A 144179-nucleotide genomic window follows, 5' to 3' on the forward strand; every position below is an offset into this window, starting at 1 on the left:
TTCCTACATTTATCTACTAAGGCCTAATATATACAAAATTCAAAATGTATTGTTACCCTCAGCCAAATTAGGACAGGGAGTGGTAATCTTTGTATTTTGTTTCTTTGGATACCTACAGCTATAAGCCCTGTGAAAATGTGGGCAGAACTCAATTATTGTCATGTGATACACAATGAGATAAAATAAGCCACAGATTTGCTCCTAACCCTTGCATTCTAAAATCAAAATATTTCCTAGGATTTGGAGGTAGTCTTTAGAAGTTTGTGAAAATCTAAATATTAGAGTAAATATGCCTCAGATTCTGAGTGGAAATAGGACAAATGATGTAGATAGATGGATGAAAGGGAGGAAGACAGGATTGAAAGAAGAGGAATGTGGATGAGTAGATGGCTAGATAGCAAATACCAGGAATTTATATTAAACAGTTAACGATTTCTTAGGAAGTAGCAAGGATTCAAGAAGTGTAAAGAAATCGGGTAAAGTGTTCTACAGTCTCAATCTATAACAGGAACTTTCCTTCCCCTACTGTAAAGTGAGAGTCTTGGTACCTATTTCCTCCTAAATAGCAACTTATTTCATTCCATTCTATATGGCTTTAAAACAGGACCCCTATATTGTGAGCCCTTAGCTTTGATCCCCAGTATTGATTAGTTTACTCAAATTTTAGTGTTCTAAATTTCCAAGAGATTGAATTGCTCCAGCTTACATTTTTTTTAACTAGTGAAAGAAGTAAACTCAGGAATTGACATCTGATGAATCAAATTCATAGGCTGCAAGTGCACCCAAGGAATAGGGTGGGAAATGGTCACATTATAAAAGACAGAACCCAGTTACCTCATTAATGTTTTGACATTTGTATTTCATTGGCCCCTTTGAAAGCAAGTTCCTTTAGCTTCATGCTGCTGCTTGAGCTTGTAAGGGCCCACAATATTGCTTTATTCCCAGAGAAGAACTAGGCATTGCTGTATAAGATAGCCTTATCTAACTGAAAGTAGATTCAAAGCCAGTATAAATTTATAAGCAGTAGTTGAGAGCTATTCCCATGCCTAAACAATTTTTTTTTTTTTTGGATCTCGCTCTGTAGACCAGGCTGGCCTCGAATTCACAGAGACCTGCCTGGCTCTGCCTCCTAAGTGCTGGGATTAAAGGCATGCACCACCGCCACCTGGCAACAATTCTTAAGTATGTCTGAAGAATAAAAGAAAATTTGAAATATTATCTGACTTAATCACAGTGTGTTTCAGAGAAATCTTATGAACAAGGACCTATCATCATTAATCAGTTATAGGCACATAAGTAGTTCTGGTCCAAGCTCCCAGAACTTAGGTTTTTGCATGATCTTATTCAAGAGGCTGAGAAGAGATAAATTTAGATTTTAACAGTGTTTCTGACAGGATGTGGTGGAGCCCACCTGTAATGTCAGCACTCAAGAACCAGAAGCAGGTAGATTTCAGTTTGAGGCTAGCCTGATCTCCAGTTCAGACCAGCCAGTGCTACACAATGTACAGGGTATAGTTAAAATGGTAGTTCCCTTCACCCCCTCATCATAGTGAATTTATTCACTTACATTAGAATTAATCATTTAAAGCAGAGATCCCTTTTTAGGCTTCCACTCTACTTGATAGCTTCCCTTTTACCTCTCATATACTTGTGCCAAAGGCCTCCATGCAGCCATGTATCCCAGAGCTCTTGGACATAGTGTTAATGCTATTACTAAATTTGAAAACACAATAGTTTTTCTATCTGGAAATAAGCATAAGTGTGTGTGGGGGGTGTAGTTTCTTCTTCCTGCATTTTGATACCAAACTTGTGGTCACCATTGCCTGTATTTCAGACTCACAGAGATCCACCTGGCTCTGGCTCCCGAGTGCTGGGATTAAAGGTGTGCACCACCACTGCCCAGCTTTGCCTGTATTTCAAAAGGGGTTGATTGTATGCATACAAGCAGTGAAAACTGTTTACTTCACTTTAGAAACTAGAACAGACAGATTCTGAAATACATGAAATGTGTTCAAAGGATTTTACAGATGTATTTTAAACACCTACATTTTTTTTTTCTTTTTTTTTTTTTGGTTTTTCGAGACAGGGTTTCTCTGTGTAGTTTTGCACCTTTCCTGGAACTGGCTTTGTAGATCAGGCTGTCCTCGAACTCACAGAGATCCGCCTGCCTCTGCCTCCGGAGTGCTGGGAATAAAGGCTTGTTTGTTTTGTTTGGTTTTTTTAAGGCTTTTTTTTTTTTTTAAAGATTTTATTTATTATGTATACAATGTTCTGCCTGCATGCCAGAAGAGGGCACCAGATCTCAATACAGATGGTTGGGAGCCACCATGTGGTTGCTGGGAATTGAACTCAGGACCTCTGGAAGAACAGCCAGTGCTCCAGCCCCGCGAGGGCCTTCTTGCTGTATCTTACTCTTCAACGCCACTTGTTCTGATGCCATTAATCCATTCAAGAGGGCAGGGCCATCCTGACCTAAATACTTCTCAAAAGACCTTCCCCACCCATTTCTCTATAATTTTTAAATTGGGGATTAAGTTACAAAGTATGAATTGAGGGAATATATTCAGACTATAGCAATGGCCAAAATAAATAAATGAAAATTAACAGTTTTGAGGGAACAGACTATGTAGGGAGAGTATAACTTAGAGAAAAGAAGTCAACTATAGTTATTTTACTGAGCAGAAACTATACTACATCCCTAAGAACAAAACAAGGCATATTTTTTTCTGAAGAACTTTAAAAACAAGAATTACAGTAATTTTAGTTGTATCATTAGAAACAAAAAGTTAATAGAATTAGAATATTTATTTGGAAGAAACCTTCCAAAAGGAAAATTAAAAATTAAAAAAAAATCAGGAAAGCAAAATATCCATGTTAGACAAAGAAAGTTACTATGTCCTCCACAGACTCATACACTAAAACTCTAACCCCAATATCTCAGATTATGACTATATTTGGAGACAAGTATTTTAAAGAAGTGACTAAATTAAAGTGAGCCATTAGTGTGGGACCTGCCTGTGCAATCCAACTGGTTTGAAAAGACACCAGGGATGGAAGAACACAGAGGAAAGACCCTAAGAGGATACAGTAAACAGCCATCTGCAGACAGAAGCCTCGGGAGAAACTAAAATAACCATCACCTTGATCTTGAACTTCTTAGCCTCTAGAACTTTGTTTTGTTTTGTTTTTTGGAGACAAGGTTTCTTTGTGTAGCTTTGCGCCTTTCCTGGAACTCACTTTGGAGACCAGGCTGGCCTCGAACTCACAGAGATCTGCCTGCCTGTGCCTCCCAAGTGCTGGGATTAAAGGCGTGCGCCACCACCGCCCGGCTGAGAAATACATTCTTGTTGGTTAAGCCACCCAATGAAAACTGATGTAGCCAGGCGTTGTTTAGTGGCATGTACTCTGAAGACTGCATCATTAGGTAATCCCATCATTGTACAGACATGGTAGAGTATACTTACACAAACTGAGATGGCAATTTGATTATTATTGAGGCTTCTAGGTGTTAAAAGAATCTCATGAAATGTTGTAAACATGAATGTATTTAGCAGCTTCCAGCAAAGCATGGCATACTGTTTTACAATGAAATGTTTTTAGTAGAGGAATGCACTATAAAAGCACAATTAGGGCTGGAGAGATGGCTTAGTGGCTAAGAGCACTGCCTGCTCTTCAGGAGGTCCTGAGTTCAACTCCCAGCAACCACATGGTGGCTCACAACCATCTCTAGTGGGATCTGATGCCCTCTTCTGGTATAAAGTTGTACATGCAGATAAAGCACTCATATACATAAATAAATAATAAAACTTTAAAAAAAGAAAAAAGAACAATAAAAGCACAATTAAAATTATGTGTATGCACATCAGCTAGAAACAGTCACTCATCATTGTGCAGTACTATACACATATACTATCTCCTATCTACATATGCTGTGCTCTCATAGATCTGGCAATTCAGTAAGTTTGTTCACACCAGTGTCACCAAAACCATGCCCGTAGTGCAATGTACTATAGTGTTTTTATAGCTTCATCACTAGGCAACAGGACTTTTCAACTTCATTAAAATTTTATAGAGCCATCATAATACATGTGATCTGATCTGTCAATATGCAATAACCATATATCCAGGAGTCTCAGTATCCAAGTAATGGGCATTATTAGCATAGTAGAAGAGAAAAAAATAGATCAACATAATAAAAGAAATAATACAAGAAAATTTTTATAGATCAGAACATGTATTCCAAATGGAATAGCCCACTGTGTGAGTAGAATAGTGAACTGCAATGGGTACTCACTAAGGCACATTAACAACAAAACAGTTACAACATAAAAAGATTTTCAATAAAGGAGCAAGAATCAAGACAGGAACATTTCCCCCTGGCATGGTGATGCACAGCTGCAGTTCCAGCTACTTGAGAGGCTAAAGCAAGAGAATCACATGTCTAGGCAACAAAGTGAGATCTCAGTTCAAACAATGGCTTTCAGCTTCTTAATGGCTATAGTGTAAGCAAGAAGACAAGAAATTAATGATCTGAAAACTCTAAGGAAGACTTCTAACGTAGAATTCTTTGATTCAAGTACTCAAAAAAGTGTCTACGGGACCCTTGCTAAAGAAGCTGTTGTAAAATGGATTATAGAAAAATAACATCAAAGAAAATCGTGAGAATTATTTTCTGGAATGATATTTAGATGATAATTTATTATCCAACTAATCTAAAAAAAAAAGAAATAGTAAAAAGATAGTTTAAGACAGAATAGAAGCAAAAGGAATCCTAAGTTGCTAAAGGTGGTCACAGCCCAACAGCACCTCTACCAGACTAGAGGGCAGCCAGGACAGGATGTTCAGAAATAGAGTTCTTCAGGAAGACAAAAATGGACAGAATAGCAAATATGTTGAACATCACTGAAGAAAACTCACATCTACTGGATAGGATTTAGGTATTGTCATTTAAATTAATGATATGCACAGATAAACAAATATTCACACAAAATGTAGAAGGCCAAACCATATTGCAGTACGTAATTCCACTTACCTCGTCAAAGTACTGTAAATACAATATAACCATTTAAAAAATATAATCTTGTTAAGAAGGTGGGGGTTAACATTAAAGGGGTGTGTGTGTATGTGTGTGTGTGTGTGTGTGTTTGTGTAGGTTGTGCTGGTTAATTTTTTTTCAACTTGACACAACCTAGAGTCATTTAAGAAAAGGGAAAATTGAGAAAATCCATCCATCAGATAGGCCTGTAGGCAGGACTCAGGGACATTTCTTGGTTGATGATTGATGTGGAAGGTCCCAGCCCACTGTGGGCAGTGCCACCCTGGGGCAGGTTGTCATTGGTTGTATAAGAAAGCCAGCTGATCAGCTCATGGAGAGCAAGCCAGTAAACAGCATTATTACTCCATGGGCTCTGTTTCTGTTCCAGCCTCCAGCTTCTTGGCCTACTTGAGTTCCTATCTTTGCTTCCCTCAGTGACTCAGGTTATGTAATCAATATAAATCCTATCCTTCCCACGCTGTGTTCAGTCATGGTGTTTTCTCACAGTAATAGAATGCAGACTAAGATAGATGCATATGTGGGTGTGTACACATGTATATGAATGTAAAAGGTGGATGTTAGGTATATTTTTCATTCTTCACTTTACTTTTGGAGAAAGGTTCTTTCACTGAACCTGGAGCTGATGAATTTGACAGTACTAACTGGAGGGCTAGCTCCAGGGATCCTCCTGTCCTCACTTCCCTAGTGTTAGGAGTAGATATGCTCCCACGCCAGGATTTTTACATGAGTGCTGGGAATCCAAATTCAGACCCTCCTGTGAGGCACTTTACTTTACCTAAGTCATTTCTGCAGCTCCAGTCTCCTTATTAGTCTTTCGGCTCCCTTTACTTAATTGTATTACCCATCCTTTCTTTACTTGCTTTCATAGAGCAAAGTATAAGCTTTTGTGGATCTTTTGGCTTCATTGCTGAGCACAATTCCTATTACAGAGCCAGAGTTCCATGAATATCTGTAAAATGAACAGGAATGCCCATTAAACCATAATTCAAAAGTATTTTGCTGTACTTAATCCTAGCTCCGCAGTAATACTGCAAGCATATATATTAGTCACTTTGCAGCTTTGTGAGTATATTACTGCCACTTATTCAGGGAGACTCTGTAAAATATTAACTTGAATGTAGTATAGATAATGCTACTTACATCTCTCTTGACATTTTACTACTAATATGTGGTTAAAATAAAGTTGAGTCTTATCCAGTCTAAAGTGTTATAACCTCAGGACTGGATTACGAAAGACTTCAGAAGGGTCATTGGATCCCCAAAATGTAATGAAAAATTGTATGACATCCACTTTTCTGGAAAGAGCTCATAATTATTTTGAGACAGAGTCCCATGTTGCCCTTCTGGCTTCAGACTCACTGTGTGCCCCAGAGGATGACCTTGAAGTCCTGGCTTCACCTCCTAAGTGCTGGAAGTGCAGACGCATGCCACTGTGCTCAGTAAGAACTCATAACTTCGATTAGGTTAGAAAAGAGATAATGAACCCCCCCAATTTAACCACTGCTGCTCGAGACAGTAATATTTTATTATTTTATCTTGTACTGTTCCTTAGAGAAACATACATTGTTGTTGGGGTTTTTTACTTTTTGGGGGGCCCGCCACCCAGCTCCCAAATAAATCACACATAGAGGCTTATTCTTAATTATAAGTGCCTGGCCTTAGCTTGGCTTGGTTCTTGCCAGCTTTCCTTAACTTTAATTATCCCATCTACCTTTTGCCTCTGGGATTTTCCTGTTCTCTTACTTCTTTAAATCTTACTCTTATTCCATGGCTTGCTGTGTAGCTGGGTGCCTGGCTCCTGGAGTCCTTCTCCTTCTCTGGCTACTTCTTTTCTCCCATATTTCTCCTTCTGTTTATCCTCTCTGCCTGCCAGCTCTGCCTATCCTTTCTCCTGCCTTGCTATTGGCCAGTTCAGTTTTTTATTAGACCATCAGGTGTTTTAGACAGGCACAGTAACACAGCTTTACAGAGTTAAACAAATGCAACATAAAAGTAACACATCTTAAATAATATTCTACAACAATACAGCTCTAAAGCCCTGGAATGGAGAAATGAAAAAGTTGTTTATTCTAGATGTGAATACACAAAAGCCAGTTCAGCTAGGTGTTTTAATTAGTGAGGGGTAGATCTATGGCAAAAAGAACAACTGGCCCATAACCAAAGCAGGCTGATAAATTCTTTAAAAACTTTATGAATCACACACTAAATCATGATTGTCTGGGAAGTAAATTATAATGTTCAAGTTATATACTATCAGAAAACAAATGCACAAGTTAAATGTTTTTTGAAACACTGGAAAGCAATGTGTAAGTTTCATTGTTTTCTCAGCTACTAAAATATAATTCAAAATGAGACTCAATGAAGCAGGACTCAATTTTAGGGAGAACTAATCTTCAGTTTACTTAGTACATGGTCCAGACTTCCTATTATCAAAAGTAGGATGTGTTTAAATGTGTACAATGGGTTAGAATATCATAAATGTGAAATGAGGTCATTTTTTACTGAGTTTGCATTCTTGGTTAGTCCAGATGGAAATGAGTTCACCAAAGCTAGCATGTACCTGACCCACATATGAAAAATAAGTCAATCGACTCAGCAATGTGTGCTTTTAAAATACAAGTCATCTTTGAAGGAATACAGGATGACAAGCCAAACACTATTCTAGTTGTTCAAATCATCTCCATAAATTTATCCTGTGTCCCAGCCTGCCAGCAAACACAGAGACTTATATTACTTATAAACTGTATGGCTGTGGTATCTGTTCTTGCTATCTGTTCTTATATACCTTGCCACGTGGCTCGTTTACCAGTATCTTACATCATGCTTCTCCTCATGGCAGCTGGCAGCGTCTCCTGACTCAGCCGTCTTCTCCCCAGCATTCTCCTCTCTCCTTATCCTGACTACACTATCCTTCCTGCCTGGCTACTGGCCAATCAGCATTTTATTTATCAATCAATCATAGCAACATATATTTATAGCATACAGGACATCCCACAGCAAGGGAGGAGGGAAGGAGGGAGGAATGCTTTATTTTGGCTTATAGTTTTAAGGTAGAGTCCACCATGGTGTGAAGAGAATGGTGGCAGGGGATTGAGAGAGCTAGTCACATTGTGTCCACATTCCACAAGCAGAAAGATGCAGGCTGGTGCTCAGCTTACTTTCTCTTTTTCATTCAGCCCAGTATTCCAGGCCATAAAATGGTGCCTCCCAAAATTCACCTACTCTAGAAACTCCCACACATACCTAGACACCTATTTCCATGATGTCTCTAGATCACATCAAATTGACAAGATTTAATTTAGGAAATGACAAAACACAAAGGAAAACAAGGTTGAGCAATACAGAAGGGGCATAAATTCTTGGCTCAGAAGACTAAAGCATCTGACGTACCTTGGGAATATAATCTTGTTTCCTTTGTGAATATGCAGGTGCACGTTACTGGTTGTTTCTATAAAAATACATGTATAAAGAAGAGTGCTGCAAACAAAACTTTTAGGTACTGAGGATTGAAAGCAAAACCACTACATGCTTGGCAAGTGCACTGCTGAACTACTCTCTGATGCTCTCTGACGCCCTCCCCCACCCCGCCAAAAACTTTTAATGAGATAAGACACCAACAAAATTAGCCCAAGTCATACCCAGATAAACTGCTTATTCTCTAGCTAAGTGACAAGTAAAGAGACAAGACTATTCTGAATAAACATATGAGCTGTGGAGGCCATTCTCGTTCAAACAACCACAGCATAGGAGAAATAGACCCCCAAAGTCCTCCTTTTCCTCTTCCTTCTTTGCTAATCTGAGTAAGACTAAACTTTACAGGGAAACAGGGACAGAGAGTGTATGTAATGGTCTTATTCAAAATTCATGTCTCGGGGCTGGAGAGATGGCTCAGCAGTTGAGAGCACTGGCTGTTCTTCCAGAGGTCCTGAGTTCAATTCCCAGCAACCACATGGTGGCTCACAACCATCCATAATGAGATCTGGTACCCTCTTCTGGCCTGCAAGCATGCATGTATGCAGAATACTGTATACATAATAAATAAATAAATCTTTAAAAAAAAAAGTCATGTTTCTAGTCCTTTATGCAGACATAAGTTGTTCATCCATTTCTCTATCCTCACATATTGCTGATAACATTATTACTAAATCATGCTTTTTTTGTAATCCCCCCCCTTTTTTTTTTTACCAATTTCTGTGATTCAGAGTCCCTAAAAAGTGGAGGCCAGAACTTACTCATCTTTGGCACCTAGCAAGGCCTCAATTATTTATGGAAAATCACCATAAAACTATGCGCTGTTGTGGCCAGATTTGATTGATGGGTAGTCATTAAAGACAAATGCACAATGCATAGACCATTCAATTTAACTACTTAATTAGTATTAGTTGTAAAGCCTATCCATATATACATATAAACGTCAGCCTTGTCCAAAAACAGAAGAAATTCCATAGGAAATTAGGATCAAAAGAGGTGGAAACATTTTTTTAAATTTTACATTGGATGGGGTTGAGAGGTTTAATATGGTTAAAAATACGCGTGTACACTTTTCAACTTAAAATTTTCCACGCAGGAAAATCATAAAATATTTATTCCTGGACATAGGATGAATAAAAACAAGTAAATGAAACTCAAAAACTTTAAAATCCCAGAGATACTAGAAGTGATTCATTGGCTGTTCCCAAACGTTCCTTACATGTATGAAGTTTCAAAGTTAAGCCTTTGATAGTTTCTAAACACTTTCTCATAATTATCTTCACCTGAGTGATAGTCTCCTGCTTTGGAAGTTATTTAATGAAATTTAAATGTTACCTAAATTTACCTTGTATCTTCACAGATGCTCTATTTCTAATTGTTAGTAAATATTTCAGTTAGTCAGAATTTTCATTTATGGAAATGAAATTATGCTCTAAATATTTCATCATTGGACAAAACGCAAACTAAGTCTGATGTGAAACACATGAAATTTGCCATTTTATCTTACTGCCATGTATGTTTGCTGCCAGCTCCCTGGAAGTGGCGTGTGTGCCCCGTTTCTGATTGTTCTGGGCGAGGTATTCATGTGCCTAGAGTCTGCTGGGAAACTTTAACACGGCAGAGATTTTCTGAATGCAGCGTCATAGCATTATGATGCTAGGCTTTACTTACTTGTCTTCCTAAGTCTGTATCAACTCATTTTATAGAGCAATATAATTATCATTCTTCAGAGTGTGGTTGTTTCACAAAATGCAGCCTCAAATTCCACATAAACTGTAGCAATCTGTATTTCACTAGGACAGACATGAAACTAAAAAATTTGCAGCAGTTTTTCCAGAATCATGTCTCCATCGCTTAGATCCCCAGCATTTCAAATGTGGGTTTTTTTGTTTTGTTTTGTTTTCGAGACAGGGTTTCTCTGTGTAGCTTTGCGCCTTTCCTGGATCTCGCTCTGTAGACCAGGGTTTTAAGGTGAATATGCTGTGGGTTTGCCTAACACCCAGTTTTTACTCCTCATCTTTTTAAAAATCTCATTTTATAACTCTGTCCTACTTCAGGAGATTCTTGATACTGTAGAACTTGAATAATCTCACTTTTCTTAAATTCATGGTACATTTCACTCAAAAAATTACCTGGATCTGGTGTTTTCTTTGTGGCAAGGTTTGTAAAATCATATTGAGTTTTAAATAGAAACAAGACTGTACTGATTTGTTTTTCATCTTACATTAATCTTATTATTGTTTTGTTTGTGTGTGCGTGCATACGTGTGTGTGTGTGTGTGTGTGTGTGTGTGTGTGTAGTGCATATGTATACACGTGTGCGGGTGTATGCACTTATGCAGGTAAATGAAAAGAAGAATGTTGGATGTTCTGTTCTACTACTGTCACTTAAAAAAACAAACACAAAAACAAAACGTTTCACTATATAGCCTTGACTGGCCTGGAACCCTGTAGACTAGGCTGACCTTGAACTTACAGATACCTGGCTGTCTCTGCCTCCCAAGTGCTGGGGTTAAAGAAATACACCACTTCACTGGGCTTCACTTTCCACTTTATTCCCTTGAGACAGGCTCTCTTTGGTGGTTTGAGTAATAAATGGTTCCCATAGGCTTATGTATGTAAACACTTGGTTCCCAGTTCGTGAACTGTTTTAGAAGGTTATAGAACTTTTAGGATGGGAGCCTTGCCAGAGAAAATCACTGAAGATGGGCTTTTAGAGTTTATAGCCTTGTGTCATTTCCAGTGCACTCTCTGCTTCCTGTGTACAGTCAAGATGGGATCTCTCTTCTTCCTGCTCCTGCCTGTATGCCTTTCCCAGTGCTATGGACATCTAGCACTTTGGAAACACAAGCCAAAATAAACTATTGTTTGTTTGTTTGTTTGTTTGTGACAAGTTTTATCTATGTAGTCCTAGATGTCCTGGAGCTTGCTCTGTAGACAAGGCTGGTCTGGAACTCAGCAAAACACCTTCTTCTGCCTCCTGAGTGGTGAGATTACTGGTGTGCACCACCATGCCCAGCATTGAGTTCTTAAAGTAGCTAATATGGTCTCTACCTGAACCTGGAGCTAGATTAGCCTAGCGATCCTCTTGTTTCTATCCTGTACAGTGGTGGGGTTACAGGCAAATTCAGAGCATGTACTGCTTTTTATGTTGGTCCTCACGCTTGCATAGCAAGTGCTCTTTCCCACTAAGCTGTTTCTCAATCCTGAAAATTCTTAAAGAGATATTTATTTTATTTTTATTTATGTATATGTGTGCCTGTCTGTATGTGTATGTCACCTGTTAAGATCGGAAGAGGGAGGCTGGAGAGATGGCTCAGTGGTTAAGTGCACTAACTGCTCTTCCAGAGGACCTGGGTTCAATTCCCAGCACCCACATGGCAGCTAACAACTGTCTATAACTCCAGTATCTAACATCCTCACATAGACATACATACAGGCAAAACACCAATAAAATAAAAATAAAAATAATTTTAAAAAAAGATCAGAAGAGGGCCTCAGAATGCTTGGAGATGTAGTTAAAGGACATTGTGAGTTACCTGATGTGGATGCTTGGTCTTCTGGAAGAGCAGTAAGTGTTCTTAACCATTGAACTATCTCTTTAGCCTACTACTGTGTTTTTTAAAGGCAATAACTTCTCAAATTCAATAGCATAGTTGTTCATAATTATCCTTTGAATGTCTGTAGTCTGAAATAATGTTTATCCTCCTGCTTTATTCCTGTTACTGATACTTCTTGAGCTCGAAATGACGTATTTTAAGCTCCTTCACAAGTAGAAAATAATGCCCCAGGTGTGACATGTGTAACTCTCTCGCTTAAGGTGTTAAGGTTTGCTATGAATTTTGTTGTGCATTGCATTGCATTTCTTCCTGCATATCTTTATCTAAAATATCCTGCGGCATTTGCACCTTAGCTCATGAAGTTTGAGGTTATGGTCCTCAACTCTTGTCTCTAGTGCTTATCTTGGCCAGTCACACACAATCCAGCTGTGAGGTTTGAAGATACATGGCTGCCCACTCTACCCCTGGAAGCACTCCTACCACAGTGCACTCCAGCTTTTGCAGTTAGAATATACATGATGCTGCCTTCTTAGACATACACACTCCTAACACAGTTAGCATACCCCAGCTCCTAAGGTGAGAGGTTGTACAATCCTTTGCCCTTGGCCCAATCTCCCACCATACCCCACAGTCTGGTTCATGGTGTCAGAGGACACACAATCCCTGGTTCCACTCCTGATGCACATTCCTTTCCTGTTATGCCATACACAACCCAACACATGAGGTCAGAGGGTGAAAGCTATTCTCCCTACAATTGCATACCATACCATACCATACCATGTGCACCCAGGAATCTTAGGTCAGAAGATATGAGATCTCCAACCTTTCCAATGGTGCATTCACTGAACATGCTGCATGGACCTTGTCTTTTGAAACCAGTGGCTGTGCTACCCACTACAAAGTTGGGATCATCTGATCTACTTCACCTCTGAATCATCACCAAGTGTCTCCACAACTGAACTTAAAGCAGTACAGAGCCGAGTGTAATGGTTAATACTGATTGTCAATTTAACAGGATTTGTAATAACGTAAAAGACAAGCTTCTGGGCACATCTATGAGAGATTATTTAGGTTAGGTTAGTGTCTGGGCTTGTCTGTGGAAGATTATCTCGATTACTTGAGGTAACTAGAGGAGAACATCACTGTTTCCTGGCTTGAGTTCTCAACTGTGCCAAAAAGAGGAAGCTAGATGAGCATGATCACTCATTGTTCTCTGCTTCTTGACACTGGACTCAATATAACCAGCTGCCTTAAGATCCTGTCTCCTTGGCTGCCTTGCCAAGATGAACTATATGACTATACCTTGTCTTAGCTTTCCTTCTGTTGCTGTGATAAAATATTCTGACAAACACAACTGAATGGAGAAAAGGTTTGTTCTGGATCAGTGTTCGAGAGTATATCTATCACAGTAGACAAGTAAAGGTGGCAGACACTTCAAGCATATGGTTACATCGCATTCACAATCAGAAAGCAGTGAGCAATGAGTGTATGCTGTTGCTCAGCTCCCTTCTTCCACTCCCACAGATCCTATCAAGGAAAGGTGCCACCCACAGAGGTGGGTCTTTCCATCTCAGTAAATCAAGACTTTCTTCCACAGGGACACCCAAAAGCCCATGTCCCTAATTATTCCAGATTCTGTCAAGTTGACACTAAGCATTAACCTTAAGAACATCAAACTGTGAGGCCAAATAAACCCTTTCTCCCATAAGCTGCTTTTTATGAGAGTATTTTACACAGTGCCAAAAAATACTTAACTCAGAAAAATGGTACACAAGATGAGGGCATTGCTGTGACAACCTTACCGTGGTTCTTAGGCTGTTAGAACTGTTTTGTGGCTGGAATTTGGAAGAGTTGCTACTTTGACTAGAAAAGTCCTTGAATTTTGCAAACTGACCTAATGAGCCATTCTGGTGGGAGAGTGGAAGATAAGAATGCCAAGGACTATGGAGGCCCAACTCATGAGTGTGGTGATATTTTATCTGTGTCTCCCAATAAAGTTTATCTGAGGGTCAGAAGAAAAAGCCAGCCACTATATTAAACATGGACGTCAACACCCCTTTAATACTGTCATTCAGGAGGCAGAGATCCCTCTGGATCTCTGTGAGTTCAAGGCTGCACTGGGAACAGAGCCAGGCATGGTGGCACATGCCTTAAATTCCAACACTAGTTAACGATAAAGGTCTGGGGGTCTGTACAGACAGACAGAAAATGATGTAGCTGGGTGGAGAGAAAATGAGTTGGCATACTAGAAAGGCATATAGGCATGGGTATACAGGAAGTAGGTCTCTTTGGAAGTTGAGGAGTTGATGAGGTGAGACGTGGCTTTTCCTATTCATCTGATCTTTCAGGTTTTAACCCTAATATTTGGCTCTGGGTTTTTTATTTTATTTTTTATTTTTATTAATAAGACCGTTTAGCAATTCATCTACACATGAGACTTTAGAGAGGGCAGTGACTTTCAGGAACTGGGCCAAAAATCATTTATTGATATTCTGACAAAGAATTTGAGTAATGTTGAATTTGAATATAATGGACAAACTTGTTTGATAGAGGAAACTTCAAGACAGCACTCATCCTGGGGCATGACTACTGTTTTCTGCTCTTCCAGGTCGACACTGAAAGAGAACAAAAATTGAAGCAGAAATATAATAAAAATTCCTTTTTTTGTGAAGGATATGAACAAGTTTAAAATTATCAATGAGTTAGGTTTGAAAGTAACTATTACAAGGCTTAGCACCATTAAAAAGAAACCTAGCATCTTGTATGGGGACAAGAAAGGTGTCCAGAAAGGTCACAGCCATCAAAGTCTCCATTTCCTGAAATGAAAATTCATTTGAAAGGAGAGAACATAAACTGTTGAAGAGACTTCCACTGAAGGAATCCTCCTCAGAAGCATCTGTACAGAAAGATGTTTCAGCTTCGTGCTGACCCTTTAGATCTTGAGACTTCCGATAATTGTCATGGGGCCAGGCTCTATCCCTAGATGGCAGCATTGTTCACATGTTATTGATGTTGCGGTCATAAGAGAGTAAGATTGAAGGGATCAAGGAAGCTTGCTCCATAGTTCCAGAGAGCCACTGAGGCCAGGCAACGTTTGCCAGGGTCACAGTTCCTGCAAAGAGTTCCTAGGAGACCCTTGTTTAAAGCTGCAGAGGAAAACCTTCAATTTCAATGGAGACCTCAGGATTTTGGAGATTCCAAAGCCATAGGACTGCCAGCCATCAAGCAAAGCTGTGGGCATGAAATTGAGCTGGCCCAAGAGAGAAGCTGTGTGTATTTCACATGGCAGAGCTGCAACAGGGAAGGTAATTACTACACTGAGCCAAGAGCAGGCTCCTAAAGACCAAACGACACATGAAAGAAATCAAGAAGGAAATTAAACATTTCCTAAAATTGAAATTTTATCCCTCAAAACCTATGGGATACAACTAAGGCAGTCCTAAGAGGAAACTTACAGCTCAGAGTGCTCAGGTCAAACACTCACAAAGAACTCAAATAATGGTGTATCTTACTGCCTTGGAAAAAGACGAACAAACCAAAACCAAAACTAGTAGTTGTAAAGAAATAGTAAAGATCAGAGCAGAAACCAATAAAATAGAAACAAACAACAACAAAACTCCAAAGAAACAAGGAGTTGGTTCTGTAAAGAAGATTGACAAACCTTTAGACAAATTAACCAAAGAAAGAAGAGAATCCAGGTCCTCTGCAAGAGCAGCTAATGCTCTTAACCACTGAGCAATCTATCCAGCCCCCATGTGACTATTTCTTTATTGGGGGTTGGGTTAAGACAGGGTTTCTCTGAGTAGTTCTGGCTATCCTGGAACTCTAAGACCCAGCTGGCCTCTAACTGGGAAATTCACCAGTTTCTGCCTCCAGAATGCAGCGATTAAAGGTGTGTGCCACCATGCCTGGTTCCACATAACTATTTCTGATAGTCTAGAAGAATAATCTCAAAGGTATCATTCAAGAGCCATTTTATAAGGTTAATTATAATTCTGTTTTCTTCCAGTTCCTACATTCAAAGTTCTGATGGGGCTGGAACAGGTGGATAAGTACAGACATTCTTATGGTCCTCATGATTGTGAGTTTTATTTAATCTGATAATGTAATGTTTGATGAAGAGTGGGATTACTCAATGTTTCAAATAAATCCTACAAAATATTTCTTAATTACAAAGAGAAAAGGAAGCTCTTCAGAATGGAAAATAAATTGGCATATAACAATCATAACAACCAAAGTGACCAGAGAAAATATCATTCACCATGGGTCAAGTCAAAATCATGTATCATCAGATAGTAGTGAGCTATGAGAACATAGTGTCACTTCTGTGATGTTACCATTGTCGATACATAATCTTAATCTAATCATGAGGCAAGGGAATTTAAGGACAAACTACAAAATAACCAATTTGTGTCAAGTTTATCACAAAGACTAAAGAACTATTCCAAAAAGAGGGAAACTAAAGACCCATGACTATTGCAGGAGCTCTCAGGATTCAAGGATAGTCATGAAACATTGTTAATTACCAGAGTTTGATGGGTATGATTATGATGATTTGTAGGAAAACCGCACTAATACAGTAGAAGGTAAAAGGGTATCAGGTCAGCACTTACCCTAAAAGGGCCAGAAAAAAAATCTTATTTATAAATTCTATTTGCATTTTTTCTGTAAATGAGATTATTTTGAAATAAAATAGTGATTAAGTTTATCAAATAAATAATTACAATTCATCATCCTTATGAATACTTTTCTCATTACTTTTCTCTATCATTCTGGACAGAAAATAAACAGTTTTAGCTTGATTTCTTTCCCCTACTTGTTTTATGGGTTTTGTTTGGTAACAGTATATTTAAGTCATCAAAAATCATTTATCATAGGAAATGGCTCAAGAAATGTTTTGGTCATTATCCAAAGATCAGAATAAAATTATGAGAGTTAGCGAAAGGCAGAAGACCCAAGTAATGCAACTTACTCTGCTACACCAAGCCTTTTCAGGATTTCAAAGTTAATAAGATTTTATGAATTCATGGCTTACAAGAATTAGGATACAGTATTAATTAGCAAGCACTAAAACAAACTTAGTTACCTAAATCTTAGCTCTATGCAAAACAACACCAACAAACAACAAAAAAAACTCTGTACTCTAAAGGTTACTTTGCAAGCATCAACTTAACTCAGGTTTAGAAATTAGTTTCCAGAGGCTAAGATTACTATTCAGTATTATACCACATTCCTAGCATGCATGAAACTCTGTCATTTTCCCTAGCACCAACAGAAAAAAAATTCAGCAGCAAACCATTATTGAAATAAAGTTCTAAAATATCAAAATGAGGCGCTGGGGAAATGGGACAGCAGTTAGGAGCTCTTACTGGTCTTGTGGAGAACTTGGGTTTGGTTCCCAGAACCCACATCAGAGGACTCACAACTGCCTCTAAACTCAAGTTCCAGGGGTTCTGATACTGTCCTCTGCTCTCCACAAGTACCTGCCTGCATGCGGGGCACATAAACTCATACTGGTGCACAAGCATACACATAAATATTTTTAAATGTTTTAAAATAATCAAAGTGTGAGTTAAATAGCCAAAATATTTGCTTTCATGCTTCTATTTGTATTGCTAAGGAAATATATTTTAACAGGGCCTTAGTCACTTTCCAGAAGGAGAAACAGAGACACAATGGAATGATCCTTTTCATGAAGGTGGAGCAATGAACCCAGAGAATCTAATGCAGAACTCTGAAAGATTACTATTCCAACTTTCCAACTTCATTCTCTTTCTTCTCATTTTTTCTATTTTCTTTTACTTTTGATAAATTAAAAGTTTAAACTCAATAACTTGAAAGTACCCATACAACTTACGACTTTGATTTTCCATCTAGTGCTAAACAAGGTATTAGTTATTCTCCTCTTTTGCCTTAAATATTTAAAGAATATATTTTTAGAATGTGTGACTTTTCTATATCATCTGTATAGCACCATAAGCTACTACCTGGCCTTTTTAAACAGCTTTGTTAAATTTGTTTGTTTGTTTGTTTTTCTTTTTTTTTTTTTTCTTTTTTGAGACAACGTTTCTCTGTGTAGTTTTGGTGCCTATCCTGGATCTCTCTCTGTAGACCAAGCTGGCCTCAAATTCACAGAGATCCACCTGGCTCTGCCTCCCGAGTGTTGGGATTAAAGCCGTGCGCCACTACTGCCCGACATTTTTTTTTTTTTTTTTTGATGGCTCCATTCTTAATCTGGTGTAAGCATGTTATTATTTTTTTTTCTTTTATAACCTAATGTTGTTAGCAGTTCTGAATTTGGTTAAAAGGGGACCAGTGAGCTAGCTCAGCATGTAGGATTCCTTTTCAAGTACTACTATTTCTTGCCAGTATACTTAGTCAGTGCAGTTCCCAGAGAGAAATGTGGTGCTCATGACAACAGAGTATTCATCTCACTGCTCACAAATAAAAAAGAAATGCCAACTTCCAAGTCTTATTATATAAGAATTACACTTTGTAAAGTTGTAATTGCCATGGTGATTCATCCAGTGAATCTTGACAAAGTAAATTGAAAACCTTCTGGAAAGGATTTCCCATTCCAGATGCCTTTAGGAACATTTGTGACCCATGGGAGAAGGTCACAATATCAACATTAATAGGAATTTAGAAGTGGATTCTAATATTAATGGATGACTTGGGAAGTCTCAAGATTTCAGTGACAGAGTAACTTCAGCTCTGGTGGAAATGGTAAGAAAACTAAAATGAGATTATCTCATGATAAAGTCAACAGATGAGGGAGTGCTCTTATGGATGAGAAGGAAGGTGTTTGAAATGTTATCTGCTTTTGGTGAGGATGCTGTGACTGCTACAGAAATGAAAAGGAAAGATTTGTGAATATTATATAAACATAGTTGATCAAAGAGTAGCAGGATTTGAGAAGGTGAATTCTGATTAAGAAAGATGTTCTAACCAGGCATGGTGGCACATGCCCAGCACTCAGGAGACAGAGAAGTGAATCTCCATGAGTTTGAGGCCAGCCTGAATCTCCATGAGTTTGAGGCCAGCCTGATCTACAAAGTAAGTTCTAGGACAGCCGGGGCAGTTACAAAGAAACCCTGTCTAGAAAAGAACAAACAACAACAACAACCACAAAAAGAGGTTCTACTATAAATAGAATGCTACAAATGACATTGTATGACACCTAGAAATCTTCATGCAAAGAAGACTCAAGTGATGTGGCACTTTTCTCTGCTCTAAATTTAAGGAATTGCCACTAATATCCCAACCTCCAGCTACCATCACCTTGATCAATCAGCAGCCATCAGTACCAAGCAAGACCTTCCATCAGCGAAAAGGTTATAACTTGAAAGCTGCAATAATTGTTAGCACTTTTTAGTGAAATGACTTTTATTTATTTACTCTAGAGTCAGGCTATCACTATGTAACTCTACCTGGTCTGAAACTTGCATAGATCAGGATAGCCTCAAAATCACAGAAATCCTCCTGCCTCAGCCCTTCTCAGTTCTGGGATGAAAGGCATGTGCCACCTCACCTAACTTCGAAATTGTATTTTTAAAGTAAATTATGTACATCATTTTTATGTGTATATGATTAATAATTTAATAAATACTAGGCATTTTATATGTTTTATTGCTGTGGAATAATACTACTGTACACTGTGTAAACTACACTGTGAGTGGTTTAATAAAGAACCTGACTTGCCAATAGCAGACAGGGTAAGGTTAGGCAGGAAAATTAGACTAAGGACACTGGGAAGAAGAAAGGCAGATCAGAAGAATCACCAGTGAGACACGGAGAGGAAACAGGAGGTGCAAGATGAAAGAGAAGTAATGCCACGTGGCAGAATGTGGATTAATGTAAATGGATTAATTTAAGTTGTAAGAGCTAGTTAGTAGTAAGCCTCAGCTATCAGCTGAGTATTTATAATTGATATTGAGTTTCTGTGTCAGTTGTTTGGGAACTAGTGGGCAGGAAAGAAAAGTCTGCCTACATGTTATCTCATTTAAGCTTCCACAAAACCTTACAAGATGGGTATCATTGTGCCCTCTATGTTTAGCTAAGAAAGTAAGACTCAGTGGGGTTATAAGCCTTGTTCACTATCATTTAGGCAATGAAGAAAATCTAGTTGATGGGGCTCTGAAGATAATACCTTAATAATTTTTATAAAATATAAGCAAGTGTTTGCTGCCTTTTAAAAACAATCTATCCCAAACAGGACCCAAAAGTTCTTGAATACATTTTTTAGCTGTTGTAAATGAGACTTACAAGTTGGGTGAATTTCTCAAGTAAATGTCAAAGTTAGAATCCAGTCTTCAAAGCACATGCTCTCCACAGGCATCACACTTCCCAAAGGCTGCAACTCCATGGAGAATCTCTAAATTTTCAACACTCTCAAACACACTGAAGGAAAAAGGCTACTTGTTCCATTGTAGCATCACATCATTTCATTCATACTTCCAGCCAGAGTTAATCTGTTTGCTGTGTTGTCCACACTCTGTTTTACTGCCCTGTGTTTCTCTCCTTCTTCTGGTAAGAGCTTTTGTCTCAAGATGAATTCTGGGGTCTGTGTTAGCAGCTGGTTTCTTGGAAGACCCAACATGCTATAGCACTGCTGAAGGCTTTAGGGTAGGCAGCCTGATTACACTGTCCAATCAACAAACCTCATTCCTGTGCCACAGGTCATGAAGCCTTTGAGTGGTTAAACCGGGTTTCTGAGAACTGTCATTGTGAGAAAAAGGAAGTTTGCAGAGGCAATTCTATGTAAGTATTATAACCAGTAAGCAGGGATGGTAAGACTCCAACCTTTCTCTATCTGAAGTTAAGCAGTACCAATACTGATAGTTGTTTATAAAAAATTAAACATAAAATTGAGTATCAGGCACACTTTTAGATTATTTTTCTGAAATTTTAACTGGATGAAATATTCTATGAAAAAATAAGGCAATGAATATTAGGTAATAGATAAAATACACCTCAGATTCAGAAGCAAGTTAAAGATAACATGTAACATTAAGTTTCAATTTTGTGTTAACTTTTTTTTTTTTTTTTTTTTTTTTTTTGGTTTTTCGAGACAGAGTTTCTCTGTGTAGCTTTGCGCCTTTCCTGGAACTCACTTGGTAGCCCAGGCTGTCCCTTGCTCATAGAATTCCTCCTCTCTCTCATTGATTGGACTCCTAGAGCTCGGAAGATAAGCAAGGTAATTTATTTGGAGGTAACTTTGGGGGTGGTGAAGGAATGACTTTATTCAGAGTCCATAGAGGAACAGTGTAACAGTGCTCATCATCTCGGTCAAGCTTTGCCCTCTCTCACTACTAAAATCTACTAAAATAATCTACTTAAAAAGCTTACATTCTGCCAGGCAGTGGTGGCGCACGCCTTTAGTCCCAGCACTCAGGAGGCAGAGCCAGGTGGATCTCCATGAGTTCCAGGCCAGCCTGGGCTACCAAGTGAGTTCCAGGAAAGGCGCAAAGCTACACAGAGAAACCCTGTCTCGAAAAACAAAAAAACAAAACAAACAACAAAAAAAAGCTTACATTTTACTGTATTACTCTTTGCTTTAAAATCTGACAGGGACTCAAGCACCTAGAATAGCAAATTCGAGTTCAGCTTCAGTTTTCAGCCAACCCTTTTAATACCCTCCCATTACCAGAAAAAAAGGAACAAGCAGCCACTTTCAAACATACATCATAATGAGCACTCAGTGCCTAAGTTCTTCCCTCACTGTCTTCGATCACAAGGTCCCTTCTCCCTGGAAAGCTCTAGGCTTTCATTCTTTACCTTTACTCCATACAATGCCACCTGTCACCTGCCTTCCTTCTCACAATTCGATGTCTTTTTTTTTCTTTTTTTCAATTTTTCGAGACAGGGTTTCTCTGTGTAGCTTTGCACCTTTCCTAGAACTCACTTGGTAGTCCAGGCTGGCCTCAAACTCACAGAGATCCACCTGGCTCTGCCTCCTGAGTGCTGGGATTTAAGGTGTGCGCCACCACCGCCCGGCACAATTCAATGTCTTAAGACTTGGCTTAAGAGTTCTCCTACCCAACCCTCCAAGTAAAGTTAACTTTGAGTTCCACGAAAGTGCCATTCTTCACATCCAGTGAAATGCTGGTGCTAAGCATATAGAAGACACTCAGAAAAGTTTGACTCAATTTTAATTCATTTAATATGTACTCACCAACTATTTACTGAATGCCTACTAAATACAACACCCCAGGGCTACAGTAAAAATAGGTATTTTCCCTTTTATGTCTCCAGATTATATGCAGCTAATTAGATGAATTTTCTATTGCTACTGAAACAAAACACTATAGATTTAGTGGCTTAAAACAAGTGTATTATGTCACAGTTCTATGAATCAAAAGTCTGATGGAACTACTGGCTGGGTGTTCTGTCATAGGTCTCAGAAGGATGAAATCAAGGTATCAGTAGACCCAGGATTTTATATGAAGGTTTGAAGAAGGAATGTGTTTTCAAATTACTAGATCATAATTAAACCCATTATTTTGTACAATAAATATATATTAATAAAATAAAAAGTGTAAAATTTTAAGGATCTACTAGGTTGATGGAGAATTCAGTTCAGTTCCTGCTGCAACAGACTTAAGGCCTCCATTTCTCTGCAGACTCTCAGGCAAGAGCCTCTCTTGGTTCTTCAAAGTCACCTAAAGATGTGACCCGAAGTTCCCAGAAAACAGACAAACATGAAAACTGGCCATCTGTGTTAAAGCTTCTGCAAGGCTGACTAAGTAGAATCTCCTGATTGTAAAGAGCTGGAATGGTACAGATCTTAAACCAGATTATCTTGAGCTATCTCCAGAGGTTTTAACAGCCATTCATAGTGCACTTCTTTCTGTATTAGACTAAATATCTTTGACTATCAGGCAACACAGACCACTACTTTCTAGCAACTTAAATGTTGTTTTGTTTTGTTTTGTTTTTCGAGACAGGGTTTCTCTGTGTAGCTTTGCGCCTTTCCTGGAGCTCACTCTGTAGACCAGGCTGGGCTCGAACTCACAAAGATCCACCTGGCTCTGGCTCACCACCGCCCAGCTCCTACCAACCTAAATGTTAAGAATGGTGCCGCCTAACATTTGAAACCTATTACAGAGATTTCCCTGATTTGCTATAATCTGCCTGTCTGTTGTTCCCACCGATGCATTTTAAAAGTGCCTCAATTTGTCTTTCTTGTGTTCTGAAACTATAAAACCTTCATGATGCTGCCATTACTTTGAAACATGGTATTTGAGATAAATGAATTCATGTTCTGAGGCCCTGGTCACCTTTGTGTGGCTCCATAATAAACTATCTTTTATTTCTTTTGAGGTGAGAACTCTGTTTTTACATAAATACAATTCCTTACCAAATTTCTCAGTGTTTCCTCCCTACATCTTAAATCTGGCTTTTCTTCCGCCACATCTTTGCTACTGTTATAGGCTCTGTGATTAGACTGGGCTTGTAAGAATGTAATGTTGGAGTCTAGTGTTGTATGATATTTTGTTTGTGTTCTGACGAATAAAGCTTGCCTGGAGATCAGAGGGTGGAGCTAGGACTAGTTAACCATAGAGGCCAGGCATGATGGCACAGACCTTTAATCCCAGCACTGGAAGGAAGAAGCAGGAAGATCAGGAGTTCAAGGCCACCTTGGGCTACAAGAGATTGAACCAGTCTAAAAGAGAAACAGAGCCAGGTGGTGGTGGTGGTGGTGGTGGTGGTGGTGGTGGTGGTGGTGGTGGTGGTGGTGACACGCCTTTAATCTCAGCACTCGGGAAGTGGAGACAGGAATATAAGGTGAAGGGTCCCAAAACCGCTTGACCACACAGCTGCAATGACAGGCCTAGAGGCCCAGGCACAGTTCTGTGACAGGCTTACTGGCAGGCAACACCCAGACCCAGGAAAATAAAGTGACCCCACCCAGGGAGGGCCTACATCCAAGGGGAAGTACCTGACATCCCAAATATTCCAACCATTAGATAAGTTGGCCAGATGTCCCTGAGTCTAGCACACACCTATTTTTGTTTTGCAGATACCCCTAGACAAATGTCAGTCAATCAGGGTCCTGAATCCTGGAAATTCCCTCACCTCAACCACTGCTATGATTAAAAACTCTACCTTGCCTGGGCTCAGGGCCCTCTGCTCTCACTGCTGCATCAGACAGAGAGAACAAGCCCCAGAGCTTGAAGGTAATAAAGAACTTTTGCTTTTAAAGGCATGATTCGGTCTCTGTGGTGGTCTTTTGGGGGTCCCCATGATCTGGGCATAACAAGTGGAGACAGGATCTTGGGGGGCCCCCATTCAGCCTGAGGATTCGTAGAGGTAAGAAGTTTCTAGTGGCTGCTGCTCTGCTTCTCTGATCTTTCAGCTTTCACCCCGTATCTGACTGCAGGTTTCTATTATTAAGACTAATTAGGATCATGCTTCTGTCTAGTCATTGCCCAGGCCACAATACCTTGCAACAGCTCTTCCCCCTTCTCAGATAGCTACAAGAATCCTGCTGAGAGCAGTGCCTGTGAATCTCTAGTTAAGAAACTCACAGGTGCGCCGGGCGGTGGTGGTGCACGCCTTTAATCCCAGCACTCGGGAGGCAGAGCCAGGCGGATCTCTGTGAGTTCAAGGCCAGCCTGGTCTCCAAAGCGAGTTCCAGGAAAGGCGCAAAGCTACACAGAGAAACCCTGTCTCGAAAACCCCCCCCCCCAAAAAAATAAATAAATAAAGAAACTCACAGGTGCAAAATCTCTCAAAATTTCACTCTGGGGAATAAATTTACATCAAAGGGGGGAGGACGACAAATGGTCATACATCCTGCTCCCCATCCCTTTGACTGCTTCCTGCCTGGGAATCAGAAAGCTTGGCTACAGACTTGTCCTGTAAAACCACCCTCACCTCAGAAAAATATGAGACCCTAACTTCTGTCATATAGACCCTGACTTCTTCTTCATAGCCTCAATCAAACTGTTGTTTGTGCCTTTAATAACTGCTCTAATAAACTCTTTACCCCCAACAATCTGTCTCGGAGTTCCTCTTGAACTCACATCTGAGTTTTTTCAGGGCCTCCATGGAAAATTAAGGGTAACTCTCTTTCTTAAAATCTGACTTTAATCACACATTCAAGACTACCTTGCCATGTAGCATAATATATTCACAGGCTCCAAGGACTGCTTATAACAGGACCCCAGACCTTAGGATGCCCCCATGTTGTGGAATAATCTTTTTGTACGCTGTGAAGAAATGTCACTCTGATTGGTTTAATAAAAAGCTGAATGGTCAACAGTTAGGCACTATCTCTAGGCACAGAGGATGCTGGGAAAAAGAAGGGAGATACGCCAGGGTGCAGAACAAAGAGCATGGGCATTACAAAGTAAAGGTAACTGAGCCACATAAAAGAACATAGATTAAAAGAAATGGGTTAATTTAAGTCATAAGAACTAGTTAGAAACAAGCCTAAGCTATCGGTCAAACTTTCATAATTAATAATAAGTCTCCATGTCATGATTTGGGAGCTGGCTAGCAGGACAGAGAAAGACTTGTTATACTCCCAGGCTTAGAGTTTGGAAGTAAGTACAGGTGTTAAGAAGCCATATAAGTCAAAGCTTATCATGCCCTTGCCATTTATTGGGGATGCATTGCTCATCCAAGCTTTCTGCTCTGGAAAAACCCGATTGGATCTGCAGTTTTGAAAGACGACTACCTGCGCAAGAAACTGGGTTACAGGTTACTTACAAACTGTAGAACCAGTTTATGTGAGATTGACAAACAGCAAGCTCTAAACTAAAGCAAGGAAGATGAGAACACAGAGCTGAAGTTGAAAGAGATGGTGATGTAAGATCCATCAAGCTTCACTCATTAAGGGTATGGTTCCTGACAAAGAAGGAAAGGGAGATAAAGGAGGAATTGAGAGTTACATAGAAATTTCTGATACAGGAAGACAAATCTAACTTAAGGAATTAATGCAGACAAAAGGAGAGGGTATGTTGATCAACCTGACCAACAATTGGTTAGGTTTCTTTTAGGCCTTTTCACAGGTAGCTGTCATCCTTTGACCTCTACCTTAGGCCTATCTAGGCCCAGTGTTAGCAAGAATCATCTAAGTTGGTATAAAATGGGTCTCCACCCTTGGTAACTGGTCACTCTCACCTGCCCCCAGCGAGGATGTGTTACCTTTGATGTATGTCACCTCTTTACAATCTTCTAATCTCCCATCCAACGACCACCCCCTTTGCCTACTGGCTCTAAATTCCACTCTTTGTTCTGTCAGAACTTGGACCTGCTAGCTCAGAACTATGGTAAAAGTTCAGAATTATAGTAATAGTTCAGAACCCTGGTAATAGTTCCGAACAACCTTTTCACCATTTCAACAGCGTCAGGATATTTTAACAGTGAAAAAATCAAGAACTAAAGTTAATTCCTAGCCCTTCTAAGTTTTAATTTGTGGAGTACAGACAAAGAGAAGGTGTCACCACTGCAGATCACAGGGTTCAGCCAGGCTGCTCACACCCAGACTGCTGTGAAAAGCAGTTCCCAGGAACCGGGGCAACAGGGAGCACGCACTGAGCCTTCTGGCACGCTCAGCTGAAGACGGATGACGACCAGCAAGCAGGCCATCAGGGACTCAACTCTGAGATCCTGCACTGAGATTAAAAGCCATCGACCTCCCCACAACCGCGAGAGCGGACCATAGAAGCAGAGTCGGCCCTCCTCGCCGCCGAGCCCCTCCCAGCTAAACTGCACACGCGACTGCTGTCCCCTACCTCCGACAACTACGCCCTACTGCGCACGCCTAGGAGGCGGACAACCCGGCCCAGGGATTGCGTCATTTCCGCTGGGGGCGTGGCGAGGCGGAGGGCGGGGCGCGGGCGTGGGTGGTGCTCGCCGGGCGGCCGTCTGTTTGGGTTCCGGGCGCCGCAGCTGCGCGAAGGCTTGGCCAGCTGACGCGGACGTCAGCGTCGGCCGGAGACGAGTGGCGGCCGCGGCGCCCGTGACCGACTGTGTCCCGGTGAGTGGCCGAGGGCCGGCGGGGTGGCAGGTGGCTTCCGCGGCGCCGACGCTCCGCCGGGCTCTCCCGCGGGCGTTGCTGGCCGGGCGCGGGGGGCCCCCCGTCCCGGCCGGCGCTGGGCCCAGTCGCCCCAGTGCCGCGGGCGGGGCCGCCCGGGTCGCCGGGGTGTTTGGGTTGGGTACGTCCCGCCCCCGCCGGTGGTCCCGCCCGGCTACTCGGCCGGGGTTGCGTGCAGGGTCCTGGACAGGGTGTTCTCTGGCAGTTAGTTCACTGCAGACTTCTCGACGGTTTCTGTGTTCCAGATCTCGTCCTTGACCCGGCAGCGTGCACCTTGTGTTTTTGGGGAGCTGAATATTTTTCACTCCTCGGCGATTTATTTTTCCTCTTCGTTCGCTATGGTCGTATCCCAGACCGCTGTTGCTTAAGTAGAATCTGATGTGCGTGCCTTTTTAAAAGATGAGGAAACATGTCTGAGTCATCAGGTTGCAGTGCCTCCTGTCCTCTTGTCCCTGTCATTTCTGTCATGATGCTGGGGGGTGGACAGGACCTGTTTTCACGCCCAGTACAGTAATAATTTTAAAGAAAAGTGGTGACACTCCAAGGAATATCTCAGCGATAGATGTTGACATAAGTGACAATCATAGAATACGTTTAAAAATACCATTTTTATTTCCAAGAACAGTTGTATTCTGGTGCAGAATTCCTGAGTGTAAGAAATATATTTTAGGCAGTCAAGATGGTGCATTATCACAACGAAATATAAACAATGTTAAAATGTGAAGATTTTTATAAAAATACATTAGACTGAACTGAAACTTATGTTTTCGTGGTGCAGTTAATTGTATCCAATCCCATGTTGCTCTTTTGTGAAATTGGGTATGCATATTAGCTCTACCTTCAGTATAATGATATCGCTTCAAAGTTTTTGCTAATCCTTCTATTTTTTATTTTGTTTTTCTATTTCTACATCTCATTTTAAAATCTTGTTAGCAGTGGCCCTCTTCGTTAATGATGTTGGATTAAAGAAAGGGTCAGTTTCACTAATTTATATTAATAGGTATTCATATGCAAAATTGATACAAGAACAGCCTGTACTTGGAGTTGTTTTCCTCAGCCAGCAAAGACAGGATTTGTTGCTTCATTTGGGGAACATACCTTTGTGAAAAGGTCAGAGCTAGACTCTTGTTTCATCTCAGTTCCAACTCTTTACTCCACATTGCATGTATTGTATTCTGTTCAGTACCCATTGCTTTAAGAAGTTACTGCTGAATTTTATAGACATCTTTCCTTGGATACTTTCTGTTTGCTTGAGGGCATTTTCTTCCTGTTTCTAACTTTGGATGCCACTCAAAGCACTATCCACATTGTTCTCCCCAAACCAAGAGTTTAACTTTTGAAATCAAAGTTGTACTAATAGGCCCATGGATATCCTGAAATGTCAAAAATATAGGGTGTGTTTGTAGCTAAGCATTTTTCAAAAGTAAAGAACAGGACCTTTGGTGAGGTCCTGTTCATCCAAATACTGCAGACCATCCTTTGGTAAACCCTTGTGACCTTACGGTTCAGTTGTCACTGTGCTGATTATTTCCTACATAAATGCAGTCTCTGTGTATTTCTGTTTCAGTGCCCTATCATTACTTAGTTCTGAAATCCAAACGTGGCATTTTTTCCTCTGTGTCTGATTTGAAAATGTGGAGTCTCTTGACAGCTTCTCTTTATCCCACTGGTGCCTGTCACCAAGTCTTGTTTTTCTTTCTAAAAAATATTTATCTTTAATTATGTGTATATGTATGTGTCTGTTTGTTGCTAGTGCAAACTTGAGTTCAAGTGTCTTCAGATGCTAAAAGACAGTGTTGGATCTCTAGGGCCGTGCAGACAGTTGTGAGCTGGAAGCTACTGTAGCAGCCTGATGTAGGTTCTGAGAATGGAAATCCAGTCCTCTGGAAGAAGAGCACACACTCTTAACCACAGAGCCACCTTTCCAGCCCCAATCTTTACTTTATATATCTTTTTATTCTCCTCGCTTCAAAATGGCTCGCAGTGTCCCCCATTTCTGCATTCTTGCTGCGTTACTGTATTCAGACCCTTGTTGCCTTTTTGGCTGCATCATTGCAATTATCAGGTGACTATTATATATGTATATCTTTTGTGGGTGTTTTTTGGGGGGGGCGGGGGTTGAAACAGGATTTCTGTGTAACCACTCTGCCTGTCCTGGAACTCACTCTGTAGACTAGGCTGACCTAGAACTCAGAGAGATCTGTCTGCCTCCCAAGTGCTGGGATTAAAGGCGTGTGCCACCACCGCCCAGCTATATATGTATATTTATTCCATCCACAATTGGAAGCATTTCCTTAGTCCCTTACTGTCTTTAGTTAAAACCTCACTCCTTTCCCCAGATAGAACTGTCTCCCTTTCTGCTTACACCTTCACTGTGTTGATAACTAGCTCTGTTCTTTCTTGCTCTTGTCCCAGTTTATAGCACTCCTCACTTTTTCTTTCTTCTCTCTACTTTTGCTGTGTCTTGTTGTGCTTGAATTTCCTCTCGAAACATTTTCTAGTGCAGACATTTGTTCAGTAGCAGTGAAGCTTGTTGCACATTTCTGTGTTAAGTAATTATTGATTGATAGTTGTGGTTTCTGGTAGGTATAATTAGTGTCTCATTTTGTTCACAAAATCATCTTTCTGTAATACTTTCCATTTGGGGGGCTTTATATTCTATATATTGATACAAAATTGATAGGTATATGTATTCTTAGATAATTACATCTTCAAAACTTTTAAAGCACTTTATGGTGTGTGTGTGTGTGTGTGTGTGTGTGTGTGAATGTGGGTGTGCAGATGTCTCAGAAATTGGATCTTTCTACAATGAGTTGTAGATATTGAACCCAGATCTTCTAGTTTGCATGGCAAATACTTTTACCAACTGAGAGAGATCGCTGGCCCCAGATGACTGACTGACTTTTTGGAAAGAAGCAACGCAGACTGCATATATAATCATAGTCTAGATCTGCATTGGTCTCTCTTCTATCTCAGTCTTGGATTGATCATTGTGAATCTTAATATGCCTCCAACCACCTTCAATATAAAAAGCTCATTCTGTCACCAGAATGTTGCTTGCTTTTCTTCTGTCTAGAATTTTTTTTTTAATCAAGATTCTCACAAGAATTCATTTCCTCACTTCATTCAGAGAGCCACAAAAATGCCAAAGTATCAGTTCTTCTGGCTGTCCCATGTAATTAGTATTCTTTGTGCCCTTCCCTTTCTGCTTTAATTCATGACACTATTGTGAGCACAAACTAATTAATATGTATCTGTTTGTTAGTAGTTTGTGGTGATCTACAAAACTGTCTGAAGGTGAATAAATAGGTCATCTTCTTACTGTTATGTGCCCCCTTTTTATCTTACGCAAGGTGTTTCCCTTAAATTTTCTGTATCAGGCTTTTATTTGTACTTTTTTACTGTAAAGAATATCATCATTCCCAAACTTCTCCCAATCCTTATCAGTAGGTTATAGTTATATTTGAGAGCTAGTATGTAGCTAGGAGTATTCATTTACAGCATTTTAGTCTCCTTCTTTATTCTTTATTCCTGGTTGCTCTTTTTTTTTTCCTCTAGTAGTTTTATTCTTCCTGTTGTCTCTGGACATTTAGCCTTACTTAATTTCTAAATTAAGTCCTATTTCTAAAGCTTGCTTGCATATTTTCCTGCTGGCTGTGTGTGCAGATCCTCTCTCTAGGTGATAGTTCATTCCATGGCATGTTTTGTAATCTTTCTGAGTTAATGTTCATTGGTGGTTGCCCCTTGCCCAACATTTGGGAAGTGACTTTACGTTGGTGTTTTAGTTGTTTCTGCTGGAATTGCATGTAATTAACCAGCTCTGACCAGTTTTCATTTGTATAGCACCTCATCAGGTCTTGTAGGTTACCTTGTACTGGTTTTAAGCATGGCTTTTTTTCATGCTAGGTTCATGTAGCTGGAACCCAGGGCTTTCAGCATGCTAGGGAAGTTAAGTATTTTGCCAGCTGAACTATGTCCTCAGCCCCACAGCATGACTTCTTATCTACATGTACTTTATCAGGTATTTCTGTGTGGTGGAAGATGCCAACTGAACTTATCACATTCACTGCAAGTCCCCTGAACCTCAGAAGAGTGAGCCAGGAAGGCAGACAGGCTTGTGTCCTTTCTATTCTTCCTCAGCACAGTGAGTGTGTTACAATATGTAGACCTACAATGTAGAAAGGATTTAGTTCAGACTTTCGTCCCCTCTGCATAGCTTCAGTCAGTCCTTGTTTTGATTTTCTCAGTATAACTTTGTACTTCTTCCTTATAAGCTACATCCTGAATAAAACTGCATTGCTTGACTCTTGGAAGGTACTCTTTGTGCTTTATTGCATGTTTATTTATTTACTTATTTATTTATTTGTGTGTGAGTGCGTGCGTGCATGCGTGCGTGTGTGTTTTAACATTATCTAGAATTCTCTCCTCGTCTTTCCATGTGAGTTTCCTTTTATTTGCAATTTTAATCGTGTGTGTGTGTGTGTGTGTGTGTGTGTGTGTTCACATTATACAGCATCTTGCCCTATAACCCTGGCTGGTTTCAAACTTGTGGTTTTCCTGCCCCAGCTTCTTGAGTGTTGAGATTACAGGCATATGCCACTATGCTTAGCACTTTTATTGTTTTAACCAATCATTTCAGATGATTCCATTGTTTTCCTTTCCTAGCATGTTAGTCATAGCTTTAAAAGAGTATATTTGTTTAGTGTGTGTGTGTGTGTGTGTGTGTGTGTGTGTGTGTGTGTGCATGTAATGGCCCATGACGGTCAGAGGACAACTTTGGGAGTCAGTCAAACCCAGGCCATCAGGCTTTGGCAGCAAGTGCCTTTATCTACTTAGCTATCCCACTAACCCTCACCCATATCTTAAGAAAAAAAAAATTAGTGCTTGCTCTTAGAGTTTGTAATATAAGATGAAACTAATCTAAATGCAGTTTGAAATAACAGTGTGTACTTCATCGATAATATGAGTAACTTACAATAACATAGTAATCCTCCTGTCTTCCTCCTTTCCCTTGTACTATCATTTCACCAGTATATGAGCATTGAACCTCTACAATTAAAATCAAGCCTTTCTTTTTAGTTCATATTAATTGTGTAAAGTAATGATTTTTGTTGTGACATTCTCATGCGTGCGTATAACCTTTCATCACCCCACTCCATGGCTCTTGTCATATGATCTCCCCACCCTCTCTCCTCCCACCTTGTCCTGGTCCCCTTTCTTTTCCCTAATAGTTTACCTTTTACTTTTATGCCATGTCACTCTCACCCCTCAGATTCCACCATAAGAGAAAACTTGTGATACTTTTCTGACACTGGATTGTTTAATATGATATCACCAGTTCCATGTGTTTTCCATCAAGTGACATTGACTCTATTGTGTGTCTGTATACAACATTGTACTTGAGTTGATTTCTATAACTTGGCTGTTGTAAATTATAAGACAGGATAGAAGAGAAGGTTGATGCACATGTGCTATTCAATGGACAATTTGCTGGAGTTTGTTCTTCACATTCACTATGTGAGTCCAGGGGTCATCATGGTTGGTGGCAAGTGCCTTTACCCACTGAGCTATCTCATTGGCCCACATACCCAGTTTTCCAAGTACATTTGCTACCGAGGTTGTCTTTATTTTATTTTTTTACATTTTATAAAATCTTTATTGAAGGCTATAGAGATGGCTCAGAGGTTAAAAGCACTGCTTATTTTTCCAAAGGTTCTGAATTCATATGGTGGCTCACAACCATCTATAATGAGATCTTGTGCCTTCTTCTAAAAAATTAAAATTTTTCTAATTTATTTATTTATTTATTATGTATACAGTGTTCTATCTGCATGTATCCCTGCAGGCCAGAAGAGTGCACCAGATCTCATTACAGATGGTTGTAAGCCACCATATGCTTGCTGGGAATTGAACTCAGGACCTCTGGAAGAACAGCCAGTGCTCTTAACCTCTGAGCCATCTCTCCAGCCTCCCCCCCAAAATCTTTATTGACAAATAATTCACATAGTATACAATTTGCCTGTTCGTACAATTAGATAGACTTTAGTCCAGCATCCTCATAGGCCCATGACACCATCACCACTTTCTATTTTAGAATATCACTGTCTTCAATTTCATACACAATTTCATACCATATAATGTATGGTGATTACATTCCACCTTATATTTTTAAATGAACATAATATTTGCAGTTGTAACCATTTTTAAGTTCATAATTCAGTGGTATGAATTACATTCAAGATATTAATTACATTCATGATATTCATTAATTACACTCATGATATTAATTACATTTGTGGTATTCATTGATTACATTTGCAGTATTCATTCAATAACTGTATTTATGATACGATTTATTACATTCATGATACTATGTCCTGATACTACTATCCGTTTGTGGGGCTTTTTCATTACACAGAACAGATACTCTGTACTTAGGAAATCATTGCTCTATATTCCTTTCTTCTCCATCTTGAGATAATGTCTAATCTTTCTGTCTCTATGAATTTGTATATTCTATATGTTTCATGTAATACAATTCTATAATATTTGTCCTTTTTCTAATGTAAAAACATTTTATGTGCAACTGCAGGCGAAACAATACACAGTTTAAACATAAAAACAGGTTATAACGCCTTTAATCCCAGCACTCGGGAGGCAGAGGCAGGCGGATCTCTCTGAGTTCGAGGCTAGCCTGGTCTACAAAGTGAGTTCCAGGAAAGGTGCAAAGCTACACAGAGAAACCCTGTCTCGAAAAACCAAAAAACAAACAAACAAACAAACAAACAAAAACCCAAAAACAAACAAAGAACAGGTTATAATTCAGAAGTCCAGGGTTATTTGAAAATGGAAAATATTTTCTCTGTAGAAAATAGTAAAAATCATAACATTTCCCAGTAAGCCCTTTTAAGCCAAATAATAGCTGAATTATACATATATATTTGATTAGATTCTGGTACACAGAAGAAACCTAACTTCATCTGTTCAGAGAGCTGTGTTTTACCTAAGTTGTGTAAGTGAGATTCCTACTCATCTTTATCACTGTTTGATGTATGGCAGACATTTTTCTATAGTTTAATCCATAATCTAAAAAGATTTTAGCCTTCCCTCCTGAGAGTACAGTCAGCATTTCCTTTCATCAGCTTGATAAGGTACAAATTCTTATCCTAATAGTGAAATGTTTCACTAAAGCTTGTCCATTGATTGGGCAAAACCAAAACTTATTATAAGCCACAGTCATCCTAGGATCCTCCATGCTAGGTAGCTTCCCTGGATCTGTGGGTTGCAGTCTGATTGTCCTTTGCTTTATATCTAGTATCCATTTATGAGTGAGTACATACCATGTTTGTCCTTCTGAGTCTGGGTTACCTCACTCAGGATGATATTTTCTAGATCCATTTGCCTGCAAACCTCATGCTGTCATTGTTTTTCAGAGGTTGTCTTTAACATGTATTTTTGGTCTCTTTCTCGAATCAGTGCATGGGTTTATTTCTTGACTCTGTTCTGTTCCATTTATTGGCATGTCTGTTTTTATGTTAATACTTTGTTTTTGTTACAGCTCTAGAGTCCATCTGCTTTTGCTCAAGATTACTTTGACTATATTGAAGTTTAGGATTTTTTTTTCCTACTTCATAAAGAATATTATTGGTATTTTGGTGGGAATGCATTGAATCTGTATATGTCTTTTAGTAATAAAGACAATTTAATTATATTGATTGTGTTGCTTTATGACTGTGGGAGGTCCTTCTACCTTACAGTGTTTTAATTTCCTTTTTCTTCAATATTTTATATTTTTTGCTGTAGAGGTCTCTTATCTGCTTTGGTTTACTTATAGGTATTTTCTTTGGAGTTGGTGTCTATTGTGAACGGAATTAATTTCCTATTTTTTTTCTTAGCAAGTTCATTGTTGGTAAATAGAACAGCTGCTGATTGGGTAGGACTAGTGGTGCAGGTTTGAGCTGAGAGAGTAAGATTACAAGCACAAGCCTAGCATGGCTACAGAGTGAATTCAAGGTCACTCTGTTCAATTTATTGAGACACTATCAAAATGAATTAAAAAAGAGACTTGGGCGTATATCTCAGTGGTACAGAACTGGTACATACATATGGTAGCATACAAGAAACCCTAGGTACTAGGAGAAAGGTAGTAATTTTGAGTTTGACTTTTTGTTTTTCTAAGATCTTGAAGTTTATTAGCAAGTTATGTATTTGTTACTACTCTGATTTCTAAATGTGGATATTCATAGCTATGTGCTTCACTCTTTAAACTTATCTATGCTGTTTTCTACACGTTATGATAAGTTGAGTGCTGTGGGAAGTTCTGTATGGCAAATGTGTTGCTAATTAGTCAATAAATAAAACACTGATTGGCCATTGGCTAGGCAGGAAGTATAGGCGGGGCAAGGAGGAGAATAAAGCTGGGAAGTGGAAGGCTGAGTAAGAGAGACACTGCCAGCCGCCACCATGACAAGCTGCATGTGAAGATCCTGGTAAGCCACGAGCCATGTGGCAAGGGATAGGTTTATGGAAATGAATTAATTTAAGCTGTAAGCACAGTTAGCAAGAAGCCTGCCACGGCCATACAGTTTGTAACCAATATAAGTCTCTGTGTTTACTTGGTCGGGTTTGAGCGGCTGTGGGACTGGCAGGTGAGAGAGATTTGTCCTGACTGTGGGCCAGGCAGGAAAACTCTAGCTACAGTTGAGGTATCATTTTCATTTGATTCTATGAACTGACTATGAGGACCCATTAATAATTGAAAAGTGTATTTTCTAATACCCATTTTTTTTTTTTTTGGTTTTTCGAAACAGGGTTTCTCTGTGTAGTTTTGCGCCTTTCCTTGTAGCCCAGGCTGGCCTCGAACTCACAGAGGTCCTCCTGCCTCTGCCTCCTGAGTGCTGGGATTAAAGGCATGCGCCACCACCGCCCGGCTCTAATACCCATATTTTTTGTTACTCTTGCTGTTTATTTCTAGATTTCTTCCATTATGATCTGATAAGATACAAGAATTTTTAAAAATTGGTTAGGATTTGCTTTGTGGCCTAAAATAGGGCATATTTTAAAGGAAGTTTCTTGAGTTGCTGAGAAGAATGCATTTTCCAGAGCTGTGGGTGAGATACTCAGAGTATGTTAAGCCCTTTTGATCTTTGGTCAAGTTTTCATCTGAAGCTTCTCTGTAAATTTGAGGGTCAGTTCTGAAACATTCCGAGTAGGATATTGAAGTCATCTGCATTATTGTTCAGAACCTGTCTGCTTATGACCATTAGCGTCCGTCCATTTTTATGAAGTCTGGTGCACCAAGATTGATGTGTGTATATTACACTCATTGCATGCTATTAATGAATTACCCTTTTATAGAGTCCCTTCTTTGTATTTTCAGACTAACTTGACATCAAGCCTTCTTTGTCAGTTATGAACCAGCTTCCCCTGCTTGCTTTCAGATACCATTTGCTTGAATATCACTTTCCATCCATGTTTGCCCTTGACAATGAAGAAAGTTTATTGCAGAGAGAAAACAAATTTTTTTAAATTGGTGAATCTTGTTTTTCATTTTTACTTTGATTTAAAGCAGTGATTTGCAGCCCTCCTAATGCTGTGACCCTTTAATGCAGTTCCTCATGTTGTGGACCCTAGACCATAAAATTATTTTGTGGCTACTTCATAACTATAATTTGCAAATGTTATGAATTGTAATATACATATCTTATTCCCAATGGATTTGGGAATCATGACCCACAGGTTGAGAACAAATATTTTATTAACAACTGTGTCTCCTGTAGCCCTGGCTGTCCTGAACTCCTTGTGTAGCTAAGGATGACTTAAAACTTCTAGTCCTCATGCTTCTACCTCCTGAGGACTAGGGTAACAGGTATGCACTGTCATTCCCAGTGTTTGCAGTGCCAGGGATTGAACCCAGGACTTTATCCATGCTAGGCAAGCATTTGTCATGTGAACTTCAGTTCCGGCTTTTTTTTTAGTCGAAAGTTAAGACAGTTTACATTCAGGGTATTTTTTTTTCTTTGGTTTTTTTTTCGAGACAGGGTTTCTCTGTGTAGTTTTGGTGCCTGTCCTGAATCTCGCTCTGTAGACCAGGCTGGCCTTGAACTCACAGAGATCCGCCTGCCCCTTTGTCCCGAGTGCTGGGATTAAAGGTGTGCGCCACCACCGCCCCCCGGAGTATTTTTTAAATAACTTTTATTTTATTTTTGACAACTTCATTCGTGTATAAAGTATATTTTGGTTATTGTAACTACCCACTCTCTCTAAACTTCCTTCCCACTCTTATTATACCACCCATACACACAAATCCCTTTCTCACATTCCTGTCTTTGAAGCCCACTGAGTTCATAGATTTAGAACTATTCTTTGGAACCTGATGGGCTCCTCAGTGGGTACACAACCGAAGCTAAAGACTGCTCCCCTTCAGTCTGTCGGCAGCCAGTAGTTCATCAGGGATAGGTAGAGCCCCCAATATCTTTGATTGATTGTTGATAAATGCAGTCTTGTATAGTGTAGGCAGAGTTTCTCTGTTTCAGCAGCCACTCCCAAATAAACGACAGGGAGACTTCTTATTAATTATGAAAGTTCAGCCAATAGCTTATGCTTGTTACTAGCTAACTCTTACATTTTAAATTAACCCTTTTTTTTTTTTTTTTATTTACTCTCTGCCATGTGGCGGTACCTTCTTTCAACACAGCACATTCATCTTGCTTCTCTCCCAGGACTCCTTTTACTCTGCCCTGCTTTGTAGCTAGAGTTTTCCTGCCTGGCCCACGGTCAGGGCAAATCTCTGACACCCGCCAGTCCCACAGGCGCTCAGACCCAACCAAGTAAACACAGAGACTTATATTGGTTACAAACTGTATGGCCGTGGCAGGCTTCTTGCTAACTGTCCTTACAGCTTAAATTAATCCATTTCCATAAATCTATACCTTGCCACATGGCTCGTGGCTTATCAGCATCTTCACATGTGGCTTGTCATGGTGGCGGCTGGCAGTGTCTCCCTCACCCAGCTTCCTGTTCTCTCAATTCTCCTCTCTGTTAGTCCCGCCTATACTTCCTGCCTGGCCACTGGCCAATCAGTGATTTATTTATTGACCAATCAGCAACACATTTGACATACAGACCATCCCACAGCACTGCTTTTTCCCAGCATTCTCTCTGCCTCGAAAATCCTGCCTAGATATTGGCCAACCAGCATTTTATTAATAACGAGAGCAACAGATTTTCACAGTGTTCACAAGGATTATTCCACAGCTGTCTAGGCCCATTGCAGGCAGCCACAGCTGCTGTGAAGTCATGATTCTTGGCTGTACTCTGTCTGGAAGACAGCATTTCCCAGTCCTTCTGCCTGTCTTTTGGCTCTTACTCTTTCTGGCTCTCTTTCTGTGATGATCCCTGAGCCTAAGAGTAGGTAGTACAAATGTCCTGTTTAGGACTAAGCACTCAGCACCACTTATTCTCAGCACCTTTGTTCATCTGTTCTTGGGCACTGTTCTCTGCACCATTTTCTGGACTGTTGTTCATTGCAAAGAGAAACTTTTCTGATTAAGGCAGGAAGTCTGTGCATATGAAAATAAATGTTCTCAGGTTTTCTAATGAAGATACCAATGTTCTGGGTCCACCCTGCCATCACTGGTCACAGTAGCAAGTCTCCAGTCCAAGCTGCACCACTTTATTCATTCTGTCCCTCCCGGAAAGAGTAGCTACTTGCTAGGTCCCTCAGTTATTCAAAGGGTCAAATACATTTGCATGGAACTCTGCAGTTACACGATTAACATTGAAAATTTTTTGGCTCTTTCTGTGTTTGTCTCCCTTATGTGTCCTCCCACTGGAATGTAACATTCTGTAACTCAAACTGTTCTGAGAACAAGGAAAGAAAATTTGTAAAAGAACTTAAAAAAAAAAAAAATCCAAGTAACAGTGAAGTTTACCTGGGGCCTGCAACAGATAAGAATTTTTTTTTTTTTTTTTTTTTTTTTTTTTTTTTTTTTTTTGAGACAGGGTTTCTCTGTGTAGCTTTGCGCCTTTCCTGGAACTCACTTGGTAGCCCAGGCTGGCCTTGAACTCACAGAGATCCGCCTGGCTCTGCCTCCCGAGTGCTGGGATTAAAGGCGTGCGCCACCACCGCCCGGCAACAGATAAGAATTTTATAGCTTCACAGTGTGAACATGTGTCCTTAGGTTACATCATAAGTGTAATTTGGAATTAACTTTCCTTTAACAAATTCATAAATTAGTATATTGATTGCTTTGGCTCATAACATTAAGGAAAGATTTTTGTATTGTAAAGTAAGATTTTCATCCTAAAGTATTTCACTTTTACTTGTAATATTAAGGGAGGATTTTTATATTGTAAAATAAGATATTTAATCTAAATACAAACCTAAAAGACCAAAATATGTCACCAAAAAGTTTGTAAAAGCTAAACTGTAAATATATTTTATATTCATTATATTTATTTATATGTTATTTAAAGCTCTCTGGGTAAATATTAAATATACTAACGTAAAATCAAAATGTAACTTTTGTGCTAGCAAAATGTCTCAGTGGATAAAAGCATTTGCCCCCTATCTTGATAACCTGAGTTTGAGCTCTAGGAAATATATGATAGAAGGAGAGAATCAACTCCCACGAGTTGACCTCTGACATACACACATACTTACCCACTAAACTTAATAATAAAATTTAAAACTTTTAACTTTCTGATTTAAAAAATGGCATAGAAAAACAAGGATTTCATGTTTTTGTTTGTTTGTTTGTTTGTTTGTTTGTTTTGAGACAGAGTTTCTCTGTGTAGCTTTGCACCTTTCCTGGAACTCTCTTTGGAGACCAGGCTGGCCTCGAACTCACAGAGATCCGCCTGCCTCTGCTTCCCGAGTGCTGGGATTAAAGGCGTGCACCACCACCGCCCAGCAGATTTCATGTTTTATCCCTCTACCAAACGAGATATTTAAAATTGAACAATTGTATTTTATTCAAATGACTCTGACACAAGGATATAATGATGTGTTAGTGCTAGTCTGTCAGTCTGTTTGTTTTCCCAGTGGGTTAAAGCTTTCCCTTGCTGGAAAACCACATCCTTAGCAGTAGGAAAAATTCTATTAGAAAGAATTATTCCTAGTGGAGGTATTCCTGTTAAAGTACATAATGATGATTAAACTCACTTTAGTAAACAAATATTTAAATCTGTTTATAAAGTTTGGCCTATTATACAACATTTTATTGTGTTTATCATTCAGTCTTTTGGGTTAGTTCTACCAACAAATAGCTCTACAAAAATTTTGTCAGAATTGACAAAAGCCTTTTTTTTAAAAAAAAAGATTTATTTACTTATTATGTATACAGTGTTCTACCTGCATGTATGCAGGCCAGAAGAGTGCACCAGATCTCATCATAGATGGTTGTGAGCCACCATGTGGTTGCTGGGAATTGAACTCTACCTCTGGAAGAACAGCCAGTGCTCTTAACCTCTGAGCCACCTTTCCAGCCCAGACAAAAGCTTTCGACTTCCTTAGCTAAAGACATTATTTTCAGTCTAAGATCTACACCTTTTTTGAAAATATCAGTTTTCTTCTTATAAAATAATTAATGAAAATAAAGACTAGCTGGGTGATGGTGGTACACACTTTTAATCCCAGCACTCAGGAGGTAGAGACAGGAGGATTTCTGTGAGTTCAAGGCCAGCCTGGTCTACAGAGAAAGTTTCAGGACAGCCAAGGCTACAAAGAGAAACCCTGTGTCAAAAAAACCAAAAAAAAAGAAAGAAGAAAAGAATGACTAGAGCCATCTTTGCTAATGGAAGTATACTCTATTACAAGAGACTTTTAAATATAAACTTAAAAATTCAAAATTTGTCTTTCCACAGTGAGCTACCAAAATACAAAGAACTAAGTGAAAGTAGGCTAAAACTAGCAGATTTTGTCAATTAAAAAAGATGTAACACAAAAGATTCAAAAGATTCTCTTCAGTCTTGTTGTAGAATTGGGGTTGGAGAGATGGCTCAGCAGTTAAAAGCTCTTTGTATTTACTTACTGCTTTAAATAAGATTGTCTGAGATACTTCAGATTCTGTTGGTATACTTTTCTGAATGTAAAAACAGTGCTATTCTTGGCTCTAGCAAACTACAAATGAAGATCATGCTGTTACGTTCTCTTAGTGGTCATGGTTTTCTGATTACGGTTTGCTTGGTCACATTTTCTTCCTCCTTAAACCAAGCCTTCATGTTAAGTCACAGTCTTCGTTACTTTCATCAGAGTCCTCTCTTCTATCATGTTTTAGTATATTTTTAAATTGACAAAGTCTTATTTTAGATATCCCAAAAGAAACTCCAGAGCTGGAGATATAGCTCAGCAGTTAAGGGCACTTTTGTATTTGCAGAAGACCTGGGATCAGTTCCTAGCACTCACATGGTGGCTCATGATCATCAGTAACTCCATTTCCAGGGGATATGATGCCCTTTACTAAACTCCTCAAGCACCAGGCACTCAGGTGTTGCACATGCATACATGCAGGGAAAACACTCTTATACAGCAAATAAAATAAATACAAAAATAAAAATAAAAAAAGAAGCTCTGTTTAGGGACCACTCCTGTTTTAAATCCAAGCTTTCAAAGCCCTGAACAATGAAACTTCTTCCTGCTAAGAAGGAAAAAAAATATTAAGGCTAACCGATTGAAACTTGCTATTGATTTTAACATAATTGTTGTATTACAAATTAAAGGCTCAGGGAAGCCTTTAATAGTTAGGTATAGTTATAGATATAGACACAGTCAAGTGTCGGCCTACCCTACAGTAACTTTGACTATTGACTCCTATTTAAGGCTACCTAAAGATTTTGGGTTGGCTGTTTTTTTTGTTTGTTTGTTTTGTTTTGTTTTTTGTTTTCTTTTTTTCCAAACTGTAGAAGAAAATCAGATATAATGAAAATAGCATTTATAGTTCTTTATATCTTGAGAACCCATGGGTTTTTTTTGTTTGCTTTCTGTTTTGCTTTTGAGATAGAATTTCCTTTTGTAGCCCTGGCTAGAGACCTGGCTGCTCTTAAACTCACAGAGATCCTCCTGACTCTACCTTCCAAGTATTAGGATTAGAGACTTGGGTCACCTTACCCTACAAGTGAGTGTTTCTTGATTAAAAAGGTCTTTAAAGGTGTCCCAATAGAATACTTAGGATATACATATGCATGTATATATATCCAATATTCATATATTGCTAATGAGAAGTAAATAGACAGTATTGCAGAGTGAGTCTTTTTTCCATTTCTTGAACATAAAATTTAAAAATGAGATTTAGCTATGCTGACAAAATCTAGAAAAGTCTTGATTTCAAGTCAGACCTCATTTCTATCTCTTGTCACTAATAGTATTTTGTATCTGGGGAAAAAGACAATTTTGTTAAAAAGAAATGAAAAGAGACACTATACTGTTATCTGATTGTTTCTGTAATGTGACTATCCATTTACTTCCCCAAACTGAAATCGGATATACTATTAACATAGTAAGACAGATGAAATTAGTAATTACAAATAAAACTTAACAATAATTTAGATATTAAATACAAGTCTAAAATAAGAGCTAGGAATTTCACAGGAGATTATAGCTATGGAATCCATCTTCCCTGCCCCCCTTCAAATAAATGAAAATTGAAAACTAGTACCATGTCTCAGATACTCCAAACATCAAATGGAATATTTCATAGAGTACAAGTAACTGTAAACATAGTCAATCTAGTAGAGTATGATTTGGAAACAAGTTAAAAGCCTGCCTCTCTTATCTGCTACCTTTCTTTCTTTAGACCATATTGTGTCCTTGATTATTTTAACTGTATATATAATCCCATATTTATGTCTAGGGCTGGAGAGATGGCTCAGTGGTTAAGATCACTTGTTGCTCTTGTGGAGGACCTGGATTCAGTTCCCAGCATCCACATGGTGACTCACAACTGTTTGTAACTTTGACGTTATCTTCTGGCTTTCATGAGCACTGGATATGCACATGGTCCACAGACACATACATGGTAAACACCGATACACATAAAATAAAAACTATATAATATACACGTCATTTTATTTATTTCAGATACAGAAAATATAAGAAGAAAAAAAAATCAGACCCAGATCCTGGTGTCTGATAGATTTGACGGTAGATTATTCTTCAATGACTTTGCCAAAAATTTCATGAAGACTGCCCTTCTGTTTACTCAGCCTCACCTTTATCAGAGGATAGGAGAGAAATGAGCTTGCAAGGGTCACCCTGAAGTTCCCAGAAGGAAACAGCATCCTTTAAAGATGTACAAGGTTGAATGACCAATTACAACTTCAGGAAAGTAAACAGAATACACAGATCCAGGACTGTTGTAGTTAGAGTTTCTGTGGCTGGGCTCAAACACCATGACCAGAGCAACTTGGGGAGGAAAGGGTTTATTTATCTTACACTCCCATATCACTGTTCATCATAAAAGGAAGTCAGGACAGGATCTCAAGCGGGGCAGGAACCTGGAGGCAGGAGGGGTGCTGCTTACTAGTTTGCTTATCATGGCTGGCTTGCTGCAGGCCGCAGAAATATATCATAAGAACTTAGCTGGTTATGGCAAAGTCACTACCTGGAGGGATCAGGGAATTTCTCCAGAGGAAGCCAAATCCCAAGGAGTTTTTGGTGTTACTTGGCTTGTTATATATCAGCTGTATTCTATTATGAAAATCATGTGTGCCTTCATAGTTTTCCCAATTGACTTTTCTCTAAGAAGGGCTAACAGTGTGGACTGATCACTCTCTGGACATACACATTCCAGGCATTTGGAGAACAGCCTCAGGAAAGGCTTTCTCTGGAGTCAGATTATCTCCCTTAGCCACTTTCAAGGACTACAGGAAACACCACCCAGGTGGGCACCCAACTTCCAAGGATAACAATGATAACAGCCCATCTGCAAATCTCCTGACTTAAATTCCACAAGGAGACACCACCCATGGGGGCGCCCAACTTCTGAGGACTAACAATGATAGCATCCCATGGGCAAGTCTCCTGATTTAAGGTAAATTCCACAAGGAGACACCACCTAGGAGAGGTGGATGTTAAGTAATAGCTTTACACAATTTAGCTCGGACCCTCCCTTTATATACCGGGACTTCCAGGGCACAGGGCGGAGAAGAGAAAAGAGAATGGAAGAACTAGATGGGTAAGAACTTGAGAGAACAAACTGAGATGGGGAAGAACTAGATTGAAGGGCTAGAAGAGAGGACTAGAGGAACGAGATGGAAGATGAAGAAGAGCCAGATGGGGAAGAACAAGATGAGGAAGAGCCAGATAAGAGAGAAGGAGATGGGAGAGGAGCTGATAGGGGAAAGAACTAGATAGATGAGAACCTAAAAGGGACAGAACTAGATGAAGGAATTAAGATAGAACGTAGAGGGGACAGTAGATAAATATAGAGAAATCAGGCAAGAAAGGAGCTAGACATGAGAGCAGAATAGAAGCTGTGTAGAGAGAGAACTATCACAGAATAATAAAGTATATGAACTAAGGAGTCTCGTGTACATAGATTCATTTCTTTTCATCAAAGATTAATTATCAGCTGGTTGTAGATTCTTCCTGGACCCTGGGAGGGGACTATCGAGGGGCTGGACCCCCATAGTCCCCAATACTGGCTCAGCTTGCTTTCTTAATAGAACCCAGGACCACCAGCCCAGGGATAGCACTGCCCACCATGGGCTGGGACCTCCCTCATATTACTAATTAAGAAAATACCCTAGCTTGCCTACAACACAGTTTTATGGAGGCAGTTTCTTAATTGAGGTTCCCCCTCTCAAATAATTTAGCTTGTGTCAAGTTGATATAAAGCTATGTCACAAGCACCGAATTATCTTGAGCTGTTTTTAGTTTCTCTGAAAGCCATTCATTGCTCAACCCCATGTCTGACCTAGTATACTCTGTAACTGCCAAGGCATTTAAAATGGTTTTTTTAACAGATCACTAATGTGGTTATTTGACTGTCAGTGGTCCCCATTGAGTTATATGTTTGCATCCTTGGTTCCCAGTTGATGGAACTGTTTGAAAGGATTAGGAAGTGTGGCCTTGTTGAAGATAGTCCCCTGGGGGTTGGATTTGAGGTTTCTAAACCTATACCATACCTAGTTAGCTCTGTCTTGTGTTTGTGGATCAGACACAAATTCTTGTGTTTGTGGTTGTAAGCTCTCAGCTACTGATTTAGCACTATGCCTGTACACCTGTTAGCATGTTCTCCACCTTGATGGCCATGAATTCTAACCCTCTGAAACTATAAGCCCCAAGTAAACTTCTATAAGTTACCTTGGACATAGTGTTTTATCACAGCAATAGAACAGTAACTAAGACAGAAGTTGGTACCAGGGAGTGGGGTATTGTTGGTGGGCCTGTTGATACTGGTTTTTTAAGAGGAATGGGGAAGACTTTAGGAGTTTGGATTAGGAATACAATTAAACACTGTGAGCGGGGCTTAACAGACCATCCTGGTAGAACCTTGCAATACAGTAGTGCCAAAATCAAGTAGATTATGGTGGCTTAGCTCAAGAGGTTTCGGAGGAAAACAATTTTAGCAACTGGCCTAAAGAGCATTCTTGTGATGTTCTGGCAAAAAATGTGGTTGCATTCTGCCCTTGTCCTAAAAATTTTCCTGAAGCAAAATTGAAAAGCAGTGGATTAATTTCCTTGGTGAAGATATCAAGACTGCCTAAAACTGGCACTATCATAAGGTTACTTGTAATCACTCCTATGAGGGTCTATAATGAAAAAGAGCAAGCAGGACAAAAAGAAATAGAAAATGTGTATTTTTGAAGTAAAAATGAGCACCAGGAAATTTAACAATGGAGCCACGGCTTGTGCTGAAACAGATAAAAAGTTAAAAGCCTGTTCCAAAATGGAATAAAGAGAGGGATGCTCTCAGGGCAGGCACCCAGCTATACTTGCCACTTGTAGAAAGGAAATGCCTGAAGAATATTGTGCCTCTAAAAAGCAACTACAAAGGGAATCTTTAAGCAAATGTGATTCAATAGGAGCAGGCTTCCTCCCATATGGACAGTCAAACTTCATAGTGTCATCCAAGTAGTTCGGGCTTTAGAGTCATGAAGGACACATGAGTGTAACATGAATGGTCTAAATAAAAACCCGGTACCTGATATTGCGGTAAAGGCTGAAAGATCAGAGAAACAAAGGAACAAGCCACTGCCATGTCTCGCCTTGCCAGTTCCTCAGTTTGAAAAGGCTTCAGCCAATAGGCTTCTAGCCGAATGAGCTTCCTCATGCCTTACATACCTTTCTCTGCCCAGCTTTCAGTTCCTGGGATTAAAAGTGTGCCCAGATCGCAACCCCCAGAGAGACCACCAAAGATGAGCATGCCGGAATGCAAAAGCAAGGTTTAATTCTGGATATACAAGCCTAGGCAGGGACTTCATCCAATACATCCAACACAGTGGAGGCTGGGGGAAGTGCCCGCCTGTCTGCAAGCTCAGTTTTTAAAGGGAAAAATCACAAGGTTACATCATTTAGGGGTGCTAGTACAGGTACAATTCTGATTGGCTCGCTTCTAGGGGCTTTCTAGAAATCATGGCTTAATCTACTTCTAAAGGAGTGGTTACCCGCCACCATTTCTCATTGGCTGTCCTCAGGTGGGGACATTTCTTTGGTCAGTTACCCTTTAAACCAGGGAGAGGACATTCCATAGTGCGGCAGTCATTACCTCGTGACTACCTTGTGACTCTGTACTTTTACACTTCTTGGTTTCTGGAATCTGAACTGACTGGTTTCAGTAACTAATGGCCTATTCCTAAAAGGAGAAATCTTAGGCCTTAATTTTAGGGTGAAAGCATTTTGGTCTTATTTCTAAGATGGCTCATTTTGGTCTCACAAAAAGCATGTGTGCTTCCCAGTACTGGGATTAAAGGTGTGTGCCACCACTGCCTGGCCCTGTTTTCTCTCCTAGACTGAGTCAATCTCCTGTAGTCCAGGTGGCTTTGAACTCACAGAGATCATCTCTGTCTCCTGAGTTCTAGAATTAAAGGTGTGTGTCACCACTGCCCGACTTCTGTGTTTAATCTAGTAGCTTGTTTTGTTCTCTGATCTTCAGGCAAAATGTATTAGGGTACACAATATATCACTACACATGAGCAAAGGAGTTGTATAATCTTCCTCCATGGTTAAGGAGAGCTGTTGAGGCCAGGCAACATGTGACAGGGTAGGGGCTGAATGAAGGCCCCAAGAGGGCAAGAGTCTCTGAGGCCGTTGTGTGAAGCTATGAAAGTGAAAGCAAGATCCTCTTCAAGATGCTGGAGACACCAGAGTCATGAGACATATGCCAAGGAGATCTACAGACAGGGAGTAGGACCAGCCCAAGAAAGAGAAGTGTGTTGCAGTCAGCAAAGATGGAAGGGAAGAGCCTTCTAAGTCCTTTGACATCAGACATGGAGCTATAGGATTTGGAGTTTGCCCTGCTGGGTTTTGATCTTGATTTGATCCAGTATGTCCTCACTATTGGAATGGTAATGTATAGTCTGTGCTATTTTATGTTGGAAGTATATATCATTTGGTTTTTGCTTTTGCTTTTACGGGGCTTACAATTAAGAGGTTGCCTTGAGTTTCACAAGAGACTTTGGACTTTTAAACTGTGTTGAGACTGAAAGATTATGGGGACCTTTGAAGTTGGACTAAATGGGTTTCTCATTGTGGTATGGCCACAAGCCTTTGGTGGGGGGAATTGAATGTGGTGGTTTGATGAGAATGACTTTCTAGATTTTTGAATATTTGAATACTTGATCCCTAGTTTGTGAAACTGTTTGGGAATGATTAAGAGGTGTGGCCTTGTTGGAGGAAGTATGTTAGTGGGGACAGACTTTGAAGTTTCAAATGCCCTTCCTACTCCCAATTATTGCACTCTGCCGCCTACTTGTGATTCAAGATGTAAGCTTGTGCTTGTGATTTGAATGAAAATGGCCTCCATAGGCTTATATGTTTGAATGTTTGGTCCCCAGTTAGTGAATTGTTAGGAGGTATGATCTTGTTAAAGGAAGTATGTTACTGGGGATGGGCATGTTGCCTTTTCCTTGGTCATAGTGTTTAATCACATCAGTAGTAACCCTAACAAAGCTCTTAGCTATTACTACCACCATGCTTTTGCTTTGTCATGGACTACTAACTGTAATCTGAAACTGTAATCCCCAAATTAAGTGCTTTCTTTTATAAGTTGCTAAGTTGCTAAGGTCATAGTATCTTACCACAGCAATAGATGAGTTAAAAAACTAAGAATGTTCTCAGATAGGAACACTGAAACCTATATTATAGTTTTACCTGCTCTGCTGTATCCTATCTTCCTGTGGTTCTCCATAGGGATCCAGGTCTCAATACCATAATTTATGACTTTCTTTGTTCCATAACTACTGATATCTTATATAACTACATCTACAGTGATCAACCTGAATCTTACGTGCTCAGACCATACTCACTCATATTTGGCTCAAGGACATACTGTTTTATTCTCTTTAAGGTTAGAGCTGTGTTTCGTTTTGACCCACTTCTTCATTTCCCAAAATTACATCTTTTCACAGGAAATAGCATCTCCTTTGTTGGTCTGACTTTTCTCCATAATTAAAAAAATAAATAAGCCGGGCGGTGGTGGCGCACGCCTTTAATCCCAGCACTCGGGAGGCAGAGCCAGGCGGATCTCTGTGAGTTCAAGGCCAGCCTGGGCTACCAAGTGAGTCCCAGGAAAGGCGCAAAGCTACACAGAGAAACCCTGTCTCGGGAAAAAAAAAAAAATAAATAAATAAATAAATAAATAAAATTTAACAGTGATTTAAAATGTATTCAGATCTCGAGGTGGTTGTGGCATACCCTTGCCTATAATCCCTGCACTATGAGGAGGCAGAGGTCAGCAGGTCTCTGAGTTCAAGGACACTCTGGTCTACAGAGCCAGTTCCAGGACAGCCAGGGCTACACAGAGAAACTCTTGTCTTGAAAAAACAAAAATAAATAAATAAATAAATAAATAAAATAGATACAATTTTATCAGATTTTGTCAAGTCAGAGAAACTCTTATCTTGAAAAACCAAAACTAAATAAATAAATAAATAAAATTTTATCTATTTTTATTTATTTATTTATCAGATTTTGTCAAGTCAGAGAAACTCTTGTCTTAAAAAACCAAAACTAACTAACTAAATAAATAAATAAAAATAGATAAAATTTTATCAGATTTTGTCAAGTAGCTTCTGGATCCTATTTTCCTAACCCATTATCAACAATGGATAGCACTTCTATTTCTCTCAGTTGCTACCCGCCCACCCATGGCTACTACTAGAAATTGATTGTGTGACCTTTCATATACTAGGTGAGGTCTGTCTCAGGTATTTCTGAGGTATGTCTGCAGCCCTTACTAGTTAAAAGGATAGGACTTTTGGGTTTTTTGTTTGTTTGTTTGTTTGTTTGTTTTGTTCAGTATCTCACCCTGTAACCCAAGCCACTTATCACCATGAAGCTCATACTCGTTTTGAATTTATGATCTTCCTTGTAAGCCTTCTGAGTGTTGGGATTATAGGCATATACCACCAAACCTGGCCAAAATATGTTTTATTTGGTGCTTTTTTATTTTATAAATAGTTTTTGTAAAGATGTATTTATTTATTATGTATATAGTGTTCTGCTTGCATGTATGCTTGAAAGCCAGAAGAGGGCACCAGATCTCATTACAGATAGTTGTGAGCCACCATGTGGTTGCTGGGAATTGAACTCAGGAACTGTGGAAGAACAGCCAGTGCTCTTAACTACTGAGCCATCTCTCTAGCCCTTATTTTATAAATATTTTTATGATTTTACTGTTTTATTTTTCTGTGGATGGCCTGTTTATGTCTCTTGTCCATTTTAGGCTACTCCTTTTTATGTATATTTTTCTATATTGCAGTTACGACCACTTGCAAGCTGCTGAATATAATTTCTGATGTGTGTATGTGTGTCGTCTTTTGTCACTTTCCACCTTATTCTTTTGAACAGGATCTCTCACCTAAGGCTTACCACTGCCTAGACTGACTGGCCAGTGAGCACCTAGAGATATCCCCACCCCCACCCCCCACCCCCTGCGCCACTGCAAAAGGGGAGTTACAAGTATAACTTGGGTCTTTATGCTTGCACAGCAAACACCTTACCCATTGAGCCATCACCCATCTTCCTTAATTTAATGAGAAATTACTGGATAAGGGAAATTAGGGAGCCTCTTTAATGAGCAGTTATTACTAGATAAGGGAGATAGTCTTGATGTGGCCCTTTCTTTCTTTCTTTCTTTCTTTCTTTCTTTCTTTCTTTCTTTCTTTCTTTCTTTCTTTCTTTCTTTCTTTCTTGTTTTTTTGGGACAGGGTTTCTCTGTGTAGTTTTGCGCCTTTCGTGGAACTCGCTCTGTAGATCAGGCTGGCCTCGAACTCACAGAGATCCGTCTGCCTCTGCCCCCTGAGTGCTGGGATTAAAGGCGTGCGCCACCACCGCCTGGCTGACATGGCCATTTCTTGCTCTAAACTGGAAGTTCTTTAGTAACTTGTGTATGGCCTCAGCATTTAATACCATGTCCACTGTGGATTTGAGCATTCTATAAATGACTCACAACAGATGAGATAAAGGCCTGACTCTTGTGTTCAGAGTGCTTAAAGTCTAATGTCTCAAGCTAGTAAAGAATTTAATAATAATAAAAAAGAGAAAATAGTATAATTAGAAAAACTTAGTAGGAAATGTCTCTGATTTCTTCTTTTAAATGTACTACTCCCCAACTTCTCACTGATATCTACACCAAACCTTTAATTATTTTTTCTTATTTTTAAAATTAAATCTCACCAGCCATATTGGAAATATAGTGTTTCATCTTTTAAAACTTTTGTGTATTGTTATTTGTTATGTGTTTGGGTGTTTGGCCTTCATGTATATCTGTGTACCACATTTGTGCAGTGTCCTCAGAGTCCAGAAGTGTGGGTTTCTATCCTCTGAAACTGGGGATTGTAGACAGCTGGGCTGTGAACCTTGGAATTGAACCTTGGGTCTTCTGCAAGAACAGCAAGTGCGCGTGCGTTACTGCTGAGCCATCTCTCCAGCCTTATTTCATCTTGTTTTGAAATGGTTTGTTGCTCAACTTTTATTTTTAACTTGAATACTAATTAATCTTTTTTTTAACCATTTCAGGTAAGAACATGAATTATGGAATTTCTTAAGTGAAGCATTCAGGAGTGAAATGAGAGAATGTCACATAGAAAATAAGTGATTTTTAAGTTATGTCTATTAATTTGACTCTAGATATATATATTTACCTCCTTAGTAATTCAAGAAGTCTTTGTGGGATTCAGAGAAGCAAACAGCTGCATTTTGTATGTTCTAAACATGATTGGCGAATGACCCATATCAGTGTGCACAGAGATTTTCACACAAGTAGGAGAAGCTGTCAATGGAGCCGAGGCGAAGCCGGCTACAGTAAGTGTTGGCACTCTCCAGGCAGCCATGGCTTACATACCGGAACTTTGAAACTCTGCACCTCTGCTCCCAAGGGACTTACAAAAGTGAGCCTTCGTATGTCCCGTATTAAAAGCACTTGGAATTCTGTTTCAAAGGCTATTTTTGGCAGTCAAAATGAAATGTTTTCACGGTTAGCTCAATTTAAGCTAAATTCTCGAATATTAAGAAAAGTATCAGATAGGGGCTGGTTAAAACAAAAAAATGTTAAACAAGCCATTGAATCTCTGAAAAACTATAGTGATAAATCAGCAGAAAAGAATTCTTTTGCTGAACAGAAAAGTTACATTGCAGATAAAGAAGAAGACACAGATAAACGGAGCCTTTTCCACTACACATACGGTATAACCACCAGATTTGGAGAGTCATTCTACTTTTTAGCGAACCATATTAATTCATACTTCAATCGCAAGGAAAGTATGTCTGAAACAAAGGAAGATAAATGTCTTCAGGACAAGCCAGACCTTGAAGAAGAGAAATCCAGTTCTCCTGCCTCTGACATCCTGACAGATGGGCCAGACTCAGGATCTCAGGCTGGGGACAAACCTTCCAGCCCTAGCCGGATGCCTGAGGTTCTTCCAGTGTCTGCAAAGCAAAGTATTGCTAACTTCCTTTCTCGTCCCACCGAAGGTGTACAAGCCTTAGTCGGTGGTTACATTGGTGGACTTGTACCCAAATTAAAGTCTGACTCAAGGAGTCCGCCAGAAGGAGAGGAAGAGCCTGCGAAAACTGAGCAAGCTGTCAGCAAAGACAAGAAGGCAGAGGAGAAAAAGCGTGTGTCTCTTCAGCGAGAAAAGGCAAGTTGTTTCTCAGGGTGGGCCTAAGAAACGTTAAGCATTTATAGAGTAACTTTATCTCCTAATGACGTGTTTCCTGTGACCTTGTAGATTATTGCAAGAGTGAGTATTGATAACAGAACTCGAGCCTTAGTTCAGGCCTTAAGAAGAACAGCTGACCCAAAGCTCTGTATTACTAGGGTGGAAGAACTGACTTTTCATCTTCTAGAATTTCCTGAAGGAAAAGGAGTGGCTGTCAAGGTAATTTCTGTCTAAGTTATTTAATATTTGTCTTGAAATAAAAATTCTAATGAACCTTTTAAAGTGGGGAATTCAAAGCCTTTCTCATTTGAAAATTGTTGTTGTTTCAAATCACACAATATATTTGGTAATTGCCCCATTATTTTATGTACACATTAGGCTAATGAATTACTTTTGTTATTCATTATTATTATTATTCTGTGATATAAATTCTGCTATGATTATGAATATCTATACTTTGAGTTGAGCATATATAAAAATGGAGCATAAGTTTAAATAAGTTAGTTGCATTGCCTAATAATTGTCAAATTCTTAATTGCAATGCAGTACATTTTTACCATGTAATCATTTTTTCAAAATATGAAATAGCCAAGTATGTAATACACCTTCAATTCCAGTATTTGGGAGACTGAGGCAAGAGGATCATTAGTGTGAGACCAGCCTAGGCTTCTAAAAAGAAGACAGGAAACATAATATAGAAAGTCATTGCTGGTTTTTATTCACTGTCCCATGGTGCTTTTATATTTGAAGTCCAAACATTTTAATTAATAATTGAATTGGTAAGCAATTAGCTTTCCTCGCTTCAGTAGTCTACATATAGAGTAGTGAACAAAGTTTAGACTTCATTAAATAGACCATTTGAAGAGAAGCTAAGTGACCAAGGAAGGTGAGTCTCTGTGTCTGTACTAAGTTTACTTGTATGTTTAATAATTTGGAAATACCATAATGATATTGTTACAATTTCATTAAAAACCTGTTAGTGCTTTTTTTAAAAGTCTGCCATACAGACAGTTGTTAGTTCATACTTTTTCTACCTTCTGTCTTGCTGAAAAATATTTCTTTGAAATGTACCCTTCAATAGTTTTACATTGTCTGGCATATACATAACAGAGCTTCAATATTTCATATTTCTAAAATTTGAGATTTTTATTTCATATATAGATGTATCTTTTAGAGGTAAGATTTTGAAATATATGTGTTCTTTTAAAGATAGTGTTCATGTCAGGGATAGCCAGAAAGGAGAGATCTAAAATAGAATTACTGTTTTAGTTCACTGAGCTGTTGTAACAAGTACCTTACACTGGGTGGGTTACATCCAGTAGAAATCTGTTTCTCATAGTCTGCATACTGAGAAGCCCAGGGAAAATTGCTGGCAGATCTGGGGTTTGGTGAAGGTTTGTTGGCTATATGATGCAGCTTGTGACTAGTTCACAAGGCATCGTCTCCTTTCAGCCCCCTTCTCAAGGTCTCTAATCTCATACATGAGACAGAGGTCTCATGACCTAAGCACTTCCTGAAAGATACTACCTTGTAATATTAATGCACCAGGAACTAAGTTCTGATATGAATTTTACAAGAGACCTAACATTCAGATACAGCATATATTTTAAAGAATGACTTAATAGCTTATTCAAGATTAATGTAGATACGTTTGGGTCAAGTGAAGTTCACATGCTCAGCATAGAAGCAAACAGAACATTGCTTGTGCCCTAGAAGTCTTCTTCACCTCCTGTAGTCTGCAGAAAAGGTTAGTTTGGGCTCCATGTGTGTTTGCTTTCTTTCCCATGGCACATAGACAGGATTTATTCAAAGTGTGGTAGGTAGTTATAAATGGTCCATCCTTGTTGCTTGTATTTATTCTGGTAGGTCACAATTTATTCTTTGTACTCTTAATGGATTCTGGGTAATTTTCAGCTTTAGTCTGTCAGGAATTGTCTTAATAGTTGAACTGTTGAGGATTCTCTTATATTTGAGAACTGATCCCAGATGGAAGAAACTTTTAGTACTGAGAAGAAATGTGGTATAGAAATTCAATTCAAATCTCGCAGGAATGAAAATATAGGTAGTTGGAAGAAAGTTGTCACATTTCCCCTAAATACTAATCTAATAACAATGAACGGAAGAAATTGCATCACATGTTGCTTGGCTGTGTACTTTGCCAACTCAACTTGTTTTTGCCAATTTCACCCAATGTCTTAAGCAGCTTTTTTTTTTTTTTTTGATCTTCTTTGTATTCTTTAGATAGATTCATTATGAAGTTTAGCCAGATCTTAAACTTACTATGTAGCTCATGCTGGCCTGATCTTCTCCTGCCTTCTGCTTCTGCCTTTCAAGTGCTGGGTTTGTAGATCTGCACCACTATGTGGGAGTTAACCAGCTTTTTTTCTGGTTGATGAAGTTCTGTTGTATGTTAAGGTTACAAGTTCTCTAGGAGGACGTGTAAGTGTACAGTGTCTTACCACCTGTGCTTATCTTTCAGTCTTTTTAAAAAATGAACAGATACTAGTTTTAATTTAGCCCAGTTTATATGCATTTATATGTTGTATTTAATATTTGAATCTTCACATTTTTCCTGATAAGTGTAGCGCTCACCCACTCATCAGAGAAGTTTTTTTTTTTTTTTTTTTTTTTCAGGGAAAATTGTAGCAGTGGTAGTGGAAAGATTATGACACCCAGAGACTCAGGATAGTTGCTTCTAGATTGTGTCCCCTGGATAGGACAGGGACAGTGTACCCAGGAAATCACAGCTGCCTGAACAAGACAGGCATAAGATAATAGCAGTTGAAATGTTATGTGGGTGGGGGAAATTCCACAATGAAGAACTACAGGTAGTCAGTGGCTGCTGAGAGAGGGAGAACCCATTTCCTCCCATATGGGTTGTTCAAACGCAAGCAATCAGCCCTGGACACCTGTACATTCAGGCAAAGCTTAATGGACTCAGTAGGTTCTATTCTCTCTCTCTCTCTCTCTCTCTCTCTCTCTCTCTCTCTCTCTCTCTCTCTCACACACACACACACACACACACACACACACACACACACACACAGCCCTTGCCACTGCCGCCACCGCCACCACCGGCAAAGAAGAGGAGGTCATGAATTTGGGAGGGAGGGGAACATAAGAGGAGAGGAGGAAATGATGTAGGTGCAGAACTTATATATAAAGTTCTTTAAAAAATGAAATTAAATTTTAAAAAGAAAAAAAATGTTTTTCTACCTAAGTGTTTTTCTGGGTTTTCTTTAAAAATTTTGTTTTACCTTTCACACTTGTATGTATTGTTTATCTAGAGTACATTTGATTTTATAGTGTAAGGTAAAAGTTCTGATAGGTAATATACATGTCCAATTGAACAAACAACCATTTATTGAAAAAAAAACTTGTCATAAATGAGGCAATTATTTATGGGTCCATTTTTTTTTTTTTTGGTTTTTCGAGACAGGGTTTCTCTGTGTAGCTTTGCGCCTTTCCTGGATCTCGCTCTATAGACTAGGCTGTCCTTGAACTCACAAAGATCTGCCTGCCTCTGGGTCCATTTTTTATAATGGTCTATTTCTGGACACAATATTTCGTTCTGCTAGTATATTTATCTATTTTTGCTCCAACACTGTGTGGGAGCCCGTTCTCGGGTTCCTCGTGGCTTTACCCAGCAGGTCCTCATAGAGGATGATTAGACCACGGGCCTGAGTGCAGGTGTCTGAGATGGTCTGCACTTGGCTGTGCTGGGGGAGGAGGTCTTTTGCTCCACCCCTTGGCGTCTCTATAAAAACCCTGGGGCAGAGACAGTCGGGGCCCGTTGGAATAGGTTCCAGGCCCTCTCGAGGCTATCCTTTATTTTCTATCTGTTTATCTCCGCGATATTCTCCGCAATAAATCCTTCTATCTAATATTTCCTGCTGCTCGCACTCAAGAAAACTCTGGGGAACTGTGGGGGTGGTTGGGTAAACGCCCCACAGAATGGCGCCATGAACAGGGACTAAAGAAAAAAGAAAAAAGGGACTAAAGAAAAAAAGCGGGGACTAAAAAAAAGGGGGGACTAAAGACAAATGAACAGGGACTAAAGACAAAGTAATAGGGACTAAAGATAAAGGAAAATAATAGTTTTATTACAGAGTTTTTGGCGAAAGTGCTGAGTTCAGCCCTGCCAGTGGATGAGGCATGCCGGTGTTATGGAAAATATATATTTTTTATATATATTTTTGAGAGGCAGGGGTTTTATCCTCGAGAGAAAAAGAAAGCGGACTGGAAGGATGTCCGATGCTGCAGCGAAATTCTCTTCTGTCAAAATTTTCTATCTTCTATCCCTTTCTCAATTTCTATCTGAAAAATAAGTATAAGGTGTAGGGTAGCAAAATAGTGTAGGAAAAACTTAGAAGTGTAAGATTGTGTAGGAAAAAATAAGTAAAGCAACTAGACAGAAAAACTCTACAATTTTCTAACTTTGGGGGCTAAGAACGCAAACTGGGGGAAAAAATCTTTCTTTGGGCTTTATGGGTAGTAAAAAAGGTCTTCTTTGAGCTTATGGGGAAGAAAAAGTTTTCCTATGGAAGCTTTTGTCCTGGGGACAACTGAAATGCTAAGTCTGAGCGGCAGGAGAAAGTGATTTCTCCCTGAGGCAAAAAATGGGGATGTAAAAAGCCAAAAAGTTTAAAATTGGGAAGTTTTGGGAAAAGTTGCTCTTTCTCTTGGGGGGGAAAAACCTTTCTCTTAAAGCTTTTCTTGGAAAATTTGGGGGAAAAAAATCTAAAGCCTTCATCTTTCTCAAAAGCTCTCAAACTTAAAAACTAAAGCCTTTAACTTTCTCAAAAGGACAAAAATTAGAATCACCTGAAGATATTAATATGGGGACCACCTGTGATTAGCTCTAAGGGAAAACAACAAACCTCTTAAGACAGCAAAACCTAAGTTCTTTCAAGCTTTAAAAATCCTCCCTGCAATGCAGAAGGCAGGGACAAGTTTCTAAAAACCTCTTCTAAGCTTTGTCTCTTCAAGCCAGTAAAAGACAGTGGGTCAGAGTACCCTGAGGGAAACGCTTGGGAGAGTGTGGGTAAAGAGCTACAGAGAGCCCAAAAGGGCGGGAAACTTTACCTGAGAAAAGCAAAAAAGCCAAGCTTTTCAGTTACAACCGAGCTGAGGCATCAAGGGTTTTGTTTCTGAGTTGAGCATTTCAGAATGAAAAGGTGCTCCTAATGGTCCTAATGCAAAGATCCCCTGAAGCATGCAAACTGTTAGCATTGTATCCTTGCTTCTGAGCAAAAACCCAGAGGCGACTGGCCAGCGTCTCTGAGTTGGTGTGCATTTCGGGGATACTAGGGTTCCTGCAGTTGTAAACTTCCTGGAGCACAGAGCTGAGGCAGGAAGGTGCAGGACCCAGGGGAAGATTGCCAATGAACAAAGCTAAAGCCAGTGGGAATGGCACAGTTGTCCACTTTCCTACAAGTCCTGGGTTGATAGGTCCACAGCTGCAAAAAGAAATTTGAGAAAAAAGCTTTCCTATCAGAGTAAGGACCTTTCTGGGAAAACAGTAAAGCTGAACTGTGTCTGAAGCAGTTGTGCTGCTGAGTCAGAACGCTGTCTGGGGAGAGCCCAGCTAGGGCAGAACAGAACTATCCAGGAGTAAAGCTTTCTTTTCTGTCAGAGAAAGCACCTCTTAGAGAAAAGCTTTGTTTCAACTGACTCCCATGAGATGAGGGAGTGTAGCCCTGAGGGGTGATTGCCTCTGGCATAAGCTCTGTCCTTGAGCACCCAGACAAGCAAACGCAACCCACTGGGGGACTGGGTCAGGTGAAGGCCTGATGAAGTAAAACGCCTGTCCTAATGGGAGTTTAGAAATGGCAAAAACCTCCCTTGTTAGACTTTCAATCTGTACGCTAACCACACAGACCCTGAAAACAGACAAAAAACCCCTACCTTCAGTAGCAGGGAAAGCCACCACTGTAGTGTCGGAAACTGTTTCTGGGGTAGAGGGGATAAACTGAGACCAAACTGGGAACTGTCTGGGAAAAAGACTCCGAAGAAACAGAAGGGACATATTCCTCCCCAGAAAATACATGACCTGTGAAAAGCTGCTAGAATTTGAGGCAGATTCCGGGGGAGAAAAAAAAGCCCCTACTTCCAAGGGCAGCTAGCAGAGGTACAGAGCCGCAGATACTTGAAGCTCTGCATCTGGGGAAGGAAGGAACAAGCAAAATGAGATAAATCAGTGGGAGAAAATCTCTCCGAAAGAGCTATGGAAAAGCTGTAGTGCATGATCTTGTTTTTCACTGACTGGCTAAGACAAACACAAGCCCCGAGGAAAGTTGCTATCAGAAATTGCCCACCTCAATGCGCGCTAACGAGGCAGGTGCAGTTCTGATTTGGGGGCCAGTGTCAATTAAAGGAGAGACACCTGTTAAAGCCAGCTGAGGAGAGACCAGAAACCTCCCAATGTCCCATAATTGAAAATGTAAAATGCCTGTTCAAATCTCCCGTTGCAAAAGCAAAAAACTTTGTTCAAACCTCCCGGGCAAGAATTTGTAAGCAAGTCTGGTAAAAAAGAACTTAAAAGTTGACTCTCAGACCCAAAAAGAACTATGGGAAATGACTGATATAAGGGAAATGATATAAAGGACTGATTTAAGGGACTGATACTATTATGGACTGATATAAGGGAAATGCATTCTGTGAAAGGTAGTTTTTCTGCTAAAGATGGCGACATTGCCCTGAAACACTTTTGTCAGCTCGAAAATACGTTCATGGTAAACTTTAAAATACAGCTTTTAAAAGAATAAGGAGGAAAATCATCTAAGAGTTTTAAGTGTCAGTTCCAATGAAACATTGAAAGGATACAGAACTAGGCACTTCGCGGTTTGGGGGTTGGTAAAATGACTTATTTACCCTAATAGCTGTGCAAAGTTTTTACAGTAGTTGGATGACAAAAGCTACCTTTAAGAGCAAACAAGCCACTTTAAAATCCTTAAAGCAAGAGAGTGCAGTTTATACACTGAACGTTGTCTTAGATATGAAGAAACTTACGTGAAATTAAAAATTATTTACCTCTTGAACAAACAGCCGGAAATGAGTGATTCCTTTGCAAATCTAATTAAGGGGATAAGAAACAGGCATTCAAAAAGAAATGACTGCTTTATAGATGGGAAACAAACTTCAGAAAAATTTGTCTTAAAAAGCTTCACCTGAAAGTTCCTTATAAGAAATCAATGCTAAATATTACAGCCACTAATAACATCAGGAGTTAAAGCTAATGAAGGAAAATACTAAATACAGTTCGGAGCTGTGCCACTTGTGGCTTTACTCGCTCCTTTAGAGAAATACCTTATATCACCTAATAGCTGTGCGGTATTTGGCAAAGACCTTACAGCCGCTAAATATGGTAATTTCACCCTCAGTATGAAATGAAGTTTTTTCAGTAGAGCAAACCAAGAGTACTGCTGTAATAGAAACGTTTGTCTGAATTGAAGTACATAGGGGGAGCTGTTATGAATTTGGGTGAAGGGACAGCCTCTAGTTAAAAACCGTCTACCGCTGACAGTGCATCTCTGCCGGTTCCGGAACGGCTGAGAGAACTGGCAACTTTGGAGTGTGGCTTCGTCCAAAAAAGGTTACAGTCCCCTAGCAACAACTATCACAATTCTATAACAACACTCACTAAATCCCAGTGCTTTATAACAAAGCTGACTATAAACTCTAAACGTTAGCAATGATGTACGTACTTCCTGTCTAGTTAAGAATCTTTCTAATAGAGATAGTGATAATAATTAAGAGTAAGAAATAGAAAAAGATGAAAATAAGATATGTAAGTTTGTAAAAATTATCTTGTTAGATCTGTGTTAAGAAATCTTTAGGTGTTTGCTAAGTTAAATATATGCTAATGGTAGCCCTGTATAAGTTTGTAAAATAGATCTATAGAGTTCCTTTAAGAAAATAAGCTTGCAAGAAATATCTAAGGTAGTCTAAGACGTGTAGTAATAAGCTTGTAAGAAGTAAAGATACTAATTGTAAATGTAAGTTTAAATAAGAAATATGATAAGTATATAAGAAGAAATATATTTGCTAAAGTAGTTCTATAGTTTCCTTAAGGAGTATAAATAAGTAGATGTTAATGTGTTATATGTGAGTTTGTAAAAACACGTAAATGTTGAATGTGAATCTAAATGCAAAAAATGTTATATGTGAGTTTGTAAAGTGTAAATGTTAAGTGTGAGTCTATTTTTAATGTATATGGTGAAAGAACCTGAGACATACAGAAGTTAGTGTCCTAGCAGACTGCAAAACAGGCAGTCTGAGCGGTTTTCAAAAGCTCCAAAAGCCGCTAAGAATGGCGGACGCGAGAACCAGCACAACAAGGCATCCGCAGCTGAGATCTGTGGAAAATCTTCGCAACACAGAAAAACCTGAGCTAACATCAAAAACGGTGCGGTTTAAAATACTACTGTACCTAAAGAGTAAGTTCAGAGACGCTTGTTTGAACAAAAATTATTAACTGCAAAAAGTTTTGGTTGAAAAACGTCTCTTCATATTTTGAAGTGAAAGCCTAATACCAGAATTTATTTGTTTGAACTTTTTGAACTTAAAATGAGATAAAACTACAAAAAGATTTTGGTTATGGATTTCTTCATATTTGGAAGGCTAGTACCAGAATTTATCATTTGAATTTTGGGACTTAAGAAATGAAATGAACAACAGAGATTTCATGCAATGGACAACTTTGAGTTTATTCATAGTAATGACCTAGAACTGTTTGCTGGAATTGGGTTAAAAATGGAACTGTTTAAATGAAGAAATTTATTTCTACCTAGAATCAAGATGCAGTTTTGTGTATGCATATATGCTTTATTAACTGGTGATTCATGAATTGTTTTGTGGAACTGTTTATGTAAAATGGAATTACTTATGCAACTGGTTTGTGTTACAAATGGAACTGTTTAAACAGAAGTTTGGGTTTTCTAACTAGGCTTGAGATTTTGCTTAAGTTATAAAGAAAAGGGGGAGAGTTAATATTCCTTAGTCTAATTTCAAAAGTTGTTTGAGTGGATTAATGTCATGTTTTTGTTAGTAAGAAATGCAAATGGGGTATATTAAGAGACTACTTTTAAAGTGTAAAGAGTTTTATTAAGAAACTGCTTTTGGATGTTTTGCTAAGTTTTCAAAGTGTTAATGGTTAGATTGAGAAGATTGCTTTTCAATATGGGTTTGTAGGAATTGTATGAGTTTGGGTTCTTCTAACTAGGTTTTAGATTTTGTTTAAAAAATTATAAAGAAAAGGAGGAGTTAGGTTGAATTATGTTTGCAGAAATTATATTTACCCTATTGATATTAATGCACCTGGTTTTGTGGAGTTAAGGAAATATTTAAGTTTGATGTGAATACATCGAAGTTTTTCCTATGTTCTGTTAACAAGAAAATTCAAATGATTGAGTTAAAGTTGTAAGACGGAGAACATTGTTAACTATATATAGCACCATATATGCTAATTCAAATGGTTCTGTTAAGAGTTTGCTTTGAGTTGTAAGACTGAGAGAATTGTGGCTATGTATAGCAATGTTTATGTTAACCTGTTAATGGTAACGATGAAGCTAAGGGATTCTTTAAGTTTGTAGTCGCCTTAAGAGTTTTTGGCTTAGAAAGGGCTTGAGGCAGCTAAGACTGCTGTAGTCACCTTGGACCTAATTCAAAAGAGAAATGCCATCTATATCATCCTCTACTCCCATACTGGGAGGTGTAACAGCTATGGAGACTGCTGTAAGCCATTATTAGTTATTTTTTTATATATTAAGAAAGGGGGACCTGTGGGAGCCCGTTCTCGGGTTCCTCGTGGCTTTACCCAGCAGGTCCTCATAGAGGATGATTAGACCACGGGCCTGAGTGCAGGTGTCTGAGATGGTCTGCACTTGGCTGTGCTGGGGGAGGAGGTCTTTTGCTCCACCCCTTGGCGTCTCTATAAAAACCCTGGGGCAGAGACAGTCGGGGCCCGTTGGAATAGGTTCCAGGCCCTCTCGAGGCTATCCTTTATTTTCTATCTGTTTATCTCCGCGATATTCTCCGCAATAAATCCTTCTATCTAATATTTCCTGCTGCTCGCACTCAAGAAAACTCTGGGGAACTGTGGGGGTGGTTGGGTAAACGCCCCACAACACTGTACTTCGTAAATTACTTTAACTTTATGATAAACTTAATGTCCAGTTTTGTAAGGCTTTTACCTTTGTTCTTCCTCATAATTTTTAACTCAGCTTTTCTTTTTTAAAAAGATGATTTTAATTTTTTAAAGCTATGTATATGCATGTGTGTCTATGTAGGTATATGTGCATGCAAGTAAAGTTGCCTGTGGAGGCCAGAAGAGGGCATTGGACCACTAGGAGCTAGAGTTACAAGTAGTTGGGAACTACCAAATGTGGATGCTGGCAACCAAGCTCAGGATCTCAGCAAAAGCAGCACATGTTTCTAACCACTAAACCATCTCTCAAGCTTCCTAGCTTTGCTATTATTTTTCTTCCTTTTCTTTTTTATTTATTTTTATATGTCGGTCTGTGGTAACATGTGAATCTGGTGCCCTGTGGAGGCCAGAAGAGGGCCTCAGATCCCCGGCACTAGAGTTATAGTAGTGTACTTCCATGTGGGTGCTGGGAATTGAAACCCAGTGGGAAGTTCAACCAGTGCTCTTAGTTACTTACTAAGCTCTACAGCCCCTACTTTGACTATTCTTTTTTTTTTTTTTTTTTTTTTTTTCGAGACAGGGTTTCTCTGTGTAGCTTTGCGCCTTTCCTGGGACTCACTTGGTAGCCCAGGCTGGCCTTGAACTCACAGAGATCCGCCTGGCTCTGCCTCCCGAGTGCTGGGATTAAAGGCGTGCGCCACCACCGCCCGGCTTACTTTGACTATTCTTAATCTGCCATATTTCCATATAAATTTTAAAGTTAAACAAAAAGAAGAAAATTATGCTAAGATTACCTTGAGTCAGTAAAACATTTTATGGTAAATTATCAGTTTGATCTTTGTTTTCCATCAGTATTTAAAAATTCTAAAGTGTGAATGCCTTATACATTTTTCGTTAGGCTTATTTTGTTAATTTATAACTCTGGTGTTTTGAAGTATAATTTTATTAATGTTACTATGATTTAAGCATCTTTTATTGGTAATCTTAATAGGAGAATCACCCCTGGTCTTTGACATATTGATATTGATTTGACATACATCATGACTTCTGTATGCTGGGCATTGTGAGTTTCAAAAATTACTTAAGCTCTAGATTTCTTTTTCTAGAGAGTTACTTCGCTCCTCTGCTGACATACAAAATGGAACGCTATCACTAAGTTAGGACAGAGCTGAGTTAAAGATGATTAGAATTTGGGGAACACCCCTAATTTTCCCTGTTTTTAAGGTATATTCCTGGCCTACTACCATGCTTTAGCTCATACAAACTCAAGAATACAAAACATTACCTTGTGTTTCAGAAGGCTTAAGTTTAGCATTTCCCCCCTCCCGTGCATCTTACTGAATTAAGTTGAAATCAGCTGTGCATTGTAAGCTCTCCAGGCCTTCAGTTTTGTCACACCAACCTCATGAGAATACATGCTTAGCTGGGTTCTCTATTCCTTTGTGGCCCTCTCTAAACCAAGCCCAGCTTTTCTATCGTTTGTGTCTTCCCAGAACCAGCAAATGCCTGAAAGGAAGAGGGCAAGTTTCTCAGCTCCAGGCAGCAGCTACCCTCTCCAGATGGAAAGCTGCTCGCCATACTACATTATCAGCTCAGTAGTCCGTTTGAAAGGTGGTCTTCTTGAGGCTGCTCTTGGCATGGGCGTGGACCTTTAACAAATTGTTCCATCCTAACCAGAAATGGAAATTTGCCTGTGTAGCCTCCACCATGGTTCAGATTCCTATGGGGGTCCTTTGGAGCTCAGTACTAGCTAGGGCAAAAGCCAAACACCAAAACTAGTATTTCAGATTTGTTTGGTCAGAAAAAGAAGCAAGTGAGTAATGCACTGGGAAATTATTCAATACACAGCTCAGTTTTTGCCTTAAATTTATGTCAGCTTTTTGTCAAAATTACTAATTATATTAAGAGTTTATATTTTCTCTATTGAGTATTGAATGTTTTCTTTTTTTTAAAGGCAGTCTTGCTATATAATTCAGGCAGGCCTGAATTTATTCTGTAGCCCAGGCTGGCCTCAAACTCACAATCCTCCTGCCTTAGACTCCTGAGTGCTGGGATTTTAGGGGTGTATTATACCACTTGGCAAACATTGTACATTTCAAGAAAATATTCAAGCAGAGGCTGGGTTTTGTTTTGTTTTTTTTAACCTCAAATTAGGACAAATATATGCTAAATTGTTACTGATATTAGCATGGCATAATCATTTGTAACTACGGAGAAAGTAATAAATACAATTGATTTTATGACCTACTCATGTCAGCTAAAAATACTTGTTTTCTTTTTGTTACAGCGTGTCACTGTTTAGCACAGGCTGGTCTTGAACTCCAGATTCCCCTGCCTCTATCTCCCTAATGTTGGGATTCCACATTTGTGCTACCACACCAGCTACATTCTCCTTCTTGGTTTGACATAAGTAACAAAGTTTTTTTTTTCTTAATGTAGGAAAAAATTATTCCATATTTATTACGACTTAGACAAATTAAGGATGAAACTCTTCAGGCTGCAGTTAGAGAGATGTTGGCCTTAATTGGTTATGTGGATCCAGTGAAAGGCAGAGGAATCCGCATCCTCACCATCGACGGTGGAGGAACAAGGTAAGGCTAGAGAAGTGTTGTTTTCAACTACAGCTTGTTGCTCGAATCCTAAATGGTCTTATAATAAAAAACCCGGAGCCAGATACTGGTGTAAATGCTGAAAGATCAGAAAGACAAAGGACCAAGCCACTGCCATGTCTCACCTTACCAACTCCACAAATCATCTGTTTGAAAGCCTTTGAGTCCCCAGCCGAAAAAGCTCTCTAGCCAAAGGGTTTCAGTTCCTGTCTCCTCACGCCTTATATACCTTTCTCTGCCCAGCCATATTACTTTCTTCCTAGTGCTGGGATTAAAGACACGTGTGCTTCCCAAATACTGGTAGCAGAGGCATAAGATCTCAAGTGCTGGGAATAAAGGCGTGTGACTCCCAAGTATTGGGATTAAAGGTGTGTGCCACTACTGCCTGTCTCTGTTTCTCTCCTAGACTGAATCAATCTCATGTAGTCCAGGGTGGATTTCTGTCTCCCAGTGCTAGAATTAAAGGTGTGTACCACCACTTCCTGGTATCTTTGTTTAATCTAGTGGCATGTTCTCTTCTCTGATCTTCAGGCAAATTTTATTAGGGTACACAATATATCATCACAACAGATTTACTTCAGTTTTTGAGATTTTAATATAGTTATCATAAAATCAATTTTTTTAAATTTTTATTTTTTGAAACAGGATTTCTTTGTAGCCTTGGCTGTCTTGGAACTCCCTCTGTGGATCAGGCTGGCCTCAAACTCACAGAGATCCTCCTGCTCCTGACTCCCACGTGCTGGAATTAAAGGCATTTGCCACTACCACCCAGCAGTAAAATTGGTTTTTAAGTAAAGTATAAAGCCACTTTTACTTATGAACATAAAAGCTATAATGTGACATATATTTGGGTCACTTGTTATTTTGATTTAATCTCTTTTATATTGCAGATTTGGTCTTTAGGAGCTTACCAACCATTCTCTCAAAAATTTAACGATTTTTTTTACCTTAATAGTGTGTTTATTAGGTGATGGTTAGAAGGAGTGTGTAGACCATCAAGTTGTTGCTTCTCTCTGTCTTCACTTGATGCTGGTTACGATGCAATAGAAAACATAAGAATTAATCCAGTCTTTGTTCAGTAGACGGTTTCACTGTCAGTCTTCAGTCTTCCTCTCTGCAACATCTGTGCTTATTCTTTCATAGTTTACTCTGTCATGGTTTACCTCGTTTCTAGCCTTGTCTTTTGAACCTCTTCCCTAGAATTTTCTATGCTAGGTTCTTGTTTCCTTTGACTTTCTGCCTTACCTCTGATTTTACTATGTACTTGTATACTGTTCTGCGTTCGAGCAGTGCCCCCTCTGTGGCACTTCACAGTTCTACCTGGCAAATCCTTAGCATGAATATAAAGTGAGTCAGTAGATAAGGAAAGGAAACTAGTTTAGAGTCTAGGCATAAGACAGTTAATTACTAACCTTAGATGATGGTCAATTCTGAAGTAGGAAGAAAAGATATTTAAGAAAATTTTGAAGAAAATGAGACTAGATATGGTAAAAATCAGTTAAGATAATTTTAAGTATAAACCCTGTGAGTGATGAACAGAATTGCCGAGACAAAGATGATTGGTATTGGAAAAGAGGTCTGTTTGAGCATGAATATAAGGTTACATATCTGTAAAGAGATGCTCAACTGTCAAAAAAGACCCAACTGAAGAGAGAAAAGTCATAAGAGATTTTAATGGATATTTTGCTTTTAGAGTTACAAGGTTTAACCATAGCTCAAGCTGGCCTCCAACTGTGATCCTCTTCACTCAGCCTTCTGGGAGCTAAGATTACATGTGTGCATCACCATACCCGGCCAGCATAGTGACTATTTAATGAGAAAGTGAAATAATCCAGTAAGGTGTTCTTTCTTCATGTGTTAATATAAAATAGTAATGAGTTGGAGAGAATTGTTAAACTTGACTGAGTCAGTCCCAAGGGTGAAAAGTGGGAAAGCAGGAATAGTCCCCTTTGTCATTAAGTTCAGGGGAGTTGGCATGGGTACTTTCACTCATTGAGTTAGCTTGTTGAATGCCCCTGTTTTCTAGAAACTCATTTAGATATTGGAAACATTGAGTAACGATACAGACAAAACTCATGTCTTGATAATGCTTGCATTCTAGAGGAGAAAAGAGATAAGCAGGAGAAACAACAATGTGCTATTGGGTCTTTGTGAGTGCTCTGTAGGAAAGCAAAGCAAAGTGAAAGCAGGGGAAGAAACTTTATAATGATTGACTTCACATAAAAGAATTCGTATTTACTAGTCTGCAAGACTATTACAAGTCATTAACATTTCTGTTTAAAGTGAGAGCTACAGTATGTTGGAAGAGACATTAGCTATTCACTGCTGGTGGGAGTGCAAACTGGTGTACTCACTGTAGAAATCAGTATGGAGATTCCTAAGATAGCTAGAAATTCATCTGCCATATGATACAGCTATAGCACTTCTGGGCATATACCCCAAAGATACACAAAAGAGATACTTGTTCATCAATGTTCATTACTACTGTATTCACAATAGCCAGGAAGCAGAACAGTCTAGATGTCTACCAGCTGATGATTAGATAGTGAAAATATCATAATATCCAAATGTAATTTTATTCAGCTGCAAAGATAACTGAAATTGTAATATTTGCTTATAAATGAATGAAACTGGAATGCTGAATGAGGAAACCCAAACCCAGAAAGACAAGTGTCAATTTTCTCTCATATGTGGATTTTATGTTTGCGTTTTTAGCATGGAGTACCTATAGAATCCAGGAAAGTAGAAATGGGCCATTTGGGAAGGGGAAGAGAGACCTTAAGGGAGGTTAGAAGAACACAGGTAACAAGTGTGAACCCAAATGGAATGAGCGTCCTGAGCAGCAAGGTGTCAAATGGGGGACCAGGGGTGAGAAATACAGAAGACAAAAGCAAAAGCTGGGACTAGGATGTCTTGCATATGCTGATGGCTTCTGCCAAGCACAGTTACTAAGTACAGCACCCATTAAGTATACTGTTGGGGGGGGGATGGCCAAGGTCAACAGAGAGCTAAATCAGACAGTTTTGGCAAAGAAAACACAGGATACCCTTAGACACTACAGCCCAGGAGGAAGAGTCCCGTCCTCAGAAACGGAAACCTCGACTCCTTCAAGGCATAGCTCCAGCCTAAAACTGACCTTGCTAAGTCAGTCCTGGAGAAGGACACAGAACGAAAGTTCTCTGTCTTTTTGTTGGGGCCTCTGAGGAAGTCTTGAGTTAGTCTGGCTCCACACAGTAGGGGATGGGAGAGTAGGGCAGAGGATGGGGTGGGGACAGGTATAATTAACACTAATGGTGTTTGAATTGGGGTTACCATAGAGGAAGGGCAGAGGAATAATGGTTCTCCCAGAATCTATAGGTTATCAAACTAAAAGCTTTAGATATGGGATACCTCCCTTCAAGTTGTTGGTCAGGGGTTTCCAGACATCCTCTCCAAACAGTACAGGCTAGTACCATCCCCCTTGGTCACCCTCCAGAACATGATGGTAAGACCATGCTAAAGATACCACATATTTTGGTCATCAGGCCAAGTCAAGTCTTTACTAATTTGGAGTTTGCTCCTACTGGTTAGATTTGATAGTGCCAGAAGGTGCTGTGTAGGCTGTTGGGGAGAAACCTGACAAAGAACCAGTGGCTAAGGTCATAGGCCCTGCAGGATAATCTACTAGTATTATACTAAATGGACATAGCATCAGACTGCCTTCTAAATACTTGTAATTCATAGATTAGTGCAGCTTTCAGCCCATAACAGAGAACTGCAGTGGACTGCAGTTGATATAGAGACCTACAATCAGTGAAGGTGACATCTCTATCACGCTTTCTTCCCCCAAGGCTCAGGGAACATCTTGAACAGAGGGCAGAAAGATTTTAAGAACCACATGTTGGAGAAGACTGCTCTGAAATAGTCTTCTGAATACTGTGTAGGGTTGAACACTGTGTCGGGTTGAACACTGTGTCAGGTTGAACACTGTAGGGTTGAACACTGTGTAGGGTTGAACACTGTAGGGTTGAACACTGTGTAGGGTTGAACACTGTGTAGGGTTGAACACTGTGTCGGGTTGAACACTGTGTAGGGTTGAACACTGTGTCGGGTTGAACACTGTGTCGGGTTGAACACTGTGTCGGGTTGAACACTGTGTAGGGTTGAACACTGTGTCGGGTTGAACACTGTGTCAGGTTGAACACTGTGTAGGGTTGAACACTGTGTAGGGTTGAACACTGTGTCGGGTTGAACACTGTGTCGGGTTGAACACTGTGTAGGGTTGAACACTGTGTAGGGTTGAACACTGTGTCGGGTTGAACACTGTGTCAGGTTGAACACTGTAGGGTTGAACACTGTGTAGGGTTGAACACTGTGTAGGGTTGAACACTGTGTCGGGTTGAACACTGTGTAGGGTTGAACACTGTGTAGGGTTGAACACTGTAGGGTTGAACACTGTGTCGGGTTGAACACTGTGTAGGGTTGAGTACTGTGTAGGTTTGTGTACTTTGTAGTGTTGAGTACTGTGTAGTGTTGAGGACTGTGTTGGGTTGAGGACTTTGTCAGGTTGAGTACTGTGTAGATATGAGTACTTTGTAGGGTTGTATACTGTGTAGGATTCATTATGGTGTAGGGTTGATTACTTTGTACGGTTGAGTACTGTGTGGGTTTGAGTACTGTGTAGGGTTCAGTACTGTGTAGGGTTGAATACTGTGTAGGATTGAATTCTGTGTATGCTGTGGGGTTGTTGCACTCATGAACTCACAGAAGCTTTAGTTGTTAATCCCAAATACTGCACAAAATCAAGCCAGTTAGCATTCCAATATGGGTGAAGGAACGACTCGTTAGTAAGATCTCTCCCCTAGCTGAGAGCTATCAGTAGTTGATGGCTGCCATAGAAGGGAGATACAATTGTCTTTGAAAGTATGGTGCCTCTCATACATTGTTCCTGTACTCCATTGGGTAGCCCTACATCCATTCATGTAAAGACAGCACTAATTGAACAAAGACAGACATAGACAGAGGTGGGAATATGAAATAGGAAGGGAGGTGTAGAGGAGAATTCCAGGAGGTGTTGTAGGAATGAGAGGGAGAATCAACAAACTACATTGTATACTTGCATGGAATTATAAAAAAGTAGAGAAAATAAAAAGCCTTTTGTCTAAGTATTTAATCTTAAAGAATTTTGTGAATCACACAGAGGACATTTTAGAAAATCTAGTACTGGGCTTAGATGAAGGTAGGTTTAGATTCAGTCTTCCACTGGAGGTTTCTAGAAATAATTCTGGTTGTTACACTGAAGGACTATCTTTGTAGTTCAGGCTGTTCTCCAACAAACCACAACCCTCTGGCTCGGCCTCCCAAGTGCTGGGATTATAAGCCTATGCCCACACACCTGGTCCGAAATCTATTTTTTTTTGTTAATTCTGAACTCATTTATAAATACTGCTTTTTGTTGGTTTCTTTTCTTTATTTAAATAAAGTCACCCCTTCCCCCATTTATATATGTATTTAGAAAATTTGAGAAGGAAAAACAAAAGACAATCCATAAATAAAAACTTCAGTATTATTTTAATATTTTGATTTATTTTCTTCAAGTCATTTTCTTGTGGATATATACATGCATGTTTAATTCCTTTGCAAAAGTTAATGGATGTCACAATGTTAAATCCACTTTATACAGCATCGTCTTTAATTCTTCATGTCTTACCTGAGTCATTATACAGCAGCTCTCTTATAAGCAGTTGTCTAACAGCTCCTGAAATTCGCCTAACTTATCACAGCTTAAAAAAGGGGAAAACAAAGAGTCAGGCTAGGTGTGGTAGTACAGCACTTTCAATCCCAGCACTGGAGAGGCAGAGGCAGGGGGATCTCTGATTTCAAGGTCACCCAAGACTATATAATGAGACTATGTCTCTAAATAAATAAATAAGCCAAAAGTCACCATTTTTGGTCTTCTGCTGTTATTTTTAGATGTTTTCCAATGACCTCTGTTAGCCTCATCAAGGTACAGTTTGTAATCTTTCCATTGTCATGTAGTACAGGCTTACCCCTCATCATGTATTGGGAATTGAACATGTCATCATTAGTTAGAATTGTTAGCATATGTGGTACTTCTGGAGTAAGCTAAAACCCCTGCTTCTTCATTTCACATTCTCTTGTGAAGATATTTACTACCTTTAGTAAAGATCCAGAAAGGAACAAAGTGTAAGTAGTATTAACTAATAGACTCTTAATGTAGAGGATGGTTCTAAGTTTATTGGTTTTTTTTTTTAATAAATAAAAGGTAGCTTGAAATTCTGACTAGTGAAAAATAACTAAAAATATATAGGATTATAGCTGACCAACTATATTAATAAAAGAAGAAAACAGTTTACAGTACCTCAGAACCATTGAGGATGATTTTTTCAAGTGTTTTACAGAATTGAGGTTTTTAAAAATCTAATATTGGTATATCTTTATATTACTTAAAAACAATACTACACATGTGTAAGTATGCTGCCATTGCACAGGCTTTATATTTGTATTTTGAAGTGATCCTAAAATTTGGTCAGATGATTATTTTTATTTTATTAGCATTTATTAATTGTACAGAATAATGGGATTCATTATGGTATGTTATATCTGTATATAATATACTTTGAACACCTTCAATTTCCTGTTATATGGTACCCTCTTTCTCTACCTCATTCATTAACTCTTGTTTTCTCTTCTTTTTCTTATTAGGTCAGATTATATTTATTTGTACTAGTTTGTATTATGTTTTCATGTTAGCATATAAACTGTAAAAGCAGTTTTACAGAATTGTTTTATTCTATAACTTGAGTTTCCCTTGAAACAAATTATCAATTTGTGTTTTCTTTTTCACAGAGGTGTGGTTGCTCTTCAGACTCTGCGGAAGTTGGTTGAACTTACTCAGAAGCCAATTCATCAGCTCTTTGATTACATCTGCGGTGTAAGCACAGGTAGTTATCGTGTGCATGGGTGTTTTCCACCCGTGGATTACAGCAAGAGCGTGAAGCACAGGCTTGAGATCATGGGCCTTCTCTGAAATGACGGCATTAATTTCACAACTTTAATGAGGAATAACCCTTTATGTCATGAACTTTTAAAACTGCTTATTGTTTAAACATGTAACCTTTTACGATCAAGCATTTAAGAATGACTTGTTTTTATTATATTTTCAACAAGTCACATTGACAAGGAATAATTCCTAATTCCTGCTCTTTGGTGTAGTCACTGTAAGGAGATGATGGCAGAAGGAGAAGGGGTAGGTAGTCAGACGATCCTTGAGCTAGTGTGAAATTAAAGGTGGTAAAAGCTTTGTTTGTTTGTAGGATGTCAATGAGTAACTTGATCGCTATATTATTTATATGGTGGTTTGAAATAGAACTTAAAAGTGACAAATGTGTCTTTGGTTTTGAAAAGCTACTTTTAAGTATTGTCAGTTGGTAGATGTATGAAATGGAGGTTTTATGTTTGTGTAGAAGAATTTTCCTTGAAGTAATTGCTAACTTACTTTACTCCTTGACTCAGTTTCTCACTTTAGTGTGCTCCTCACAAGGTTTATATCTATCAGTGCTTCATTCTTCTGAATTATGGTAACTGTAAAGATCACTGCAAACAACCGGAGATTTCCCTGCATGATTAGTGTTAAGAATGGCGCATTCCCAGAGTGCATGCTAATTGTTGCCCAGTTGCAAAGACTGAATGACAGAACTGCGGCAAGAATGACTCATGGGATGACACTCTGGAGTAAGGAAGCACAGGGTTTCAGGTGTTAGCAAGCGTGGAGAAGGATGGCTGGAAGGGAGAGAAGAACATTGCTCTGCAGAGGTCTCTTAGGATGTTACATTAAACATGGTTTTTTTCTTGTAGATTTCTTTTAATGTGTTAACATGTACTGTGACTTAAAACAAGAAAATAAAGTACATATCCGAAGGTAATTGATTTGACTGAAAGCTTCTCGAAGAGACATTTCCTCAGACTAGCATTGTCTGTGGGTTTGTTTGTTTTGAAGCATTCCCCCCATTTCTCTGAAATTTGGCATGGCCCTGGCAGTTAAACACCTGAAGGTGCCTACAAACTCACTCTTGCTTGGCTCTTGCTGGATGACTGCCGGAGTTGAGCCCTCAGCTCAGTGACGTCATGACGTAGCATTGTGTAACCAGTTTCTGTGTCTGTAGCATTTCTTTGCACACACTTTCTAACTTGTAAGTGCTTCATAATTTATCTTCTTTTTCCATTTTGTTTATTCCTGAATTGGTTTTATCTCTGATTTTTAAGAAGTAAACAAATACGTATTTAGTTTAAGGGTGGTGTCCTTATTAGCTTAATAAAATTAGTTCATTTTTAAAATATCTCCTAGTCTTTATAGTAATTCTTTTTAAAAAGAAAAGCACTTTCCTAGTACTAGGGAGACAGAGGCAGGAGGGATGTCTATGAGCTTGAGGCCAGCCTGGTCTACATAGCAAACTCCAGGACAGTCAGGACTATATAGAGAGACCCTATCTTTAAAAAAATTATTTCAAATTTTTTTTAACAAATTACTTGTTATGTTTATTAAGGATATTCTCCAAATTAAAGATATTTTTGTATAGTTTGGGCCATAACATTGTATTTTCAAGTTATCAGTTATCTAATCTTTTACTAGAATGATACCAATTAAAATCAAATGAATAAACTTTTCAGGGCTGGAAAGATGGCTTAGGGATTAAGAGAACACTGTCTAAATTCCTACAGGACCAGGATTCGATTCACAGCCATCTCTAACTCCAGTTCCAGGAGATCCAGTGCCCGTTTCTGAACTTCGTGGGCACCAGGTACACATGTAGTGTACTGACATAAGTGCATTCAGAACACTGATACATATCAAATACAAAAACTTTAAAACTAGAAAACATTTAGACTATATTGTTGTTTATTTCTTTATAGGTTAAGTAGTTAAGCAGATCTTTGCCTGTTTTACTCCTCATACCCCAACACTCCATGTTCCTCTTTGGTTCAGTTAGGCAAAGTAGAACCACTGGGTGGCAGTGTGTCCTACCAGTTACACCTGGTACATAAAATGGTCTATTTAAAAGACCATCCTAGAATATTTCGTCTCTTTCATCACATTGATTCTAGGACCTAACTCAGAGTTAGGAGCAGCTGCTTAGTGAGTTTATGAATTCTCAAATACACATTCTTTTTCTTGCCATTTCATCTCATATATGATCTAATCTAGTATAAAACAACATTTTGATATATTTTTAAATTACTGTTGTTGTCATCTTGAAGTCAGTGATACCTTTCAATGTCATCTTTTGGGATCTGGAAAGGCCTTTTACATCTATTAGTCAAGTATAAGGGACTTATAAATTATAGTTCTTATTTATACCCATTTCACAGATGGAAAACTTAGGACTCTGAGAAGTGATTTTAGAAAGCATCAGATCTAGAGTTTCAGCAACTTGGTGGCTCAGAGTCATGTGTGATTGTAAGAGCAGTTACATCACTACTGATAAAGACCAAGAATGTTTTTTCCAGGGGCTATATTAGCGTTCATGCTGGGATTGTTTCACATGCCGCTGGACGAATGTGAGGAACTCTATCGAAAGCTGGGCTCAGATGTGTTCTCACAGAACGTCATTGTCGGGACCGTCAAAATGAGTTGGAGCCATGCATTTTATGACAGTCACACGTGGGAAAAGATCCTTAAGTGAGTTTCAATTCTTTTGAAAATATTTTGGTTATATAGTTTATGCATACTAAAATTTGAAAACTATGGGAAATACAAAGAGTAACATTATTCCCACTAATTGGAAATAACCACTATTACTGTTTTGGTGAGCCATGTTCTAATCACAGATTCTTGAGTTTGTGTGTATAAGATCTGCATGTAGAAATTATAATTACCATTTTTTGGAATGTGTAAGAAAGTGTGTATTTTCATCTATATGCATGTTTATGTGGGGGGGCGGGGGGGTTCATGCACATGTGTATGTACATGCAAATGGAAGCCAGAGGTTGATGGTAGGTATCCTCCTTGGTCACTTCACTTTATCATTTATTTATCTATCATTGTGCGTATGATGTGTGGGCATGCATGTGCTATGGCACACACGTGGAGGCCAGAGGACTACTCTGTGGAGTCAGTTCTCTTCTTCCACCTTTTCATGGAGTCTAGGGATTGAAGTCAGGTGGCCAGGCTTGGGAAGCATGTGCCTTTACCCACGGAGCCATCTTCCCAGCCTACTTTATTTTTGGAGACAGGGTTTTTGACTAAACCTGGAGGTCATCAATTTGGCTAAACTGATAGGTCAGCAAGCCCCAGGGATCCACCTGTCTCTATCTTCCCATCACTAGAATTGTAGGTCCACCCCTGGCTTATGGGTTCTGGGACCTAAACTCAGGTCTTCATGCTTGAGGGCAGGCATTTTATAGGTGGAGTCCTCTCCTTAGCCCTTAATAAGCACCTTTTTTAAAACTATGAGGACATATTGTGCATAGATTGTATGTGTCTTCTGCTGTTTTTCTTTAATGACTTACAGTTTTTTCTTAAGTCATTACTCTGAAACAAACAGTAATATTCAAATTCCTTCCAGATGCAATAAAATCAAAACTAGAAATGCAAAGTAGAAATTTAAATCACCTTAAACGTATTATTGAAAGCTATGGAACTTGTAATATATTTAGTGTTTTCTTGATTAGATTTGTGTGTGGACTGTGGGTGAATGTTTGTGTGTGTGGTGTACATGTGTGGGTTCATGCATACAAATGTGTGCAAGTGCAGGTGGAGGTCAGAGGTCAATCTCCAGTGTCATTCCTCAGGCACCTTCCACCCTTTGCTTGAGACAGAATCCTCTCAATTGTTGGAGCTTGGCAAGTAGGTTAGGCAGGTTGGTCCTGAAGCTCCAGGGATCCACCTGTCTCCACCTCTCATCTCATCCCTGGAATTACAAGCAAATGCCCAGCTTTCTCATTTGAGTTCTGAGGATCTAAACTCAAGTCCTGATGCTTCACCCACTGAGACATCTCCTTAGCTCATTGTGTTTTTTCCATATATGTTGTATAGCTAAAGTTATTCTATACTTGTAAATTTGTATCCTTTCCCTTGTTTTCAGTTTTATTAATACTAGTAGCACCTTTGAAAGACTACACTGTATTTCAGAGTGTGGTAGTATCATATTTTCTTAACCATCTAGATATTTATGAACATTTACAAAATTTATATTTTTCTTTGTATGGTAGAAAACTAAATTTAAATTCTGCCAACATTTCAGAATGTATCAGTCTTGTTAAATTATAGGAAACATACTCATATCTCATTTGTTCAAATGCTGTTTTTTTTAAATAATGAAACATTAAAGAAAACAACAAAAATAACCTATAATCCCACTAAGAACAAAAAATTTTAAACATTCCTATTTAGAACTTATAGCCAAACGAGTGTGTGCTTGTGCTCATATGAGTGTGTATTCCTCCTCCCCACAATAGAGATGATCATGCATGTATCCTGCACTTCCACTTAGCATCTGTCACAAGTGATCTGTCATTAATATATTTTGAAAGCATTTTGAATAGTTGCTCACTATCCATTTTATGACTGTATTTTTTTTGGCTTAATGTATTTCTTTTTAGAAAAGGACACTTAAGGTGTCTTATTTTTGTAGTTCACAAATGGACGTGGACATCTTACATATCAACTTAAGTCTTCTGATAACTTTAAGGAAAATCCTAGACATAAAACTCTGTGTCAGAAATATTATACATGTTTTAAAAGTCTTGGAAAAAAAAAAAGAGCACATGAATTTGGGAGGGAAAAGTCATGGTAGGGAGAGGGAAGGCATTGGAGGGCAGGGAATGGGGGTAGATTTGATCAAAACACATGATCATAATGCATGAACGAATGAACTTCTCAAACAATAAGTCTTGAGATATATGTGTGTATATGGCTGAATTGTTCTTAAAAAATAGGCTCCTGGCTTATTCATCAGTCCCCATCAATTTTCTATTTTATGAAATATTTTAAAATACCAACTAATTTAAGTTGTAAAATATACGAGTTTGAGATTTTTTTTAGTGAACATGAACCTTCTTTATAATTTTTACTACATTCTTTTTGTGAATTTTATGGATATGATATTTTTCTCATTTTCCTATCAGGCAGTGCCCATTGTGAATTCATTAACCATATATTGAAAAAATGTGTTAATTGTTTACATTTATTTATTGTGTATATCTGTGTTTGGGTTTTCATGCCACACTTTTCTCTACCTGTGGGTTCCTGCAGTTGAACTTAGATCATGATGCTTGACAACAAGCATGCTTATCTCCTGAACCATCTAATGGGTCCAGAATACTTTTTTTTTCTTTTAAGAACATACTTTATTTATTCCTATTTTCTTTTTAATGGTGTGGTGTGTTTTTTTGTTGTTGTTGTTGTTGTTTGGTTGGGTTTTTTTTGCAGGAGAGGACTGTGTCTAAGTTTACTTTCTATTGCTGTGATAAAGCACCATTAACAAAAGCATCTTGGGAAGGAAAGGGTTAATTTGACTTACCCATCCCAGTCACATGAAAGTCAGGACAGGAACTCCAGGCTGGAACTGAAGCAGAGGCCATTGTGGAATGCTGCTTACTGGCTTGCTTGCTCACTCAGCCTGCTTTTTTGTACAATCCCAGACCACCTGCTCAGAGTGGTCTGGGCCCTCCCACAGCTATCATTAACCAATAAAATGCCCCACAGACTTACCTACAGGCTAATCTGATAGAGGCATCTTTTTAAATTAAAGTTCCTCCTTCCCAAATGATCCTAGCTTGTATCAAGTTAGTATTAATCACATATGTATAAGCAGGTACCCTTTTGTGCACATACAGAGACCAGAAGACATTGGCTACCCTCCCTCTGTGATCTAGTGTCTTATTATATTACTCTCCACCTTATTTTTTGAAACAGGGCACCTCACTGAACCTAAAGGTTGCCATTTTGGCTAGACTGGTTGGCCAGTGAGCTCCTGGGACCCACCTGTCTCTGTCCCCGATGCAGGACGACAGGCATATGTGACCATGTCTCACTTTTATGTAGATGTGCAGGAATTGAGCTCATATCCTCTTGATTTCACAGCAGGTGCCCTGCCCTTTCTCACTGAGATGTTTCCCCAGCCTCAAGAAATATTTTTAGTGAGTGATATTTTTTAATATAGTGGATTTACAAATGTTCATTTATCCATGTTTTTCTTAATGATTTTTAACTTTGTTTTGATGCCCATGAAATTACTTTCTATCCAGAAATCAAGTAAATAATTGTTATTTTTAGTCTAGTGGTAAGCTTTTAAGTAAATTGTCTATCTGAAAATGATCTTGATGTGTATTGAAGTGGTAGTCAAGCTTTGTTTTTTACTTATTTCAACCATCCAAGTTTATTTTTTTGTTTCCTTTTTTATTTATTAAAATACCACATTACATGACAGTCTATGTTCAAATTTTTTCCTGTTATTTTTTTTGTTCAACATCTATAGAATTTTAATTTTTAATGAAATAAATCATTTCCCCTCTTTCTCAGAAATGCATTAACTCTTCTTACTCAATCTTCAAAATGAGTCTTAAGCTCCTTTTACCACACTAAAAAGATTCCATGGGAAATTATGTTGGAATTATCAGTTATAGCATGGCATGTATTTACATCCTTCAACTTATGAAGTCACCCTACCCATTATTGCAGGTTAAATGTTATTTCCTGGTCTTCTGATACTTCTAGGAAGGAATAATTCATATCATTTCTCATGAAGTCATAATACTATTTAAGATGTTTCAGTAAATGTTAAAAATTATAAAGCCAACTGATGTACCATCAAATGCTCTTTTATTTTGTAACTCCTGAGCATGTCTTCATAAATTCGCATAATATGTCATTGCTGTGTGGTATGTATAAATTGCATTTAAGCCTCTTGGAGGTTTAAAGTTCTTTTTTGTCTATTGTAGCACTATAAGAAAGCTACAGGTAAGTGTATAATCCTTGATTGTAAAGAGATAAAATAGTTTTGATATAACTCACATATTCTTGTTTATTAATAAAGGGATAGAATGGGATCTGCACTAATGATTGAAACAGCGAGAGACCCAAAATGTCCTAAGGTGAGTCTGAGATCTCTTAGGTAGACTGTACAGAAAATATGTATTGTGAGTAGTCACAACAAGGAAAAGCATTCTGGGGAACTTCCTTTAATAGATGTTCTTGATTCCTTATCTGTAGGTCATTCTATTAAAATACAGGATATAATCATTAGATTGTATCTGTATGTAGTAAAAGTATAATAAAGGTTTACAAATATGAATTGTGACTGAAAATACAGAATATTTTATCATAATTGATTTAACAAAATCTAATGATTTAAGGAAAATTATTTTCTACCTTAGGTTTTTGGGTTTTTTTAAAGATTTATTTATTTATTATGTATACAGTGTTTTGTCTGCATATACACCTGCAGGTCAGAAGAGGGCACCAGATCTCATTATGGATGGTTGTGAGCCACCATGTGGTTGCTGGGAATTGAACTCATGACCTCTGGAAGAACAGCCAGTGCTCTTAACCTCTGAGCCATCTCTCCAGCCCTACCTTAGGTTTTTAAAGAGAAGATGTATATAATATATAAAATCAATAGGACTATATTAACATACAAATGGAATTCCAGTTTTTAAAAATTGAGTCATTTAGGTATGTTTCTATGTAGCTTTTCATTTATTGATTTGTTTGGAACCCCACAATCTGAAATTGCTTTAGCTTGCTTTTAACAGTAGTTGTTTGATTGAGGATTATAATTGATGTGCCTAGGAATCCCATATGGCTTGTATTTATTTATTCTTGAGCAGCAAGCTGTAAGGATGCAAAATCAAGACACCACTTTTTCTCTTGTTCTTTTAATGTCATCCCTTTCATACCTTCATTTTGTGAATGATGTGTGCCTTTGTGGCGACACTGAATTTGTGCAGGATAATGCTGTGGCTTTACTAAAATCATAATGCTTTCAAAGCACATAGAAACAAAGACTATTTGTAAATATACTGCATTAATCTTTAGTGGGTTTTACTGATGATAATATTGTATTAGTTATTACTTTAGAATAATAAAGTAAGCTAGACAGTTAAGTAGAATGATATGGCTCGAATTTTTTACTTAATGTGACTATTTAGTAAATAATCTCACAAATGAAGTAGTTTCCTGAAATGGATGCTGTGGAACACACTAGCTGTTCTCTGAAAGCATACATTTCAAGGGATGTAAGGAAGGCTACTTTGTGAGACCTCATTGTGAAGGCTAATAAGTAGGAGCATTCCTGGCAAAAGGACAAAGAGAATGGTCTATGCAGGGCTCAAAGAGAATTCCAGGAACTGCAAGCCTTCCTGAAGACTAGGGCCCAAGGATCTGAGGGCAGCATGTGGGATGAGACTGGAACAGTAGGCAGATGAGATCACACACTGGCCTTGAAAGCCATGACAAAGAGATGACTCCATTCTTTGGGAGAGGACCCTAGGATGTTTTTTATTTGAATATTTGCTTCCAAATTGTGGAAATTGTCAACTTTCGGTGAAGGAATAGATGTGAACATGAGGAAACTTGAGCCCTATCCAAAGGTTCTTTGTTGTAATAAATAGAGCAGTTACCCATAGGATTTTTAGTCCTCTTTTCTCTGTACCTAAGTTATAGAAAGACCCTCTGAATTTTAGTAGCTGGCCAGCTGGTACCCATAGATGCCAAGAGTCATGAATTACTTACAGAAATTGAGGATAGGGCCTTTCTTTATTAAATGAGAAAGCAAACAGGCTTCTGGCAGGGCTTGGCACAGGATAGAAAAACTTTGGCCTGTAATTTGAAAGCTTTGAGAATTTGTGCAGAGCTATGCTCTGGCTTTACTAAAATGACAGTTTTTCTTTTTCTCCATTTTCTTTCCTTGAAAGATTCTTTTCTCCTGCAATATATCCTGATTACAATTTTCCCTCCCTCTACTCCTCACAGTTCCTCCATACCTCCCCTCCCTTCTGGATCTACTCCCTTTCTGTCTCTCATTAGAGAGTTAACAACCAAATATAACAAAATAAAATATAATAAGGAGCCGGGCGGTGGTGGTGCACACCTTTAATCTCAGTACTCGGGAGGCAGAGCCAGGCAAATCTTTGTAAGTTCAAGTCCAGCCTGGTCTACAAAGTGAGATCCAGGACAGACTCCAAAGCTACACAGAGAAACCCTCTTTCTTTCTCTCTCTCTCTCTATATAGATAGATAGATAGATAGATAGATAGATAGATAGATAGATAGATAGATAGATAGGCAAATTCCATTACATCAAGGCTGAATAAGCCATCCCAACAGAAGGAAAAGAGCCCCAAGAGCAGGCACAAGAATCAGAGACCCACTCATTCAAGTACTCAGTAGTCCCATAAAAAATACTAAATTGAACACTATAATATCTACAGAGGATCTGGTACAGACCATGTAGGCCTTGCTGTGACTTTATATGAGCTTTGCTAAATTGACTCAAAGAGCCTTATTCTCCTAGTTTCCTCCATCCCCCTCTGGCTCTTATACTCTTTCTCCTCTGTTTACCACTCTAGTTGGTGGTGGGACCTGGGAGAATGAACCTTGGAAATGAGGCAGACTAAAGTCTCATGCAATAGCCAACTTTATTCAGAGCATCAGACAGCTTATAACCTGAGGTTTAAGAAAGGTCTCCTGAATAAAGTTCTCATGAGTTCAAGCTGTATATAATTACAAGGACAAGCTGCACGTGGCAAAAATACGTTTTTCCATAGAGACATATAAACAAATAATAACCAATTGTAATGAATAATCCCAAGTAAACTCACTCCTATCCACTACACTGGGAGGGGCACATAAGCACATCCAAGAACAACCCATGTTATGGAGGAACAGAGATTGCAAGACTCTTGTCTTGTTTACTTGGAGTTTTCTCACAAGGTCTCAGAAATCACCTCACTCAGCTTCATTCATGGACCATGTTTCAATGCCTCCTCTTCTGAGGGATTCCTGAGCTCTGAGATTTGATGGAGACATCCCATTTAGAGATATGATTTCTAAGGACTCTCACTCTGTCTAATGTCTGGCAAGGGTTGCATCTTTTCCTGTCTGCTTCAGGAGGAAGCTTCTCTGATAATGACTGAATAAGGCATTGATCTGTGAGTATAGCAAAATATGATTAGGTGTCATTTTTTGATACTTTTTTCTTTAAGACCAGTAGTCTTTGGTTTTACTCTAGGTCTGTGGACTATCTAGTCTCTGGTACTTGATCAACCAAGCAGTGAAGGATGTGGATTCTGTCTCGTGGAGTGAGCTTTAAGTCAAATCAGACATTGGTTGGCTACTCCTAAAAGTTCTGGGACACCATTGCCCTAGCATATCTTGCAGGCAAGACAGATTGTAATTCAAATGTTATAGGCTCGGTTAGTGTTTACCTTTCTTTTTTGATAGCCTGCAGAGTACCTTCCCACACCAAAGACACCATAACATAGGCGTCAAGGCTCCACGTAGGCATCAATTCAGCTACTCCATGTTCAATGAGTTGTGTGGGTGTTGTCCTTGGCAAAGTCCGCTGCTGTCAGTTTGGGGAGAGCAACCCATTGTCTTAGCAACAACCTGGATTGCTTGGGGATTTCCATGGGACCCCTTTGGCCAACAATTCAACTGAATGCAACCCAGTCCCAGTACTGGAGTCCTCATTTGGTGATTTGAGAAGGCCAGTTGGGACATCATATTCCCCATTATTAGGAGACCTCATTAGGATCGCCTTCATATATTTTAGGAAGTTTCCATTCCTCTAAGTTTCCATGTCATCCCTTAAATGTCCCTCAATTCCATCTTTTTTCCCCACATTCCTTCCCCTAACCCTTTCTCCCCTCCCTCTCCTTACTTGATTTCCCCATTCCCATCCTCACCTGCCCCCACCATACCCATAAAATCTATCCCCCTCCCAGGGAGATCCATGTGTCTCCTCAGTCCTTTCCTCTATAACTAACCTCTCTGGGTCTATGGATTGTAGGGTGATTATCATTAACTTAATGGCTAATATCCACTTATAAGTGAATACATGCCATATTTATCTTTCTGGGTCTGGGTTAACTCATTTGGTGTGTTTTCTTCTAGTTCCATCCATTTGCCTGCACATTTCCTGGTGTCATTTTTTAAACAGCTGAGTAATACTCCATTGTGTAAATGTACCATATTTTCTTTATCCAGTCTCCTTTTGAGGGACATCTAGGTTGTTTCTAGTTTCTGGCTGTTAGGAATAGAGTAGCAATGAACATGGCTGAGCCAGTGTCCTTGTGGTAGGATGGAGCATCTTTTGGGTATATGCCCAAGAGTGGTGTAACTGGGTCTTAAGGTAGATCGATTTCCAACTTTCTGAGGAGCCAACATACTGATTTCCATACTGACTGTGATGGAATTTCAATGTATTTTTGTGAAATTGAAATATTTTCAAAACACACAAAAACAGAGTAATTTGTAAATGACATTGAAATACTACATTTGTTGATCTCTAAGTATTTGCTAATTGTTGACACTATTGCATTAGTTATTACTTTAGAAATGTGTACCATACTAAGTTCTTTTAAGTAAAGTCATACACTCAAATGCATCTTTTGTTATTGTTCTCATCTAATATATCTCAAAATTGTATCATAGCTTATATCTTTCCTTTTTACCTTTGTTTCTCTCATAACAAATGTGTAGTTTCTTTGAGTATTTTGTGTTACACACTGATCTTGTTGGTCTTGTGGATGTATATAACTAATAGTATTCAGCTGGCCATGGCAGTTCAGACGTGTAATTGCAGCACTCAAGAAGTTGAGGCAGGAAAATTGCCACAAATTCAAGGCTAGCCTAAGTTTCATGGTAAGTTTTGGACCAAGCAAGGCTGCAGAATGAGGTTCCCTGCCTTTAAAAAAATTAATGAATAATGTAAATAGTATTTAGTTTTTAGAGATTCTAGACACTGTGGTTAATAGTCATATTGTTTACTTTTTAACTCTCTAGGTAGCTGCTGTAAGTACCGTAGTAAACAGAGGACAAACACCCAAAGCCTTTGTGTTCAGAAACTATGGTCATTTTCCTGGCGTCAACTCTCACTATTTAGGAGGCTGTCAGTATAAAATGTGGCAAGCCATTAGAGCCTCCTCAGCTGCTCCAGGCTACTTTGCAGAGTATGCGCTGGGCAATGATCTTCATCAAGTAAGTTGATATGTGGCTGTCTTTAAAACTTGTAAGTACTTGTGTCTGCACTAGAGCAGGGAGGGGGTGTGTGGGAGGGTTTCAAGGGAGGAAAGAGAAAGAGGAATATTGTAGTCTCAAAAACCAAAATTTTTAAGTCACCATTTATTAAATACCACTGAACTTCACAAGGATCAACAAAGAGAATTCCTTCGTGTTTTCACATATGTCAAAAGATGTGTAATTCAAGACACTTTTATTGGTTTTGTTTTTGTTTTTGTTTTTTTTTGGTTTTTTGTTTTTGTTTTTTTGAGACAGGGTTTCTCTGTGTAGCTTTGCGCCTCTCCTGGAACTCACTTGGTAGCCCAGGCTGGCCTCGAACTCACAGAGATTCACCTGGCTCTGCCTCCCGAGTGCTGGGATTAAAGGCATGCACCACCGCCGCCCGGCTTGTTTTGTTTTTTAATAAGCCTTCTAATTTGAGAATTTGGAAACTTGAAAGTTAGGAAAACTTTTTCTATTCTATATTATGTGGTTGATAAACACAGTACCTGTGTTGATGGAAAATGAGATTGTGTGCATAAACTGTATGCCAACATGATGAAAACTGACAGATTTCCTGCAGGTGCAGGTCATCTATGTGACAGTTTTGGAGAGAGAACTCTGAAGGCAAGGAGATTGTCACATAGTAGTAAGCACTCACCAAGCTAGTTCTGAGCTAGACAGTGCTTCACATGTAATGTCTCATTTATTACTTGTTGCTACATAGGAGACTGAGCTGTTTCCATTTTACAAATAAGAAATTAGAGTCTTCAGAATTGTTATGAGATAGACCAGAGACAAAGCCACAAGTTACAGGATGCTATCTTTAATTATACGGTTTCAAGTTTATGGTTGAATTATCAGGAAAGTTGAATATTGCTGATAATTCTTTATCTCTATAGGTTCATTTACTTATTCCTATGTCCAGTTTTTCACACTGTATAAAAATCTGAATTCATAGCTTATACTAAATAGTAAAATTAAAGCAGATTAAAGCTTTTGAGCTAACACTTCCAGCATATGTATTTTTATAAAGGCTAAATTTTCTTGTGGCTTCTCACTTAAAATCAGTCTTAGTTGAAGGAATCATGAATTCTGACTTTCCTCTCTAATCTTTGAAATATATGCATACTGTATATGATAATCAGTTGTAAGAAAAAAGTCTAATATTACTGGCAAGAACCTCCAGATAGCATTCAAAGCCCATGCATAGATCTTCTGTATGTCTGTTGGCTATATAAACATGAAAACTTCCTTATAGAATATTATAGTTTACATCTATCAGGGTTACAAAATTTAAACTATTTTTCTCGGTTTTATTTTACATTTTGATAAAATAACATTATAAAATGTTGGTCAATTATCCTACATTCTTTTAGTTTTTAGAAGTAATATAATCTTTGTAGTTAAAGCACAGTTCTTTTATCTTTCTAATCTTTCCAAACTATTTATTTTGAATTATAAAAAGCACTTCCCCTTCTGTTTTTTTTTTTTTTTCTTCTACTCCGTCAGGGCTAGTCTTGAGGGTATTTTTGTTTCTGATATTAATTCAAGATTTATTTACCAGATACAATTTTTATCTTAATATGTGTTTTTCTGTCCATATCAATAACTTCCTCCTTTCTTATATTATTCTTAACTGTATTTAAATAAAAATAATTTAATATTTTAAAATATTATAATGTTTATAAATTGTAACTTTTAATATAATCATATTTCAGGCTGCCAATAAAAAGTCACATATACACAGAAATGTTCTCATTATCATCTCTTCCTCCCTCACCCCCATCTTACTATGAAGCCAGGACTTAGAACTCACTGGTCATTCCAGGCTGGCCCTGATATCACATTCCTCCCACCTCAGCTTTTATTTTTATGTAAGGGGAAGCAGGTTTAATGTTCCACTAACTAAAGTGCTTTAGTCATTTCTTTTCTATTTTACATAGACTAGTAATATTTCTTTTTATATTTGACCATTTTTATACTGATGACTATATTCTCTCAATTTATTTTGAGCTACTGATAAAATAACTAACCAGTGGACTCCAGAAACAATGACACATTTACTTAGGAAGAATATTCAAATGGAATCTAATATAAGACCCTACTTAAGTAAACATTTCATTTTAGTTTCCTTTTGCAAATCTTGAGGAAGAAATAGGATAGTTATCTCCTCAAAAGATAAAAATATTTTATTCTAATATATGAATGATCTTGACTGCCTAAACAAAAGAAAACTTGGAAGTAAGTAACGTTAGTCTCTGTCTCTTTCTTAACCTTTAGAAGCTGCCAAAGATAACGTTAAAATATGGTACTTCTATAAATTTCTCATAATAAAGTCTTTAAATTTATATTGTTATTTATAATCGTATTTAAAAATAGCCATTAACTGTCATGTCTACAGGTATCTCATTTTGGTTCCTTCATATCCTTTTGGAGGCAGGTAGAATATAAATTATGGAGTGGGATGTGGTGTTGCCAGCCTTCAATCTCAGTATTTGGAAAGCAAAGGCAGGTGGATATCTGTTAGTTCAATACCAGCCTGCTATACATAGCAAGTTCCAGGACAGCCAGAGCTGCACAGTAAGACCCTGGGGTGGTGGTGATGGAGGGTGTGAGGGAAGAGAGGGGAGGATGGGAGTTGAGAAAGAGGGGAGAGGGAAGAGAGAGAGAACAAATATAAATTATGGATTAGTATTCTATTTGGACAGTTGCTAGAAATATTGCTGTGCTTATGAGCATTAAATAGATGACTAAAATTTAATTGCCTTTGACTCCAAAAAGAATAATTATGGCACTTACAATTTGTATTACTTTCTCTGGAAAACTGCTTTAGTTTTATGTCAACACAGGCTACAGTCATTTATGAAGAAGACATCTTAATAAAGAAAATGCCCCCATTGGAGTGGTCTGTAGGAAAGTCTATAGGGCATTTTCTTGATGATTCATCAGTTATCATCTTATAGAATATTATTTTAAGGTGTGTTACTTTTGTTTATATTGCATTTGTTTAACTCCGAGAAGCTGTGTTACTGTGCCTGTCTAAAACACCTGATGGTCTATTATGGAACTGAATGGCCAATAGCAAGGCAGGAGAAGAGGTGGGGCTGGCAGGCAGAGAAAATACATAGAAGGAGAAATCTGGCTGGAGGAGAAAAAGGAAGTAGCCAGAGAAGGATGAGGACTCCAGGGGCCAGCCACCCAGCTACACATAAAGCCACAGAGTAAGAGTAAGATTTACAGAAGTAAGAGAATGGGAAAAGCCCAGAGGCAAAAAAGGTAGATAGGATAAGTTAAGAAAAGCTGGCTAGAAACTAAGCCAAGCTAAGGCCAGGTATTCGTAATTAAGAATAAGCCTCCATGTGGGATTTATTTGGAAGCTGGGTGGCAGGCTACCAAAAAAGAGCAAAAACAAACAACACTATCAGGCTGGGAAGAGTAAACCATTCCCTCCCCAAGTTACTTTTGGTAATGGTGTTTTATCACAGCAGTAGAAACCCTAAGACAAAATTAAAACAGGCAGTATTCTGCCGGGCGGTGGTGGGGCACGCCTTTAATCCCAGCACTCGGGAGGCAGAGCCAGGCGGATCTCTGTGAGTTCGAGGCCAGCCTGGGCTACCAAGTGAGTTCCAGGAAAGGCACAAAGCTACACAGAGAAACCCTGTCTCGAAAAAACAAAAAAAAACAAAACAAAAAAAAACAAAAAAAAAAAGGCAGTATTCTTTCTGACTAGCTTAAGTCACTTTTTTGTCAGAAAGTAACATGGTATTTACCTTTTTTTCATAGTATTTATTTTGAAATAGTACTTTTCACACAAAATTACTCTATCTCATCTTTTTTCAGCCCTACTTACAAAATTAAATTGTTAACTTCCCATCTTTGGTAAAAAAAAAAAAAAAAATCTTGATACATCATTATATTAGTCAGGGTTCTCTAGAGTAAAAGAACTTATAGAATGAATTGATCGATAGATAGATAGATAGATAGATAGATAGATAGATAGATAGATAGATAGATAGGGGAAGAAAGAAAGAAGGGAGATTTATTGGACTAACGTACAGACTGTGGTTCAGCTAATCCAACAATGGCTACCTATTAGTAGAAGGTCCAAGAATTCAGTAGACTATGCTCAGTCTATGAGGCTGAATGTCTCAGCTCATCTTCAGTATACATCAGAATCCCAAAGAAGTAATCTGTAATGCCAGTGAAGGAATGGACTTGGTAGCAGGCAAAGAGCAAAAACTTTCTTCTACCATGTCCTTATATAGGCTTTCAGCAGGCAGCATGGCCTAGATTAGAGACTGGTCTTTCCACCTCAAAAGATTTTGATTAAAGGTGTTTCTCCCTAACTCAAAGATCCAGATTAGAAGTGGATCTTCCCACTTCAAATGAAGCAAAAATTCCCTCATAAGTCTGCCCCATTTTGGGGTTTTAGTTAATTCCAGATGTATGTAGTCAGATTGACAACCAAGAATAGCCATAATAATCATCTTAAACTAATTTGGGGGTTGCGGTTGCTGAACCTTATGCTTGCTAAATGCCTGTTGTAGCACCCCAGCTTCTGCATTTTGATGACACATTCTAGTATATTACTCCTCTTGGGCTAGGAAGACTATGTATGTTTTTAGCAGTAGCTGGCATACGGTTTGAGCTTCATGGATCCTGCTAAAAGGCATAGCTGAATGCAGCCAAATAACTCAGACTAGAAGATAAGTATCTATAGACTGAGGTGATAAAGTCACTAGTAAGGTAGAGAGTTAAGTAGTATAGATGTGATTTATTCTTTACGAAGAAGTTTTCATCTGAGTTGTTGTCTATAGAATGAGTAGTTGATTAGGTAAAGAAAATGGGGAATAACACAGTTTGGCTAAAAATGTTTTTGGAAACATTACAAATAAAAATTTCAAGACAATGTAAAAGTAACTAGTGCCACTGAATGTGTTATACCCTTAAAATAAGTTATACCCTTTAAATTTTGCTTATCTTTAATTTATTACATTGCCAGCACCCATGTCAGGAGGTTCACAGCCACCTGTAACTCCAGTTCCAGGCGGGTCTGATGCCTCTGGTCTCCATGGACACCTGAGTGCACATAGACACATAATTAAAGCCAATAAAATTAGGGCATTTAAAAAAAAACCTAAGAGAAAAGTAGCCATGCCAGCTCAGAAGATACGCAGGAAGATCATAAGTTCAAAGGTAGCCTAGGCTCTGCATACTGAGATTCAGTCTTAAAATAAGTAAAAAACATTTTTGTTTTTTAGGAATAAGACAAAAATGGAAAGCTGACATAGATGTGAGGCATTGGTGTCCATTGATAAGGGGAAAGCCACATTTGTTTTTGTTTTGTTGTTTTGTTTTTTGTGTTTTTTTTTTCCAGTCATGTTTTTATTGGGGACTTCTCATAAGAAGGGGCCATGCTGGTTCTCTGAGGTTTGTGACATTGACACCCATTGTATCTTCATTTCCCATTTATTTTATGTGTCTGTGAGACATGTGTCTGAAATAGAAATGTATACCATTTCATGTATAGCAGGAAATATATTCTGGTGATATATTTGTGTATTTTGCAATTTATGCTGAATGATTTGTTGTGTCACCAAAACAAATCTCTCTCCATTTTCAATTACCATTTACATTTCCTGTTAAGATTTTTATACTAGCCTCATCATCTAATGAATTAAATTTGTATTTATTTCACTTCAGTAAGGGCAAATTTCCTACTATAAGCAATTTAACTGAAAAAATTTGCAGAAATTGAATTCTGGCTTCATTCATTTTAATGGTACTAGCCATGCAAAGCAAACATCCACCCAACTTGGTGTTTTTTACTTGTCATTAAAATGACTTTAAAGTATTGTAAAATTTCTAAAAGGTAATAGTATTGTTTCAGTGAGGAATTATAGCTTTTGAATATTACTATATGTACCATAAATACTTTTAGAAAATCTTAGTGTGATGTATGTGTATATATTTTATATATTATATTATATATATACATATACACAGAGCTACACACACACACACACACACACACACACACACACACACACACACACACGAAGCCTTAAAGATATAGAAAGCCACATTTGTGATATCTGAGAAAACAGCATTTTCAGAAGGTGAGGTTACACTGGGAATTTAAACCATGAATATTTTTCTTAGAGCATAATGGAAACATCTTTAGATGTGTAGAGGAAGAGGATTGTTATTAGTAGCAAGAAAAAACAGAGAACTTGGTGCCTTTATGGCAAGGATGGTGCACTGAAGTTTAGCTACATGTAAAGAACCTACAGATTCTTTGAGGAAAATTCTTTTCTTAATAGCCAAAGTAATTATTCCAACTATAATGATCTGTTACTCCAGGTAAAGGCTCAGTTCATTCCCAGAACTATCATCACTGTAAGCTTTTTGATCTGGTATGGAATATATAGATGGTTATTTAGGCTTTTCACAATTGAGCTGAAATAATATCCTTGGTAATATAGAAAACCCCCCCACACACACACACATACACTTTCTCTTGTGCAGGGGTTCAAACCAAAGGGTTAATCATGCTAGTTAAGTGCTCTCACATCTTTAATTTATATTTTGATTTAGTTTAGGATTTTGCTATTTGTTTATTCTCTGCTACTGCTACTTTGAGTTTAGGAATAATAAGCATTTAGCTGTATTACTAAGAAACACACTGAAAATTCAGACTGTTGACTCCGTAAACAAAGTGAGCATGATACCCAGAGTGGGCACCAGCTGTCCTTTCCTAGTTCTGTTCTCAATACAAATGCCCTCTTCCTGGACTCAGCCGAGAAGAGAGATGTCAGTGATCTTAGGACAGCTGCAGTCATCCAAGTGGCAAACAGGGTGAAGTGTTTTCTCTTTTATCCCAGATTTGGACCTTTCATAGACCAGTGTTCTTTCGTTTCAGTTTCAGAGACTGTCAGTATTCAGCACCATGGAAAGAGCCATGGCATGAAATGGTCACACCTATTGATAAGAAATATATCCTGTTGTTATTTTGTTTAATAGAGGGGCTTGCTGTGTAGCCCTGCTGTCCTGGTATTACCTGTGTGGCTGAGATTGCATTTAAACTCACAGCAATTCTCCTTCCTCAGTCTCCAGAGAGCTGGGCTAACAGATGTATACCACCATGCCCAACAAGAGATGTCTTTTAAAAGAATGTTGTCTAATGAAAGTCACAGCATAAAAACATACACCATAGTCTTTCAAAGACATGTAGTGAAGACAGTGGTGGTCAGCAATTCAGAGATGGAAATTAGACCATAAAGTGAGAACTAACAGCCCATACTAAAAAGGTAGAATGGAATAAGCAATGAAAAGATGTAACCAGACTGCTTTTCTCAGAATGTGATGACCTTACGTTTCCCTGTAGTCTCAAAAATATTATAAAACTTCATATGAGTGATCATTAATATTTTATATATCTGCCTTCTAGTGTGAGCACATGCTAAATATTATTTGAGGAAGTTAGGTCAGGGAGAGAGAGGGGGGAGGGGAAGGGAGGGAGGGAGGGAGGGAAGGAGAATGAAAATAAAATAGAACATATGGCTTTTATCTCTGATAAAGACACAAGGCAGTTCAAAGAAAGGATAGTCCTTTTGTGGGACAGGCTATGCATGTGTGTATAGTGCATGTAAGTAGTTTGTGTGAATACCAGAGGTTGATATTAGGTGTCTTTGCTCTCAACCTTGTTTGTTGAGACAAAGTCTCTCACTGAACCCAGAGTTTACCAGTTGACTGGACTGACTGGTCAGTAGGCTCTATGGATGTGCCTGTCTCTACCCTCCAGTGCTGAGGTTACAGACACAACATTTGCCACCAAACCTGGCTTTTACTAAGTGCTTGCTATCTGAACTCAGGTCTTCTTGCTTGTATAGCAGGCACTTTACCCAGGAAAGCATCTCTGCAGCCCAAGGATACTCTTCTCAACAAATTGCTTTGAAGTAGTCACTATTGTTGCCCCCACCTTTTCTCCCACAGACACACACCAAAAACCTTGACATAAACCAAGAGTCACTGTCCATCCACAGAAAAATCACTGGTACACTGGACTTCATCAAAATTAGAAACTTTTGCTTTACAGAAGTAGTCTCAGAAACTCAGAAGATAGTGACTAACAGGAAAAAAGTAGACCACTAAAATACAAATCATACATCTACAATGGAATACATATGAAAACCATATAGGAAAAAGCCTACACAGTTATTTAAAATATCTGTAGTCAGATGTATGTCCCTAGATTTTAATATCAGTATCAATATAGTAATGAAATGTGTTTAAATATTATTGTGTGATTCATTCTATTATAGTTTGGCCATAGTTTTAAATACTTTTTTATTTTTATATTATTCTATCAACATATTTTACATTACTTTTTGAATTCTTCAAAATCATGTTGATACTGAAAAACACTTAGAAGAGTGGTTCTCAACTTTCCTAATGATATAACCCTTTAATATAGTTCCTCATGTTGTGATGATCCCCAACCATAAAATTATTTTCATTGCTGTTTCATAACTGTAATTTTGCTACTGTTATGAATCATCATGTAAATATTTGTGTTTTCCAGTGATCTTAGGTGACTCTCGTGAAAGGATTGTTCTACCCCCAAAGGGGTCACAGCCATGGTTGAGAACCACTGACTTAAAAGTTCAAACTTTTTCCTGCTTTTTTCAGTTTATAGCTATACTGTGGATATGATACTTTAAAATTATTTTGTTTAAATTTCAATTAATTTTATGTTGAACTTGTGGGAGATTGTTTTGTTATTATTAACTACTAACTATTCTAATGTGTCTTTAAAAATTGTATAGTTCAGGGGCCAGCAAGATGGTTCAGTGGGTAGAAGTGTTTGCTACAAAATCTGGTGACCTGGGTTCAGTCTCCAGGACCCATATGGCAGAGGTTTTTCTCTGACCTCCATGTGTGTGAACACACAATCAATAAATAAATACACATGAAAGTGTTTTTAGGTTTTTCAGTTCATCTCAGTATTTTTAAACAGCATATACAAAGCAATCCAAAAATGTTATTGAAAATAGGAAACTAAAATTTATCATCTTAGATGGTGGATTTTGCAGTTGTAGTATATGAATAAATCATTTGAAGGGACTCTTGTAAATTGCTCACTACACTGTTAGCTTTTCCCTGTAGTAAGTACTGAACTGACTGATCTTGTGACTTTTGTTTTACAGGATGGAGGTTTGCTTCTGAATAACCCTTCAGCCCTGGCCATGCATGAGTGTAAATGTATCTGGCCTGATGTACCATTAGAGTGTATAGTATCCCTGGGCACCGGACGGTACGAGAGTGATGTGAGAAATACATCAACGTACACAAGCCTGAAGACCAAGCTCTCTAATGTTATCAGCAGTGCTACAGATACAGAGGGTTAGTGTCTTAGGGTTTCTATTGCTGTGAAGAGACACCATGACCATGGCAACTCTTACAGAGGAAAGCATTTAATTGGGATGGCTTACAGTTTCAGAGATTTAGTCCATTATCATCATGGCAGCATGAAGGCATGCATGGTGCTGGAGAAGGAGCTGGGAGTTCTATATCTTGATCTGCAAGCAACAGGAAGTGAATTGTGTGACATGCTGGGCATAGCTTGAGCATAGGAGACCCCAAAGCCTGCCCCCACAGTGACAAACCTCCTCCAGCATGGCCATACCTGCTCCAACAAAGTTATACCTCCTAATAGTGCCACTCCCTGTGAGCTTATGGGATTCAATTACATTCAAACTACTACAGTTAGTTTTTCTGTGCTACCTTGAGACACTTCAGTTTACAGTGTTTTGATTTGGGTACATGTGATCTGAACTGTGAAAGAGTGGTTTAGGTCTGTCTTGTGTGCTTAGAAAGCACACGGGAGCTCCTCACCCTTCCCTTGTTCAGTGACCCTAAAGAGACCACTCTCCTGGAAGTTAGTGCCATCTTCTCTTAGAGTTAGAGAACTATCTAATGCTGACCTGGACAAAAGCTCAGGTGGAGACTTGCTGGTTAAGAAAAGGAAAAGCAACAAAGGTCAGGTGGGTTTAAATGTTCTCATAATAACCATGAGACAATTGGAGGACTAAGACAATTGGATTCTGAAAAATGTGGAAGTCACCTGGCATTAGAATACATTCTTGTTTCTGCTTTGGTGCCCTTCTAGAATAGTCTTCTTAAAGTGGCCCATTTAAAGTCTATCAAAATATCAGCCATCTTTCCTCTTCTTAAAAGCTTTCTAGGCTTCCTGTCTGTGGAACAAAATCCAAAAGCCGTCTTCCACTAAAACTTACCAGACCGTGTAAGACTGAACCTCTGAATGTGCCTCTTCTTCCCCAAAATATATCTAGCCACTTTAATTCTTACTGCTCTCCATACACTCTAAGAGCTCATGGGCCTCTTGGCTTCTGCTATTGCTGTACTGTCCCTGTAAGGCCCTCTGCCCAGATACATGTGTGGCCTTTGCTTCATTCAGGCCATCTGCTCTCAGGAGACCTTTCCAGACCACTTCTCCAGCTCTTCACCATCTTATTCCAGCCACTTACTTACCCATCTGCTGCTTTTTCTTTCTCCCTCTCCAAGTACTTGTCTTCTTATGGCTATACATTACATATTTATTTATTGCACATCTCTCTGTGCCAGTAGAATATAAGGCAAAATGTGGAGGTATAGCTCAGTATTAAGAGTCCTTGTCTGACATTTGTGAGGCCCCGAGATTCATCCTCACCACCTTAAAATTCAAAACTGCTTATCTTGCCTTATCAAGTTTATTGTTGATTCCAGTTCCTAGCACATATTGAGCCTTTGGCAAGTGTCTGTTGAATTTTGAATTTTGAATTTTGAACCTTGAGCTTTATTTATATCTCTTAACCTTACTGCTTTATTTTTAGATCCTAAAATGTGTTATTAATTTCTTAAAGTAGTAGTTAACAGCTCCATGTTTAAGCCAGTCTCTCCGTATCAGGATGTTTTTAGTTAAATCATGAACTTAGTGAGATTCTTCAGCTCTCTGTTAAGGAATTGTATCTTTTAAAAGGTAACCTACAAAAAGCTGGGCGGTGGTGGCGCACGCCTTTAATTCCAGCACTCGGGAGGCAGAGCCAGGCGGATCTCTGTGAGTTCGAGGCCAGCCTGGTCTCCCAAGCGAGTTCCAGGAAAGGCGCAAAGCTACACAGAGAAACCCTGTCTCGGGGGAAAAAAAAAAAAAAAAAAAAGGTAACCTTCAAAAACATGACAAACTGCATTTTTTTCACTCTCTGAAATTTGCTGAATTCATAAGGTATCTTTTTCACTTTGTTCAGTTAAAATTGACAAAAACTGTATGTATAAGGTATAACTTGCTTAAATTCAAGTACATTCTATAACAGTTGCTACAAGATAAATGTTTCCATCTCCTGGTGTGATTAACTCTGATTACCATACTGTTTATTCAAACACTAGCATTTATTCAGCTGCAGGAATTGAAAGTTTATACCCTTTAGCCAATATCTTCCCCATCCTTAAACTCCAGGACAGCTAGCATGTAATACTCTCTTTTTCCTAAGCTTGACTATTTTAGATTCTACATACAAATATCATGCATTATTTGTCTTTATATATCTGGCTTGTTTCAGTAAGTTCATTGTCCTTCCGATTCATCCATGATGTTGCAGCTAAAATCCTACTGCATGTAAAATACATACTGGAATGCATATCCTGACTATTGTTAATACTGCAGTGAACATGGAATGACAAATACCTCTTCAAGATTCTGATTTCATTTCCTTCAAATATATACCCAGAGTGGGATTTCTGGTTCATATAGTAGTTATATTTCTATGTCTGTGTAGCACCTCCATGTTGTTTTGATATTGGTTGTACGAGTTTGCATTCCTACCCTTTTTCCACATCTTCAGCAACTCTTACCTCTTACCTTTTGATAAGAGCCAACCTTATAGTGTGACTTTGTGCTTTTAATTTGCATTTGTGATGATTCAATAAAATTTTCTTATGGTAGGCCATCTGCTCAGACAGTAGTTGGTTTTTTTATTATTCTTTTTTGGGGGGCCACCACCCAGCTCCCAAATAAGTCACACACGGAGGCTTATTCTTACTTATGAATGCCCGGCCTCAGCTTGGCTTAGTTTCTAATCAGCTTTTCTTAACTTTAGATTATCCCATCTACCTTTTGCCTCTGGGCTTTTCCCGTTCTCTTACTTCTGTATCTTACTCTTACTCTATGGCTTGCTGTGTAGCTAGGTGGCAGGTCCCTCAAGTCCTTCTCCTTCTCTAACTGCTAACTTGATCTTTTTCTCCCAGATTTCTCCTTCTGTATATTCTCTCTGCCTGCCAGTCTCACTATCCTTTCTCCTGCCTTGCTATTTCTTTACATCAGGTGTTTTACACAGGCCCAGTAACACAGCTTCACAGAGTTAAACAACTGCAATGTAAACAAAAGTAACACACCTTAAAATAATAATCTACTATAGACAGTCTTTAATGAGCCAGTCTCATACTGCCTAAGTCTATATTTCAGATAGTGGTGAGTTCTTTTGGAAATTTTAGAAGATGTGAAATGTTACCTCATTGTACTTATACTCTAATTAATGATACAAATATAGAGGTTTAATTGTGATAATTAACTTTGAAAACAGATGCAAGAATTACATTGAAACATAAATAATAATTTATTATAAATTGTTATTGAAATACAAAAAACAACAGTTTTATATGGTCCACTCTAAGCAATTATTGATTAAGTGGTAAATATATATATATGACTGATTAAGGGGAGCACAAGACAACCAACATGATTCTGTTTGTCTGACATTCTTTAAAAAGGAGGAGGGTAAGAGATGGCTTGCTGGAGACTCAGAAACCTTTGGAGGTCATAAGAATGCTCATGACTTGTGGTAGTAAAACAAATGTTTATCCATTACCAAACTTTTTTAAATTACACAGTTAAAACTGATTAATTTTAATACACATAAATATATAGCCCAGTGAAGATGGTCTCCAAAAAAAATGAAAAACAAAAGGAAAGTAAGGCATTTTATCAGGGAAAGAGAGTCATCAAGCAAGATCATTAATTGAGGAGAATATATAAAGTATTTGGAAAGTGATTTGCAATTTGTAGATTTGTTCTTATTATGGATTCCTTAAACCTACTGTGAGTTGGGGTATTAAAAGCATGTTCATAATGTGCCTAAAATGAAGATAACTTTAAATGAAGAAAAAAATTAATGGAGCATTCCAAAATAACTTACCTCACACCTTCTTTTCTTATCCACCCTCTCTCCTTTATTTTTGTTTTAACAGAAGTCCATATAATGCTGGATGGTCTGTTACCTCCTGATACATATTTTAGATTCAATCCTGTCATGTGTGAAAACATACCCCTAGATGAAAGTCGAAATGAAAAGCTGGACCAGCTGCAGCTAGAAGGGATGAAGTATATAGAAAGAAATGAACAAAAGATGAAAAAAGTCGCAAAAATATTAAGTCAAGAGAAAACAACTCTTCAAAAGATCAATGATTGGATAAAATTAAAGACTGACATGTACGAAGGCCTTCCATTCTTTTCAAAATTGTGAGAAGGGTATATACGTATATTCTCATAAGTGAAGCCCATCAGAAGACCCACCAAATTTAGTGAGGAACTGTGTGCTTCAACATGAGTTTTCTGTGGGATACTGAATGAATTGTGGGAAATCCTGAAACAGATGATGCTTTGAACAGGTTGCACCTCACAGAAGATATGTTTGGTTACAGAAGTCATATGGGAATTAAGTACTTAAGATGTTCATAACCTTTAGGCATTTTATTACTGTGCTAGTTGGTTTTAGTATCAATTGGTCTTAAATTGTTTGAAGTTTGAAAATTTATTAATATATGTGCCAAACAAGAAATGGGAAGTCTTGTACTTAGTGCTTTGCTTTTAGTTGTCTAAATCATGTGGAATTTTTGTGACCATTGATTTTCTTTTGTGTCAAAAGCTGATTTCTCTTGACATTTACACTACTCAGCATTTCACTAGGTGCACCTGCAATCCATGTGTACCTTTCACTGTAATATCCTTTAAAGAGATGTGAAAATGGGATTTTCTATGTTAAAGTACCTGTGTGTTTGAAATAGGAAAGAACTGGATACAGTTTTCTATTTAAAAAGATCGGTGAATTTCCAGTGAACTAACTTTCCCATTGAGATTTCAAGATAATGTTCACTTTTCTAGAACGAATGCTATCTTATCATTCACTCTTACAGAATCAATTGTTTGATTTTACTGAGAAAATATTCTTATCATTAACAAAAATAAACTATTGAAGTGATCAGCTCTGCAAGGCTAATACCATTTTAAAGTTTTATATTGCTCATAATGATTGCCCAATTCCTTGTAGCATTTATGAAGAAATGTTAGTCTACTTAGATTTACTTCATTAATACCTTTAACTATTTGGGTTTTACCAAAGTCAAAATGTGGTTCTGTTGGCCAAATAAATTCTTCTTTGCTGTATTATTTCCTTTGTAAATCTTTACATTGTGTTGAAATTTCCTATAAAAAATGAAACCAAGGTGTGTACTTACCCACATAAACTAGCACTGACCCTGCTGCCCACACGTGTTGCCATGGTGTTTGCAGTGCTGGCTCACTGAAATGATGAGATGGGTGAGAGCTGGGGAGCGATGGAGGATGGGGTGTTCATCTGCTTTCTGTTGCATGCAGCCTCTGTCGTGACTGTTGGGACAGTGGACAGTTGGTGGGAAGGGGAAAGCCAATTGTCAAGTTTTGTGACTTGTCATTCATACTTTAGGAATAAGATAAATAAGCATCCAGTGATCTCAGAAGATAATTAAAACAATCCTTTTTAGACTGTAAATACAAATAAGCTCTTACACAGCTAGACTGACTAGTGTAAGAAAAATAGAAACTTCTGGAAATCTGCATATTCTGGGAATTCCTTACAATAGGTTTCAAGCCCAAGCTGCTGACTGTGTGGCCCACACAAGTGTGCCTTGTGAGCTTCTCTTGTACTAGCCTGGTGCAGTTCGTGCTGTGCAGCTTCAGACCACTTTGCCTTGGTTGTGCTTTGCTGGTCATTGCCAGGGGTAATCAGTGCCCAGCAAAGTTTCTTTCTTCAGCCACATACCTTGAGTACTACCTTCGCTCTTTGATCCTGACAAAGTCTAGCCATTTGTGGAGTATACAAGTTTTTGTTTGCTCTTATCCCCACTGGTACTGATTATCCAAAGAACTGAGTAATTCCCTGAGAGAACATTCATTCTGTAATGAAAGCAGTACTCTGTGTCCAAAAGCAAGGTACCAGGGCTCAGAAAGGACCACTGCACACTCTTAGAAAAACACCATCATTTTAACTAGAATGTGCTTTCCTGGAATGTAGTAGAATGACTTTAGATCCAGCTTACTGAACTGAATCTGTGATGTTGGATTCATCTGGTGAGGAAATGTACTTATCCCAGTACATATCACCTTAGTCTTCACATATGACCTTAGAGCTTTTTGCAAAAGTAGATTATCTCAGTATTCAGTTTTGTAGACATATCTCATGTCTTTCTTTAGCCATCCTAGGTGCCGTGGTACCATATAGTGGTGCTGTCCTCATGATGACACCTCCCAAAGGACTCACAGATCTGCGGAGAAGGGGCTAGAGGAGATGATGCCTGAGCTTTCCTACCCAGTATGCCAACATTGCAGCCTTTCGGAAGGAGCTGTCTACAGAATGGCCACAAATGCCTACAATGAATTTCTTCTACAGGAAATTGAAGATGTCCTCTGTGTAGTTAGGATGCATAAACCATTTGCATGGAAAATTCCACTTTGGTTCTATCCCAACAAATTCTTTTCACATTCATTGCACTGTGTTCTTTTTTGTTGTTGTTTCTTGCCAAGTTTAAATACAACAGAACTGTTCACTTAATTTGACTTTGAAGCAAATCTATGGCAATTACTCTTTCATGACTAGGAAATAGGAAGCGCATTAAAAAAGAGTTTGTTCTGTTCCTGGCAGGAGCTATCTACCATTCAAAAAGGCTTCACAGACTACAGATGCCCCTGGACTAGACTGTTTGCATGTGTTGGTCCACCAGTTTGATAAATGTGCCTCTCAGAAGTTACACTGATTACTTTGTTCCTTATAACTTGTATTCAACTGATGTGAATAGATCCAAACTCATCACACCCCACAGATACACATTACTAGTTTGGTTAATTAGTTCGTTAAAAATAAAATATTGGACCAATGAGATGGCCCAATGGATAAAGGCACCTGCCCCCAAGCCTGATAGTCTAAGTTGAATACTCAGAATACAATTTGACCCCTGATCACCAGACAGAATGCATGTATATGCATACACACAGACAGAATGCAAACGTGCCTGTGCATACACACACAGTAAAAAATAGAAGAGTAAGCTAGGTGTGATGGTGCAGATCTGTAACCACAACAGCTGGAAAGCAGAGGCAGGATAATCGGGACTTCTCAAGGCCAGCTTGGGCTACATGGTGAGTCCAAAACCAATCTGGGCTTTTCGAGGCTCCACCTCAGGGGGGCAGGGGATGTAAAATATTGACTGATGTTGATTTTCTTTATATAAATATATATATATGTACATATATATATATGAAAAACTATTACATCTTATTCTTTGCTTTTAGGCACTACATACTGTGAGGCGTGACAGTTAATACTGTCCAATTGACAGAATCTAGAGTCACATAGGTAATTCTGCGAGCATGCCTGTGAGGGATTATCTAGACTAGGTTACTCAAGATGGTAAAACCCACAACTGTGATAGCACCATCCTGTAGTCTGGCATCCCAGACTGAAGAAAAAGAAAAGAAGCTGAACACTAGCTTTCATCACTGCTTTCTGGCTGCAGATTCTGCTTTCTGGCTGCAGATGCAATGTGAGCAGCTGCCTCATGCTCCTGTCCCAGTGCCTTCCTGGGCCATCCATAATAGAAAACATTCAAGATGTGAGCCTAAATAAACTCTTCCTTAAATTACCTTTCTCAAATATTTTGTTGCAACAAGAAGACAGGACAGTAATATGGATAGATTTTAAAGATTACATTCTGATTTAACGTAAAAAGGTTAAGTTGTCAAAAATGGATGATAGTCTAATAACTGACATTTACAAGTCTTCATAAGAACCTTATAAGTATTATCACTGTTCTTAATTTGTAATATCACTGAGATGAAGATAGGACAAATTGGTTTTTGCCTGTTTTCTCAATGCCATTGGGAAGTTAAACCCATAGTATGATTATGTCTATAATCCTTCCAAATTTAAATACTGTATCTAGGATTAAAAGTATTGTCATATCCTTTCAGATACTATAATATCTACACAATTAAATACTTGATTTAATGTACTTTTCAGTGATCAAAGTAAAAATGTTATCTATTTCACAGAAGAATAAAACAGTTAACAAAGGCTGAAGTGATGACTTAGCAGTTAAGAACACATACTGCTCTTCCAGAGGACCTGAGTTCAATTCTTAGCACCCACATCAGGACGCTTACAACTTACAACCACCAGTAACTCCAGCTCCAGGGAGATCTCATACCTCTGGCCTCTTCAGCAACCTGCACTCATAAGCACACACACAAACACACATATACAAAATAAATATAAATAAATAAAATCTTTGCTAGAAATGATGGGGAATACCTTTAATCCGAGCACCAGGAGACAGTGGCAGGTAGATATGAGTTCTAGGTCATTCTGGTCTACAGAGTGAGTTCTAGGACAGCCAGGGCTACATAATAGAGCCCGTTTCAAAGCAAGACAACACAATAAAATCTTCAAAAAAATAACAGTCACCAAGTACTCTTTCTTGTAGCACATACTACTGCTATGTTTGTGAAAGACAAAGTGATTGACAGTAATCCAAAAGTCCATCCAGTTATCTGGAAGAAAGAACAGGCAAATCATATTAATCATATCACATTGAATGCTTATTTGGAGGTAGGCCTAACTATGGAAGGAAGGGAGGGAGGGAGAGAGGGAAAGCCGTATCTTGACAAACTAGAGAAACTAAGAAAAAAGTGAAAGTGATCAAATATTCTTGGTTTTCATGTATAATACCTTGTTAAGCAAAGGTTTTACTTTTCTCTTTTGTACTATTGAGTCATCTCAATCCTGGAAGAGTGTATTCTAGGGTAACAACCATTTTGCTTTTCTGTTGGTGGTAGCATATGACCACTCGAAGGAATTCTTAATAATCTCTCAAGTTGACAAAGTAAAAACCAGTGAAGTTTACATCTCTCTCTGCCTTTCAGATTAGTCTTAATGAGCTTTTTCTTTTATAATGCTTGTAGAACTAAGTCATTTAGAACTAACTTGTACTCTCAGTCATTGAAATTACATTCTGGTACATCACAGTTGCTGTTACTTTGCTGGTTTTGAATGACCACGTTTGATAAAAGGATACAGTTAACCCTCACACATCTAAACATGCCGTATGTATCCCTTGCCATGCTTGATTATGTGGAAAATGCTCAGTGCTTAACACTCAAAGCTAGAAGCAATGGAACATTAGACCACATTAGTTTGGTTTATCTGTAGATAGACTATAATGAATAATTACATGCTTCAAGTGTTCTGGTGAAGTTTAGATAGTATAGATTGACAGTAGTAGTCTCATTTTTTTTATTGGTTTTTTGAGACAGGGTTTCTCTCTGTAGTTTTGGTGGTGCCTGTCCTGTATCTCGCTCTGTAGACCAGGCTGGCCTTGAACTCACAGAGATCCGCCTGGCTCTGCCTCCTGAGTGCTGGGATTAAAGGCGTGTGCCACCACTGCCCAGCGGGATTCTCATTTTTTAGCTCGTAAAATTTTGACACCCTGATCTTCAGAATAGCATTCCATGTGCCTGTGATAGCACATGGAAAATTGCTGTATCCAACTCCACATGACCATTATCATCTCAATAAGAAGAGTGTTCAGTGTAACCTTCTTTTGAGTAATTTTCACAACCAGAAGATTGCTTGGGAAAAAATCTGAATACCCAAAACTACAAAAACAGAAATGTTATGAAAAAATTTATGAAATTTATTATTTTGATTTTGAAACATGATGCTAAAACTTTTATTTACTTATCTGTAGCTCACTAGGTTACTTTCTACTACACAAAGCCGCTCGAGAATATTTTGCCCTTCTGGACTCTGTTCTCATGTCTAGAGTCTGTCATACACTCTTCTCCTACATAAATACACATACATAAAATTTGGAAGTGAGGATCTGCTAATGAGAGAGAATGTGGTGTTTACCTTTCTGAGCCTGGGTCACCAAAAGTGGAATTCTTACTAAGCAGTAAATAACTAAAACAGTTATTATTATCTTATTACATGTTTCCAATTCAGTTTGCCACAGGCTTTTTGGAAGTACCTCACACTTCAGCACTGCTGCGTGTGTTCTGGACTTTCATCTTTTCCTTAAACTGGACTGAACCAAATCATCTGCCTTGCATCATTATGGAAAGCTGAACCAATCAAAATACTTTTAAAAGTACCTTCTGAAAGTGAAGCTTGTCCCCTGTGCTGGGATCCCTTCCCTCTCTAGACAGTGTCACAGATTATAGGACTGTCATGTCCTTTCACTTGGTGCCTGAAGAAAATCTCCTTCACACATATGCTTGTCTTGTATCTCAACAGGGACTCTTGGTAGAGCCCCTTGGGCACAGAACAAAAGGTTCCTTTTATCTGAAGGCTGGGCTTTGTTCTCTTTCTGAGCATATCTACTCATTCTAAAATATCTGCAGGCATGCTTCCTCATGTTATTCTAACTATTGTTTGGCCTTGACAAGGCCAGCAGTTATTCCACAAAGAACTTGTGCAACATACAGCACTAAAAAGGCCAAAGTCATTGGCCTCCCAGCTCAGGGCCTCTCCACTGCTTTCCAAATAATAAGGATGGGTGGAAGCTGGCGGGAAGAGTGGATGCAATTAGTAAGTATTGATCACAGTGGAAATTTGCACTTTTTGTATTTCTTTTACATTTAACACATTTACTTTGTGTGTGTGTGTGTGTGTGTGTGTGTGTGTGTGTGTGTGTGTACAACTTGCTGAAGTTGGTTCGTTCTTTCCACCATGTGGGTCCCAGAAACGGAACTCAGTATATCAAGCTTAGCAATAGGCACCTTTACCAACTGAGTCATCCCACCAATCCAAAAGGTGTATTTCTGTGGGACTTGCTTTTATTTTTGTAAATTGGAAATTCTTGGTCATCTAAATGATATTTTTTGTCATCTCTATTATGAACTTGTCTGTATGTTGTTTCAGTATGTCAATGAACATATTCTTTAATGAATATACAGGGTGAAAAAGAATGCAGTGAGCAATGTATTTTACATTGTAAAAATATACAGATACAGCCAGGTGTGGTGGTTCACGCCTTTAATCCTAGCACTGGGGAGGCAGAGGCAGGCAGATCTCGAGTTCAAAGCTAACCTGGTCTACAGAGTGAGTTCCAGGACAGCCAGTGCTACATAGAGAAACCCTGTCTTGAAAAAACAACAAACAAAAACCAAAAAAAGACACAAACACAAAAGGGTAGAATAAAGCAGATTTTATAACTATATAGTTTTTCAGTTTCGTATCTATTTTTTATTTGTATATTTTTTTATTTGTATCTGGTCATAGCACATAGAAAGTTATTAGTTTTATATTCACATGAAGGGCTTCCGCATATCGATAAATGGAATGCAGTGCATAAGTTAGCAACAGACATAAGAAGAATCTTAATAGATGCAAAAAAAAAGTCCTTTGATAAAATTCAGTGTCCTTTCATGATAAAATCCCTAAAAAAAAAAAAAAAAAAAAAAAAAAAACAAGGCATAGGAGAAACATACCTTAACATAATAAAGGCTGTATGGCAAACCTGTAGGTCTCATTAAATGGGAAAGGTAGAAAGCATTTCCTCTAACTTCGGGAACAATACACATGCATACTCTTTTCACACTCTGAATTTTCAAAGCAGTAAATCAAGTGAGAGAGAGAGAAAATGAGTAAAAACAGGGAAGAGAGAATTCAAATTATTTCCATTTGCAGATGATGTAATTTCATACTTTAAAGACCCTAAGGACTTAGTCAGAAAACTCAAGTTTGATACACATTTTTAGAAAAATAGCAAAATTTTTAAAAAATCCACATATAAAAATCAATAGTTTTCCAATAATCATAAAAATCAATAGTTTTCCAATAATCCAATAATGAAGTTGCCAAGAAAACAATCAGAAAAAAATCTATTAACAATAGATTTCAAATTTTTTTCTATAATAAACCAAATAGGAAAAAGAAAACTCTACAATGTAAGTCACTGAGGAAAGATTGAAGATAGACCCAGAAAATAGACCTCCCATGCTCATGGATTGTGTATATAGTGTATATATATTGTGTACATAGTATATAGTGTAGCTCTGGCTGTGGTATCAAAAGCAACCTGCAGGTGCAAACACGGTCCCTATCAAGATTCCAAAGACATTAGTCACGGAATTAGAAGAAATGATCCTGTCATTCATGTGAATCACAAAGCCTGTCCTTTAGCTTTAACCGAGGTCTTTCATTTTACCCTTTGGGTTCTAGATCCTTAATTCCTGTGCTTCTCTTCAGTTCCACTCCTTTTTACTAAACCCTCTAACCCCTGCCCCATCCAATCTTTTTCCTTCCTATCTGCTCCCTATCTTGAAGCAGGAAGCCCCGAATTCTCCAGTAGCCCGGAGTTCTTCTTTTATTAGCATGCGCTGGATCACACAAGAGAAAGGGTGTTGTTTAATGTTTGAAACTCTTTACCATGGCCTCCAGGCCTGTCTCTGGCTTTGTGTGTCTCTCCAAACCTCACCTCTTGCCTCTTCTTGCTTTCTTCATTACATTCTCGGACTCTGATTCTTTCTGTTGCTTCAAGGACCCAAACCCTCCTGTCCTCTACAGAACGCTGGGGAATTTTGTCGTTGGTATTGTTCATAACAGCCTGTTCTCAGCCTCATTCATTCAGCATGAAACCCTTGGTGAAATGTCCTTCACCACCAGCCTTAGAGTCATTAGTTTGGCTTCACATTTTAAAAAGCTTCTTGAGGATGAGCTTTTTCCTGGTTGTGTTTTATTTATTTGTTTGGTGCCATTCCCGTTGCCGAACTTAAAGATCTCTGAGATCAGGAATTCCTCCTCTCTTCCCTCATACTGCTGTGTCTCCCCCATATCATCTGATATACAACAGATAACAAACATGTTGGCTCTTAATGCACTGTAGGAATAAATGTGCCTGACTCAAATCTCAACTGAAGCTTCTTACTATATGACCCTAAGCATGTTGATTAACCTCTCTAAGCCTCCTCAGGACCCCCATTCAACAAATGTTGAACTCTTTTCTGTAGTAATATTCCAAATACACAAACTATTAAGTTCTATACAAAATTGTTTCATTAACATAACAGGTAATTACCCATTGATATTTAAAATTTGATAATTAAAAAAATATTGGATCTTTGGTAACAAATACTTTCTACTTTGTGTATTAATAAAGAAACATTTTAAACATTTTTTATAAAATAAAAATATATTCTCACATGTCTAACTTGATATTCACTAAAAACTAATTTTTATTAGTTCAAATACTCAATGTTTTGTATATGCTATGATGGTATTTAAGATACTGTTAATTAACTAATATCAAAACTGGAAATTTTTGAGACATTTGGATACTATGATAAAAAAAATTCAGTATTCTTAGCCAAAATTAAGATAGCATTAGTCATTTTTTAAGAACATTTTATTGTTTCAATTAATCTGGCTTCCCATCCTGTTGCCTACTCATGAAAAAAACAACTAGGGCTAGATACATCTATGTATAAATCATTTCTAAACTCAAATTACTCATACCCAGAAGTAACCTTAATATCTGTATAGTGAGTTTTGCTATCTCAATGTACCTGTAACATTTGGAAAGAGATTCATTTCTGTTATAAATGGGAGCTTGAAGAAAGAAGACAACTAGAGACCCCTATGTCCAGAAATTTAAAATTGAAGACCGGGACTCGAGGTCAACGTTAAAGTTTAGAATTCTTAGACACTTTGAAGTTCTGTGATAGAATGTGTCTGGAGAGATAGAATCAGCCCATGACCCCAGCCGTGACTTGGTTCTTGAACCTTCAGGGTCCTCGAATATATAAAGTGAAATACCTGAACCTGTATGCACAAGGACAGTCCCCACCTTTGCAGACATTGCCACACTCCTGCACCAGGCTCCAGGTGTGAACACCAGCAGAACTGTCATTGCAAGCAAAAAGAGATTTGAAGATCCTGGTGGAATTCTTCAATCCTAGGACTCAGGTGTGGACTAGAAAGAGGTGTGGAATTAGCTCAAAAGGAACCAGAACAGGGCCTTCAAAAGCATGGTACTGGCTTGATCCTCTGGACATTATACACTCTAAAATACTGAAAGACTATACCCATTAAGATAGCTATAAAATGCTGAAAGACAGTATACTCATTAAGATGGCTATGTTCTAAAAATATAAATAAGTGAATAAATAAATGAGTTTAAATGGAGGTACTCTCCAGCATCAGATAATGTTGCTCCCAGAAGCCATAATTCTTTAACAAACAAACAAACAAAAAATCCCCAGAGGCATGTATAAGATATTTCCATATGACGCAAGGCCATATAGTCCCATAGATCCTCAAAACAACACAAGGCATTGCTATTTTTCTTGGTTGCCCACTAGACCTTATCGATAAAAATACCTCATAGTTTGACTGCAGTACACAAATCTCACTGGAACTGAACTGGAAACCTCCTTGCTGGCTAACATTTATAGTATCAGGAGGTGCCATACAAACTACTGGAGGAGAAAAGTCACCAATGATCATACCCAGCTGTGGACCTACGTGGCAATAAATACCCACTTGTGCATTAGTAGCATGATTGTTATGGGGACAACCAACTGCTTTCTGATTAGAGTTGAGGCTTGTTCCTTAGAAGGAATTCATGCCTGGTACTATAAATCTGGTCAAAGCCCGATGGATGAGGAGGTCACAGGCCATAGTGAGTAGTTTGCTACAGTTATTTTGATAAATGGACATACTCTCAAATACTTTCTAAGTACTTATATCCATAAAATAATGCTGCTTTTTTGCAGTGTGCAGGGATTAATATTAATGCAGAGACTCATAACTGGTCAAAGACTAAATGACTATTGAGTGCTTAGTCCTGACAAGAACATCTATATCACCACTTCCAAGGGTCAGGGAACATCTTGGAAGAGAGGGCAAAAAGAATATAAAAGCTGGAGAATGGGGAGGAATGCTCTGAAATGCTGCTGTCCTTTGGGTAGGACATGGCCATTGCAATAAGCTCACAGCAGCTGTCATTACCTGCACAAGATCTGGCACATGACCATTCCATCACAGATAGGGAAGATGTTCATGTGGCCCCACCCTTGTTTAAGGAGAGTCATTTTCCTCAGTGGTTGCCCAAACTCCAATAAATGACCCCCACACCTGTGCTTATCCAAGCATTCCTAATTAAACACACAGTAGGTCACAAAAAGGACATGGAAGCAGAGGGAGACTAGTTGGAAAGAAGGGGTTGAGCAAGAGATGGGGGAGACAAGCGAAAGTAATGTGTAAATCTGTTCAAAATGTGCCCTATAAAATTGTATTAAACTGACAACAACCCTCATATTGTATACGTGTATAAAATTGTCAAAAATATGTGAAGACATATTGGTAAAGATGTGGAGAATGTGTCATCATTGGGCACAGCTGGGAGAAATAAAAAGCATTGTATCCACTGTGGAAAACAGTACAATTAGTCAGAAATTTTTAAATATTGTATGACTAGCAAATGTCATTCTGTGTATGCAACTAAAAGTATTTAAAATAGGATCTCAAAGTATTCATATACCCATGTTCATAGGATTATGAATGCCAAGAAGTAGACACGACAAAGTGTCTGTCAACAGATGAACAAAGTGCGATTTATGTATATAATAGAGTATTCTGCCTTAAGGAAGGAAAGCCTGACACATGCTACACTCTGTATAAACCTTTAGTACAGTAGACTAGTCATAAAAATACTGTATTGTTTTATTTATGTGAAATACTTACAGCAGGCAGATTCATAGACACAGCAAGGGCAGTAGTGGTTATCAGAGCCTGAAGGGAGAGGACACTGGTGAAGATGTATAGTGGATATAAAGCTTCAGCTTTGTAAGATAATCAGTTCTGGAGACACATGGTAGCAATGGTCCCACAACATGATACTGCTGAACGGCACACTGAAAATGGTTAAGATGCTAAGTTTCATGTTGTATATTAAAACAGCTTGAGTGGAAGTTTAAATCAAGGTTTAAAAGGAAGTTACAAACAGAAGCATGTATGTCAATGTATACTAATCTAGGACCCCTTTTCTTCTTACAATGAAGCAAAACAGCCAAAGATTAGAAATCTGGTGAATCAACCATTCATTTAGACCTCAGTGTTGTGCACAGGAGTACTTTCTTTCCTCTAGGGTGAATTCACCTTCATTGTACCTGTCACTTGTGCCCCTGAAGCCAGCAGTAGAAGGTGCACATTGAGTGACTTTCAACTTGTCTGTTTTCCCTGAAAGGCAGTTTCCTGTTCTTGATGACCCTATCTGCGATGGCTGGTTGCACATTGACCTTGACTAGTCTTAAATCTATTCTGCTGAACTGCCGTGCATTCCTGTAGATAGAAGCCTTGGGAACTTGGAAACAGATGGAGGCACTGGCTATAGGAGCATGCTTATTGCTGTTGAAAATGTCCTTCTTTCCAACTCGGTTCCTTGGTCCTGAGGGGTATGGGGACATTGAGCCAACATGAAGATAATAGTGACTCACAGGTTCCCGGAAAAGAAATTCATATATGGCAGCCACTATGGGTCACGCTTTCCTCCACTTGCTTGCATATCACCTCCTTCAGATAGGTGTCAGGGCACTGTGTTGCTAAGCAACAGGCAAGAAATGGGTTTCAAATTTCTGGCTTCATCTGACATGTGCCCAAACAGCATCAGGCTAGCACACAGAAGTCTGTGGTTGGGTAGCAGATGGCAAGGAGAAACATGAGGGAGCAACTGATGTTGTGCATCTGTGGAAACTTTCCACTGCTCACTGGTCATGTGATATGGTACAGCACCTCTGATATTACTTACATATTATGAACATGCGAATGTACACCCCACTATTATCTACAGTGAGGAATCATCACCTACTAGGAATCTCTAAGAGCTGAGCCAGCTGAGACCATGGCTGGCAGCCAAAAGGAGAAAGATGCAGCTCTTGGTGGGACACTTGAGGATGGTCCACATTGTCTGTGGGAGCTAAGTGTGACTGGGTGTGGAAGTGGGCACTGCTGAGGTCAACTTCAGACAAGACACACAGGTCTGCCACCCAATCGCTTCCTCATCTGGTGCTATTTTGTATCTTGTGACAATGGCAGTTGATCATTTTGCAAAAACAGCAACACTGAAATGCTCTGAAACATCTGTCTGTGAGGATTTAGCAGCTTGCGGTTTAGCAACATTTCTTCTCAGCCAGTGTCTGTGGATCCAGAACCAAGCATTGCTTCATTGAACCCCCTGGCTCAGGACCTTCTATGAGACCACAACCAAGGAGGAAGCCTGGACTAGAGTCATCTCAAGGTTTGACTGGGACAACTGGATTCACTGGGCCGACTGAAACAGAATTAAACTGCCATCTGGCTTTTGGACCAATGACCTCAGTTCTTCACAGTTTGTTGGCCTCCTTAGGAAGAGCATCTATCTTCACAGAGCATCTCTTATGTGGCAACTGGTGACTCTTAGCTCAAAAGAGCAAAAGAATAAGAAATCAGGACACCTTTGTTACCTAAAGTCAGGAGTGACAACCCACTGCTCTGGCAAACTCTGTTCATTAGAAGAACCTCACTGGGCCTAGGCTGAAGCTGCACTTGCTACTTTGAGCTGAATTGCTCCCAAATGCCTGTGTTAAAACTTAGCTGGGAGGTGGCAGAACCTTTCTGAGTGGAGCCTAGGAGGAGGGCTTCAGGTCTTTGGGAGGGTGTCCTTGAAGGAAATTGTGTCCTCATCGTCTCTGTTTTGCTTCCTGGCTTATGGTGAGCAGGCTTGCCCGCACACTCTCCTGCCACCACGTGTGGCCACACCCAGTGCAATGGGACTGACTGGCCATGGGCTCTAGTCTCTGAAACTGTGAGCAATATCAATGCTCTGTATGTCGACTATCCGAGGCATTTGTTATAGTCACCATTAGTATTTGTTACAGTGATTGACAGTTCTCAGTAGATGGGAGGGACTGCACACAGGTAAGTACAGACGGCAGTCAGTAGAAATCACCTTATAAGCTGAGCTGTCCATCAGAACAACCATAATTTTTAACAATATTGGATTATAATGTCCTTTCAAATAGATGGCCTTTAAAAATAACTATTATTAACATATCTCTGTCAAAATCTGAAGATAATGATGACGCAGGTAAATGTCATCTGTGTAGCAGATTACTTTGTGATATTAACGTAACTTTTTGAAGTGCTCTTATTTTTCAGACCTGGAGTTCACCAACCGTTCATTTGAGTTTTGTTAGGGTGTGGGAGGTGGTGTAAGAAATGTTCTGCGTTACCACCAAAGGACACAGCTGAAACCAAATTTCTGTGTTCACCTAGTTCAAATTGCTCATTTCACAGGGCTGGAGCAGGTGGAGATGGGAAGTTAGCTGCCAGTGGGCACACTGATCATGACTAGGGTAGCTGGACACATGCTTGATTTCTGCAAACTTGAGGCCAGATTGTAGGGCAGGGCCTCCCTGGGAGGCCTGCAGCATGGATATGGACTAAGCAAACTTGGATAAGAAAAGAAGGCAAAGGAAGTAAACAGGAAAAGGAGGGGGGACGAGGAGAATTCTAGGAAGACAGAACTGAAAAAGAGGAAAGGAGAATCTAAAGCTTGTTCACTCCAGGTTACCACTGGAGGGCTCCACGGCTCTCTGTGGAGGTGCTTTAAAGCAGTGACCCTCTGTTTCTCCCACAGGAAGAAACACACTTGTGGGCTGTCACTGGCAGGCAGCATGGTACAGTGCTAAGTCTGGATCCCGTCTCTTCTGCTGGCTGTGTAACCTTTCAATAGACACTTCACCTCGAGGTCCTGGGACATAACCAGTCTGCGGGAACCCCCACCCATCTCTGCCCCAGCTGCTGGCCAGCAGGGAACTTCACCTCAGTAGCTTCATTTGTTGAATGGAGGATGATACTAATACGCACTGTACAGACTTTCCCTCAGATGAAACACTTTAATAAATGTAAAGTACTCCTAACAGCAGTGAGCTCCTGCAAAGCTCTATTGTTACTGAGGGATCAGGTCAAGAGACTTACCTTATTCCCAGTCCTCGTCTGTTAGAAGGTGGAGGGAAGCTTGGATAGAGGATGGCCAGAGGACAGGCTTAGAGAGAGGAAGGATAGCTGGGTGATTGTGTATATCCCTAGCAATACGCAGTCATATCACACTGTGTGGTGTGCCACCCAGCAAGTCACAGAGACTGCTTTAGAAAGTCCTTTTGCCCACTCAGCCAGCTTCCTAATCCCTTTTCAAAGCGTTCTTAGGCTGCATCTGTCAGATTCTGCCTGCAGTTCGTTAATCTTCCAGGAGGAGAAGCCCTAGCAATGCAGGGTTGCCATGTAGTTGAAACAATAAACAGGAAGTTAAAACTACATAATTTCATGTGAGTATAACTATTATATAATATAAAATAATTTTATCTTAATTTCAGGCTGTCAGTGTGGTTCCCGTTCCCTCCAAATAACTTTTCTTTGCTTACCTTTTAATTGAAACATGTATTTATTTCACAAATATCAAATATTGCTATTCAAACTAGAATTTCCAGAGCATGTAGGAAGTCCTTATTGTGAGAGTTTATGTCTCACCATTCCTCAAAAGGCCCCAGTGACAAACCAAAAGCTCAACTCCATGAAAGTTCCCCCTGGGGAGCCCAGGTGTTTATTGGTCTTACTTACAGAGCATAGGTAGGGGTAGTTTACAGGAGCATGGTGACCTCAGAACAACCACAGTGAAAAATCTTCACCCAGCCTGGGTAGTGACTTCCCCATAGTCACATAGATGGAACTCCCGATTCAATTAGTGTCCCCCAGCCAATATATTCTAGCACCTCCTGAGGCCACATGCAATTAGGGCAGACTTGCATACAAATGGCTGGGACAGATGGATGATCAGTGAGGGTCTAATACACCCCCCCCCACACACACACACACTCCCTCCTTCTATGAGGGAATGTTAACAGTCAATGTGAGCAAGCCTGATGGTCTCTTGCAAGCAGACATGGCTGATGTAACGAAGATAGATGCCATTTTTCTCTGAGGACTATATTTCCACAACAGTCTTATGCACTCTCCATTGTTTAAATTGAACTACATAGTAACGCTGGGTGTTACTGTTCTACAAGTAGATGAGGAGGACCTTGCCCAAAGAACCTGTCACTTGCCTGAGGTTCAATTACGACACTTGAGTAGCTCTTATCCTAACTGGTCTCAGAGGAACCAGGACTGGCCTGGACCTCACTAGAACCTCATTCTGTCTGTCACATGTTGGCTTCATTGGCCAGCACTGAGGCCTAAAAAGGGATCCATTCTAAGCAGAAGTTGAAGGAGTTGTTCAAGGGGCATGAGATTGTGAGATTGTGACACAGGGGATACACAAGACATGTTGCTTCAGTACCCAGAGGACAGACTGCTGTGTGGAGACAGACCAAGCACTGAAGAGAGGTGGCCATGTAGTTTTTACCTCACAGGTTTATCCTCCAGGATTCAATGAACGTGTCAGGAAAATTACTGAGGCCCAATCTCATAGCTGAAGTGAAGGGACAGCTCCAGAGCACAGAACTGGGCATGAGAAAGACAGGCAGGAATGCTCCATGACTCTCAGCAGTCATGTATAAGGTAGGGAACTAAGATATCACCACATAGCTGGGCATGGTGCAGAATGGTGTCAGTTAGTATGGCTTATTTGCAGCTTCGTATCTGTTGATGGAAAATTAAGTCCAAAAAAAACAAAGACATATTGCTCTTGAAGACCTGGGATTATTTTTGGAGCCAAATATGCAAACAGATCATTAACATGTGACCAAGCACTATTACATTATGTCACACAGGGACCCAGGAAGGAATTCACATAAAGGTAACAAATAAGTCAGGGCTCTGAAGGCTGAACTAGAGTTTGTCAAATGAAAAAACAAAGAGATGAAAGAATATTCTAGATAGAAAGATTCTCACATATAAGCCTCTGCGTAGGAAAATTCCCGAAAAGGTGAGTCATGTGCAGATTGCTAGGCATACCAGAGATCTTTGATTTATTTTTGGGAAACAAAACAAGACAAAGTCAGCCTGTATCTTTTTTTTGGTACCATATCATCATTTGTTTTTCCTTCTTTCCTTCTTTCTTCCTTCCTTCCTTCCTTTCTGGCTCTTGGAAAATATTCTAGAAGAAAATTTAGAGAGTGAACAGAGAGGGGTGAAGTAAACAGACAGATTGCGGTGGAGTGAGATCCAAAGTTTAGAAGAGTGACAGAACTGAGGAAATTGGGTGGGCAATGTCAGCACAGCGAGAGATCGTAGCACTGTTTGAGGATGTGAGGGGGTCCTGCGTGTTTGGCAGTTGGGAGAAAGAAGACAGCACTGTGCACTGCACGTGAGTGCATGCAGGTTGAAGCTTAAGTTCAAATTACAGTTACAGAAGGGCAGAGGAGCTGCCAGGACTCACTGTCAGGATCCGTGTTTATTCATGGATCCCCTTCTAATACCTGTTATGGAGGCTGGAGGCTGATGAGAGGCTCTAAAAGTAAGTGGTCAAGCTGGGCAGTACCTGGCGGCCTGTAACTGGGCTTGCAATGGGGAGTGGGCTAGTGAAGGGTCTGGCTACGTGTCGTGTCCTGGACATTATTGCCCTGGATGGTGCTGCAAGGGGCCCCAGAGCTTGAATCGTATAGTATACAGTGTGTTTACTCAAATTCCACAGGTCTAAGGGGGGGGGGGGCTGTATAATATTCTGCAATTTGAAACGCTAATTTCAACCACTCCAGAAACGCAATTCCTACTACAAATAGCGTCTACGTAAACGCTAAAGGTACCCTTCCTCAAGGGTATTTGGAAAAGACAGTTGTAAAACCGTATTCACCCCATCTCAACTAGTGTTTCAAAGGCACGAAATGCTTAAGAGAAGGGAGAGGAGGGCATTGGAGGTGAGAAAAGGAGGGAGGGAAGGGATGTGGTGATCCAAATCCACCCATCACTCCGAGGAGAGCGGCATTTAAAACACTCATTTTTCTGGAACATCTTCTGTAGACACATCCCAGTCACCCGGTCCCTCGGAACACTCACGTCCTGCGTTCCCGGCACCCCCACAGCCGCCACCTCACGCGCTGCGCGGTGGCTGAGGTCCGCAGTGGCGCGACCGCTCAGGTGTGGGGCCACCCAGTCCCCAGGGCGCACGACGCTGGAGCCCATTCGTTGGAGCCGCAGCTGCGGGAGGGAGGGAGGGGGTTGGCCCGGAGGGGAAGGGGCGGGCGACGCCCGGAGAGTGCGGGGGAGGGGGACGCGGGGACGCTACGAGAGTCGGGAGGGGCCTGAGCGCGACGCTGGGAAAGGGGAACGGAGGGCGGGAGCGGCGGGGACGCGCGCTTCGCCTGGGTCGCCGGCGGACGCGCGCAGCAGTCCGAGCCTCAGACGCGCGGGAGCGAGGGACCGCGCAGGGACAGCCGGCTTGAGGCAGCTGGAGGCGACAGCTTTTGAAACACGCACGACAGCTGCGTTCCGGGGTCTTGGGCAGCAGCGCCCCGGCGGGACGGTGGGCGCGGCGCGAAAACGTGAGTAGCCCTGGGTGTGTCTGGCGGTGGCACTGGTGACACTCAGTCCTGGTGGGTGGACGCGGCTGGAGCGGAGCGAGGAGCCGGAGGCTGCCGCGTTGTCACTCGGACACTGGCTCCCGGGCTCAGCACAGGCTCTTGGGGGAGTCTGGCAGCGTCTGCAGCACGGGCAAAAGAGGTCGGCGACTTCGTGTTCCCTTGCAAGCCCTTGACACAGCCGCGGGCGCCCGCTGGAGAAAGGAGACGCGCGCTGGGGGAGAACGCGGCTCCAACCCCGCAGCTCCGGTGTCGCCGGCCGGCGCCCACCAGCTCCTTAGGTCCCAGGTCAACTTCAGTCTGGGAACCGGCGCCCCACGCCTTCCCGGAAGCCCTGCCTAGTGGTCGGCTTGTGGACAGATGGGCAGCACACAGCTTTCCGGGCTGGGACGCGGAGGACCCTGAGTGTCACAAGACAGGGTTGCCGGGCGAGGAGCGCCTGAGTCCCGCGGGGCGCGCAGCAGCGTGCGCGCGTTCGTGTCCCCGCGGACACATCTGGGCGTGGGCTTTGTTCAGATGTGCTCACACCTGCGCGAATCGCCGTGCTCAGGGGGCGACACTGACTGCCCTCCTCGGCTCTCTCAGCCCTGGCGAGGACGCGGGGAATCAGAGGAGAAGAGGATAGACATTGGAGTAGGCGCGCTAGGGACACTTGCAGGAAGGAGGCTTTGTTGGCCTCCAGGTGAGGGCCCTGGCAGTCCCCCTCACCACACCCAGCCTTTGAGGACAGGGGATTGTCAGGGCTGGCGTGCCGGGTTTGAGACAGACTGGAAGGAGCCTCTTCCCTGGCCCGGCTCGCAGTGGTGGGATCTGACAACAGCTTCGCCCAGGGATGCTGTGCTGAGCCTGGAGTAACTGCAGGCGCTGGAGCATCATCTAGCTGAGAGCGCCATCTGCGCCCGGCACCGCCCCGGGCCCTCCAGGCAGCGCGGGTGGGCGCCGCTGCACGCTGGTTCCCGCGGTGTGAGGACCCGGACATTGTCGGCCCGCATCTGCCACAGCACAGAGGGGGGACGGGATGTCGCAGTAGGCAGAGTCGTGGAGTCATTCTCGGAGAAGTGTTCTCTGGGTAGCAGGTGCAGCAGGAGAGTTCCCAGGGTCCATAAGGCTGGTGGACAGGTTCTTTCTTTCCCTTTGCTCTGGGCTACCTCTTCATAACCTGAAGCTGGCTGGCGGTCCCTGAGCTCCAGCCAGCACAGAGGGAGGTCGCCATGAGCAAGAGTTTCTTCCCTACCTCACCCCTTCCTTCTCTCCCTCTCCTCCCCCAGCACCCACGGCTCCAGCACCGGTCTACATCAGTAGGGAAGATGTCCTGAGAGGGAAATGTAATTTTCCCTCCCTGGTCTTAGGTGGTTAATAGCAGAAGTGTGGTTCTGAAGAGCAGTGCCCTTCCTTTCTGAGGCTCTAGCAGGAAGCTGTGGAGCAGAGTGTAATGGGGCAGGAAGCCTTGGTTCAGCACGCACCAGGAGCTCCCTCTGGGATTGTTCTGAGAAGGAACACAGTGGTCACTGAAGACAAACCTGATGAGGTTGGGCTGCTTCTGAAACTGTCTTATGCCAACCGTTCTCCACTGTGAGACCCTTCAGAGGTGCTGAAACAATTTAGACAAGCAAATTCTTTCTGCATTAATGATATGGTAGCCAATGTTTTGGGAGAGCTTCAGGTGTACCGGAACTATGCACATACCACATTTCCTCTCAATTCCCCTAACAACCCTATTTTAAAATAGGAGACAGTGGCTTGGATAGGTCAAGTAACTTTCGCAAGACCACTTAGCTAGGGAGTGGTGGAGCTCCTGGGATTGGCTTTTTGTCTTCATGGTTTCCTATCCAAGACTTTGAAAGTGTGGCCTTCCCAAGACTTCTCATGAATTTAGAGGAAGCCTAAAGCCTGAGTATTCAACATCAAGAATGCTATGCATTACAAAGCCATTTAATTCTGACTTCTTCAGACTTTTTTTGGTAATAGGCAATACTATAATTCAGAAGACAGTATTATGGAACAAACTTTTGCTCCTAGAATTCCTTTATGTGCTCTTTTTTATTCCTATTGACTTTTAAGAGTGTGAGTTTACACTATGGCCCACATGCACAGCTCAGGGGACAATTTCTTTTCGGAAGGGGTCTTCTCTTCCCACAATGTTTTGAGGCAGGGTCTCTCATTTCTGCACCTTGTTGTGTGCTTGGCCTCCCAGCTCACTGCAGAAGTACTGGGCACTGCGTTAGAATTTTTACATGAGTTCTAAGGATTAACTCACAGGCTTGCATTGAAAGAGCCTGTACTGGCCTAGCCATCTCCAACCCCAAGCCAAACATTTATATTCAACTAAAAGCCCCAATCCTAATTGTCCTTTGTAGATGGTTTGGACTATGGAAGAGTTATTCCTCAAATTCTATGCTAAGTTAAAATAGAGTCTTAGCACAGAAACTTAAGGAGACCTTCAGTATCCTAAATATGTGACAATGTGTGGTACTTTTATCAAGCCACTCCACATTACCAGTAGAAAAGAAGAATTAGAAGGAAAGTAATATTGACCATCCCTCTCATAGCTGTTAGAATTATTACAATTGACCAGCCAATTGAAAAAAAATGGATTAATTTTGCTTTTACAACTCTGACCCATGAAAATTCCTAAGTGTTTCATGTTATCGGGGCTATAGTGCTATAGTCGACATTAAAACTTTGTGCTTGACAGTTTGAATTTCCAAAGTAGTGCAACAGGTCTTGGAGAACTGCCCTGGTCATGTACTGCAGGGGAGTGATGTGGCCATGGACTGAGGGCAAATATCCTTATATCACAGTGTTGTTGCAGGGGTGACGACACATGAGAAGGAAGCATTCTTTGGGAACACTGCCTTTGTGCGGCCCATGTGGTGATAATGGCCAGGTGGCAGTGCTTCAAAAGTGTGTGTCTGAGGGTGCTGAGAATGTATAGACCTGGCTGTAGACAAATTTCTTAGGGAGCTCTTCAGTTATCACTTTTATTAGTATCATTTTCCTCATGTGATAGATAGAATGGAATCTGTGTAACTATATCATGTACCTACAAAGGTACTATTTAGTACCTTTAGGAATTCCACAGAAGGCTTTCTGTAAAGAGATTTTGTAAAGAGTCTGTTCATTCATTCATTAATCCATTATTCACAGGTATTTACTGAGTGAGCGGCCTCTTGTTCTGGGCAATGGAGTGAGAGTGATGAGCATAACGTTTCTATCATCAATGACCACAGATTTACTTTTACAAATCATAAATGTTCAGCTTGTAAACTTGCACAAACTAACACGCCGACACTCAAATCCTGGAACAGAGTGTAACACCATCTGTAAAAGCCCCCTGTGACCTCTCCCTGTCACCATTCTCCTGAAAGGTAACCATTAAATATCATCACGCTGACACTCTCATCATGACAGCTGTAAGTCCCAACATGAAGCCTACGTCAGCTGCTACTGGAGTCTCATCGTAAGGGACAGTTTCTGTCTGAGAAGGGGGGCAAATAGGGCTGGAACAAGGCTGCTCTGCTGTGCTTGCCTGCGCTGAGAAGCTTCTTGTGTGTGGCTCTAAGGAGTGTTTAGGTCAGCTTTCAACTGCTGGGATGGTAGATGAATAGGGCGTGATTTGCAAGTGACTGACATTTGCAAATGTGGCTGGATTGAGAGCACACACACAGCTTACTCAGAGGACCTGAGTATGGTTTCCAGCACCAGTATCAGGGGACTCACAACTGCATGCAACTTCAGCTCCAGAGGATCCAAAGCTTTTGGCCTCCACAGGCACCAGTATTCACATACTATACATACCCAACACAGAGATACATACATTCACATAATTAAAAATAATAAAACCAAATCTTTAAAAAATCACTTAGAAGTTCTTTCTATTTTAAATTTTATATTTTCCCGTCCAAAGAAGCCCTTAACCTTGTGGGCAGGTAAACAAACTTTTCTTGGCAGATGAAAACGAAGAAGAGACCTGGGTGCTAAGGGCAGGAATCTAGAGGCTTTTTTTTTTTTTTTTTTTTTTTTAAACTCATTGTCTACTCACGCAAATGAAAAGATTATTTGGCCTCCCCTCCCCCCGCAAAAAACCTCTGTTGGCATCAAAGGGAAAAGTCCTTTTTTTTTTTCAGATCAATTATGCTATAATTGACAAAAAGAAGTTGCTTATATTTAAAGGCATGCAGCTTGATGTTTTGATGCAGGTATTCGTTATGAGATGATCACCCAATATAATTGCCATATTCATCACATTACCTTCTATATTACCATTTTCTTTCTCATTTTGAAGTGAGAACATTTAAGATTTACTGTCATAGCAAGCTTCAGGAAAATTGCAATAGTACTAGAGTATTATTGATCATAATCAATTCATTAGATATTCATTAGATATCCAGAATCTATTGCTCTAACCTAACAAACTTTGTACCCTTTGACCAATGTCTCCATTCCTGAGTCACATTCCCATCCCCATCCCCAATCCATGGAAACACCATTCAACTGTGTGCTTCTGAGTTTGACTGACATCTTTTTCTTGATCTTTCCTCCTCTTCCTCTGTCTCTTCCTCCTCTTTCCCAACCCTCTTTCTCTCCCCCTTTTTAATTATTTATTTTATATGTATGGATCTTTTGTCTACATGTATGTTTGCATCATATGCATGCAGTTCCCAAAGAGGCTAGAAGAAGGAACTGCATCCCCTGGAACTAGAGTTAGCTGGTTTTGAGAGGCCACGTAGGTACTATGACTTAAACCCAGGTCCCCTGGAAGAGCAGCCAATGTTCTTTTGAGCCATCATTTTAGGGCCCATCTGTTTTGATACAGGGTCTTGCAATATAGCCTAGGCTAGCTTTGAATTCTCAGTATTCCTACATCCACTTCTCAAGTGCTAGGATTGCCAGTGCAGGCCACCATACCTAGCTACTGAAGTTCCTAGGAACGAGAAAGAATGCGTTATATCAACAAATAATTGTTGGTTTTCCTCCTCACTTTGAGAAGGAGATGGCTGCACAAAGGAGGAATGTACTAGATTCGGTTTACCTCCATTTTTAGCAACTTGTCCATAACCAGTTATCTTTCAAAAGAGAGACTAATTCAATACATTTATGTAAAACATAACATTTTTTCTGGGTTGCTTTTTACTGTAATAAAGTCTGTCATTGTAACCATCTAAAAATACATAGATCAGTGAATTCACACTGTGAGAAACCATCATTTCTGTCCAGCTCCAGCATCCTCATCTTCTCAAACTGAAGCTTGGTGCCTGTTAAACAATTACTCATCTTCTCTTCTAATCTCTGACAACTGCCGTTCTACCCTGTCTCTATGAATTTGACCAAGAGTCTCACATGAGTGGGGTCACCCAGGCTTTTAACACTGGCCTACCTTACTTTGCACAGTGTGTCAGACTGTTCTTCCATCGCACTCCTAATTTCATTCTCTGTGCCATTTTGTCATTCATCTGTCAGTGGACACCTGGGTTACTTTACCTTTTGGCTACTTGTGTGATGCCACTATAAATATGGATGCATAAGTGTCTGTTTGAGTCATTGTTTTCAATTGTTTGGGGTATATATCCAGAAATCAGGCTGCCGAATCACATGACAACTCTTTTAAAATTTATTTTAGGATCACCATACTTTTTACTGTAATGGTTGCATCATTTTGCATTCCCACCAACTGTGCAGGGGTTCCAATCTCTCCGTATCTCAATCAACACTGGTACTTTCTGAATTCTTGATAAGAGCTGTTGTAGTGGGTACAAAACACTGTCACTTCTACTTTTAAAGCTACAGAGGAAGAACTGGGGAGATGTCTCCATGGGTGAAACACTTACCATGGAGTCATGAGGACCTGAGTTCAAATTCCCCAAACCCATGAAACGCCAGATGTGGCATGCTTTTGAAATCGCAGTGCTCCTACAGAGAGATAGGAGCAGAGATAGGAGGATCTCTGGAAGTTCATGGTGCCGCCTCCCTGTAAGGCAGTACAGTAGTGAGAAACAAGAGACCCTGCCTCAAACAAGGTGGAAGGCAAGGACTGACACAGGGTGTTCTCTACACAGGTCATGGCACACAGTGGCCCCATACACTCAAACACACGTTTACCATGCAACCACAAACACAAAATAAAGCTCTAAATTAGTATGTCCCATTTTATGAATCAGTCGCTCAAAAGTTTTCCAATTTTTTGATTTAACACTTATTAATTAGGAGTTGCACAAGCTTCAACAACTATGGTTGACCCTGTATCTTATAAAAAGCCTGAAACACATTCTGTGATGTGTGTGTCACAACTCCAGTGTGATACAACATGGTGATGTCTGTCCTGTTGATATTTTAATGTGCTGAATCAGAATATATATATATATATATATATATATACACACACACATATATACATATATTATACACACACACACACATATATGTCTGTGGTGTATTTGTGCCAAATGATCTTGTTACAAAAGTAGATTAAATTATTACACCTTTTTTATTATCCCAAAGTGAAATCATTATTTTAATTTACATTAAGAGCACATGTGCCCCAGGTCTGGAATAGATAGGAATATCTTCATGCTGAACGTTTAGGGATGTGCTGGAATTGTAAATTACTTCTCTGCACTGGGCATTTCTCCCTACCACTGACTCTTCAAAGATGACATAATAACCCTCACCACCCAATTATAATTGCTTAGCTGAGCTAATAAAAAAAAGATGTGGTGTCAACTTAATTGACCTATTTTATTGGCCTACAAGATTGGAATTACAAATTAGAAAAAAAAATAACAGCCTAATGGAGGGTTTCCCTCAAATAATTAAAAAGCTGGTGAATGTAAGAATATTCCAGTGTTGATCAACAAGGACTCCTGCGCTCCTCACACTAGCAAAGGACTTACTTGGTTTCCAAACACCACTAGCAAGTCCTATCTAGTACTGTGTGTTCCCTTGTTATCTTCTCTATTATCCTTCTTTATTTAATTCGCAGGGGAATGATGATGACAGTTACTGTTATACCAAAGATCTAAAATTCTCCTTATCAAATGATAACAGGAAATATTGGAGATAGTACTTTACATATTATGTTTGCTTATAATATATTCCACATTTTATGATATGCGTGGTGTGTTGGTTCAAAACCCACTCCAACTAGAAAAGCCTATTCCCAGGGCAATCTGAGGGAATCCTGTAGGAGGTCTTCCACGGGGCACTATGCAATGAATTTGATTTGTCTTTCTCAAGTGGGTTGAGAGCATTCAAAAAATCCAGTGTGTGTATTCAGCCTATAGTGATCTTTTCTCCAAATTTCAACTTTAAAGCCAATTCCATGCCACGTTTAGATGCATTTGGATGGTGTGATTTAAGCATGCACTTTTGATAAACATTACAACATTACAAATGTAGCTTACACACTATGAACATATTCCCTCAAGGGAAGAGGAAAGGAGAGGAAGAGTGCTAATTTCCCACTAATTATGCCTTAAGGTAAGAATGGACTGTGAAAGAGCTTCATCCTGGAGGGTTTTTTTTTTTTTTTTTTTGGTTCTTTGAGGGAGGATGGCTTGCAAGCAAGCAGCCTTCCAAAGCCTGGTGCGCCTTTTCAGTCCCTCACCTCAATAGAGCGCTGAAAGGACAAGAGTGAACAAAGGAAGCCTGTTTTGCTTGCCCCACTTGCTGGGCTGTTGTCTTGGCCCTTTTCAGGGATGGAGGGGGGAGCTGGGTCAAAGTTGAAGAACACTGAAAAGGAATTCAAGCTTCATGTCGAAATTTGAATTATAGCTTCAGTTTGAGTGCAGCGTAAATTAGTTTGAATTGAAATTTTGAATCTCTGGAAGCTTAAGTGACAGATGGTGCTGGAGCTCTCTCCGTAGCCCTGCATGGCATACCCATAATGTTGGGTGCCCAGGCCAGGCACTCCCGTAAACATCTAGTTAACTGACAAAAGTTTGAACACTGTAGGAAGTGCAGTGTGATGCCGTACAGTGCATTAAGACATTGGACTGTGTGAATTAAGGGGAGGCCCCTTGTGTCTGGCACACACTCAGATGCACTCGTCCCCTCTAATTGCATTGCAAATATTCTTTTGATTATTCCGTGGCTTTCCCCTCTCTTATCTGGTTGAATAAAAACAGAAATGCCCAACCAGCTCCCATGTAAAACTACATCACAGTATTTTGATATTATCTGCAGATTATTTTTATGTATAGTAAAGTGAGTTTGTCATAAATATTGACTAATCAATGGGTTTTTTTTCTATATAGTATGTTTATGAAGAATGATTTGGGCTTTCTGGTTCTGGTGGGACATGATGATTTATATTTGTTATTATATATAAGTTATTAATATGACACATAGTTCTATTCAGTTTGGTAGGTAATATCCAATTAAAATGTTTCAATAGATTTGAGCTACAAAAATAAAAGTTAGTAAGAAGTAGAGTTTACTAGAGTATAAATAAAATAAAAAAATAATTGGCTAATTTAAAACTTCCTTAGTTTTCCATAAAAATAGTACTTGCAACCAAAAAAAAAAAAATCTCAGCTCTTAGAAATAGAAAAATTGAGAATTGAAAACTTAGTAAGTTTTATTTTGTTAATTGATTCTTTAAATTATTTGATGAACTTGTCTTTGGTTCTAAACACTCACTCACATGTGTATGCATGCACACACATACATATACAGAGAGAGATTTCTGCTTCCCGAGGAATAACATGGAAATAACTCGAATAAGCAGTGAAGGGGAAATTTAGGCAAAAGCTAATTTGCTTCATATTCATTCTTTTAGCTCCTATGATAGAATTCATGCTTCTTACATTTATAGCTGAACGACATTTACACTGCTGGGATTGGGCTTTTAAAATCCATGGCTAGAAGTATGTGTTTCTAGTAGCAGTTATCATGATGCAAAATTACAATAGATGGAAGGATACATGAAAGGTTGACTGCTCTCCTGGAGCCCCGGGGGGATGTTTGAAGCATCAGATAGTGAGAAAGTTCATGGCCTGACTCATTTTCTGGAGCTGAGAATGAGAAATTAGAGATGAGGGGCTGGAGAGGGTTTGGCTGCAGAGAAAGCTCAATTGCGCCCTGAGAATTGTGATATCCCGGAGAAGTGACCTGTGGCAGAAGGCATAAGGCTTATGTAAGTAATGGGCAGAGTGAGTGCAGAGCAATGTAAGTCTAATAATACAGAATCTCAAGGAATAAAATAATAAAAATGTATGGTGATCACCTGGCTAATAGAGAATAACCTTTATTTTGCATCATCCAATATTGAATATATTTTATTTTATTAGGAAACTTCAGGTCATTGAAGAAACTTGAACATCATAAGACAAAAATAGTTCATAAAATAATCTATAAAACAAAATATGAGAACATGTTTTCATTGAAAAGAAACTGAGAGTCTCCTAAGAAGTGACACCTAAAGTTATCCCAGTATTTATACTTTATGATATGCTTTAGCAGTTAAATTCTTGGCCAAGTCTGCTCTTCCTTCTAGCCATTTTGTTTCTTTATGTCCTAGTGGTCACCTGGAGGAAGTTAGGTAAATGAACTGTGAATTTAGCCAACCTACTTGGGACTATTATTCATTTCTAATAGGGTTCTTTCCTTTGTGCAGAATTATATGACTCAGCCTCTAAAATACGTCAAAGTTCAATTCAGAGCATTTTTTATAGGTGTGTGTAAGGACAATGTATTCATTCAGTCTACTGAAGAGGGGTAGTACACAGATACACAGGGAAACTTCATCAAATGAGGTCAAGTCAATGAAGAGGGAGACAGGTGGAAATGAAGAAAAATATCTCAATTGCATGAAAATACTGATTCTTTGCTCTAACTAAAATTGAGAGGCTAGGTTCCACATGTCAAAGAGAAAAGGATAACTAAGTAGTTATCCAGGTTCATTGGGCCTTGCTCATAATAGCATCATGCCAGCATTCCCTGGGTATCTGACTGAGGAAACCCAGTCCCCGCTCTGGTCTGTTAGGAGCCTGAGCTGCTTTTGTCTTTTCATGTGGAGATGTGTATGTGAGCGTCCCATATTCGGTGGTGAACAACTGAATGCATGAATATGGCAAAATGTCAGACTGTCGAAGGAGCCTTTGTTAGAGAGAATGGGGTGAGATTTCATGCTTCACCCTGGTCTGAAGACAGGTGAAGTCTAGACCATGGGAAATCAAACATTCACGATTGAAGGCCTGTAAATTCTGCAGAATGTGATTTGCTTTAGGCTTCTAAACCAGGCACTTGAGCTGGCAGGTGAAATGCTTCAATGAAGAGTGATGCTATTTCTTAAATCACTGCAAGGCCATCTTAAATGTTCTCTTGGTGACCCCAAGGACCTCCACTGTAATTTTCTACCTTGGGCACCCACGATAATTCTGGATTGACACAAGGTTTTCCTTTCCCTCACTTTCATTTTACATGTCCTTTCCCTCTGAGGGGTGTGTGGGTGGCAGCATGCTCATTGAGTTAAGCATTTTCTGAGACTGATTTCTACCGCATGAATCTTCAGACACTCGAATCAAGGCACACGGGACAAAGAGGAAAAGTAAGAAAGCCTGCTGCAGCTTTAAAACCAGGACTCTGTTCCCACTTTGGTGGCCCCTCCATCCTTCTACATATTGTTTGCTTCATATTCTGAGATGTGAGTTGAGTTATTGCAGGGCCTTTTCCATCTAGTTAGTGAATTTTAGGGATTGGGTTCAAGGCATGGCTGCTGCATTGAGAGATTACTCTAGGGTTGACAGTTATATTTGTTGCACCCTTAGTTTATGAGAGTTTGAGAAGTGTTAGTTCACTCTACGTTGATCAAAAAACCTCTCTTTGCTGCATGACTTTGAAAAAATTAATCTATGTATTTTTTTCCTTAAAGAATATTATTGAAATACTAGAATGTTTTCATCCCCCACCCCTGCTTCAAGAGGGCATGTAACTATCACAAATGACCATTGAAAACAAATGTGCAGACAGAACAGCGATTAGATGTACGCTGTGAGGTGGAACAACTGGATTCACCACTGCATCCTGGCAAATTTGACTCAGGTGTGTGCACTTACCCGACGTCTTTAGTGAGATCTGTGTGTGGTAGTTTGAATGTATTTGGCCCTCCTAGTCTCATAGGCAGTGGCGTTGTTAAGAGGTGTGGCTTTGTTGGAGTGGGTATGACCTTGTTAGAGGAAGTGTGTCACTTTGAGGTTTCTTATGCTCAGGATACCGCCCAGTGAGTCAGTTGGTTTCCTGTTGCCTGCAAGATGTAGCAGTCTCAGCTCCAGCACCACCTCTGCCTGCACAATGTCATGCTCCCTGCCATGACAATAATTGACTGAACCTTTGAAACTGTAAGCGAGCCCCCTCAATTAAATGTTGTTTTTATGAGCTGCTGTGATTGCCGGTGATGGTGGTGGCGCACACTTTTAATCCCAGCACTTGGGAGGCAGCAGCTGGTGGATCTCTGTGAGTTTGAGGCTAGCTTGGTCTACAGAGCGAGTTCCAGGACAGATTCCAAAGCTACACAGAGAGACCCTGTCTCAAAAAACAAACAAACGACCCCTCACCACCACCACCCCCAAAAAGAGTGCCCTGATCATGGTGTCTCTTCATAGCAATAAAAAGCCAAACTAAGACACTGTGTCTACCTGATTTTCAACCAATGAAGTGGTCCCATACTACAGTCTGATAGACTGGAACTTTTACCAAGGCTGTATAATTAGAACTGTTGAAAATATATTATATTCAGTGTTTCCAACAAATGGAGATGGTGTGTGTGTGTGTGTGTGTGTGTGTGTGTGTGTGTGTGTGTGTGTAGGACTGAATTAATGTGATAAAATAAGGTGTGCATTCAACAAATACTTTTCATCAGTTGGATTCAATGTCAGTGATAGATTAGATGAACTCTAATTGAGTTTGTTTCAAACCATAATCACATTCATATTTTTAAAGGAGACAATCAGTAATTTCTGTATGTGTGTGAATCATGGATATCTAGTGACCTTACAAACCAGTAAAGTATAAAACCCATTAAATTTACTCGTCTTACAAATGGCATGTGCTTAGAAATTTGATACAAATTTTCAGTGAGGCTCGTGGGGAGGTAGATTCATATCATTGTGATGCTTTGTGTTTAACCTGTTCTCTGCTCCTCAAATGTGATGAGTACTGTAAAATAGTAGTTGGCCACCTGACGTAGACACTGAGCTTGAAAAATGGGAATGTAGGCTGGGTTGAAGTGTATCCCCTCCAAGTGATGGTTTCTATTTTATTCTTTCACGTGTGTGGTGCTGGGGATTGAACCCAGGGGCCTCATTCACACTAGGCAAATGCTCTGCCACTTGGTTAAATTTCCAGTCTCCTATTTGAAGTCCTATCCCCTAGCACCTTAGAATATGACCTTTTTGAATATATGATTTTTATATTTTAAATGGGGTAACTGGGCTTGGTCACAAATCCAATATGACAAGTGGCCTGACTTAAATGGAGGAATTTAGAGAAAGGAAAATGAAAGAAAGCCATGTCAAAATGAAGGCAGAGGCCCAAAAGCCAAAGAAGAGCAAAGATTGCCAGCAAACCACTCAGAGCTAGACTAAACACATTGAGCAGCCCCCTCCGAGTCCTCATGAGGAACTAGTCCACCAACCCCTAATCCTGAACAATAGGTTATATTTCTTAAGTCTTTCAGTATGAGGTACCATGATACAGAAGCCCTAGGGAGTGAGCAAATACAGCATTACATAATGAGTCCTTCTGTTTCTAAACAAAGAGGAGGAATGTCCCTCTATGTTCCTTTATCTAAGCATACATCCTTATCTGGCAAGTGTGGGTATCAAATGGGTATGTCGATATATATCTGATATTTAGATATGTAGGTATAAACCTGATGTTTAGAGAAGTCGGTACACTTTGAATTCAGGTACATATGTAATAGGGTTTGTGTGGGGATTGTTATTTTTATGAACCAGATAAATGAATGCAGTTTTGGAAGTTGAACTCGCTGAAGACTCTTCTTGGTAACCAAGTTGGCCCTAACTGGGTTGCCTTTATCAAGTGTAAATTGTTACCACCTGGAACCTTTTGGTTGCAGTCTCTGCAGGTGTCTTGTTGCTCATCAGCAGGCTCCATTTGACATGTGGAATGCTGAGCTGTGGATAGTTACTCACACCAAGGAAGTCCAGCCTGGGATGGGCTTTCAGAGGACCTCAGTGTGAATGCTGCTTTGAGTTTCGCAGCTCACAATCATCAAGCGGCACTGCTGATTGTTCCAAGAAGCCCATTGCGGAGAGCTTTGAATCAACTTGACTATCAGTTAGATTATAAAGTCAATTCTGAAGCTAACTCAGCTGGTCCTTTGTGAAGTCTGCCCAGTTGGTGTGAAGGGGTGCTCTTTTATTTCCTCAGTTGGTGTGAATGGGTGCTCTTTATCTCCTCTAGAAACAGCCTTTACCTATCTTAGACACCAGGATCCTCTAGAGCAATAACCCTGGCTAAGGTCCTTTGCATGGTGTTTAATGAACAGCTCCATTAAAAAAAAATGGGTCGAAAGCCGGGCGGTGGTGGCGCACGCCTTTAATCCCAGCACTCGGGAGGCAGAGCCAGGCGGATCTCTGTGAGTTCGAGGCCAGCCTGGGCTACCAAGTGAGTCCCAGGAAAGGCGCAAAGCTACACAGAGAAACCCTGCCTCAGAAAAAAAAAAAAAAATGGGTTGAAGTGCTTTAAATAATACAAACGACATATTTGGGAGGGAGATTCTTGGAAAGAATGTCCAAGGACTGTATGGCTTTGTAAGATTCGGTGATTTCATTTTAACATATCAACCTTAATAACCATTCAGTAATTGGAGATTTTCTTCTGGTAATAATATTTTGCCCTTGCTATGGGTTGAGTTTATTTATGTTCCTGTTGGATGCGACTAATGCGAGTTCACCAGCATTCATCAAGAATAATTTTTTAAAAGAAAATTAATTTTTTAAAAAGAAAAAATATTTCCTGATGGCTGCTGGTGAAATATAATCTTATCATTTCTCCCTTCCCTTTCCTCCCTTCAAACCCTCCCATATACCCCTTCTTACTCTCTTTCAAACTCATAGCCTTTTTTCTTCATTAATTGTTACATATTATTCCTAAATATTGACCTGCTCAGTCTGTATAATGTTACTTGTGTGTATGTTTTCAGGGCTTTCCATGGGATAACCAATTGGTGTGCTCTTTCCTGGTAAGGCTATTTCTCCCACTCTCAGCATCCCTAGTTCCCTGTAGCTCTTTGTGTAGGGTTGGGGACTCCTGGTCTTCTACAGACCACATTAGCGTGTGTGTCTACTATTGTTACCCTTGCTGTGTCTCCTAGTAATATCAGAAGCTACATCCACAAAGTCTCGCCGCCATGACTGCTTAAACAGGAGCTGAACCAGGAACTAATTTTGAATCCTGGTTGTTTTAATTTCTCACCTGTTTTCAGTCTTCCTCTAATATGCAAAACAGCATATTGAAAGGTACAAACTGATTGGGTGAGTACTTATGGCCCTAGACAGGGACTGAGTACAGGTGGAAGTTTGTGTCTGAAAACCATGGTGTTACTGTAACCTCTTCATCATTTATATATCTGGTTTCGAAGAAGTTTGTGAGGATTGCTTCCAGGGTTTACAGATTTAAGGATTGATCCAACTTTATTTGCGAATATATAAATATGGGCCGGTTGGTGTACTTTGTGCTACTTACTAGTTTTGCATATGTTATATTCTTTGGAATTATTGGTCCATAATTGCTATATTAAACTCATATTTTAAAGTTTTATAAACTAGACCACTTTGTTTATTTTCAATTTCAAACAAGTAGAATTCACCTTGGGCAACCAGTTACTGGTGAGGAGAGTAGAAATGAGCTCTCATGGCTACATCTGCCTGCTCTGGTCATATTCTAAGGATAGCTTGAATCCTTCTCACCCTCTTGTCTCCACTGTTCAGTTAGGAGTAGGGCCAGTCATGAATATGCATGTGTCCTACACCTGTGACCATCAGACCTCCCATCAAGGAATAGCACAGTATCAGTTACTTTTGAAACACATGACTCATAGCAGCTGCTGTCTGTGGCCCACAGGACTCCCTGCCCTGCATGACAGCTGTGTATCATATCCTGTGGGCTCACTACTTCAGCCACTTCCAAGGCCAGGATATCAAAGGGGGCATGGAGCGCATGCAAGCCTACCAATCCCAAGGTATTATTAGTTCATTGGCAATCTGATTCAGAAGTGTGTGTGAGTGAGGTCTCATTTCATCTTCACCAAACCAACTTGTGAAGGAAGTCGTCAATTTTTTTTTTTTTCTGTAAAGGGACAGATATTTAATGTAGTAGGCTTCATAAGCCATGGAATCTCTCCAGAAATAGTCATAGATGGTATGCAAATGAACGAGCATGGGCATGTTCACATAAAACTTTCTTTACACAATTGGTACTGGGTCAGGTTTGGCCCATGGGTCATGGTTGACCTACTCTTACTTAATGCTGTTATACCCATTTTATAGATGAGGAAACAGTCTTAGAGAGTCTTAAACTGGCTGTACTGGCATAGCTGCTGGGTGATTAGCTATGCGTTTAATCTTTCCTTTAGCCTCAGTTCCTGCACACTACTAAGGTCTATAACAGCGTAGCCTACGTATGTCGTGACTTATGGAGAATGAGTCAAACTCCCAAGGGAAATATGTAATAACAGTGTCAGCCAGTGTCCACAAGATGCTAAGTAAGTAAATGTAGGTAGTCTGTTTTAGCACATTAGATGAAGTGTCTGCATTCTTGACTATTTGAGTGATGATTTTAGGATTCTCTATTCTGATATAGCTGCTATTGCAGTCAATAGGCTTGCTAGAAGCAAATGACATAAAGTTTTAAAAAAAAATATGTGAATGTTTGCCTTTTCAAGTGTACTTATATATAGGTGGCCCGTGTCTTCTATAGTGTGATACCTTGCATACTGAAAGGAAGATGTTTATTTTCACTGAAGAACATCCCACAGAAGAGTTCCTATCCCATTTAACATAAAACCCTTGAAAAAATTCCAAATTACTCCCATCATCCCAGGATGGACATGTCCTTTTGTGTTTATTTCCATGGTAACAGGTGAGTTTCGGCTACAGAATAGCAGACTTTACATGATAACCATCCAGCTGACCTTGTTGAGCATTCTCCAAGGGAATTCATAGTGCTTCCTGGTGCCAAAACAGCACCTGAGGCAGAATTGCAATGGCGTGCGGTGTTCTTTTCATTTTGTTTTAAATTAAATTATTCTTGTATAGCAAGTTCTTTAAAGACTGAAGGTTCTCAGAAGGTGCAAAATTTTGAAGTACTTTAAGACAGCTGTTCAGAATACCATGAGCAAGCAAGCCTCAGAGATGTTCCTGGAACACCACAAAGAGCTCCAGAACTCAGCGTTCACCGCTGTGGGTGAAGGGAGCTAGAGGAAGGTGTGCAGCTGGCAAATGGGGGCTTCATGTTGCTGCCGTGCTTTTCATCCCGTGAGATGAGCTCAAAATGGAGCCACTCCCTGATAGAGAAACCAGAGAGTGAAAGCTCTTGTGCAAAGGTAACTCTATTCTCTTTGGAGAGCTGAAGTCTTTGAATGCAACTGAACCTCTATTCATTACCTTGAAAGCTCACAGCGGAATAAAAACCCAGCCAGTGGGAGAGTTGGCTGCTTTGCTCATGGGACATTGATCTCTGTAAATTAATTGCTAACGAATTATTAAGAGTATGGATGATGAATTTAGTGACTTTTTTTCCCCTGTTGGGTAAATTTCTAGAAAATATAGTTCTGGGTTATAGTATGTTGAATTCAAATGTATTCTAAAAGGGAATTATAACACAATCACATTTTTTCATGGTATATTTTATAGCTTTATATGATATAAAATCCAGCCATGGCAAATATAAAGTTAGTGTTTTTTGGCTTTTTTTAAAAAATAAAAATAAGGCTATATTTTTCCAGGTGTGTGAAGCAGGGTTTTAGGGTACCCCCTAAGGTTTTGACCTTCCATGTTTTCCTGCTCAGTGTTGGTGGGACCTGTGAAAAGGATGGGTTGTTAATTAATACATAATTAGGTTACATTATGTGGCAGACTTGAAGGAGGATTGGAGGAGTAATAAAGATTCCAAGACAATTATGAGCTAATAGATTGGGAGATTAGATTATTTTAGGTATGCCTGACTTAATCGGGTGAAAGCCTAATTAAAATGTTACTACAGGAGATCCTTTCTTACCAGCTTTGAGGAAGACAACATTTTTATTGTGAATTCTTCTGAAGAAGCAAGGTCTTCCTCCTTAACTTGCAAGGAGCTGGTTGCTACGGGCAGCCTAGAGGAGCTGGAAGAAGACCCTGAGCTGTAGGTGAGGAAGCCACCTGGATTGATAGTAGCCTTCTGGAGTCCAGGCCTCAGCTTCTGGCCTGAAAAACTATGAAATAATGAATGTGTGTTATTTTAAACCTCTAAAAATGGTACAGTGTGTTATAACAGCAATGGAAAACTAACAAAACCACTATCACCACAATCCAGATTTGAAATTTTTCATTATCTCCTCAAAATTTCCCCAGGGCCATTCGCAATTACATTTATCCAAGGCAAATGCTTTTTTTCTATATATACTTACTTTTTTTCTGGATATGTTATGTGAATGGAATAATGCAATATATTTTTTGTGTCTGCCTTTTAGTTAGACTTAAAAATATTTTATTATTATTATTATTATTATTATTATTATTATTATTATTATTATTGTGTTCATATATGTCTGAATGATGGGGGGGTGCCATAGTGTGTGAATGGAAGTCAGAGACAACTTCGTGGAGTCGGTTCTCTCCTTCTATCTTTATGTGGGTTCTGAGGATGAAACTTAGGCCACCCAGGCTTGCAAGGCAAGTGGCTGTCTGCTGGCCATCTCTCTGGCCCAAGTTAGCATGTTTTTGAGGCGTCTCAATGAATCAGTAGTTCACCGTATAAAGATATCGTACTGTGCTTGCATGTTCATCATTGAATCAACATTTGGATGGTTTCAAATTCAGATTCTGATGAATAATGTTGCAAACGTAACATTCAGATTTCTGTGTGTACCTATGTTTTAGTTCTCTTTGGTAGATATTTGATAGCAGAGTTGATGGGGAGATTATTATTAACTTTCAAGATGTTGCCAAATTGTTTTCCAAAGTAGCTATAGTATTTGCTTCTCTCACCAGCAATGAATGAGGTTTCCACTTTCCTAACGTTCTTGTCAACACTTATTATTGCCTGCCTTTTTATTGTGACCATTTTTATAGAGTGCATAGTAATATTTCATTGTGGTTTTGCCTGCATTTCACTATTGGCTAATATTGTAAAGTATATTCTCATACGTTTGTTAGTAATTGATAAAGCTTCTTTGCTGAAATGTCTGTGAAATTTTTTGCAATTAAGATAATTTATTTTTATATTATTGAGTGATTTAAAAAATATATTTGTAGCAGGCTTTCTGGGACTGTCAGCTCCCAAATCATGACACAGGAACTTATTATTAATTATGAATGCTTAGCCTTAGCTTAGGCTTGTTTCCAGCTAGCTTTTTTTTTTTTTTTAACTTAAATGAACCCATTTCTGTTAATTTATCTGCTGCCGTGAGGCTCATTTACCTCACCTACATATTGTTTATCCTGCTTTCATGCTTCTTCTCTGTGTGAGTGCCTGGCACCTGTATGACTGTCCACTGGCTAGTTGGCTGGCTGGCTCCCCCTCTTTTCTCTGCCTGCCAGACCCACCTATCCCTCCTCTGCCTTGCTATTGGCTATGCAGCTTTTAGACCAATCAGGTGTCTTAGGCAGGCAAGGTAAAACAGCAACACATCTTTACATAGTTGAACAAATTATTCTAGGCCACAACATATATTCTAGACACAAGTTCTTTATTAAAGATATAAATATTTTATAAATATATGTACATATTTTTCTACTTTGTAGGTTATCTTTTAACTTTATTTTTCATTTAAAATTTCTTTTCCTTTTATTCCTCTTCTCTCTTCCTACTTCTCTCCCTTTCCCCAATCTCACCAGACATTGAATCTAGAACCTTGTACACGCTAGGCAAGTCCTCTGCTAAGGAGGTACATCTCCACCTGTCTTTTAACTTTTTTATTTAGATACAAGGTCTCACTCAGTTGCCCAGCCCAACCTCAAACTTGAGGTCCCCTGTATTAGTCTTTTGTAGTTGAATTAAAGGCTTGTAGACGTCTCTTTCATTTTCTTGGTAGCATCATCTGAAGCACAGAAGGTAGTAATTTTGGTACATAGTCATGTTTATACATAGTTTTCTTTTTTTCTGTACTTGTTTTTCACACCTGCATAGATATCTTTGTTTGCAAAGTTCAACATCTAGTACCATGCAAGGGCATTTTCTGTTGAGAGTTTTCCCCCTCAGTGTGTAAAACACATTTCATTTTCCTTTGCTCGTTTCATAATTCTGTTCTATACAAATGTTTTCGATAAGCAGTTGCTCCTGTAAATTTAGTGTAACTTCCTTCACAAGGGACTTGTAGCTGTTATTTTTGTTTAACAAGGTGTTTGTATGAAATCTGTGACATGCTTCTTGCACAAAGTACAATTGAAGTTTCTTTCTTTTTGTTTTACTTTCTATTTTTTTCTTTACAACATTTTCATCCCGTTTCCCTTTCCAGTTCTGTATTTGCGTTGTCTAGTAATCAGTCATGGAACTTCTAGAAGTTGGGTTTAAATGCTTCATAAAGCTTTCGTTCTCTGCTGAGGGTAGAGGATGCATTCGTAGTGAAAGCCATTTTCAAAATTTACCCCAGCTCTTGTATCTACTGTGTGTATATTTTTGTACACTGGCACATATGCACATACACGTACACACACACACACACATGCACACACACACACACACACACACACACACACACACACACACACACCTACCACTCTTGATTGGCTCTGAGTGTATGGATGGCTTGGGATCCTTCAGTGTCATACACACACACACACACACACACACCCCAAACACTCTTCATTGGCTCTGAGTGTATGGATGGCTTGGGATCCTTCAGTCTCTGCTATGTGTTTGTGTAGTGTTTGTTAACTCAGTAAACATGAAAAATTTTTTCTGGCCTACTAACATCTGGTTTACCTACTAGAACTCTGTTAATTGTTGACTCATCAGTATTTTGTGTGTCCCAAACTGAATTCCATCAACAGAGTGTACAAAATGCTATCATTCCCTTTCACTTTCCAGAGAAAACATCCATGTTATCTGTGAGTGCTCTAACCAAGTATCCCCCAAACCCATACCCAGTGCAGTAAAGCAATTGTTTTTACAGTGTGTTTTGACTCAGTTGAGTGACATACCATTGTGGCAGAATAGGGATGGGTAGGGAATAGAAGCAGATGTAGTCAAGAACATCTCACAGACTATTTCTGGTTACAAGTTTTCAGGTTGTTGAATGCATTGGGTTAATTGCAGAGTTGAAATGGTTTTGCTTGCAGGTTTGTCCTGGTTGATAGTTGACTTTTAGGAATTTAAAACCTCCTCACTACTTCACCTGAAATCCTTTCCATGGTGCCCCCCTCTCCCCTCCCCACTTTCCCTGTGTGTGTGTGTGTTCATTAAGACTCACGTACAAGAATGAGTGAGCCCCCAAATAAATATGAAGTACATTGTGTGAAGGATGTATTGGGTAGGTGTGACAGATGCAGAATGCAGAGAAGGGGATTTTGAAAGTAGTATTCAACCCAATACAGCTTGCAGTGACTTGTGTTTCCTCATGTGAGTTGTTTAACTTCTAGAAGCCCCAGTTTCTCCAGTAGTTAATAGGGATTATAAGGATTAAATATGATAATAAAAAATATGTAGGGCAAGGCTAATGCATAAGCAAAGACTCCAAAATATCAGTTCTCCTGATGCAGGCATATCAGGTAATCAATCTCCATTGACTTCTATAGATTTTTTTTTTTCAATTCATAGATGAGGCAGAGACTCTAGGATTTTTTTCTAACAATTAAAGTAACAAAAACTACTAGGACAGAGGTTAAATATATCAGGACTAAATCATCAGAAGTGAAGTTTAGGAGAGACATTAGAGGATACTGAATAAAGCACTATAGACATTCTAATGAGGGGGCATTAGATTGTGACGGAAAAAAACAATTTTTTTTTGTTTTTTTTGTTTTTGTTTTTGTTTTTGTTTTTGGAGACAGGGTTTCTCTGTGTAGTTTTGGTTCCTTTCCTGGATCTCACTCTGTAGACCAGGCTGGCCTCGAACTCACATAGATTACCTGGCTCTGCCTCCCGAGTGTTGAGATTAAAGGCATGTGCCACCACCACCTGGCAGAAAAAACAATCTTGACAAGAGATGCAATAACCAATCGGTGGATTCTCAGCCCCACCTGGAATGGAGGGATGGTGGTGACAAGAGCTATCTATTATGTTTTTGCCACTTCAGAAAAGCCCTTCCCAGTTTTCTGTGAATGGCAGTTGCTCTGAATTTAGCACTGGAAGGTGGCTTTTGCTCTGAAATATCAGAGCCCAGAGTGGATCTCCAGGTGCAGGCTGTCAACATAGTTCTTGCCTATGCTGATACTCACATGAGACCCAGGAATGTGGATGTCATTGTATTCCCAGATCATTTCTGTTATTCTGTGCTCCTTCCCCTAATTCTGTACTCCTCCCCCAAATATTTTTATCATGAAAGTACTGACATGTAAATCCTGAGCAGCAATTCTCAATTATGCAATGACACCTAAGGTCCCGCGAGACTGACTTTCCTAAGATCACAGAGCAATTATGCCATAGAGCCATCATTCATGTCAGAAAGATTTGCCCCAGGATCAGCCTAGCTGCTTAGATGTTCGTGGGGTTTTTCAGCATACCCAAATATGGATTATAAATATTCAGAATGACAACTTTCAGATTCTGTAAGATCGTTCCTCTCATAGTGTGCCTACTGACGGGCTAACAAATTCAAGAATAACTTTCAACAAACATCAGAAGAGAGATTTCAGAAAAAGTACAACTAAATAGACTGTCTAGTTTCAGGGACAGTGTAATTTAGAAAATGCTTATAGTATGTCTTGATACACAGACTAGAAAATCAACACATATGCTTGACTGAGATTTGTCTGAGAGCAGCACTGTGAAACCTCCCAGGGTTTGAGTGTAGATTAGAGCAGCAGGTCAATGATTAAGTGCTAAAACAAAGTCACCATGTAACCTCCTCCAAGTAATAAATGGCGTCTAACATACCAGGCACCCATTTCCCAAACAGCCTCCTCTGTCTTACACATGAGAAGCAGCGCGGAAGATCATCAGCAGACACATGCATCATTTAAAGATGGGATGTGTTCCATCAGGTGCACTGTGTGGCGATTTTGTGCAAACATCATAGACTGAATGATACAAACCTTGATGGTGTAGATAGGTCACTCCATGTGGCCTCTTGATGCAATCAGTAGACACAATGAACATAAGATGCGTGAGGCTATTGCTTGTGTAGCAGTGTGCTGTTTTCCAACAAATTTTACCTTTAGAAAGTAAGTGTACACTCTGAAATAAAGATAAAATTTGTACAACTCATAGGCCGGTGGCATTGTTATTTATCATCAGGTACTATATATTACTCACAACTCTGTGTGTCATACTGTCAGAGAAGTGGGTTTGTTTACATGCATTCCCACAATCTCATGAGTAAAGCATTGTGCTGACAGGGTTGTGATGGTCACCTTGTCACCATGCAATAGGGATTTTTCACACTGTTCTAATCTCACAGGGCCATCACCATATCTGCCGCCCACTGGCTGAAACATTGTTTTCCAGGAAGGGGTGTATTTTTTCCAGACAAATCTTTCCTGATTATTACAGACCCTGGGCTAGGCAGCCTTGGGCCTGTGCTTAGAGAATTCTGCTGTGCTTCTTCTTCGGTCTGCCTCTTGAGTAAAAGACAAAGAGTGAAGGTCAAGTAAATGTGAAGTCTGATTCTCAAACTTGACCATATACCTGAATCACTTGGTTATTTTATCAACATTCTGAAGATTCAACTTTAGTACATACGTCAATGGTGTGACCTGATATTCTACAGTTCTAGTAAATAAACTCCTAAGTTACGACAATACTGCTGGTCCTCAGATCACACTTGGAGTGTAAGATTCTAGACCTCACTGCAAGAACTATTACATTTGGGGTTCTCCAAGAGCCGATATGTAAATGCAGGATCTGTGTAGGTTATCTGAAGACTGACAGCTACTCATATGTATACCTATATGCTAAAGGGGGAAGCTGGGAGGTAGCTGGGGGTAGTAGGGTCCGGTGGAGTGTCATAGAGATTGGGGAATGTGACTAACACAGACTGGAAAATTTCCACTTTTAGCTGAAATTCTATACTCAGAAGCATAATAGCCATGGGGGTGCAGAACTGAGCTGGAGCTGGAAGAAAAGGCAGCCCCCACTGGTAATCTTGCTTTAAGCTTGTGAGTACCTCAGGGAAGGCTTGGGGAGTTGTTCTATACTGGGACTTACACACAATATAAACAGACCCTAGCTTTCCCTTTTCTGCTCTTTTAAATCTATGTTGTGAGTGTTGCCTAAGAGAACATGTCTAATACATTTTTTAATGTGACTACTGCATATTCGCAAAGTATGTAGACAAATTTTCAATAGGCTTGTTCAGATGGCTTTGATAGCTAAGAGTCCTTTCTCTAACTGTTAGTGTAAAGACGTGTCTTACCTGGTACTCATTGTTGGTAGAAATGAATACTCTTGTTATGTCAATTCTTTAAATTAGAAGAGGAGGCCAGGCATAGTGCTGAACATCTGTATTCCCAGCATTGGGAGGTTGAAGCAGGAGAGTGCCAAGTTTTAGGCCAACACAGACTACTTAGGGAGGTCCTGCCTCACTAAACAAACAAGTTCATTGGTATCATTCATCATATGGATTCTAAGGTCCCTGAAGATCCAGTGGAAGTAGCCAGTGCATGCCATTAGCTGCATTTTTTTTGTCATCAAAATTGAAAGAGCAACACCATTGACCATTTTTCTATATTATTTTTAAATTCTTGTAGTAAGCTGGAGATAGTATACAGAGGAAAAAGACCCATAGCTGAGATGGTAATTGCTCCATCAGGACAGCCCATGCAAAACCAGAGAAATTTAGCAAACAACACAAGTGGCTGTCCATTACAATTCTGCGAACATTTTCTTAGCATCAATTCCTCTTGCCATTCTCCTTCTCTTCCTAGTTACAAAACTAAAGTTCTTCTGCAAAACTAACCTTCCCCCGTATCTGTCGTTTCAGATAAAGAAGTGCCAGGCACTTAGACCAGTGTACTTTTGAAAGCCTAGTGCTCTCTCCACACAATTGTGCTACTTCCTCTGCCACTGGCTCTCACCTTGGCCTCCACCTCTTGGTTTGGCTAACGTGACTTAAGTGAACCTTTTAAACTAACTTTTGGCAGTTTTGCCTTGCCTTGCCCTGCTTTGGCTTAGGCTGTTTCTTTCTCTAATTCTGTGAGTTTAATGCTGCTCTTGTCTTCTGCACTTTTGACAGGAATCATGAGTCATGATCAACACTAAAGACAGTAGTTAATTGTTGAAAAGTTGCTGCAGCCTTTGACCACAGTGTCACATGGGGCCTGAATTGCCCAAATGCAACATGTATGCAGGAAGAGGGTGCTGATGTTGGCATCCTAGTCAGAGCCAGTGGCAGAGGAAGTAGCATAATTGTGTAGAGAGAGCACTGGGTGAAGAGTCAGCAGGCATTGCCTGGAATTGAGTCTGCCATGAAACAACATGACCTCAGGCAAGTCAAGCTGAGCCTTCTTAGGATTGTTATCAAGAGAAAATGACATAAAATGTTAGGGCCCCTTGAAACATGAAAGATTGGAGCAAATATTAATAGTTTCTTTATTCACTCAGCAAGCATGTACATTCCAGACACGAGTGATTCTTATCAGCATACTAGGAGACATTGAGGTGACCCATGAGCTGAATCTCATGAGTTCTTAATGCAGAGAAGGGATGAATCTATGAGCAAATCTTTACAGTGCACGGAGGGTGAATTAAAATTTCAACAGCTACAAAGTACTTTGAGAGCAGAAATGACTATGTCAAGGGAAATCATTAAAACCATCACAGCATCATCTTTGATGCAGTGTTTTGAAAAGGGTAGCTGACCAGCCTGAAATATACTCCAAGGCATAGAGCTGTAGATATGCTTGATGTTTTTGGTTGGAACAATGCCTGTATCTCCTTTTGTGTAGACATTACATGAGTTAAAAGCTCATTGTTCTCTATCCTACACATGCAAAACTGACCCGCTCTTCTCCACAGTCCAGCTTTGCTTCAGTTTAGTTCATGACAACCTATCCCTTAGGTCAGAATCCTTTACGGAATGCCCAACGCCTTCCCTTTTTCCCATGATTCACGTCTAATTTGTCTGCTAGCAACATACCCAGAGCCTCTCAGCGCTGTCAACCCATGCTTTCTGCATCAAGTCATTTTCACCCCACGACTTTTTACTAGAGCTGCCTTCTGATCTTCCATCCTTGCTACTTCATCTCATTCTTAATCTAGCAAACGAGCCTTCAGATGTGAAATCCAGATCTTGTAACTATTAACTGCTTAGCACAGCAGGCACTTCCTCTCAGACTGTTGTAAAATTTTTACTAACAAAGAACAGTGTTGCCATAGGATGCTGCACTATGGGACCCTACTTACCTGTCTAGCCTTGCCTTTTCCATGGTGCTCAGTCTTGGCTACACTAGGCCTTGCTCTTCCCACAGGCCTTTGTGTTGGCTATGTGCTGACTGGAACTCTCTTTCCAGTTCTATATATCTGTTTGGTCATTTTCCCCCCTTTCTTTCCTCAGATGCCACTTCTCAATGAGACTTAGCCTGGTCACCTTACTTAAATCACAACTCTTTACCTCTTTTTCCTGGTTCCACTTGATTTACTATAGATTTTTATTTTTATTTTTTCAGTTTTCCATACTACTTACTACTTTTTGAATGCTGCATAATTTTATTTAGTTTGGCCCCTCCCAGGTAAAAATATAAGCTTCACATGGGACAGAGATGTTTATGTCCCAAGCATGTAAAGCATGGCTCAATACACATTAAGTATGAATAAATGCGTGCTGAGTGAATAAATGAAACGGATGCTGGCATGGCATTAAAGAATTAACTTATGTGAGGAAATATTAAGGGCATCTATGAAACAATTTGGCTGAAAAGAGTCATGAAAGGTCTCCAATAAGGAGAAGAACGAACCCAATCTTTCTTTGATGTGGGAAGAATACATTTAAAAAATTATCATCTGTGTTAGAAAGGAGTGCCAAATATTATTAATTGAATACTTAGCACTTGATATAATGTATATTTTGCAAGACCCTCTGATTTAAAAAAAAAAAAAAAGCTTTCATGGTGCCACAGTTTCCTCTTTATAGACTACAGGGCTGGATTGCTGAGTAATCCTCGGAAGCTTTTCCAAAAAGAAGGAAGAGGGAAGGAAGGAAAAAGTTAAGTCCAAAGCACAAGTCAAATTCAAATTTTTCTAATTTTTGTCTTTTGCTTCTGTTCTTGCTTCTAGCATCCACATAGGAACTGAAAACAAAGTGTAAACGAAACCGTGGGTGGAAGTGTATGAGAAATGCCCCCAGGGGAAAGAAAAGGAGCTCCTCCATCCTGTCTGAAACATGCTTACTGAACTCCATGAAATTACTCACTGGTGTCAAGGAGAATGTTTGAAGGAGCTATTGTCTCTGCGTATTGCAGACCCACACACAGAGGGGAAGCTTCTCCGTAGGGCTGCCCTGGTGCTTAGCGACAATTCTGTTTGATTTTCAGCTTCTGTTGCCCTCTTTTCCTAGGCCTTCTCTCCCTTTCTTTTGTGCTAGGACCTCAGGATCCTTTTGCTCTGCAGCCTTTGTGAGTTTATTCACAAGAACGTGTAGCCTTTTTACTAACCAAAGGGTCACATGTGCAAGGCCCTGGTTGCCTGCCCTCTGGGTTGGATCACATGTTTTCTTAAAACATGACTTACAGGGAAACAATGCCCCAAAGGGCAAGCATCTGTAGACTTTCGTTTATAAAATATAAATGTATTTAGGCACAAATGAGGCTATTTAATCAATTTTTTTTAACCATTGTAGGTGTATTAGCCAAAGATATATTTGAAAAGTGTCTTTTCTTTTCTCAAATGATCTAGAAAAACTGTTGGTGACTATCCTTGTGATGCTCTGATTAAGGTGAAGTGAAGACACCTGGAAGTTTATGTCCTTTGTATTTCTAGAGGAGTTTAAATGTTTCTCTTTGTGCTCCATGGTGTCTTTTCTCTGGCTTCGGTCATCCATCACAAAGCCCATTTGTCATCAATGACCCATGACCCCTTTTTATTATACAGACTTAAGAAGGTCATGGATCTTGAATCCATGGTAAAGGAGACATTTCATTTCCCTAATTTGTATGTTGTGAGACCACAGGGGAATCTTAAAATTTGATGGATGATTAATCATTCACATAAAGAGAGATATGGCAGAAAAATAGTTAACAATAAATTGGGAGCAAGATTGAATTAAGTCTGGTGGGGTTTTCTCAGAGTTTTATTTGTTAAGTGATCATAGTCATTTTAATTTCCAGACAGTATTTCTTTCTACACATAGAATTGAAAATATTATTTTTTAAATTGGTGGCTTAAAAAAAAAAAAGGAACGATCTTGAAGTCTTTATTTCTTCCCCCTCTCTCTTAATGTGTGTACACACACACACACACACACACACACACATATATATATATATACATACACACACATATACATATATATGTG

At 39.4% G+C, this 144179-nt stretch overlaps 1 protein-coding gene across 3 annotated transcripts; it reads left to right on the plus strand.

The window, feature by feature from the left end:
* Positions 1-26921: 26921 nt before the first annotated feature.
* Pnpla8 (patatin like phospholipase domain containing 8) lies at positions 26922-100355 on the plus strand. Of its 3 annotated transcripts, XM_059279322.1 has the most exons (11): positions 26922-27075; positions 51314-52434; positions 52525-52674; positions 65042-65193; positions 72061-72155; positions 74719-74890; positions 79248-79305; positions 84217-84411; positions 93645-93840; positions 97738-97978; positions 99998-100355. In XM_059279322.1, exons 2-11 carry the CDS (start codon positions 51403-51405, stop codon positions 100023-100025), a joined length of 2319 nt encoding a protein of 772 aa, XP_059135305.1. In that variant the 5' UTR covers positions 26922-27075; positions 51314-51402; the 3' UTR covers positions 100026-100355. The 3 variants fall into 3 exon arrangements, with proteins under 3 accessions (XP_059135305.1, XP_059135304.1, XP_059135306.1); XM_059279321.1 differs by lacking the exon at positions 99998-100355 and having other exon boundaries at positions 97738-98935; XM_059279323.1 differs by lacking the exon at positions 99998-100355 and having other exon boundaries at positions 51447-52434; positions 97738-98935.
* The last annotated feature ends 43824 nt before the right edge of the window (positions 100356-144179 follow it).

The sequence above is a fragment of the Peromyscus eremicus genome, chromosome 14 (genome assembly GCF_949786415.1).
Source record: "Peromyscus eremicus chromosome 14, PerEre_H2_v1, whole genome shotgun sequence".
Taxonomy (NCBI): Eukaryota; Metazoa; Chordata; class Mammalia; order Rodentia; family Cricetidae; genus Peromyscus; species Peromyscus eremicus.

Excerpts from the sequence above, each read along its gene's own strand:
- Pnpla8 (XM_059279321.1), top strand. The coding sequence starts at position 51,403 with ATGTCTATTAATTTGACTCTAGATATATATATTTACCTCCTTAGTAAT. Across the intron at positions 52,435-52,524 it reads TGTCTCTTCAGCGAGAAAAG|ATTATTGCAAGAGTGAGTAT; the intron begins GCAAGTTGTTTC and ends GTGACCTTGTAG. Across the intron at positions 72,156-74,718 it reads CATCTGCGGTGTAAGCACAG|GGGCTATATTAGCGTTCATG; the intron begins GTAGTTATCGTG and ends TGTTTTTTCCAG.